Consider the following 112,185-nt stretch of genomic DNA (forward strand, 5'->3'; position numbering starts at 1 on the left):
TTCCCAGAGATGGTCCCGGAGCTTCAGCAGCGGGTGCAGCATGAACTTTTCCATCGCGGAACGGGCGAACCCTTGCCGGGGTTCTCCAGAGAGGAGTGCTCCGATCGCTAGCCTGGTGACTTTGGCCATCCGTAGCATCGACTACAGAGGGTTTATGGCCCCAACCACGGATTAACAAAGGAGGAGGAGGAGTGACTGAACTATGTTGCCTTCCACCACAGTGAAAAATGCTGTGGTGGATGTTTGTGTTAAATTCTATTGTGTACTAGACTAAGTGGCCCATATTCACACGGGAGGGCTGGTACCCCAACGCAATGTTCCACCTCTCCACCAATTCCAATATTGGTGGCCAGTGGGGGGTGGGGGCTTTCTGGAGCGCTGGTATGGGTGTTGTGGGCTGAAGGGACTAGTCTCCAGACGGCTAATATGGACACTGTGGGTCAAATGGATTCTTGGGGTGGCAGCTCAGTCCCTCAAGTCTGATGTGCTGGCAGCTCACTCACGGCTGGTGGGCTGGCAGTTGACTCACGGCTATTCCTTGAAATTCCATTTCAAGCAAGTTGCAAGGCCACTAAATTCAAATCCAGTTTCCTACCATTTCAAGCAGGGTGCAAGGCCACCAAAATTCAAGTGCAGTTTCTTACAACTCCAAGCAGGGTGCACGGCCACCAAATTCAAGGGTAGTTTCCTACCACTTCAAGCAGGATCCAAGTCCACCAAACTCAAGTGCAGTTTCATACCACTTCAAGCAGGGTGCAAGGCACCAAATTCAAGTGCAGTTTCATACCACTTTAAGCAGGGTGCAAGGCCACCAAATTCAAGTGCAGTTTCATACCACTTCAGGCAGGGTGAAACCACCATTAAGCCACACAAAACACCACACTCACAGTTCAGTAGACATTCAGTGTGTTCAGTTGATACACAGCTCAGACAGAGTCGTGACCTCTCCCTCCCCCATCATGCAGAGACGGAGCCACACCCCCACTTCCGCGTTTTATAATCCCTCCCCCCTCCCACCGGTAAAGGTGTGGCCTTCATGGTGTGATTGACTGGAGAGAGATTTTTAATATTTTTTAAACACTGATAACACTTTTATTTTTCATTGATGGGAAGAATCCTCTGCACCTGATGAGCAGAGAGCGACTGAGTCAGATGGCCAAAAATCACAGCCGTAAGTGGTAGCGTTTTATCTATAATCAATATACAGTGCAAACAGGAAGTTGTCAAGTTTAGACTTCCAACCATTTGCAGTGATTTTACTTTAACCCAACCCAACTCCCAACAACCATTTGCAGTGCTTTTACTTCAACCCAACCCAACCCCCACCAACCATATGCAGTGTTTTTACTTCAACCCAACCACCACCAACCATTTACATTGTTTTTACTTCAACTCAACCCCCACCAACCATTTGCAGTGCCTTTACTTCAACTCAACCCCCACCAACCATTTGCAGTGCCTTTACTTCAACCCAACCACCACTAACCATTTGCAGTGCTTTTTTTGCTTTTTTTTAAGTGTATCGCTGCTGGCAAATTCATTTCATTGCACCTTTGGGTGCATGTGACGAATAAAATTGACTGACTTTTTGGAGTGGATCTCCTCTATAACAGATCATTTAATTTAGAGGAATTCTATAGCAGAACTACATTTCCTTTAGATTTTACTCAATAGTATTCTCAGGATTAATAATACTGTTTTGGTTGCCAAATTCTGATCATAGAAATTGAACAAAACACAATGGCATAACAGTAGAGTTGTTGCCTCACAGCGCCAGAGACCCAGGTTCAATCCTGACCTCGGGAGTTCTCTGGGTGGAGGTTGCACGTTCTCCCTGTGACTGCCTGGGTTTGTTCTGTGTGCTCTGGTTTCTTCCCACATCCCAAAGAAGTGCAGGTTTACAGTTTACTTGGGCTTTGTAAATTGATCCTAGTGTGTAGGATAGAACTAGTATGGAGTGATCACTGCTTGATGTGGACGGTGGGCTGAAGGGCCTGATTCCACGCTGTATCTCTAAACTAAACTAAATTAAATTGAACTAAAGTAACGTAAACTAAACTTGTCAGGCTTTGTCTGGCCCCACCTCTTCCTCTCCCCCTACTTCTCCCCCTGTCGAAGAAGTCTGAAGAAGGATCCTGACTCTTTCTCTATGCCCACCTGAGATACCGCCTGAGCTGCTGAGTTCCTCCAACACTTTGTGTCTTTTGTTTTCTCCACAGAAACCTTGGGTACTGAGGGATTGTACATTAAATGTTCCATTTTTGACACCATTAATAGCAATAACTCAGGATTAAGTGTAACTACTTAATTTAACAAGATGTACCAATGAGATTCAAGAAGAATGGTGCAGGTGGACAGGAAAGTTGAGCAGCGAATAGAGAGATGATGTGTCCTCAAGTCTGGTCAAGGCGTAGGATTTTGTGAAGCTTTACAGCAAAAGACACGAATAAACTAGCAATAACTGAATGAAGGAGAAATGAATCTGAGACTGAAAGTATGAAGTTTAGTTTAGTCTCGAGATACGGCGCGGAAACAGGCCCTTCGGCACACCGAGTCCATGCCGACCAATGATCCCTACACACTAGCACTATCCTACACACCAGGGACAATTTACAATTTTTACCGAATCCAAATTAACCTACAATCCTGTATGTCTTTGGAGTGTGGAAGGCACCTGGAGAAAACCCACATGGTCACGGGGTAGGATGTGTTACAAACTCCGTATAGACAGCACCCGTAGTCAGGATCGAACGCGGGTCTGTGGCGCTGCAAGGCAACAACTCAACTGCTGCGCCATCGTGCCGCCCTAAGTAGATTGGAGGAGATTGGAAAAGAAAATAAACTTGCCTATAGTATATTTAAAACACAAAGGAACATCTTGCCCACTGAGAAATTGTCGGAATTATGCTTTATTGAGCATAAATCGCTTTTCCATCAAAATAGTCCCCCTGCAACACAATAGTTCACATGCTCAGTTCATAAACACTCCAGCATTGAGAACGGGTAATTACAGCCTGTGGGAGATATTTTTCTTTGAATTTTGTAATCTAGGTGTGGTAATTGAACATTCATTAATAACATATCTGAGAAAGTCCTGGGGGAATTAAGTTACTTCAGCAAAACAATCAGATGCTTTGCGTACACAGGTATTTCAAGGCTATTTTTGATTAGTCTGGCTTCTGTTTACAGTCAGGGACAGAAGCTAAATCTACGACCCCTATTTCTTCAAGATAAAGATGTTCAGCTTAGTTCAGAGATATACAGCATGGATATATGCAATTCAGCCCACCAAGTCCACATTGACCAACAATCACCCATTGACCCTAGTTCTATGTTATCCCACTTATGCATCCACTCTCTACACACTAGGATCGATTTACAGAGGGCCAATAAACCTGCAAACCTACACGTCCTTGGGATGTGGGAGGAAATGTGGGAGGTAAATTTCGAAGGAATCTGCTTTTAAAAAGACAAAGGATTCAAAAAGTCAGCGGGAAGAAGTCAGAGTTGCAGTTTCAGAGGGCAAATTGTCGAGGTGGGACATTAGAGTGAAGCAGGCATTCGATAGGCTTAGCTGGAGATAGTTTGGAGGCTGAGGCAAGAATACTACGCTTAAATCAGCTCTGTGTGTGTTGCGATAATTATCTTAATGTGAATTATTGTAGTGATGGCAGGTATGTTGTTGCAGTGTGTTTCTTGCAGGATGTGGGAAGCCAGGGGCACTGCTGGTACATCTGACCACTACACCTGTGGGAACTGTGTCCAGATGCAGCACCTCAAGGACCAAGTTAGGGAACTGGATAAGCAGCTGGATGACCTAGGCACCATCTGGGAAACAAAAGCTTCCTGGACAGGGCTTACAGTCACGTCGTCACTCCGAGAGTACAGGAGGTGCGAAGGTTAGAGACAGCAAGGAAGGGGATTAAACAAGTGCACGAGTCCTCAGTGGATGAACCTCTTGAGAACAGGTCCACCCTCTTGGGAGCTGTCGGGGCAGATGATACTTCCAGTCTAAGTCGCGGACAGGTCTGTGACTCGAATCCCGGAGGGGAGGCTCAACCGGAGAGACCGACGTCAGGCAGAGACATAGTGGTGGGTGACTCCATAGTCAGAGGTGCGAACTGGAGATTCTGCGGTAACAGGCGACACTCAAGGATGGTATGTCACCTCCCTGATGCCAGGCTCCAACACGTCTCAGTCTCAGACCAATTACAGGGCATCCTCAAGAGGGAAGGGGAACAGCGGGAAGTAGTTGTGCATGTAGGCACAAACGACAAAGGTCAGAAGAGGAAGGAGGTTCTGCAACGCGAGTATAGAGAATTAGGTAGGAGGGTGTAAAGCAGGACCTCTAGGGTAGTTATCTGTGGTTTGCTTCCAGTTCCTCATGCTAGTGAGGGGAGGAACAGAGGCATAGGGGAGCCAAATGTGTGGCTGAGGAGTTGGTGTAGGGGGCAGAGATTAAGTTTTCTCACCCATTGGGATCTCTCTGGGGCAGGGGTGATTTGAACAGAAGGGACTGGTTGCACCTTAACTGGAGGGGGACCAATATTCTGCAGGCAGGTTTGCTAGTGCTACATGGGTGGGTTTAAACTAAATAGTGTTGGGGTTGGAATCAACAATGTGGAAGCGTATGTGTGGAGTTAACGGGAAAGAGAGTACAGGAAATCTGAATCTGTGGAATTCTCTGCCTCAGAAGGCAGTTGAGGCCAATTCGCTGGATGCTTTCAAGAGAGAGTTAGAGCTCTTAAAGATAGTGGAGTCAAGGGATACGGTGAGAAGGCAGGAATGGGGTACTGAATGTAGATGATCAGCCATGATCACAGTGAATGGCGGTGCTGGCTCGAAGGGCCGAATGGCCTACTCCTGCACCTATTGTCAATTGTCTATTGAAAGGTCACGGAAGAATGCAGAAATAACAAGACTGAAAGTTTTAAAAGGGAGAAGAGAGTAACACGATGTTGTAGGCATTACGGAGATGTGGCTGCAAGGGTATCAGAGCTGGGAGCCGAATATTTAGGGTTATACGTCCTATATCGGAAAGACAGAAAGGTGGGCAGAGTTGGTGGGGTAGCTCTGTGGTTAGGAATGAAATTCAGTCCTTAACGAAGGGTGATATAGGATCAGAAGATGTAGAGTCATTGTGGATAGAGTTGATTATAAGGGTAAAGGATATTATAAGGGTTAATTATAAGGGTTAAAAAGACTCTAATGGACGTTATTTACAGGCCCTGTTTTTGTATACAAGACCTCTTGAAATAAATGCTAGCATTGAGTTTGCTTTCTTTAATCTCGATTCGACATGCAGATTAACTTTTTGGGAATCCTGCACCAGCACTCCCACGTTCCTTCGCATATCCGCTTTCTGGATTCTCTTCCCATTTAGAAAATAGTCTATGCCTTTATTCCTACTACTAAAATGCATGACTCCACATTTTGCTACACTATATTCCAACTGCCACATATCTGCGCACTCTCCCAACCTGTCCAAGTCCATCTGCAGAGTCCCTGCTTTCTATACACTACCTGCCCTTCCACCTATTTTCGTATCATCCGTAAATGTGGCCACAAACCCTGCAATCCCTCGTCCAAATCATTAATATACGAAGGGGTCAAAGGGAGAACATGCAGATCTCACAAAGACAGCACCCAAGGTCAGGATCAAACTTGGGTCCCTGGCGCTGTGAGGCAGCAGCTCTACCAGTTGCACCACTGTATTATCCAAGACAATTGTTTTGGTAAAACATTTTTCTAAAGTTAGGTAGAACTCTTGTAAACACACCATTTAGCAAAATTGCGTAACTCAACATGAATGAACATTAATCAAAAATTAGTGCTGAGCATAAATGGCTTTACATTGAAAAGAAAATCCTGAAGGCAATAAAGTTCAGTCAGTCATTGGTTCCTGTAAATTGGCCCCAACGAAAATCCTGAAGGATTTTCTCATACAACCAGCTGTCTCCTGGACTCTTGCCATGACAATGTCACCAAGCATTAACAATGATTTCACACACTGTGTGATTAAAAACTTGTTTTAAATGCTGACAAGCCAAAGCTCATGCTGTTCACTAAAGCTAAATCAAAGCCTTCGGACCTCCCTCCTATCACCACTTTGCAGGGCTCTGTGATTGAATCTGTGTCTCAATATAAATATCTGGGAATTATAATTGACGATTCTCTCTCTTTTAAACCTCATATCTAGCAACTTGTGAAAAAACTAAAGATAAAATTAGGTTTTTACTTTAGAAACAAATCTTGTTTTTCTTTTGAAGCCAAAAAAAGACTTGTTGCTGCAAAGTTTATGTCTGTGTTGGACTATGGTGATGTTTTATATATGAATGCATCTTCAAAATGCCTAGTCTTTGGACACGGTCTACCACGGAGCACTGAGATATGTTACTCATTTTAAAACCCTCACGCACCACTGCTCTTTGTATGCTCAAGTTGGATGGTTTGCCCTGTCCACCCGCAGACTCCATCATTGGCATATCCTTATTTATAAGACTATCCTCGGTGTTCTTCCTTCATACCTGCAAAAGTATGTAATTCGAAAAAGCACAGGAACTTATCAACTCCGCTCTGAGGACTTGTTCTTACTAACTGTACCTAAAGTCCGTACTGAACTGGGGAAAAGGGTATTTAGTTATGCTGCTCCCTTCGTATGGAACCAGCTGCAGAATGAACTGAAACTTAAGGAGCTGGTTTCTATAAACAGATTTAAATCCCTTCTTAATGATGTTGAAGCGGGCTCTTCTGTCTGTACATGCTTTGTTTGATGATGTTCTGACTATGACTCTATTTATATGTTCTCTGTTGTTTTTAAATTATTGTCTGTAACTGTGGAATTGTGTTGCTGCCTGTCTTGGCCAGGACTCTCTTGTAAAAGAGATTTTTAATCTCAATGAGACTTCTCCTGGTTAAATAAAGGTTAAATAAAAAATGTTTTAAAATAAAAACAGTGGCAAGACTGGTAGGGCCACTGCTTAAGTGCTGTGAGGGGCAGCTGCTCCACCAGCTGTGCCATAGTGCCGCCCATTATCTTTACAAACAGTAAGGGCAGCATAGTGGCGTAGCGTTAGAGGTGCTGCCTTACTGTGCCAGAGACCCAGGTTCATTCCTGACCTCAGGTGCTGCCTGTGTGTGAAGTTTATACGTTCTCCCTGTGACTTTGTGGGTTTCCTCCGGGTGCTCCAGTTTCCTCCCACATTCTGAAGACACGCAGGTTTGTAGGTTCAAGTTACATTTGTTGTCACAATTGGTACAGTGAGATTTAACTTACCATACAGCCATACAAATAAAAAAGAACACAATACACGATAGAATTTAGCATAAATATCCCCCCACAGCGGAATCAACGTTTCCCACTGTGAGGGAAGGCAATAAAGTTCAGTCAGTTCATTGGTTTCTGTAAATTGTCCCCAACGTGTAGGATAGAATTAGTGTTTGGGTGATTGTGATGGGTGGTCAGCGCAGACTTGGTGGGCCGAAGGGCCTGTATCCACACTGTAGTTTAGTGTAGTTTAGTTTAGTTTATTGTCACGTGTACTGATGTATAGTGAAAAGCTTTTGTCGCATGCTCACCAGTCAGCAGAAAGACAATACATGTTTACAATCGAGCCATCCACGGTGTGCAGATACATGATAAAGGGAGTAACATGAATAATGTTTAGTGCAAGACATAGTCCAATTAAAGATAGTCCAAGGTTCTCCAATGAGCGAGATAGTCGTTCAGGACTGCTCTCTGGTTGTTGGTAGGATGGTTCAGTTGCCTGATAATAGCTGGGGCTATCTCCAAACTAAACGAAAAAAGTGGACTCACCCACTATGCCAGATGAACAGAGTTCTAGTTCAGTTTAGTTTATTGTCAAGTGTACCGAGGTACAGTGAAAAGCTTTGCCTTGACAAGAGCTGTACCAGGGTACAGCACAAGAGCTTATCAGGATAGTCATGGAAAATGCTGTTGATATCTTGCGTTTATTTTGGCCTGAATCAGTCTTGAGGTGATAGGTGGTGGAGAGCAGGACATGCCCGGCATGTGTGGAGATCTCATCATCCATCATCAGGCTGCTGCCAGCAGTGGTGGGACGCCCCACGGGAACAGAGGATAGATTCACTAACGTTCGGAAGAATGGCAGGGGATCTAGTTGAAATTCTGACAACTCAGCAGACTGTATGTGGATCCAGTCTCCAGATAGTCAAGAGACATTATTCTCATATGTCCCAAGAAGGGACAATGAAATTCTAACTTGCAGGAGCACAACAGACATGGAAACATAGTTATATGTTTGATGGACAGGTAAACATTCTGTAAACATCATAAAAAGCAACAAAAATCGATGGGTGGATGGACAGATGGATGGAAAAACAAACAATAATAGTGCAAAGACTAAAACAACACCCCCAGGTCTATGTAGTTTAGAACTTATTTGGAGGTTGTAGTGTTTAATAGCCTGATGGTGTAGTAGATATTATTCTCTGTATTAAATGTATTTTATATAATCTGTATTTAAAAGTAGTTTGGTAATGTGGCCATTTTCAGGTTACAGGCCATTTGGTCACAGACCACATGCTTTTTCATGAGGACACATTCCTCAGCTCTTCTGTAACTCAAAGGGCTCAGCGTTTACGACTGACATCTGTTTATATTAGTCTTAGATAGCAAGGCGTCTCAGGATCTGTGAGCTACGTTTAATTATACTCATGTTGAGATAAGAGGAAAGACATATAAAATGGGTAGAAGTTCGTTAGGTGGGGGGTATGTGACCTTTGTATGTTGGATTTCTTTTGTTTATACAAACTGAGGGGACTAAGATGTTGGGAAAGAGATGGTGGTCTGGAAAGGTAACAATCCTTTGAATAATGTTGTCAATATGATGGCAAAGTCATAAAGGGGCCAAGAATGAAGCTGGAATGCCAACCCCTAGAGATAACGGGAAGGGGGGAGGGAGTGTAAACTGGCAAGGGACCATTATCATTTGTCACCTGGGACATTTTTATGACCCTTGCTATGCTGGCGAAATAGGAGATGTGAGTTTGCAAAGACAGAGTAAATTTCTATTTTAAAGTGTGTAACGTAAGATAAATTAGTTTAAATATGATTTATAAAGAAGATCATCTGGGATATATATATTGTCTTTTAATTAGGGAAATATATATGGTATTTTCATTTTACGTTAGATCTTTGTGTTTGGATCTGTAGTTTAAGAAGTTACATTATTTCCCAAGATGTATAGGTTTAATGGGAACAATGTCGTGTATATATAAATTGTGTGATCACTTTATCTTTTGTATTTTGAGAAGTGGGTTCTGGGAAGTGTCTAATTTTCGTGAATTTCACTTTGTTGGAATGAAATCTGAACAAAGGAGTTAAACGCACATGGCAAGGGAAGGGGCCACAAGGAGTCATGTGACACCTACATCAGTTGCAAATGTGGAAATGTGCTGGGAAGTGGGAGCAAGTGATTGGTTGGTAATAAGGGAATGTTAGCAAATGATTGGATATGGAAATGTAACAGGGGTGGGGCATGCTGATTTGAAAATGGTATAAAAAGCGATGATCCTTTGTCTTGGGGGAGAGCGCGGGATAGAGCTCCATGTGGTTTGATGATGTGGAGAACTCCAGCTTTTATTTGCAAATAAAGTTTGAACTTCTTGAAGAATTCTCCACGTGATCTGAATTAATTTGAGCATTGGAAACCACAACAATGGTTGTTGGAAAGAAGCTGCTCCTGAACCTGGATGTTAAATCAGCACCATCTATCAATCTTTATCCCCTGTACCCGACTCCCCAGCATCTACTCCACCACCTACCACGGCCCCTCCTTTCAACATCTCCACTGACCTCCTTACCCCTCCTCCACACTGCTTCCTCTCCCAGTTTGACCTGGTCACCCCTATTGAAATCTCCAAACTCATCAGCTCTTCCAAACCCACCACCTGCTCCCTCGACCCTCTCCCCACTCCCCTGTTGAAGTCCTGCCTCCCCGTACTCTGCCCCTACCTCACTAATCTCTTCAACTCCTCATTGTCCCAAGGAATTGTCCCCTCCGCTTTCAAAACTGCTGCCGTTACACCAATCCTAAAGAAACCTGGTCTTGATCCCTCCTCTCTCATTAACTACCGCCCAATCTCAAACCTCCCCTTCCTTTCAAAAACCCTGGAGCGTATCGTTGCGTCGCAACTTCATTCCCACCTCCTTGCGTATAACCTACTTGAACCCCTCCAATCTGGCTTTCGCCCCCTCCATAGCACAGAAACTGCTCTCCTCAAAGTCCTCAACGACCTCCTCACCTCTGCTGACACTGGTTCCCTCAACATCCTCATCCTCCTCGACCTGAGCGCAGCCTTCGATACAGTGAACCATAACATCCTGCTCACCAGACTCAAGGACCTCGGCATTGAAGGCTCTGCACTCAGCTGGCTCCGTTCCTACCTTTCCAACAGATCCCACTTCATCTCTCTCCACAACCACACCTCTGCTACAGCCGCAGTCACTCAAGGCGTTCCCCAAGGCTCCGTACTCGGCCCCCTCCTCTTCATCATCTACATCCTCCCCCTTGGTCAGATACTCCGCCACTTCAATCTGGACTTCCACTGTTACGCTGATGACACCCAGATTTACCTTGGCACCAAATCCCCCCACAACCCCCCCCTCTCCCATATCAACTCCTGTTTGTCAGCTATAAAAACCTGGATGCAACATAATTTCCTCAACTCAACAGCGATAAGACAGAATTCCTCCTCATAGGCTCCAAAGCCACACTCAGCAAAATCAATAACCCCACTCTCACCATCGACGGCACCACTGTCTCCCCATCTCCCCAGGCCCGCAACCTTGGCGTGATCTTTGATTCCACCCTCTCCCTTGAGCCTCACATCCGCCATGTCATTAAAACCTCCTTCTTTCATCTCCGCAACATCGCCAAACTCAGACCCTCTCTCACTCCGCCTGCTGCTGAAAGACTCATCCATGCCTTCATCTCCTCCCGACTGGACTATTGCAACTCACTTCTCCTTGGCATCAGCTCCACCTACATCAACCGACTCCAACTGGTCCAGAACGCAGCCGCCCGACTCATCACCCACACCAAATCCTGGCATCACATCACTCCAGTCCTCAAAAAACTTCACTGGCTTCCCATCTCCCACCGGATCACCTACAAAATCCTGGTCCTCACCTACAAAGCCCTCCACCATCTGGCCCCCACATATCTCATTGACCTCCTCTCCCCCTACCAACCCTCACGGTCCCTCAGATCCACATCAGCCGGTCTCCTCTCCATCCACAAGTCCAACCTCCGCAGTTTTGGGGACAGAGCCTTCTCCAGGGCAGCTCCCAGGCTCTGGAACTCCCTCCCCCAACTGATCCGCAATTCCGTGTCCCTCCCCATCTTCCAGTCCCGCCTCAAGACCCATCTCTTCACCTCTGCCTATCCTTAGCCCCACGTCCCCGTCCCTTTTCATCTGTGCATTAATTGCCTCATGCTGTGTTTTGTATTGAATTCTGTCTTTACTTTGTGTACTAGTCATGTCTCTACTATTTATTTCATTCCCCTTACATGTTTTTCCTATACATGCTCAATTTTTGTAAGGTGTCCTTGAGACTCTTGAAAGGCGCCCATAAATAAAATGTATTATTGTTATTATTACAGGTACCTTCTTCCCGATGGCAGGAGTGAAATGAGTGTGTGGCCAAGGTGGGTGGGTCTCCGATGATGCTGGCTGCCTTTTTGAGGCAGCAACTCCTGTAGATCCCTTCGATGGTGGAGAGGTCAGTACCTGTGATGGACCAGGCAGTGTTCACTGCTTTTTGCAATCTTCTTCATTCTGGGTGTTCAAGTTGTTGAACTGGGCCATGGTACAACCAGTCAATACTGTACACATGTAGAAGTTCAAGAAATTGTTCGTTGACATACCAAATCTCCTAAGTATCTTCAGGCTACTTCATCTGGATGGGAGTGGTTGGGAAAGGGATCACGATCTGGAACAACACATCACAGTGTCGGGAGTCAAGGTATGACATTCGGGGCAGAGATGAAGAGAGATTTCTTCACACAGTGTGTGGCAGAACTATGGTATTTGATGCCTCAGAGGACTGAGAGAGCTGGGCGCTATTCAAGATAGGGACAATTTCCAGAAACCAATTAACCCTGTACGTCTTTGGACTGTGGGAGGAAAACAGAGCACCTGGTCGCGGGGACAACGTACAACCTCCATACAGACATCACCCGTTGTCAGGATCGAATCATGGTCATTGCTCAAATCCATGCTGGTTCCCACGTTGTTCATTTTAAAATGTTCAGCCACTCTGTCGAGATTTGAAGGCTTTGACGTTTTACCACCCACTGAGAGATTCATTCACACTGCCTACCTCCGTTGATATTAAAAGGCTGTGGCACTTTTCCAACTACTGAAAGCGTTCTACACAAGTCATGAAAATTGCCTTTTTTAGTTTTCTGTTCTCATCTTTCATTCAACTTTGTCTTTTATCACAACGACTTAAACCTACATCTTTTGTGATCAATATTCTACAGATGCTCCCCCAACTCTATTTCAGCCACTGCTTCCAAAAACTACTGCCGTCGACATTCAGATAGGAGCACGGTGGGTTGGAGTTTCCACTTTAGATGCACTCATCCATCTGAGTGTGAATTGGGACCAGTCATAGAGTCATAGAGGGATACAATGTGGAAGCAGACCCTTCAGCATATCTTGCCCACACTGGACATGTCCCACCTGCCTGCGTTTGGCCAATATCCCTCCAAACCGGTTCTATCCATGTACCCGTCCAACTGTTTATTTAAAAATGGGATAGTCCCTGCCTCAACCACCTCCTATGGCAGCTTGTTCCATACACCCGCCACCCTTTGTGTGAAAAAGTTACCCCTCAGATTCCTATTCAATCTTTTCCCCTTGACCTTAAACCTATGTCCTCTGGTCGATTCATCTATGGGCAAGAGACTCTGTGCATCTACTCGATCTATTCTGCTCATGATTTTGTACACCTCTATAAGATCAGCGCTCATCTTCCTGCGCTCCAAGGAATAGAGTCCCAGCCTGTTCAACCTCTCCCTATAGCTCAGACCATCTAGCCCTGGCAAAAAAATTACACTCATACTGAAGATACCATAAATTAATGTTTCTCTTGATCTCATCTGCGTCTCACATTTTGATTGTAATCTGACCATAAAAAATGTAATCATGCTGCTTTTGAGAGGAAACTTTAATTAGAAGAAATTAATCAAAGTCTCTCCAAATCTTTAAGAGTGGTAACATGACTAATTTTCTGTGGGGCATAAAGAGCTGGAGTAATTCAGTGGGTCAGGCAGTGTTTCTTGAGGGCATGGATAGTTGACGTTTTGAGTTGGCATCCTTCTTCAGGCTGATTGTAATAATAGGGAGAAAGCTGGTAAAAGAGGTGGGGGCAGGGCAATGATTAATGATAATAAAGAGTAGGTAGCCAAAAATGCTGGAGGAAATCAGCGGGTGAGGTAAAAAGTGTTAAATAATAAATTTACCTGAAAAGTTGTGCTTATCACCAAAAAAATGACCAGTTTCATCACAATGTGATGGGTTTTATATGTGAGTTGGCCTCTGCAAAATTGCCCCTAGTGTGTAGGGAGTGGATCAGAAAGAGGGAAAGTGGTGATCGATCATCAGCGTAGACTCGATGGGCTGAATGGCATGTTTCTATGCTGTATCTCCCAACTAAATTAAACAATAATCATCCCACTGGATAGTGATAGTCATTTGTGACTACCACTGTGAGATAGTCATTTTAAATATTTATAATAAAATATTAGTATGTTTATAGATATAGATCTTTGTTTTTTTATTTATTTTTTATTTTTTTTATTTTATTTTTATTAGAAGTACCGTAAGTTACAATAATACACAACACATATGTCTTATACATTTTTTTGTACCGCTTCATTTTTTAAGCTTTAAGAAAAAGATAGAAGTAAAGAAAGTAAGGAAAGTGCGCGTCGTGAAGGTGCAAGAGAGTGTTGAGAAAAGAAAGCCCCTTAGAAAAGAAGTTAGAGAAGGAAGTAAAGAAAGAAAGAAAGTAGACCCTAGAAAAGAAGGAAAAAGAGAGGAGAAACAATCGCTCTATTATAACATTAAACTCCGCAGAAAGGGAACTCCCAACCAAGTCTGTTTTTGTTGTTGTTTTTGTTGCCAGATCCTGGTACCATTTATTTATTTATTTATTTATTAAATTACTATTGCACCTCTTGCTTGTAATAGTTCCAAAAACGTACACCACGTCTTTTGGAATTGGTCTGCTTTGCCTGCTAAGAGGAATCTCATCTCTTCCAGATGTAGTGTTTCAAACATATCTGATATCCACATTTTTATTGTTGGTGTGGGTGCATTTTTCAAGAATTTAAGTATAAGCTTTTTTCCCATTATTAGCCCATAATTGAGTAAATTCTTCTGAAACACGTTTAGTTCAGGGTTACCTTCCGATATTCCAAAAATAATCCATTCTGGTTTTGGTACCAGTTTTATTTTAATTAATTTTGTAAAGATGTCAAATATTTCATTCCAGAATTTTTGTATTTTTGTACAAAAAACGAAAGAATGCGCTATGGTAGCTTCTTGACACAGGCATTTATCACAGATGGGTGAGACATTAGGGAAGAATTTATTTATTTTAGTTTTTGAATAATATAGTCTATGTAATGTTTTGAATTGAATGAGAGTATGTCGTACGTTGATCGAACATTTATGCACCTGTAGTAAATGATTATCCCAGCTCTCTTTTGAAATTTTTATAGCTAATTCTTGTTCCCAGTCACTTCTAATTCCATCAGTTGTGCGTATTTCTATGTTTAAGATGATGTTATATAAGTACGATATTAAATTAGCTGATTCCGCCTTTGTCTTCATTGCTTCATCCAGTAAGTCACAATTCCTAATAGGCAGAATAAACGCTATAAAAATGATCTTTCTACCACAAATCCTATACCTATTTCAATCAATACCTATATATCTCCCAAAAAAGTTTTTCAAAAAATTGGATTCAGACATTACAAATTTTATATGGGATTATAAATCCCATAGAATACAAAGAGCACACCTTAATAAACGAAAAGAGTTGGGTGGTCTAGCGCTCCCCAACTTTATGTATTATAATTGGGCAGTAAATATTAAAAATATGAATCACCTGCTGGACAATTCTGCCCAGCAGGTGGACTGGATTGTAATGGAAAGAGAGGACTGCTCTCCGTGTAATATAGGAGCGACTCTCCTCTCACCAATACATCTGAGTAACAAAAATTATAATAAAATCCAATTATACATAGCACGATTAGAACATGGAAACAAATAAAACAGAACCTAAAATTAAGAAACCTATCTCTTTTAATACCAATAGTTAATAATCCATCGTTTAAACCATCAATTATAGACAAATCATTTATACAATGGGAAAGAATGGGAATCAAAATGCTCGGAGATCTGTATGAATTGGGAAAATTACTATCATTTCAACAGCTACAATTGAAATATAATTTGAAAAATAATCAATATTTTAAATATCTTCAAATTCGTGATTATCTGCATCTTTGTTTTTTGTATTGTTTATTGTTTAGTTTAGTTTATTGTCACGTGTACCGAGATACAGTGAAAAGCTTTTGTATTATAATCTGTTTATTAGTTCATTAGAAAAATACTTTAATAGAATTTAAAGTGACATTATGATTGAAGGAATATTTTATTTTTGGACACTGAAGAAAAATCTGGCGCCAGAGTCCTTTCCAATGGTTAGTTCTTCTCCCTGCCGGAACCACTGTGATTTATTGTATAACGTTGAGCTTTTCTGCACAACAAATATCTGATAGTTTCCAATTATAAGTCCATAGGTACAGAATTAGGCCTTTTGGCCCATCAAGTCTCCTCTGCCATTCAATCATGGCTGGTCTATCTTTCCCTCAACCCCATTCTCCTGCCTTCTCCCATAACCTCTGACACCCATACTAATCAAGAACCTGTCTATGTCTGCCTTAAAAATGTTCGTTGACTTGGCCTTCACAGCCGTCTATTGTAATGAATTCCACAGATTCACCACGCTCTGACAAAAGAAATTCCTCCTCATCTCCATTCTACTGGCCCGTCCCTTTATTCTGGGACTATGGCCACAGATACGATACGATACGTTACGATGGCACTTTATTGTCAGACCGAGGTGTGAAATTTGTTTTTGCATACAGCCATACAATAAAATAAAGAACACAACAGAGTCCAACATAAAATATCCCCACACAGCAGAATCAAAAAGTTTCCCACTGTGAGGGAAGGCACCAAAGTCAATCATCTTCCTCTGATGTTCCTGATGTTCACACGTGGACGGGGCCTCCGGAGCCCTCCGCAGTCGTCGCTATGGGTGGCCCGCCGCTCAGGCCCACTCGCCGGGATGTTGGAACTCCGACGTCGGGACTGGAGGACATCCTCGGCGGCTTTGACCTCCGAATTGGCCGCTTCCCACCGGAGTCCGCGGCTCCCGACGTCCCCAGGCCGTGCCGGGCGGAGATTCACTCTGGCGGCCCTAAGCAAAGGGCCCCAGGGACTCCGCGATGTCGGTCAGCGACGCCCGCGCTGGGAGCTCCGCGAACCACAGCTCCGTGATGTCGGTGCTGCAACGCTCCGGATTTTCATACGGCGATCCAGATAGGTATCACCCGCTCCGCAGTGAGTCCAGCGCCGCGCCGCTGCTGCCAAAGCTCTGGTCCGGTCCCCGGTATCCGGTGGGAAAGGCCGCTCCGATCCAGCTGGTAGGCCACGAGGAGAGGGGCGAGGATGCGACTCGGAGAAATAGTCGCATCCCTGCTAGGAAGCGACTGGGAAATGGTTCCCCCCCTTACCCTACCCCCCTCCACCACATAGAAAAACTAAAGAATCCCCAAAACAAACTATTTAGACAAACTAAAAAGATAGAGAAAAACGGAGAGGCTGCAGGCAGAGGCTGCTAGCAGTGCAGCGCCCCCTTCTGGACAGTGATCTTGGGCTCCAGATATCTCTGCAGTGTGCTCACATCAGCAGTAGGTGTCAGTGTTGTCCAACTCATCGCTGCTTTAACTCCTCCAGTTACTGTTCAACAGTGCATTCTCACTCCCTCCCCGTGTAAACTAGATTAGTTCTTTTTAAATTAAAAAACCCTGCCAATAGGTGCAGGAGTAGGCCATTCGGCCCTTCGAGCCAGCACCGCCATTCAATGTGATCTTGGCTTATCATCCCCAATCAGTACCCAGTTCCTGCCTTCTCCACGTATCCCCTGACTTCGCTATTTTTAAGATCCCTATCTAGCTCTCTCTTGAAAGCATCCAGAGAACCCGCCTCCACCGCCCTCTGAGGCAGAGAATCCCACACTCGCCACTGTGAGAAAAAGTGTTTCCTCGTCTCCGTTCTAAATGGCTTACTCCTTATTCTTAAACAGTGCCCCTGGTTCTGGACTCCCCCAACATCGGGAACATGTTTACTACCTCTAGCGTGTCCAAACCCTTAACAATCTTATATGTTTCAATGAGATTTCCTCTCATCGTTCTAAACACCAGAGTGTACGAGCCCAGCTGCTCCATTCTCTCAGCATATGAGAGTACCGCCATCCTGGGGATTAACCTTGTAAACGTACGCTGCACTACTTCAATAGCAAGAATGTCGTTCCTCAAATTAGGGGACCAAAACTGCACACAATACTCCAGGTGCGGTCTCACTAGCAGTAGCATGTAGCAGTAGCAAATGTAGTAGTCAAATTTTACCTAAGAGTCACGTGAGTGACTACGTGAAGAAGCCCCGCCAGTTCGCATGCGCGTCATTATCGTCACTCGCATGGCGAAGCACCGGTCTGGCAGGCACGTAAACGCCCCTGCCAGCGGTAAGTTTAAACTACAGGTAAGTTAATTTTTCTTACCTGTTTTTGATTCCATCCAGGAACCTCTTTTTACAGAGGATTCCTGTCGGCATTTGCGAAGGCCGACGAGGGAACCAGCTACGGGGAGACCCCGGTTGCGACCGTGGAAGCAGGTAGCTGGCGAATGTCGGGTTCACAATCCCAGTCACTGACAACACGGTCAGTGACTTCCAGACGCTGGGGATCCAGCAGCGATGCAGCGCCCAGTCCGCAGTGGTCCCCAGGATATGGGGTAAAAATACGACCAGAACGGTCAGCCCTAGTGCTGGGAGGGTTCCCCTCCGGTAATGTATACAGATGCTGGGATTCCCGGTGAGGAGAAATCCAGCTGTAATCGGGTGTCCAGACCGCAGTGGTCCCCAGGGTATATGGTAAAACCGACCAGAACGGTCAGCCCTAGTGCCAGGGGGGTTCCCCTCCGGTAATGTAGAAAATCTGGAGGTTGGCCAGGATGGAGCTCCTTATGGAGAGGATGCTCCATCTAGATACACTAGCAGCAGTTGTGGCAGCGCGGGCCTATGGCAGAGCCCTCGCCAGCAGCGCCTTGGACAGGGCTGCTTAATGTGCATGCCAAGTCTGTGGCAGTGCCGGGCCTATGGGAGAGCCCACGCCAGCAGTGCCTTGGACAGGGCTGCTTAATGTTGATGCCGTGTCTATGGCAGCGCTGGCTTATGGTAGAGCCCGCGCCAGCAGCGCCTTGGACAGGGCTGCTTAAGGTTGATGCCTAGTCTATGGCAGCGCCGGCCTATTGGAGAGCCGCGCCAGCAACGCCTTGGACAGGGCTGCTTCATGTTCATGCCTAGTCTATGGGAGAGCCGACCTATGGGAGAGCCTGCGCCAGCAGCACCTTGTAACAGGGCTGCTTAATGTCTCCCTCTTGGAGGAGGAGACCATGCCAGGTCAGTGTAAATCTGACGCCGAGTCTGAGGGTATAGCCGTGGAGCATACCTAAGGGATGAAGGGCACATGTCAGACGTACCATTCTTGGCAGCAAGGTTTGCCATCCCAACACAAGCAGTGAATACCGCTATCAGGGGGACATTGGAGCCAGCCGCCGAATCTTCTATTCAGGTAAGACCTATTCAACAGGCAATACCTGGAGGACGAAGCACAAGCTGCTGGACCAATGAAGGCCAACAACGAGCAAAGTTTCATCGTTTCGGCGACAACACACCCCACGTCTTCATCGGCAGTAAGCGGTTCACTGAATCTGGTGACAGCATGAAAGCTGGCCAGAGGTTCCACGCACTCTACCAGTTCTATTCTATAACTAAGGGACCACTTACAAGTTGGTAATATTTACACTTGGTTGTACAATACACAAATGATTAAAACATTATTATTTACTTAGAGGCATCTAACCATGAAATGGACAATACTAGCATTCCAAGCAGGTTGTGAATTTGCACCAGAATTGTGTTTTGAGGCAGGCTCAGTAATTTTGGCCAGGTTTGCCTTCGAGACAGGCTCGGAAATATGGGCAGAGTTGTCTTTCGAGGCAGACTCAGAATTGTGGCCAGAATTGTCTTTCGAGGCAGGCTCAGAATTATGGTCAGAGTTGTCTTTTAAGACAGGTCAGAATTATCAGATAGGCTCAGTATTATGGCCAGGAATGTCTTGCAAGATAGGCTCGGAAATCGGGCCAGAGTTGTCGTGCAGGCACAAAAATGATGGCAGGCGTGGCCAGTTCGTTATGAAAAATGGCTGATTAACAACTGGTTTCATAAGGTGTTCCCATTTACAGTAATCATCAGAGATATTTGGAGGAGGCAATTGCTATGATGATGCAATAATAACAGTATGATGTCTTGTCTGGATGATACTTTTAACGCTGTATTTTGCTAAAATCCACTGTTTCAGTCTCTATCCAGTTAAAATTAAGTTGTTACCAAATAGACTTGGTCATTGGGATTTACCTTTCGCTATTAATTGGCCTATGACTCCGCCCTGGGCAACAGATTGGAGTTATTAGAAACCTGTAACAGCCTTGTTGTTATATGCAGTTTTGAGTCCCGATTTGTCGGGAATAATAATACAACCTTATACAGTTATTCTAAACGTAAACTTTGCTGGTTCAGCCTGTGGCTCAGGAAATCAGCCTGTGCATGATAAAATCAATTTATGTTTGCAGATTCTGAATAGACTGCCCCTACGACTTGGGTTGTCACACCTATCCTTGTGTGTGTTCACTCCAGAGTGCTGGGATAGCACCAAAAAAGCAGTACATTTCTTTTTCAGGAGATGGGAAGCGTTTAGTTAATGCTCACGTTGCATTTAAAACGGTACAGATTACTGACATCTTGGAGTCCGTTTTAAATGGTGTTTTGACAATAACTGAGTTATAGGGCCATTAACTGTGCCAACGTGCCTTCCCATCATATTTGCTGCAGCAGACCCACTCTGTCGGTTTCACCCTGGATATCGAGTTTGTAAAGGATATCTTTAGCACAAGTTCTCCCAGGACAAGTACAATACAGTATGGGATATTGACATTGTGTTAACACTATTTCACCAGGGGACTCCAGCTACATCCTTAGCTTTGGCCGGATCTCATAAGGTAGTTATTCTCCTGGCGCTGGTTTAACGCAACAGGTTCAGTCGCTACATAATTGCGATGGGACAGGATGATTATATCTGTAAATAATATGCAATATTTTATGTTTATAATTACTTAAGCAGAGCAGAAGGGGTGTCAGGTCTCAAAATAGTTCAAGGCATACCCAGGGACTTTTGGTTATGTGAGGGCACACATATACAACAATACATCAAGGTCACCAAGAGCCATCAAGGCTATGAACTAGCAATGCTTGTTAGTTACAAAAAACTTTATAAGAACGTATCCCGTCAGACCATTTACAGGTGATAAAACGGGATTTGATTTATGCAGGAGTAGATACTGATTTCCAGATCTCACTCCACCAGGAGCTGATGCTACAACATCAGCAGCAAGGGTTATTTATGTTCCGCTGGACCACATCCTAAAGGCTGCAGCATGGTCAAACAAACAAATTTCCAAACATTTTATAATAACCAATTGCCAGACCAGGGGTATTTGTCAACTCTATTTTACGTTTTATTTATAGTTTCCACCCGGATGAGAGATGTTACTATTATTATTACTTCATTTAACAGCATCAGCATGTTTTAAATATATGTCATCACTGTATGCATTATGAATGTTTCCCTCATCTGTCAATGAAGCAGTTGTGGTTGTGTAGACTCGTTTCTCACGGCATGAAATCACAGAGCTTTGAAATCTTCACGTAGTCATTCACGTGACTCCGAAGTAAAATTGTAAGATTAAACGAGAACTTACCAGTTTGAAGTTTGATCTTTATTTTATGAGGAGTTACGTTGAGGGATTACGTGCCCTCCGCTCCCAACCCTCATAAAGGTAGTTCTAGTCTTCTCTAATCTTACTATGTCACTTCAATTACTGTTATCTGTGATTTCACACTGCTGCTTTGAAGATTGACGCGCATACGAACAGGCGGGGCTTCTTCACGTAATCCCTCAACGTAACTCCTCTTAAAATAAAGATCAAACTTCAAACTGGTAAGTTCTCGTTTAATCTTACTATTATGCACAATACAGTGGCACAGCTGGCAGAACTGCTGCCTCACAGCGTCTGAGACCTGGGTTCAATCCCGACCTTGGGTGCTGTCTGCGTGGAGATTCAACGTTCTCCTAGTGACCGTATGGGTTACCACTATGATTTAGTTTAGTTTAGTTTACTTTAGTTTAATATAGTAGTTTAGTTTAGTTTAGAGATACCGAATGGAAACAGGCCCTTTGGCCCATTGAGTCTGCACCTACCTGCCATCACCTATACACTAGTTCTATCCCACACACCACGAACAATTCACAGAAGCCAATTAACCTACAAGCCAATTAACTTTGGAATATGGGTGGAAACTGGAGCACCCAGAAAAAACCCACACCATCACAGGGAGAAGGTACAGACAGCACCCGAGGACAGGATCAGACCTGGGTCCCAGGCACGGTAATACAGTAGCTCTACCACTGCACCACTGTGCTCCCTGAATAAGAGAGAGCTAGATAGGGCTCTTAAAGATAGTGGAGTCAGGGGATATAGGGAGAAGGCACGAACGAGGTACTGATTGGGGATGATCAGCCATGATCACATTGAATGGCGGTGCTGGTTCGAAGGGCCAAATGGCCTTCTCCTGCACCTATTGTCTATAGTATAGTTCCATTCAACATACCAAAATTGTTGATAAATCATAATTTATTTGCCTTTCCATAAGACATATGTGAAAGACAATACAGTCTGAAGAAGGGTTTCAGCCCGAAACATTGACTATTTCCTTTGCTCCATAGATGCTGCCTCACCCACTGAGTTACTCCAGCATTTTTGTCCACCAATGAATAATGGATTCGCACTAGGCCTGAAAGGGTGGCACAGTGGCACAGCTTGTGGAGCTGCTACCTCACAGAGCCTGAGACCCGGGTTCGATCCTGACCATGGGTGCTGTGTCTGTGTGGAGTTTGCACGTTCTTCCTGTGACCACATGGGTTACTTCCCGGGTGCTCAGGTTTCCTCCCACATCCCAAGGTGTGCAGGTCAGGAACTAACCTGAGTCTCCGGCACTGCAAGGCAGCAACTCTACCGCTGTGTCACAGTGCTGTCCTCTGGGTGGATGAATCATGAGTGGTGATGGGTCAGTATACAGGAGAGAGGTAGAACACCAAACCGAAGCTGCAACAATTTCCACAATGTTCAATGCTTGGTCCATTGATTTGGTTTATATATGTTTAGGATCTGTATTGAAACTTAAGGGGTATGATAAAGATGATTGCAAATGATATAAAAGCTGGCTGCGAGGAGCAACGTATTTGACCTGGAGAATAGAGGTGGCTTGACCAGTTGGGCAGAATGCTATGAACGGCATTTACGTCAGAGAAGTGGGAAGTAAGGCAATAAACAGAAGAGAGAGATAGATTTAGCTCTAAGGGCTAAGGGAATCAAGGGATATGGGGAACAGGGATGATTTTGGATGATCAGCCATGATCATATTTGTAATTACCTGACTAGCACACAGGTAATGGTGTAAGCATCTTTAATAAACATTCCAGTGTCAGATCTGCAGTACATTGTACGTTTATCCTGCTGCATCTACTGAATATAATAAATGGGCAATAGGCGAGGTTATTACTACTAGGCATTCTGATTGGCTAACATGCAATAGCCAATCTACATATCTTCTCGTAGAAATGAAAAGCAACTACAGCACTTAAACAACATGCTGTGGGAATATAATGAGGTTAAACAAAATCGCCGTATATCCAGGGTGGCCTGCTAGCCCGCCCGACCCTCGTGCGGTAGGGAGCCGCATCATCCTCCTTTCCTTCCGAAAAGATGGGGACTGGGGTTGGTGATACCACTTGTCCTTGTACTAGTGGTTTAAGCGGCTTGCTTGTCTTGTCGTAAAGCTTTTTTGCGTGTCGCAAAATTGCACTCGCTTTTGTATCGCGGCGAGGGATCGGACGTGCTGCTGCAGCTGTTGCTGGGAGACGGGCAGTGCTGGACGCGTCTGGCGAGACATTAGCCGCTGGGTGGGGGAGCCGAGAACGCTGTCCCTTGAATTGTTCCGTAGGTTGAGTAGGTCCAGGTAGACCTCGGATTTTGCTAGGTGGGAGTGCTCCATGAGTTGTTTGGTGCTCCGAACGGCACGCTCGGCAAGTCCGTTGGACTGCGGGTATTCTGGGCTGCTGGTAACGTGTTGAAAGTTCCTTCGTTTGGCAAAGTTCTTAAATGCCTGACTGGTGAATTGCCTTTCATTGTCAGTTTGAAGATGGACAGGTGACCCATGCACAGACAGGTGGATTGATAGTTTCTGGATCACTGTCTCGGAGGTGATTGTTGGAAGCAGGTCAATTTCAAACCAGCTCGAGTAGAAGTCCACCAAAACAAGGTCGTTTTTCCCGTGCCATTCAAGGATGTCGGCAGCCAGTGAAGACCACGGAAGGGAGGGAGATGGCTGAGGCAGGATGGAGCTGCTTCTGCTGGTGTGGTGTCAGGCTGTTGCAGATAGCGCACGATTCGGTCTTTTCACGTATGAACCTTGTCATCCCGGGCCAGTAGAACAGGTTTTGGGCACGATTTAGAGTGGCCTCTGTGCTGGGGTGGCCTCTGTGGATATCGTCATAGTACTCACCCCGTAGAGTGGAAGGGATGACTGCCTTGTGGCCTTTGACGATTATCCCGTTCTGGAGCACTAGTTCGTCATGAACCAGGAAGTAGGGTCGTATTTCGAGCGGGGTGTTTGACTGTTTGTGGGGCCATCCGTCCCTTATGACGGTGGTTAGCAGTTGTGAAGTCTTGTCCGCAGCTGTGTGTTCAGCAAGCCGATGTAGACGATCAGTGGGTACGAACCAGACCTTCAGGACTGAGAATTGCCTTGTTCGATGGGGTGGCGTTCGCTGGTAGTGTGCGGGGCTCTGGAAAGCGTGTCTGCAATGTGCATGTCTTTACCTTTCTTGTATACGATACGGAAGTCAAAACGCTGTAGCTGCATCGTCATGCGTTGTAGACGAGCTGGGGCAGGGTGGATGGGCTTGTTTAGGATGGTGACTAGTGGCTGATGGTCAGTCTCGGCAGTGATAGTTTTGCCAAAAATGAAGTCCTTAAACTTTGAGCAGGCAACACTACGGCGAGCAGCTCCTTTTCAATTTGAGCATAGCATTGTTCAGTGTCTGTTAGGATTCGTGATGCATAGGAGACATGCATCACATTGCCGTCGGTGGTTGTCTGTCGGCACGCTGAGCCTAGCCCGTACTGGGATGCATCACAGGTGATGGTGATCGGCAGCTTGATGTTAAAATACGCCAGCGTCGGTGTGCTGGAGTTTGAACGTCTCGAACAGTCGCTGGTGTTGCGGGTACCAGGACAATGCTGTGTCCTTGTGAGTCAGTTGTCACAGGGGGGCAGAAAGATCGCTGAGGTTGGGAATAAATTTGCCCAAGTAGTTCACTATACCGAGGAATCATTGCAAATACAATACAATACAATACAATTCAATTTATTGTCATTTGGACCCCTTGAGGTCCAAACGAAATGTTCGTTTCTGCAGCCATACATTACAAAACAAAAAGACCCGAGACACAACACAGTTTACACAAACATCCATCACATCGTTGTGATGGAAGGCAAAAAAAAACTTATCTCTCCACTGCACTCTCCCCCCCCATGTCAGAGCAGAGTCAAAGTCAAAGCCCCCGGCTGGCGATGGCGATTGTCCCGCGGCCATTAAAGCCACGCCGGGTGATTGCAAGGTCGCTGCACCGGGTCTTGGTGTTAGAGCCCCCGGCGTGCGCTCGCAAAGTCCCGCGGCCATTCCAAGCCGCGCGGGGCGATGGTGTAGAGGCCCCGCTCAGGTAATCTTCAACCCCGCAACTCGGGCGGGAGAAGTCGCCGTTGCGGAAGCCCCGAAAAGCGGTCTCCCAGCAGGGACCCGCGGCTCCCGGTGCCGCCGTCCGCCAAACCCGCAGTTGCAGCCTCCGAAACTCCGGAGGTCGGGTGGCAGCAGCGCTCCACCACCGCTCCACCCGCTCCGGACTCGGCCAGCCCCGTGACGGTGAGTAGTCGGCAGCTCCGCAGCTGGAACCCCAGGTCGTTCCTGTTGGAGGCCGCTCCACGTTGCAGCCCCAACGATAAACGGAGACCCGACAAAGTAAAGGTCGGGTCTCCCGTGCAGGGGAAAGATTTTAAAGTTACCCCCTCCCCCCACCCCACCCCACCCCCCCACACACATACCCCAACAAAAAAAAATAACAAAAACTACATAAAAACGAGACAAAAAATAATAAACACAGACGGACTGCAGAGGCCGCTGCTGACGAGAGTCGCGCCGCCCACTGATGACATCGGGGGAATTGGCAGTTCGTTGATGGCTGCAGTCCTTAACAGATCGGGTTTTAACCCATTGCTAGTGAACACATGGCCGACGTAGGTGACTTCCGGAACCAGGAAACTGCACTTGAGTGGGTTGAGTTTGAGGTTAATGTCTCTTGGCATGGTTAGTATTTTCTTCAGGTTGGCATCATGCTCGGCCTAGATCATGGCAGTAGACTAGGATATCATCAACAATGATGGCACATGGAGGTGGAAGGAGAATGTGGCCGAGTTAAAGAGTCATTGAGTCATAACACATGGGACCAGGCCCTTCGACCCAAGTCATCCATGCCATCCCAAAGATGCCCCATCTAAGCCAGTCCTATTTGGTCGTGGAAAGAGACACAAAGTGCTGGAGTAACTTAGCTGGCAAGGCGCATCTCTGGAGAACATGGATAGAGACCCTTTATCAATCCGGACCCAAGATGTCACCCATCCTTTTTCCTCCATAGATGCTGCCTGAACCCGCTGAGTTATGGGGTTATGTGACGAAGGCAGGAGAATGGGTTGAGAGGGGAAAGATAGATCAGACATGATTGAATGGTGGAGTAGACTTGATGGGCCGAATGGCTTAATTCTGCTCCTAGAATTTATGAAGATACTAGAATAAGTGGGACCCGTCGGGTCCCAGCATCACACGGGAGGGCTGGTCACCAACGCAATATTCCACCTCTCCACCAATTCCAATATTGCTTGCCCGTGGGGGGGGGGGTCTGTTCCGCTAGTATGGGTGTGAGGGGCCGAAGGTACTGGTTTCCAGAGGGCTAGTAGAGACATTGTGGGCCGAATGGATTCTTGGGATGGCAGCCAACTGTTGCAAACGATTTTAAAAGCCAAGCCAAGGCAAACAATTTGGCTGCAGCCACCCGCCAACCAAATTTCATTTTGTGAACACAAGCTGTTTTAAAAAGGCGAGGCAAACAATTGGGTAGCAGCACCAGACAACCAAAATTCATTTGTGAACACAAACGTTTTTAAAAAGGCGAGGCAAACAATTGGGCAGCAGCCACCTGACAACCAAAATTCATTTGTGAAACACAAACGTTTAAAAAAAAAGGTGAGGCAAACAATTGGGCAGCAGCCACCTGACAACCAACATTCATTTTGGTGAACACAAATGTTTTTAAAAAGGCAAGGCAAACAATTGGGCAGCAGCCACCTGACAACCAGAATTCATTTTGTGAACACAAACGTTTTTAAAAAGGCGAGGCAAACAATTAGGCAGCCATTGACCTGACAACCAAAATTCATTTTGTGAACACAAACTTTTTTTTAAAAAGGCGAGGCAAACAATTGGGCAGCAGCCACATCGAGAGGACTCACCGTGGAGTAGACGTGCGTTCAGTGTTATTCACAGCTCAGAGAGCCGTGACCCTCTCGCTTCCTGGGACTGGCATAGACTGAGTGAGGCACGACACTTCCGGGTTTTATAGTCCCTCCCCCCTGCCGACGGCGGGTGCAGCAGAGAGAATGGGGAATTTTTGAAAAACATTAATATCTCTCTCTCTCATTTTTCATCGATGGGAAAAATCCTCTGGTCCCGGAAGGCGGAGGGGGGCTCTGAGCGAGGTGGCCAAAAATGACGGCTGTAGGTGACGGCGTTCTCTCAGAAATCACACCACAGTGGGCCAAAACCGGTCAAGATCAGACCTTTAGTAATATACTAGACTAAGTGGGACCCGTTGGGTCCCAGCATCACAAAGGAGGGCTGGTCATCCAACGCAATATTCCACCTCTCCACCAATTCTAATATTGGTGGCCAGTTGGGGGGGGGGGGGGGGCTTTCTGGAGCGCTAGTATGGGTGTTGTGGGCTGAAGGGACTGGTTTCCAGAGGGCTAGTATGCAAATTGTGCGCCAAATGGATTCTTGGGCTGGCGTCTCAGTCAATCAAGCCTGTTGTGCTGGCAACTCACTCACTCACGGCTGGTGGGCTGGTAGTTGACTCACGGCTAATCCTTGAAATTCTATTTCAAGCAGGGTATAAGGCCAACAAATTCAAGTGCAGTTTCTTACCACTTCTAGCAGGGTGCAAGGCCACCAAATTCAAGTGCAGTTTCATACCATTTGAAGTATGGTGCAAAGCTACTAAAGACAGCGAGTCGTGAACTCTCCCTCCTCCATCTTGCAGAGACTAAGCCACACCCACATTTCCGGGTTTATAACCCCTTCCCCCCCGCCCCACTGGAAAAGGTGTGGCTTTCATGGAGTGATTGACAGGAGAGAGATTCTCAACATTTTTAAAAAACTAATAACACTTTTATTTTTAAGTGATAGGAAGAATTCTCTGCATCTGCTCAGCGGAGGGGGACTAAGATGGCCAAAAATCCCAGCCGTAAGTGGTAGCGTTTTATCTAAAATCAATATACAGTGCAAACAGGAAGTAAGTGCATATACAGTAGTGCCTTATAACTTCAAGCCAAAGCACCCAAGCCACCATTTGCAGTAAGTAGTGAATTTCAACTTCATGCCACCATTTGCAGTAAGTGGTGCCTTTCAACTTCAAGCCAATGCACCCAAGCCACCATTTGCAGTAAGTAATGCCTTTTAACTTCAAGCCATTGCATCCAAGGCACCATTTGCAGTAAGTAGTGCCTTTCAACTTCAAGCCAAAGCAACCAAACCACCATTTGCAGTAATAGTGCCTTTCAACTTCAAGCCAATGCTCCCAAGCCACCATTTGCAGTAAGTAGTGCCTTTCAACTTCATGCCACCATTTGCAGTAAGTAGTGCACTTCAATTTCAAGACACACCCAAGCCAAGCCAACCGGGGGGGGGGGGGGGCTTTCTGGAGCGCTAGTATGAACCATTTTAGAACCAATAGACATTTTTTTTGCAAGCTTTAGAACCAATCGACATTTTTTGCAAGCTTTAGAACCAATAGCCTTTTTTTTGCAAGCTTTAGAAACAATAGTCATTTTTTTGCAAGCTTTAGAACCAATAGACATTTTTTGCAAGCTTTAGATCCAATAGACATTTTTTGCAAGCTTTAGAACCAATAGACATTTTTTGCAAGCATTTTAGAATCAATAGACATTTTTTGCAAGCTTTAGAACCAATAGAGACACCTTTTGCAAGCTTTAGAACCAATAGAGACACTTTTTGCAAGCTTTAGAACCAATAGACATTTTTTGCAAGCTTTAGAACCAATAAACATTTTTTTTGCAAGCTTTAGAACCAATAGAGACATTTTTTTTGCAAGCTTTAGAACCAACAGAGACACTTTTTGCAAGCTTTAGAACCAATAGAGACACTTTTTCCAAGCTTTAGAACGAATAGACATTTTTTGCAAGCTTTAGAACCAATAGACATTTTTTTGCAAGCTTTAGAACCAATAGACATTTTTTGCAAGCTTTAGAACCAATAGATATTTTTTTGCAAGCTTTAGAACCAATAGACATTTTTTTGAAAGCTTTAGAACCAATAGACATTTTTTTGCAAACTTTAGAACCAATAGACATATTCTGCAAGCGTTTTAGAACCACAAAGGGCACTTACATTTGAGTAGACATGTGTTCAGTGTTATTCACAGCTCAGAGAAACGTGACCCTCTGCCTTCCTCCATCTTGAAGAGACGGTGTGGCACACCACTTCCTGGTTTTATAGTCCCTCCCCCCTGCCGCCAGCGGGGGCAGCAGAGAGAATGGGGAATTTTGTAAAAACATTAATATCTTTGTCATTTTTAATCGATGGCAGAAATCCTCGGCACACATGCGGCGGAGGGGGGTTCTGAGCAAGGTGGCCAAAAATGACGGCCGTAGGTGGCGGCGTTCTCTCGGAAATAGCAGCAAAGTTGGCCACAACCGGTCAAGAACAGACTTTTGGTAATATAGATATAAGATGAGTTACTTCAGCACTTTGTGTCTATCTTCGGTATAAACCAGCATCTGCCATTCATTTCTACACCCTATTTGCTCATGTTTGGCCCAAAACCCTCTAAATTCATGTACCCGTCCAAGTGTCTTCTAAATGTGTTGGAAGGAACTATAGATGCAGGTTTAAACTGAAGATAGACACAAAAAGCTGGAGTAACTCAGTGGGGGCAGGCAGCATCTCTGGAGAGAAGGAATGGGTGACGTTTTGGGTTGAGATCCTTCTTCAAACTGGTTAGGGATAAGGGAAATGAGAGATATAGAGGGTGATGTGGAGAGATTAGTCTTCTAAATGCTGTTATACTTCCTGCCTCAAATGCCTCCTGAAGCAGCTCATTACATATACCCACCACCTTCTGAGTTGATACCTTTCAACTTCATGCCACCATTTGCAGTGTAGTGCCTTTCAATTTCAAGACACACCCAAGCCAAGCCAACCGGGGGGGGGGGGGGGCTTTCTGGAGCGCTAGTATGAACCATTTTAGAACCAATAGACATTTTTTTTGCAAGCTTTAGAACCAATAGAAATTTTTTGCTAGCTTTAAAACCAATAGTCATTTTTTTGCAAGCTTTAGAAACAATAGTCATTTTTTTGCAAGCTTTAGGACCAATTGACATTTTTTGCAATCTTTAGAACCAATAGGCATTTTTTGCAAGCTTTAGAACCAATAGACATTTTTGCAAGCATTTTAGAACCAATAGACATATGTTTTGCAAGCTTTAGAACCAATAGACATTTTTTTGCAAGCTTTAGAACCAATAGACATTTTTTTGCAAGCTTTAGAACCATTAGACATTTTTTTTGCAAGCTTCAGAACCAATAGACATTTTTTGAAAGTTTTAGAACCAATAGACATTCTTTTGCAAGCTTTAGAACCAATAGACATTTTTTTTGCAAGCTTTAGAACCAATAGACACTTTTTTTGCAAGCTTTAGAACCAATAGACACATTCTGCAAGCATTTTAGAACCACTAAGGGCACTTACTTTTGAGTAGACATGTGTTCAGTGTTATTCACAGCTCAGAGAAACGTGACCCTCTGCCTTCCTCCATCTTGAAGAGACTGTGTGGCACACCACTTCCTGGTTTTATAGTCCCTCCCCCCTGCCGCCAGCGGGGGCAGCAGAGAGAATGGGGAATTTAGTAAAATCATTAATATCTCTGTCATATTTCATCAACGGGAAAAATCCTCGGCACACGTGCGGCGGAGGGGGGGTTCTGAGCAAGGTGGCCAAAAATGACGGCCGTAGGTGGCGGCGTTCTCTCGGAAATCGCAGCACAGATGGCCAAAACCGGTCAAGAACAGACTTTTAGTAATATAGAAGATAGATATAAGATGAGTTACTTCAGCACTTTGTGTCTATCTTCAGTATAAACCAGCATCTGCCATTCATTTCTACACCCTATTTGCTCTTGTTTGGCCCAAAACCCTCTAAATTCATGTACCCGTCCAAGTGTCTTCTAAATGTGTTGGAAGGAACTATAGATGCAGGTTTAAACTGAAGATAGACACAAAAAGCTGAGTAACTCAGTGGGGCAGGCAGCATCTCTGGAGAGAAGGAATGGGTGACGTTTCGGGTCGAGATCCTTCTTCAAACTGGTTAGGGATAAGGGAAATGAGAGATATAGAGGGTGATGTGGAGAGATTAGTCTTCTAAATGCTGTTATACTTCCTGCCTCAACTGCCTCCTGAAGCAGTTCGTTACATATACCCACCACCTTCTGAGTTGATGGCATGTAATATAATTAAATATAAATAGTAAAGGCATGGGAGAATTATGCCTATCTAAGAGATCGATCTGAAAGGAATATGATATGAAGGCTTAAGATATGAATTATGTACCCGGCCAAAATGAAGATCACTTATAAGAATACGGAGCGTGTCTTCATCGACCCAGAAGAGGTGGATACATATGCAGAAGATCTCGTAAAGGAGTTCAAGCGATGAGTAAATTACACGGATGTCAAGAGACGGTCTGGCTATAAACTTTGGTTGAGAAGAAGCTGAGAAAATTTGACTTTTGAAGTAACTGATATTAAAATATCTTTGTTAAGATGGTGTAATTCATACATGTGGCAAAGTCTAGTCAGTTATCAGCTTTGGAATGCGTAACCAAGGTCGAATCTGTACTTCGATGAGGAAAAAAAAGGGAGTCTTGGAACATGTAACACCCTAATTAAAGGAATCGGAATTAACAATTTATTCATAAAAAGATTTGTTTGATCATAGACTTATATATAAAAATTTGTTTTTTTTTTGAATCACTTTTCACTTTTTGGGGGTTTTTTTTAAGGATATCTTTTAAAGGGTTGTGCCTAGATTACCAAGAAGAGATAAGTACACACTCCACACCTAGAAGATCAAGGTATTGTGTTGCGCCATATGACATAAATGTATTAAATTAATTTAAAATGCAAGACATTACACAAAATAAAATAGGTGGAATCATGTTTTGCAGCAGGAGCGTAAGGGGTATGAATAATCCAATCAAAAGATCTTGGCACAATTAAAATCATTAAATGCCAACATAATCTTCTTACAGGAACACACTTGAAATTACGTGCAGACAAGGCTGAGGGCTAATTGGATCGGTCAGACATATCATTCCTCATATAGTACTAAATCTAGAGGTACGGCAATTATAATTCGGAAAGGAATACCATTTAAACTAAAGAATAAAATAATAGACAAAGATGGGAGGTATGTCATAGTTACGGGAGAGATAAACTCGACCTCAGTTACCTTGGTAATATTTATGCGCCTAACTTTGATAATCCTCAATTCTTTAACAACATTTTGAATTTAATCTCAGACCTTAATTATCTAAATGTGATATTTGGAGGAGATTTCAATTGCGTTCTCGACAATTATTTGGATAAATCAACACAACAAAAAAGGCTAAACATTAAATCTATATCTAGTGAACTCTTAAAAACATACATAAAAAATATAAATATAACAGATGTATGGAGGATTGCAAACCCAGCTGGACGGGAATATTCCTTCTACTCAATGGTACACAAAACCTACTCACGAATTGATTATTTTTTAGTAGATGCGAAAATAATTCCATTTACATCAATCCAAAATACCATAGTAGTATCATTTCAGATCATGCGCCATTAACTTTCTTCTTAATAATAGAAAGAATGACCAATCAAAAATCGTTCTGGAGATTTAATCCCCAAATTGTAAACAACCCTCAAGGTTGTGCATATCTAAGATAACAGATGGAATTTTTTTTTTGAGACCAATGATACACCAGGTATATCACCCTCATTATTATGGGAAACGTTTAACGCATTTATCAGAGGGTCGATAATTTCATATCAAGCGTTTCAAAATAAAAAAATAAGATGGAACGATTGAATTTAGAAGAAAAAATTTGACAATTGTACTTAGACCCATCTATGGATAAACAAAATAAGATATTAATATTGAAATTTAAATTGAATAGAATCTTATCTGAAAGAATCATTAGACTATTCCAAATCACAAAACAGGAAAATTTTGAATTTGGCGACAAGCCGAATAAACTCCTGGCACGACAAATGAAAAAACGGGAAAAGGAACATACGATTCCAAAAATTAGGTCAGATAAAGGAGAATTGATAACACTACGCAAAGATATTACCAAAAGATTTGCTCAATTCTACCAAAATTTATATACATCAAAAACATCAACAGATAGTATTAAAATCACACATTTTTTGGAAAAGTACAATCTCCCAAAACTTAATGTGATGGAACAGGAAGAATTAGGAGCTCAAATTTCAATTAAGGAAATAGAAGACTCGATAAAGTCTTTGAAGAATGGTAAAACACCAGGACCGGATGGAATTAGCAATGAATTCTATAAAACATTTTATGAAATAATTTCTCCACGTCTACAGAAACTTTACACATATGCATTCATAGAACAGAAACTCCCAGAAACACTAGCGGAGTCGACTATAACACTAATACCTAAAAAGGATAAAGATCTAGAGGACCCCGGGTCATATAGAGCCATTGCATTATTAAATACAGATCAGAAAATATTAGCTAAAACTTCAGCAAGAAGTCTAAGTAAATATGTTAGTAAATTAATAAACCCGGATCCTTTGGTTCCTTTTCAGGATATAGAATAAATTGGAATAAAAGCAAAATAATGACGATAAAACCGCAAGACACAACACATCTTTTAAAATAACCTTTTAGAATTTATACAGAAAGATTTAAATATTTGGGTATTCAAATTACCAGAAAATATAAATCTCTATTTAACGTAATTTACCTGCCCTTACTTACTAAATTACAAACGTCGATCCAATTTTGGAAAACACTACCGGTGTCCTTAATAGGCAGAATAGAAACATAGACATAGAAACATAGAAAATAGGTGCAGGAGTAGGCCATCCGGCCCTTCGAGCCTGCACCGCCATTCAATATGATCATGGCTGATCATCCAACTCAGTATCCTGTACCTGCCTTCTCTCCATACCCCCTGATCCCTTTAGCCACAAGGGCCACATCTAACTCCCTCTTAAATATAGCCAATCAACTGGCCTCAACTACCTTCTGTGGCAAAGAATTCCAGAGATTCACCACTCTCTGTGTGAAAAATGTTTTTCTCATCTCAGTCCTAAAAGATTTCCCTCTTATCCTTAAACTGAGACCCCTTGTTCTGGACTTCCACAACATCGGGAACAATCTTCCTGCATCTAGCCTGTCCAACCCTTTAAGAATTTTGTAAGTTTCTATAAGATCCCCCCTCAATCTTCTAAATTCTAGCGAGTACAAGCCGAGTCGATCCAGTCTTTCTTCATATGAAAGTCCTGACATCCCAGGAATCAGTCTGGTGAACCTTCTCTGCACTCCCTCTACGGCAAGAATGTCTTTCCTCAGATTAGGAGACCAAAACTGTACGCAATACTCCAGGTGTGGTCTCACCAAGACCCTGTACAACTGCAGTAGAACCTCCCTGCTCCTATACTCAAATCCTTTTGCTATGAATGCTAACATACCTTTCGCTTTCTTCATTGCCTGCTGCACCTGCATGCCTAATTTCATGTACATCGAATTCTCCCAATTTTGTTAGTCCTTGCTGTCTCCTCCCTTCCTCAGTCCCCCTGCTGTCTCCTCCCATCCCCCAGCCTTCGGCCTCCTCCCCCTTTTTCATTTCTTGTCCCTGCCCCCCCCCCCCCCTCCCAACCCTGATCAGTCTGAAGAAGGGTTTCGGCCCGAAACGTTGCCTATTTCCTTCGCTCCATAGTTGCTGCTGCACCCGCTGAGTTTCTCCAGCATTTTGTGTACCTGCCTACTTTCAATGACTGGTGTACCATGACACCCAGGTCTCGTTGCATCTCCCCTTTTCCTAATCGGCCACCATTCAGATAATAGTCTACTTTCCTGTTTTTGCCACCAAAGCGGATAACCTCACATTTATCCACATTATACTGCATCTGCCATGCATTTGCCCACTCACCCAGCCTATCCAAGTCACCTTGCAGCCTCTTAGCATCCTCCCCACAGCTAACCTTGCCCCCCAGCTTCGTGTCATCCACAAACATGGAGATGTTTGCATTCAATTCCCTCGTCCAAATCATTAATATATATTGTAAATAGCTGGGGTCCCAGCACTGAGCCTTGCGATACCCCACTATTCACTGCCTGCCATTGTGAAAAGTACCCATTTACTCCTACTCTTTGCTTCCTGTCTGCCAGTCAGTTCTCTATCCACATCAATACTGAACCCCCAATACCGTGTGCTTTGGACTGGACCGTGCTCTGCACTGGACCACTTGGACAACAAAAACTCCCATGTCAGGCTGTTATTCATCGATTACAGCTCGGCATTCAACACAATCATCCCCTCCAAACTGGTTACCAAACTCGCAGAACTGGGTCTCTGCGCATCCCTCTGCAACTGGATCTTCGACTTCCTCATCCACAGACCACAGTCTGTTCGTATTGGTGGAAATGTGTCAGCCTCGATAACAATCAGCACGGGAGCACCTCAAGGCTGCGTGCTCAGCCCCCTGCTGTACTCACTCTATACCCATGACTGCGTAGCCAACCACAGTGTGAACTCCATCATCAAGTTCGCTGACGACACCACTGTTGTGGGGCGTATCACTGATGGGGATGAGTCAGAATATAGAAGGGAGATCGAGCAACTGTCCATATGGTGCCAGCGCAATAACCTGGCCCTCAACACCAGCAAAACCAAGGAACTGATTGTGGACTTTGGAAGGAGTGGGAGGGGGACCCACAGCCCCATTTATATCAATGGGCCGATGATTGAAAGGGTCAAGAACTTCAAATTCCTGGGCGTGCACATCTCTGAAGATCTTTCCTGGTCCGAGAACACTAACGCAATTATCAAAAAAACTCATCAGCGCCTCTACTTCCTGAGAAGATCACGGAGAGTCGGTTTGTCAAGGAAGACTCTCTCTAACTTCTACAGGTGCACAGTAGAGAGCATGCTGACCGGTAGCATCGTGGCTTGGTTCGGCAATTTGAGCGCCCTGGAGAGGAAAAGACTACAAAAAGTAGTAAAGACTGCCCAGTTCATCATCGGCTCTGACCTTCCTTCCATCGAGGGGATTTATCGCAGTCGCTGCCTCAAAAAGGCTGGCAGTATCATCAAAGACCCACACCATCCTGGCCACACACTCATCTCCCTGCTACCTTCAGGTAGAAGGTACAGGAGCCTGAAGACTGCAACAACCAGTTTCAGGAATAGCTACTTCCCCACAGCCATCAGGCTATTAAACCTGGCTCGGACAAAACTCTGATTATTAATAACCACTTTCTGCTATTTGCACTTTATCAGTTTATTTATTCATGTGTGTATATATTTATATCATGGTATATGGACACATTTATCTGTTTTGTAGTAAATGCCTACTATTTTCTGTGTGCTTAAGCAAAGCAAGAATTTTATTGTCCTATACAGGGACATATGACAATAAACTCACTTGAACTTGAACTTTAAGTTTGTATACTAATCTCTTATGTACACCTTGTCGAAAGCCTTCTGAAAGTCCAGATATAACACATCCACTGGTTCTCCCTTATCCACTCTACTAGTTACATCCTCAAAAAATTCTATAAGATTCGTCAGACATGATTTACATTTCATAAATCCATGCTGACTTTGTCCAATGATTTCACCACTTTCCAAATGTGCTGCTATCCAATCTTTAATAACTGACTCTAGCAGTTTCCCCACTACCGATGTTAGACTAACTGGTCTGTAATTCCCCATTTTTTCTCTCCCTCCCTTTTTAAAAAGTGGGGTTACATTTGCTACCCTCCAATCCTCAGGAACTACTCCAGAATCTAAAGAGTTTTGAGAAATTATCACTAATGCATCCACTATTTCTGGGGCTACCTTAAGTACTCTGGGATGGAGCCTATCTGGCCCTGGGGATTTATCAGCCTTTAATCCATTCAATTTACCTTACACCACTTCCCGGCTAACCTGGATTTCACTCAGTTCCTCCATCTCATTTGACCTCTGGTCCCCTGCTATTTCCGGAAGATTATTTATGTCTTCCCTAGTGAAGACAGAACCAAAGTAGTTATTCAATTGGTCTGCCATGTCCTTGTTCCCCATGATCAATTCACCTGTTTTTGACTGCAAGGGACCTACATAAATGCCATTAAAATGATTTTTCTTCCACAAATACTGTATTTATTCCAATCAATACCTACATATATACCTAAAAACTTTTTTTAAAAATTGACTCATACATCACAAATTTCTTATGGGATTATAAATCCCATAGAATTCAAAGAAGACATTTATGTAAACCTAAAGAATACGGTGGACTCACACTTCCCAATTTTATGTACTACCATTGGGCAGTGAACATTAAAAATATAATGTACACAAAATGCTGGAGAAACTCAGCGGGTGCAGCAGCATCTATGGAGCGAAGGAAATAGGCGATGTTTCGGGCCGAAACCCTTCTTCAGACTGATAGGGGGTGGGGGGGGGGGCAGAAGGAAGGAAAAAGGGAGGAGGGGGAGGAGCCCGAGGGCGGGGGGATGGGAGGAGACAGCTCGAGGGTTAAGGAAGGGGAGGAGACAGCAAGGGCTAGCAAAACTGGGAGAATTCAACGTTCATGCCATTGGGACACAAACAACCCAGGCGGAAGATGAGGTGCTGTTCCTCCAATTTCCGGTGTTGATCACTCTGGCAATGGAGGAGACCCAGGACAGAGAGGTCGGATTGAGAATGGGAGGGGGAGTTGAAGTGCTGAGCCACCGGGAGTTCAGGTAGGTTATTGCGGACTGAGTGGAGGTGTTTGGCGAAACGATCGCCCAACCTCCGCTTAGTCTCCCCGATGTAAATCAGCTGACATCTGGGAAATATTAAAAATATAATGTACTGGTTGGACAGTTCAACACAACAGGTAGAATGAACAATAATGGAGAAGGAGATTGCACTCCTTTTAACATAGGAGCGATCCTCTTCTCACAAATAAAACTAAAGAACACAATATATTAGAGAAACACGATGATTCACAGCACAATACGATTTGGGAGACAAATAAAATCCTCTCTTAAATTAAGAAATCTTTTGCTTCTCTCACCGATAGCTAACAACCCGGCGTTTAAGCCATCGACTATTGACAAAACGTTTACCCTCTGGGACGATTAGGAATTAAGACTTGGGAAGATTTGTATGAAGAGGGAAAATTTTTACCATTCCAAGACTTACAGCTTAAATACACTTTGGAAAATAACCAATATTTTAGATACTTACGAACCGAGATTATTTGAAAAAACACGCACAAGATTATCAGAATTTGAAGTTGGACCTTCTAGAGCAATGCATGAATAGACAGGTAGAATTGGATCATTTAACATCATATTTTTATAATACTATTTTAAATATAGATATATGTCGAAGGCATGAGAATAGAATGGGAACAAGAATTGGCTATAGAAATTCCCAAGGACAGATGGGAAGATTATGTCATATGTACACAAATGTTTGATTAACGTTAGACACATATTGATCCAATTTAAAATTGTACACAGACTATATTACTCAAAAACAAAACTAAATAAAATCTTTCCAAACGTCTCTCCCTTCTGTGATAAGTGCCTAACTAAAGAGGCAACAATAGCACACTCATTTGTTTCCTGTGCAAAACGTCAGAAATTCTGGAATCAAATTTTTGAAAGCTTTTCAAAAATATTTAAATTAAGACTGGACCCAAATGCAGAATTGATTATTTTCGGAGTAAGGGAAGCCTGTTCTGAACTAACTTTATTTCAAAGATGTTTCCTAAACTACGGTTTAATAACGGCAAAAACACATATACTTAATTCTGGAAAAACACTTCTATCCCAACATTTAAAATGTCGATCACAAATATGTCGGAAATATTACATCTCGAGGAAATGAGACTCGTTCTAGCAGGAAAACAAGAACAATTCTTAAGAAAATGGTCACCTTTTATTGATTTGTTACAAGTATAATATGGTGCAGCATAACCCTAGAAAATTATTGTTTTAGAACTAGGTGATGGGTGTGAATCGGTATGAATTAGGCACATTCCCTATCTTTTTTCTTTGGATTCTTTACATATTTCCTTTCCCTTCTTAAGGCCCTCTTCTCTTTGGGGCCTTGTTTTCTTTTCTTTTTTCTTTCCTTTTTTTTTCACATTCTCAAACACGCAGTCTACTTAAACATCATCATTCATTTAACGCCAACTACTGAGGACTACATTTCACAACTATCCTCATTCTTTTCCTCGTTCTCTTTTCTTTTTTTCTAATATAGGTAAAACGTTACAAAATTTTAAAAAATGAGAAGTTGTGCACGAAATGTATTATGTTGCAAATCATGATTAAAATGTATGTACAATGCTTCTAATTAAAAAAAACAAAAATACCCAAAAACCCCCCCAAAAAACGGTCTGTCCAACCAACATTCACACTTGTACAGGCCAAGGGCCGGGTGCTTTGTTTAGTCCTTGACATCTCAGAAAGCATGAACCAGGTAAGGTCCTTTATGCCAAAACTACTGAACAAAATACGTGGACAGGGTGACAACAGATAACTTGGGACAAAGGAACATTGCGCAATTATTTTGTCTTTGTAACAGTTCACTTTTATTTGTCATTTAGATTAGTTTAGTTTAGAGATACAGCGCTGAAGCAGGCCCTTTCCCCCAGCGAGCCCACGCCGACCAGCGATCCCCACACACTAACACTATCCTACACACACTAGGGACAATTTACATTTATACCAAGCCAATTAGCCAACAAACCTCTACATATTTGGAGTGTTGGAGTAAACCAGAGGCCCCGGGGAAAACACACGCAGGTCATGGGGAGAACGTGCAAACTCCGTACAGACAGCACCGGTGGTCAGGATTGAACCCGGGTTTCCGGCGCTGTAAAGCAGCAACTCTACCGCTGCGCCACCGTGCCGTCCTCAACAAGAGATGATAATATTTGTGTATAAACCGGACGTTCAAAACGCATTTGGCAAGTTCCCACACAAGAGACTAGTGTGCCAAATTAGAGCACATGGTATTGGGTAGAGTATTGACACGGATAGGGAACTGGCTGGCAGACAGGTTCTTGGGGCAAAGGGAGTCGAGGGATATGGGGAAAATGCTGGAATGGGGTACTGATTTTGGATGATCAGCCATGATCATATTGAATGGTGGTGCTGGCTTGAAGGGCCGAATGTCCTACTCCTGCACCTATTTTCTATGTTTCTATGACACACGGTCATCATTTGTTCAAATTTGTGCTAAATACTGAAAGGGATTTGGCTTTCTTGTTAAAGTGGTGACTGGTGATTGCCATTCACCCCCCCGGACACTCCTTCCCCCGGAAAAAATTGCACTGCTTCGACTGTATGTACGTGTATATATTTATTGCTCATATTCTATGTTCGCTCTTCTGGGGAGATGCTAACTGCATTTCGTTGTCTCTATACTGTACACTGCACAATGACAATAAAGTTTGAATCTGAATCTGAATCTGTTAAAATCAGGGACACTGACGTGAGTGGATGGAGTGAGTTTTTGGCCAGTGTATATCACGTAGTATAGTTTATTATTGTCACGCGTACCGGGCAACTGCGAAAAGCTTTTTGTTGCATGCTGTCCAGTTAGAGGAAAGCCTGTACATGATTACAATCAAGCCGTCCAATGTACAAATACAGGATAAAGGGAATGACATTCAGAGCATTATGTCCAGTAAAGCCGGATTAAAGTTAGTCTGAGGGCCTCCATTGAGGTAGATAGTAGGCCAGGACTGCTTTCCAATTGGTGATAGGATGTGTAGGAAAGAACTGCAGATGCTGGTTTAAATCGAAGGTAGACACAAATTGCTGGAGTAACTCAGCGGGACAGGCAGCATCTCTGGAGAAAAGGAATGGGTGATATGAAATCAGTTGCTAAAAGCATAATTAACTTAAAAAAATACTGCTCCCATTAGGAATACAGTAGATGAATATCTGCATAATTTTTACTGATGCACATTCCACACTACTATGAGTCTAGGCTTCAGAGTGTTCATATAAAATACACCTTGCATAACGTTAGTCAACAGTGGGTGAATAACCAATCATTTATTGTCCCACTCATAGTACTAGAGAGAATGACAAAGCAGCATGAGCAGTGTCAATTGTGCTATAATCGCTTATCTAAGCCCAAACTGAAAGAACCACAAAACTCTGCTACTTCTGTTTAAAAGTAGCTCACATGTGTCTTCTTCACAAACTTTCCAGACAACCGTGCAGAGCTAGCTGCAAGAGAAAGGCTGAACTAGCCATCACTCGTGACTTCGAGTAAGTAGAAGCTTCTTTCAGCTGCCTTTTACAATGGACACCCTGAATGAGTAGGCCAACTTGGCACTATTAAAATTCATGTCGCCTCATCTTTAATATCATAAGAGGCATCTACTTATAAAACCCCTGATTCTTATCAGCTACAAAAGCATGTTGTCTATAAACTCCAGGACACAATGCCCTTTTGATCTGAGTAGGGCAGATTTAGCTTTAGAATCTTTGTAAATAGCCTAGGCCTGTAGACAACCCCTAGGTAGAGCCTAAAACTCCCACCACTGGCTTTGTCATAAAAAAACACCAGATATATCTGTGCCTCTCGTGTATTGATATGGAAAGTATGCATCTTCAAGATCGATTGAGGACCTAAACCCTCTGAATCAGCTAAATTGCTGAAAGACAATTATCCATCTTAAACTGGTTAACCAAACACACGATCAGACTAGCCAAATCCTAACCTGATTTAGCCTGCTCCACTTTCCTTCAACCTTGAGAAAATATTAGAAATATACCTCTCTTGTTCTTAGGCAGACTACTCATCCTTTGTGAGATGTAACCATATAACATATAACCATTACAGCATGAAAACAGGCCTTCTCGGCCCTTCTAGACCGTGCCAAACACTTACTCTTACATAGTCCCATCTACCTGCACTCAGACCATAACCCTCCATTCCTTTCCCGTCCATATACCTATCCAATTTATTTTTAAATGATAAAATCGAACCTGCCTCCACCACTTCCCCTGGAAGCTCATTCCACACAGCTACTACTCTCTGAGTAAAGAAGTTCCCCCTCATGTTACCCCTAAACATTTGTCCCTTATTTCTCAAATCATGTCCTCTTGTTTGAATCTTCCCTACTCTCAATGGAAAAAGCTTATCCACGTTAACTCTGTCTATCCCTCTCATAATTTTAAAGACCTCTGTCGTCCCCCCTTAACCTTCGGCGCTCCAAAGATTAAAGACCTATCTTGTTCAACCTTTCTCTGTAACCTAGGTGCTGAAACCCAGGCAACATTCTAGTAAATCTCCTCTGTACTCTCTCTATTTTGTTGACATCTTTCCTATAATTTGGCGACCAAAATTGTACACCATATTCCAGAATTGGCCTCACCAATGCCTCGTATAATTTTAACATTACATCCCTACTTCTATACTCAATGTTCTGATTTATAAAGGCCAGCACACCAAAAGATTTCTTTACCACCCTATCTACATGAGATTCCACCTTCAGGGAACTATGCACAGTTATTCCTAGATGCCTCTGTTCAACTGCATTCCTCAATTCGCTACCATTTACCATGCACTTCCTATTTTGATTTGTCCTGCCAAGATGTAGCACCTTCAACATTAAACTCCATCTGCCATCTTTCAGCCCACTCTTCCAAATGGCCTAAATTTTACTTCGGAGTCACGTGAGTGACTACGTGAAGAACCCGCTTCCAACGCATGCGTGTCATATCGCTACACGCATTGCACGAGTCAACAGAAGGGTGGAGGACATCCCCCAGTAACGGGAGAAGGAAAAAAGGACCAGCAAAAGGCAGGTAAGGACTCTGCATTTTTATTCACAGAAAAATGGACAGAGTGAAAAGGAAGCGGTCTGCAAACAAGCTGCCCGAGAAACGCGTTGTAAATGTGGATGAACGGCAGAGACAGCAGCCGTCGGCTCTAGAGGCCTCGGTAGAGGAATCAGCTGTGCCAGAAATCATTCTGGCACCGACGAAACTTACTTCCCGGCCGGGAGGTAAAGTTCAAACAAAAACGCACCATCTAGCAGAGCCCGACTTGGAGCAGCAGCGGGCGACCAGCCCGTATCAATATCGGACCAGGGCTGAACGGGTGCGGCAAACGGAACAAACCCGCTATGAGTGGCTGCATACGGAGCAGCCAGGAGAAACAGCTGACCGGGAACAGACGTGGACCGACAGTCAGGACCGGTGTGGCCAGCGGCGGGACGAGGAAAGCCCGCAAACCAGCACCCGTGAGTACCGGGGACGGGAACAGCTGGGATACAGAGAAGAGCAGCACACTGCTGAAAGGCTGCAGGAATGGGAGCAGCCAAAAATAGCAAGTGCAGCTCTACAAAAAGACCGTCTAAAGGAGCTGCTGGAGGAGCTCCTTCACAGTGGCAGTCCCATGAATGTGGAGACTAGTCACAGTGGGCAGACAAGCCCCATATGGGTACCCCGTGAGGGACCCCCTGAAATCTCGACCTCTTCGGAGGAGAGTGGGCAGGACCCTGATGGGCCAGACCCTGATCACACAGCTTCCCATGATCCTGAATCTGCAGAAAAACATACACTGCTGGACATGGTGGCTGATTACTTCAAACCAAGTCAAACAGGGCAGACTTGGATTCCAGGATGGCAGCCAGTATTAATTACATGTCTGGCCATCAACTCCAACAACAAATATTCACAGAGACACTGGCCAGACATCTGCCACCTGGTAACTGTGATGCATTACAAATCCCCAGTGTCAACCAATGCATTTGGAAGCATATGGGGAGGGACATCAGGAACCATGATCTCAAAATCCAGAAAGCCTTAAAGGGGCTTACGGCAGGGATCACAGCTTACATCCGCACCCTGGACAAAACAGAGCAAACTAAAGGCCACCAAGACGAACTAGCCCTGTTCTGTAATGTACAATATGAGCTGAATAGCATGCGGAGGGCTGCTATTCAGCCAGCACTGGATCCTAAATATGCAACAATTTGCAAACAAAGAGCCGTTAAAACCCCAACCCTTTTGTTTGGGGGAAGCCAAGACACTGGGGCTCATCAAAACCAGCGCAAAGGCTTATTTTGGATCACGGTACCAGCCACATGGAAGACCGAAAAGTGTGGCTTATAACAGCGGCAGTGCCAGAACCCAATATAACCCGCAGCAGCCTTCTTTTAGTGTATGGCCAGGGACGGCCACCCTGGAAGATGCGGAAGCCTAAACCTCCAGTACAACCACGAACACGAATAAAATCAAAACCCCCTTTTTTTTCAAAAAACAAAGAAAATAATACAACCACCAGTAACCATGGAGGTAGGTGGGTGTGGTTCTTTTGTAAAAAAGGGACCCACGACGGTGGGAGGGAGGTTGCAATACTACAGTGACGAATGGTGTAAAATCACTACAGACTCGTATGTTCTAAGCAGTATTCAGGGTTATCGGATAGAATTTACTCATCCCAATAACCCCCCAGTACAACATACACCAGAAAGGCATTTCGTCCTTACAAAAACCGAACAATCTAAAGCCCACATGGAGCTATAACGATTGTATACAAAAGGTGTGATTGAGCATACTACTCATGAACAATTAAAATTTGTATCAAACATATTTATTAAAAATAAAAAAGATGGGGGTTGCAGGATTATCATTGACCTTTCAACCCTAAACACATTCGTTCAATATGTTCATTTTAAGATGGATACCTTTATCACTGCTAAAGAATTAGTATCAGCTGGTTTCTATAGGGCAAGCATTGACTTAAAAGATGCATACTATACAGTACCCATCAGAGGGGAACACAGACGGTAGTTAAGTGTAAATTGATACCAGAAACTAATATGGATTATCTAGGATTCACCATTAACACGGTCAATATGTTAGTAACTTTACCAATAAATAAAGCCGCAGCCTTACAGGAGGATTGCAGCGAGCTTCTTAACACCAACAGACCCTCCATTAGACGGGTGGGCCGGATAATTGGGAAGATTGTGGCTACATTCCCGGCCACACATTTTGGGCCATTACATTATCAAAATTTGCAAAGAGCAAAAATTAGAGCACTCAAATTTAACAAAGGTCATTTTGATAGACCTATGGAGCTGCCTACGGAAGCTATAATTGAACTACAGTGGTGGGAACATAGCATTAGGTATTGCTCCAACCTCATCATTATTGACAACTCGTCTATGGTATTACAAAATGGTGTATCCAAAGAAACATTTGGATATCGGCAACATATCTACCAGGTAAGCTAAATTCAGTGGCAGACACCAGGTCACGCAAATTTAATGAAAACACGGAATGGATGTTAAATAAAAATGTATTTGCTGAAATTACAGCAAAATATGGTAGACCAGATATTGATATTTTTGCGTCCAGGTTGAATCACCAATTACCAAGGTATGTGTCCTGGGAACCAGACCCTGGGGCAGAAGCTACAGATGCTTTCTCGCCGCATTGGGGGAAATGGCGTTTTTTATGCTTTTCCCCCATTCTGCCTCACAATCGGGTACAAAGGAAAATTCAACAATATTCGGCATCTGGGATTCTCATAGTACCTGATTGGCCTACTCAACCGTGGTATTCGGTCATACAGGGGATGGTGTTAGAACCATGTTCCATTATTGGACTTAGCCCGAATTTATTAATTCATCCAGTAACTGGGGGGGGGGGGGGGGGGGGCAGTCACCCATGCCATAAGACTATGGATTTGTTGATTTGTAGAGTCTGAAAGACCAACTACACGGCATGGGGCTGTCAGACAGGACGATGAATCTCATCACATCCGCACAAAGACTGTCAACACGGAAGCAGTACCTCGGACACATCAAGAAATACTGCTTTGACAACAACCTCGACCAAAGGGCCAAGAACATTCCGGCCGCATTGAAATTCTTAACAAACCTCCATTATGATAAACGATTGGGCTACAGTGCCATCAATAGTGCCAGAAGTGCACTCTCCAATTACCTATCACAAGGAACGGAGCGGCACACGGTGGGAACGCACCCCCTGGTAACAAAACTTATGAGGGGCATATTCAATGCAAATCCCCCTAAAACCAGGTACTCCAAAATCTGGGATGTGGGTGTCGTTTTAAACATGCTGAGGAGCTGGTCACCCATAAACAGCATTATCACTGCAGAAACTGACCACGAAGATGGTTATGCTCATGGCGTTAGTTACTGCACAACGAGTCCAGTCATTAAGCAAACTGAGCCTGGACTCCTTGATCATCTCACGAGAGAAACTGGTGTTTGTCATACATGAGTTAATAAAACAAACAGACCAGGTTCATCGGGTCAAGTGATTGAATTTATGGCATATCCATATGACGAACGTCTGTGTATAGCAAGACATATCCAATTATACATGGAATATACTAAGAGCATTCGAGGTCAGGAAATGGCTTTGTTAATTTCTTACAAGAAACCGCACAAAAGGGTCACGACCCAAACTATCTCAAGGTGGCTCAAATGTGTCCTAAAGATGGCAGGAATAGACACTAATGGTTTTAAATCTCATTCCACCAGGGTTGCAGCAACATCCGCAGCAAAAATTCTGAGGTACCTACGGACCAAATCCTCAGAATAGCAGGATGGTCATCCGAAAGGACTTTCCAAAGGTTTTATAATAAACCAGTTTTGGAGCCATCATCATTTTCGGAAAGCATTTTACGTTCAATATTATAATTTGCCCGAAGGGTTACAGGGCTATGATTTCAATTAATAAATGTATTTTCTCGTTATATCACACAAGTCTTTGTATACGTGTGTCTAAAATTGCTAATGATACTCTCTCCCAATACCCAAGGCAGTTGTGAAGCATGGACTCGTTCCACGGCATGAGGTCACAGAGCTTTGAAATCTTCACGTAGTCACTCACGTGACTCCGAAGTAAAATAGTAAGATTAAACGAGAACTTACCAGTTTGAAGTTTGATCTGTATTTTATGAGGAGGAACGTTGAGGGAATACGTGCCCTCCGCTCCCACCCTCCTATGATCATATCAAAACTGGTATCTCTTTGATAATCTTACTATGTTAGGTCATTATAGTTTCTGTGACCTCACACCGCTGCTTTGAAGAATGACACGCATGCGTTGGAAGCGGGTTCTTCACGTATTCCCTCAACGTTCCTCCTCATAAAATACAGATCAAACTTCAAACTGGTAAGTTCTCGTTTAATCTTACTATCTCTCTGTAGACTTTGAAAATGTACTTCATTATCCACAACACCACCTATCTTAGTATCATCTGCATACTTACTAATCCAATTTACCACACAATCATCCAGATCATTGATGTATATGACAAACAACAGTGGACCCAACACAGATCCCTGTGGCACCCCACTAGTCACCGGCCTCCAACCTGACAAACAGTTATCCACCATTATTCTCTGGCATCTCCGTTTTTGTTTCCACTTGGATAACCATGTCTCTGCTTCCACTTGGATAACCGTAGTTTCCTCTATTGACCATGAGGATGGAAATTTTGGCGCGGAAGAATAATCAACCAGAAAATGAACCTTATAATCGGTTATGATTTGAACACTGAAAAAATTCCAGAGGTTATCTGTCCCCACCTGTTTGTTTAACCCCGACTTAAATATCGACAGCAGATCTCATGTGACTAATGTAATAACATTCACATACTCAAACCACCTCCAGCTCAATGTTGCTTTGCTGTCCATGAGAAGACAGACGATGACTGAAGATGAGATCAATGCAATTTCTGAGAAAGCACTTGCTATAAAATCCACCAAGAAGATCCTTGGCCCCAGACAGAAGACTAACAGTCAGCTGATCCTAGACTTTGCTCTGTCCCTTTGCACATACATCATGACCTGCTGGGGACAGTACTTAGTATGAAAAAAGCACAGCAACCATGGTGAGCGCCCTGGCTTTGATAGAAGAGTAGGCCTGGTGCTCCAACCAGCCTCTGTGGAGTGGTATCCTCCTACTCTTGAGAAAATTTAGCATATATTGGATAGGCTTCAGGCCTGTACCATCCTAGCCGAATTGAGTTTAGACTGCGTATAACACAGAAGACCCTCTACTGACCTTGTACAAGGCGAATCCTTCCCTGAGAAGTCTCAAAACCTTCTGGGGTTAAAGCCTTTCGACTTAGATTTTGCCTCAAACTGATGGCATTAACCTACAACCTCCAGTGCCTGACTGAATCAGAACATACATCTCCTCTGTGTGCAGCCATGTTTTTTTTTTTTTTTTTTTTTTTTTTTTTTTTTTTTTTTATTAGAAGTACGGTAAATTACAATAACACACAACACATATATCTTAATACATTTTTTGTACCGCTTCATTTTTTTTTTTTTTAAAGCTTTAAGAAAAAGATAGAAGTAAGGAAAGTAAAGAAGGTGCGCAAGAGTTGTGAAGTGCAGAAGAGTGTTGGGAAAAGAAAGCCCCTTAGAAAAGAAGTTAGAGAAGGAAGTAAAGTAAGAAAGTAGACCCTAGAAAAGAAAGAAAAAGAAAGTAAGGACAATCGCTCTATTATAACATTAAACTCCGCAGAAAGACTACCAACCAAGTCTGTTTTTGTTGTTTTATCTCCCAATGCCAGGTCCTGATACCATTTATTTATTTATTTATTTATTTAAAATTACTATTGCACCTCATGCTTGTAATAGGTCCATAAACGTAGACCACGTCTTTTGGAATTGGTTTGCTTTATCTGCTAAGAGGAATCTCATCTCTTCCAGATGTAATGTTTCAAACATATTTGATATCCACATTTTTATTGTTGGTGTGGGCGCATTTTTCCAGAATTTAAGTATGAGCTTTTTTCCCATTATTAGCCCGTAATTGAGTAAATTCTTCTGATACACGTTTAATTCAGGGATATCTTCCGATATCCCAAAAATGATCCATTCTGGTTTTGGTACCAGTTTTATTTTAATTAATTTTGAAAAAATATCAAATATTCCATGCCAGAATTTTTGGATTTTTGTACAAAAAATAAAAGAATGCGCTATGGTAGCTTCTTGACACAGACATTTATCACAGATTGGTGAAACATTGGGAAAGATTTTATTTAATTTAGTTTTTGAATAGTATAGTCTATGTAATGTTTTGAATTGGATAAGCGTATGTCGTACATTGATCGAGCATTTATGCACCTGTAGTAAATGTTTATCCCAGCTCTCTTTTGAAATTTTTATAGCTAATTCTTGTTCCCAGTCTCTTCTAATTCCATCTGTTGTGGGTATTTCTATGTTTAAAATGATATTATATAAGTACGATATTAAGTTAGCTGATTCCGCCTTTGTCTTCATTGCTTCATCCAGTAAGTCGGAAGGCATATTATGATAGTCTTTTGTGTATTTTTTCAAATAATCACAAATTTGAAGATATTTAAAATATTGGTTATTTTTCAAATTATATTTCAGTTGTAGTTGTTGAAATGATAGTAATTTTCCCACTTCATACAGATCTTCGAGCGTTTTGATTCCCATTCTTTCCCAATGTATAAATGATTTGTCTATGATTGATGGTTTAAACGATGGGTTATTGGCTATTGGTATTGAGAGAGATAGGTTTCTTAATTTTAGATTCTGTTTTATTTGTTTCCATGTTCTAATTGTGCTATGTATAATTGGGTTTTTATTATAATTTTTATTATTCAGATTTATTGGTGAGAGGATAATCGCTCCTATATTACTCGGGGAGCAATCCCCTTTTTCCATTACAATCCAGTCCGCCTGCTGGGCAGAATTGTCCAGCAGGTGAATCATATTTTTAATATTTACTGCCCAATTATAATACATAAAGTTAGGGAGCGCTAGACCCCCCCACTCTTTTCGTTTATTAAGGTGTGTTCTTTGTATTCTATGGGGTTTATAATCCCATATGAAATTTGTAATGTCTGAGTCCAATTTTTTGAAAAACTTTTTTGGGAGATATATAGGTATTGATTGAAATAGGTATAGAATTTGTGGTAAGAAAATCATTTTTATAGCGTTTATTCTGCCTATTAAGGACATCGGAAGTGTTTTCCAGAATTTAATCAAATTATTTAATTTCTTAAGTAGGGGATTATAATTGGCTTTAAACATATCCTGGTAATTTCTAGTAATTTCAATTCCCAAATATTTGAATTTTTCTGTAGCTATTTTAAAGGGGAATTTCCTGAGATGTGTTGAGTCTTTTGGTTTTATCGACATAATTTCACTTTTGTTCCAATTTATTCTATATCCTGAAAAGGATCCAAAGTCCTCAATTAAATTTAATATATTCGGTATACTAATTTGTGGTTTTGTGATGTACAGTAGTACATCATCGGCATATAGGGATATTTTGTTATTTGAATATTTTGTATTATAACCGTAAATATCCAGGTGTGTTCTTATTTTTTCAGCAAGGGGTTCAATTACCAAAGCAAATAACAGCGGAGATAATGAACAACCTTGTCTATTGCCCCTTGATAGTTCAAATTTCGAGGATAATATATTATTAGTTAGTATTCTAGCCGTAGGTTTGTTATATAATAGTTTTATCCATGCAATGAAGTTCTCTCCCAATTGGAATTTTTGCAATACTTTAATCATATAATCCCATTCTACTTGATCAAACGCTTTTTCTGCATCCAGTGAGATGATAGCTAACTCTTGGTCGTGAGATTTATGTGAGTGCATTATGTTAAGCAAACGTCTCAAGTTATTGAATGAATGTCTCTTAGGTATAAATCCTGTTTGATCCTCATTTATTAATCTACTAACATACCTGCTTAGTCTACTGGCTAGTGTTTTCGCTATTATTTTTTGATCCGTATTTAACAAAGCAATAGCTCTATATGAACCTGGTTCTTCTATATTTTTATCTTTTTTAAGTATTAATATGATCGTTGATTCTGCTAGTGTTTCAGGTAAGCTTTGCTCCTCAAAAGCATATGTATACATTTTCTGTAATCGTGGAGTAACTATGTCATAAAAAGATTTATAAAATTCATTACTGAATCCATCTGGTCCTGGTGTTTTTCCATTCTTTAGTGTTTTTATTGTGTCTTCTATCTCCTTAGAAGTAATTTGTGCTCCCAGTTCCTCTTGTTCCCTCAGTTCTAATTGTGGTAGGTTACAGTTATCTAGAAATTCTGAAATTTTATTATTGTCTATTAACGTTTTAGATGTGTATAGATTCTGGTAAAATTGAGCAAATCTTTTATTGATATCCTTGGGTAATGTTAATAATTCCCCTCTATCTGATTTAATCTTTAATATTGCATTCTCTTTTTCCCGTTTTTTCAGTTGGCGTGCTAAAAGTTTGTGGGGTTTATCCCCGAATTCGAAGTGTTCTTGTTTTGTAATTTGAAATAATGTTATAACTTTCTCTGACAGTAATTTATTTAGCTTGAATTTCAATAATAGGATTTTATTATGTTTATCCATAGTTGGATCTTTAGCATTATCTGTATCTAATTGTTTTATTTGTTCTTCTAAATGTCTTTGTTCATTCTTATTCTTTTTATTTTGATAAGCTTGAAATGAAATAATGACTCCTCTAATAAATGCTTTGAAGGATTCCCATAATAGCGTGGGGGATATATCTGGTGTATCATTTATCTCAAAAAATAGGTCCATCTGTTTTTTTAGATATATACTCCCTTGTGGGTCTTTTAAAATTTGCGAGTTAAACCTCCAGAACGATTTATTCATAGACATTCCTTCTAGTTTTAAAACAAAAGTTAGCGGGGAGTGGTCTGAGATCGCATTAGTGTGGTATTTAGGGTTCATAGTGTGCGGAATTAATTTTGTATCCACAAGAAAATAGTCTATCCGTGAGTATGTTTTATGCACCGTTGAATAAAACGAATAATCCCTTCCCGTCGGGTTTGCAATCCTCCACACATCTACTATATTTGTGTTTTCCATATATGTATGTAAAAGTTCACTGGTTTTAGATTTCCTATTACCTTTTTGTTTTTGCATCGATTTATCTAGATAAGGGTCTAAAACACAGTTAAAGTCTCCTCCAATTATGACATTTTGATAAGTACATTCTGCAATTATATTCAGAATTTTATTAAAAAATTGAGGATTATCAAAATTGGGCGCATATATGTTTACCAACGTAATTGGCGTATTATTGATCTCTCCTGCTACTATAAGGTATCTCCCTTCCTTATCTGAAATAATATTCTTTGATTTAAATGGAATTCCTTTACGAATAATGATAGCGGTACCTCTAGATTTGGAAGTAAATGAAGAGTGAAATGTTTGGCCTATCCAGTTCGCCCTCAGTCTCGTCTGATCTTGATGTTTAAGATGCGTTTCCTGTAGAAACGAAATATCCGTGTTGTATGATTTCAACTGAGCTAGTATCTTGCCCCTTTTAATAGGTTCATTAATACCCCTTATATTCCAACTGCATAGTGTGATTCCTCCCATTTTCTTTTGATTGTCGTCATACATTTCTACCTATTTTGATGGCCTTATTTATTATGGTGCATTCATACCTCAGGACTCTGGTTATTTTGGGAGCATTTATAATATAGACTTCCTTGGTAGTTCCCCTCTGCGATTGTCCTTGAAAAGAAAACACATAGATGTGACATATTGTGATAATAAAAAAAAAAAGTATATCAAATAAATTTACGGTGTCTGAGTTTCGGACACCGTAGTGAGTGACCCACTCGTCTGTGGGGTACGACATCTATATCGCTTCCGGTGTAGATGTTAAAAAATTAGCCCCGCTGCCTTTATTACCCAAACCCTAGGGGGTCGGTACCGTTTCCAAATAAGTTCTATTTCACCCAGTTGCAGTATATATATATATATGTTTCATTCCAACTTATCAAATCTAATCATGTATTAAGTTACATATATTCCTCACTCTTTATCTCTTAACTATTTGTAAATGGTTTTAGTATTGTTAAAAGTGATTTGTTCGTTGAAAGGGTTAACCGAAGTCAGGCTCCTGGAACTGTGCCAGGTGCCCGAGTCTCCTCCCCTCCCCATTCGAGCTGCGGAACATATGTGATTACGGTTGTCTGCGTTATAAAGCAGGCAACACATTTTTATCAGTTTCAGTTGCTATTTCTATATTAGAATTTTTAGTTATTAATTATTAATTATTAATTTTTATCAGTTTCAGTTGCTATTTCTATATTAGTATTGTTAGTTATTAATTATTAATTCTCAATATTTTGTGAAACTGTATAAGCCATGTGATGTTTTTCGCTCTCAGCTCAGCAGATTCACTCCCATGTTATCAGTCTTTCCTCGTTTGAGCACAGAATGTCCTTGAGTTAGATTCCGCAATGTTCAAGGCGAGATAATAATGTCTAGACACGTCTCTTGGAAAATCTGTTGCGTGTAGTAATTTTTAAAGATTGGTGTTGTTCGCTTATTTCACTTTTCTTGTGATATTCTTGTTGGGGGGATAAGCAAATTAATTTGTTCATGACGTCTTGGTGATCAATCTTCAGTTGTTGCTGCCTTGGCCACGATTTCTTGAGCGTATTTAAGAGATTCCACCGAGTTAATAAATGTTTTTGAGATTCCCCTGAAAGTAATACGCATTCTGGCCGGATAATATACTCCACATCTGACACCCTTGACCTCGTAAAGAGCTTCTCTGGTCTGTGAGAACTTTCTTCTCTTCAGAACAATCTCGTGAGGGTAGTCCCGTAGGAGTTTAATAGAATCATTTCCGTACATCATGTTCTCTCCGTATTTGATCTTTTTCATCAGCGCTTCCATTGTTGGGATATCCCGAAGTTTGATTATGATCTGTCTTGGGTAGGCATGTTCTCCTTGAGATTTTGGTTTAACTCTGGGTAGTCGATGTGCTTCTTCAATTACAGGTGCCTCAGATAGATTGAGCACGTGTTTAATTAGGTTGGCAGTGTACTCACGAGCATTGTCCCCAGTGTACTCACGAGCATGTGTGCAGCCATGTTAGCAGCGCGTCAGTTTTTTCCAGCTTTTTTTTATTTTTTAGTATGTTTTAAAGTGTGTATTTTGTGTTTCTTCGTGTGTTTTGTGTGGGGGGTGGTGTGGGGGGGTAAGGGGGAAACCGCTTCGGTCGCCTCCTCCATGGAGAGGCGACTTTTTCCAGGTCGCCTCCCCCGTGGCCTAACATCAAGGATCGACGCGGCCTTTCCCGGAGACATGCCCGGGGCTTCAGCGGCGGGCGCAGCGTGGACTCTCGGCGTGAAGCGGGCGACCCTCGCTGCGGCTCGCTGGAGGGGAGCGCTCCGTTTCGCTGGCCGGGGGCAGCCGGCAGCCTGAAGTCGCAGCCTGAAGCCGCGGTCTGCAGAGTTCCAGCTGGTGCGGCGTCTACAGCCCGGGATCCCTCGTGGGGGATCCGGGGGAAGAAGAAGCCATCACTGCCGGCCCGCGGCCAACTTCTACCGCGGGTGCGGCATGGACTTACCATCACCCCTGGAGGGGAACTTCGACCGCCGGCCCTGCAGTCTACGGTGCTTCTGGCTGCGGCGGGGACTTTAAATCTCGACCGGTGGCCTGCGGCCTACAACAATCTAAAGCCGCGGTCTTCGGTGAGGAAGAGCCGATCCTGGACTGACTGGACTCTGGTCCTGTACACGGGGGGGAAATGGAGGAGGACTGGCCAAATTTTTGTGCCTTCCACCACAGTGATGAATGCTGTGGTGGATGTTTGTGTTACAGTTTTATTGTGTGTTCTTTATTATTGTACCGCTGCTGACAACCCAAATTTCCACCAACCCTGGTTGTGTGGCAATAAATTATATCTATCTATCTATCTATCTATCTATCTATCCTTATGCGACTAGAATTGAAGCGTAGCATCCGCTTCGTGTGGCAATACGAGTTCCCTGTCAACTCCTCACAGTCAGAGTCACCCTCAGAGTGGAAAATATCATAATGCCACCCTGAACCAGGAATTGCTGCCGCAGTCCTCTGCCTGGAACGAACTATCTCAGTCGCCAGAGGGCACAAAACATTCTCTTCACCAAGGTGAGCACGATGGCCCTGGGCCTAACAAAGGTCTCTGGCTAGGTCTGCATTGAGTAGGCCTGGTGTTCCAACCAGCTTCAGAGCAGCGATTCCAGCCGTTAGTTTATATATAGAGGTGATATGCCAAGATACTGGAGCCCTACCCACATAGGATCGTTTTACCACCCACGCAGCCGCCTAAAATTCTCCCTGCAAGTCTTAACCTTGCTAACATCTCTCCTCTCCGAAGAGATACATTGCGGGCTGCATGTTACTGGCCCTGCATAAACGAGCAAATTTTGGGGGAATTACCTCAGGCCTTATCGCATTTAGCGAAGGCAATTTAGCTCAGTTGGTGTAGTGTATTACATAGAAGTGCTAAAGCATCTTCTGCACTAATGAAAGCTGAACCCATCTACTGCCCTTGCAAAGGCCTAAATGACATCAGTTAATAGTCTTTGGATACGCTGAAATTTTAATTCTTCCATCCCCGAAGGGATGGCAAATGATGTGACAAGAGACAGAACTCCTTCATATGATTAAACTGCAACAGATCCCCCATAAGTTCAGGGGATTCAAATTCCTTGACGACATCCCCATAGTCGAAGTTACTTATGTAATAAACTCCAGTACTCCTCTCTACAGAGCGGGAGATAAAATAACACAACACTGAACCAGTTGTTGCTTCCCCTCTTCTGAGCTGGAGATATTGTAACGCAAACCTGAGCCAGGTATTGCTTCCCCTCTTCTGAGCGGGAGATACATAACAGAACCATGAGCCAGGTGTTGCTTCCACAGGCATCTGACTGGAGCATCCTGTAAGTGTCTCCTGAGCCAGGAGCACAATTCTATTATACACTCACTGGACAGATCGCGCCTGCTAATGAGTCCGGGTTTTCTCTCTTTTGGAGCCTCAACGGAGTCTAGAAGGGAGGAATATAACGCAGCCCTGAGCCAGGTGTTGCTTCCTTCAGTAATCTGACTGGCTCCCTTTTTCAGCCTCAACCAGTCGTCTGCTCCCTTGGAGCCCCAAAACTGCTCCCTCTCGGAGCCTCAATGGCGGTAGCCACCGGCTGTGCTATCAGCCTATTGAATCCCGCCTTGCTCCCTCTCGGAGCCTTAATGGCGATAGCTGCACCGGCTGAGCCGTCAGCATATTGAATGAGGCTGCCTACTCCTTTTTCAGAGCTTCCACGGCGGTTGGAGGGAGAGACAACGTGCCCTCCATTCCCAACCCTGAATTTCATAAAGATCATTCGGTAAGTCAAGCGTTATTAATCTTTCTATAGTTTAATTTGATGCAAGTGGTCTGTGGTTTCATACAGTTGCTTTGAAGATTGATGCACATGCGGGCTGGCGGGTTCTTCATGTAGTCTCTCACTCCAACTTCTAATAAAATAAAGATCAAACTTCAAAAGGTAAGTTCTCGTTTAATCTTTCTAGTTTAGTGTAGTGTAGTTTAGTTTATGTAGTGTAGTGTAGCCCAATTTAGTTTATGTAGTGTAGTGTAATGAAGTGTAATGTAGTGTAGTTTAGTTTAGAGATAGTGTGGAAACAGGCCCTTCGGCCCACCAAGTCCGCACCGACCAACGATCACCCGTACAGTAGTTCTATCCTACACACTGGGGACAATTTACAGAGACCAATTAACCTACAAACCGCACGACTTTGGAATACGGGAGGAAACCGGAGCACCCAGAGGAAACCGACGTGGACACAGGGAGGACATGCAAACTCCGTACAGACAGCACCCATTGTCAGAATCGAAGCCGTGCCCCAGGTGCTGTGAGGCAGCAACTGTACCGCTGCACCACTGTGCCACCCCTGAATCACTTTGTGCTGCCCAAAGATAATGGTACATCATCGAATGAGCTGCGAGAGGAAAGGGCCTGTCCCACCAGCATGCGATAGCATGCGTCTGGCGCAACCAAACGTGGTCGCTTGAGGCGTAAGGCCTCGCGGGGCTGGTCCCACTTCGATTGGCGGAGGCGTATGGAGTTGAGCGGGGCTGGTCCTGACATCGCGCGGATCTCCAAAAATCTTGCACTGTCCGAAAATCCTGCTCGCCAACGGCCTGTTGGCCCGCAGGCGCATTATGCGCGTACGCAGCGTCTCGACGGGCGTACGCAGCATCTTGACGTCGTATGTAGCGTCTTGACGCCGTACGCAGTGTCTTGACAGCGGACGCCTAACGCGTGGCGTTGCGCGATGACGTCATCGCCCGCTTGCCGTTGCGTGATGACGACACCGCCCGACGTCCAAATTCAGTCGGCCCGCCTCCTGCCCAGCTGATTGGTGAGCATGATGTCGGGACTAGCCCCGCACAACTCCATACGCCTCCGCGGTTCGAATTGGGACCGGCCCCGCGCGGCCGTACCCATCAATCGACCACGTTTGGTCGTGCTAGACGCATGCAATCACATGCTGGTGGGACGGGGCCTGAAGTGGTTGAGGCAGGGACCAAAATAACTCTGAAATGACAGGTACATAAGTAGGAAAGGTTAAGAGGAATATGGGTCAAATGCAGGTGAATGGGATTAGGGTAGATGGGCATCTTAGTTGCATCGGAAGAGTTGGGCTGAAGGGCCTGTTTACATGCTGTATGATTAAGACTCATAATCAAAAATATTTTTCTTCTTTCAGTTACTTATCCATTTTCTTTTTGAAACCTGTAATTGAATCCAGGGATCGCGGGTCGGTGCGGACTCGATGGGTCGAAGGGCCTATTTCCGCGCTGTATCTCTCAACTAAACAAAACTCAGATTACATTCCTCAGATTACCACTATGCCTTAGAGGATGGTACACTGACCTTGATGGGAGAAAAATCACAAATTAATCAGATCAAACCTCTTTCCTTATAGAAGAGTTTTGTTAGATTCATTCGAGGGATGAACTCGTACTCTCGCAGATCTGATAGCTTTAGGTTTGTTTGTGATGAGAGGGGATCTTGTAGAAACATAAAATTCTTAAAGGATTGGATGGGCAAGATGCAAGAAAATGTTCCTGATGTAGGGCGAGTCCAGAACCAGGGGGTCACAGTTTAAGAATAAGGGGTAGGTCATTTAGGACTGAGATGAGGAAAAACTTCTTCACCCAGAGAGTTGTGAATCTGTGGAGTTCTCTGCCACAGAAGGCAATGGAGGCCAATTCACTGGATGCATTCAAGAGAGTTATATTTAACTCTTAAAGCTAAAGGAATCAAGGGATATGGGGAGAAAGCAGGAGGGGGGTACTGATTTTTGATTATCAACTGTGATCATATTGAATGGTGGTGTTGCCTCAAAGGGCTGAATGGCTTACTCCTGCACCTATTTTTCTAAGTTTCTACAGTATATTTCTAGTCATGTTCAGATTTGCAGGATGGAATGTCTCAAACATGTCCAAACAAGCATCCCATCCCTTTTCTGTAACAGGTGCAACCAAAGATCTTATAGCAGAGCAAGATAGACCACTCCTCGAAAAACGCGTAGTATGACGTGTGTGATTGTCGACGCCATTTTTTGAGGCATTTTATTGGGCTTCCCCCACACTGTCATGGCGTTCTTATCTAAATCTTCATCTCACTGCTCTGCTATCAATTGTTCTAATCGTAAATCTAAACGATCCGACCTGTCATTCTTTAGGTTCCCCAATAAAAAAGAAAGGTGAGAAAATATTATTATTATTTTCAGTCGATATTCTGTCGTGAAAATGTTATTTTCTGTTCTCCCATCAACGGCCATTGGGAAACTAGGTTTGTCGGTACATTAGAAAGTTATTAGACATATTTTTAATAGATTTTTACTTACCATAATAATAAAGACAATTTTAACACTTCTGTACGTTTTTGGTTTTGTTCTTGTAAGGGATTGGTCTCCAAAATATGGCCCGCGGGACACATTAGGCCTAGTGACCAGGAGATTTTTCGAGCTCAGATTCAAGTCCGAGAACGCGGCGGCTGTTGCCCGTTATGTCCCTCGAATTGTCGAGACATCACAAGCAAAGATCACAAGCCCGCCGTGAAGAAGGGTGCAATCAAAGGTTATACAACTCTGCTCTATCATCTTTGGGTGCAATGGTGGGCCGGGGGGTTCGGCGGCGGCGGCGATCGCAATCAAAGATACGAGAGGAGCTCTGCTCTATAAGCTTTGGTCAGATTGGGACGGCTGCGCGTTATAATGTGCTATCGTTCCACTCCCTCTCCCCCTTCTCCCTGTCCCCCTTCTTCCTCTCCCCCTTCTCCCTCTCCCCCCTTTTCCCCTTCTCCCTCTCCTCCTTCTCCCTCTCCCCCATCTCCCTCTCCCCCCTTCTCCCTCTCTTCTCTCGATCTCTCTCTCCCCTCTCTTCTCTCGATCTCTCTCTCCCCTCTCTTCTCTCGATCTCTCTCTCCCTCTCTTCTCTCAATCTCTCTCTCTCTCCCTCTCTTCTCTCGATCTCCCTCCCTTCCCTATCTCCCTCACTTCCCTCTCTCCCTCCCTTACCTCTTCGTGAGAGTTGGCAGCTCTGCTATGCCTTGGGTCCAAAAGAGGATAGAAAGAAAATACTTAATGATCTTTGTAAGAATATTTTAATAAGCTCTTCTACATTTAAGGTAAATTGACATATTAGAGGCAAAAAGCATCTTCAATATACAGGTCTCTCCACACAACTGAAAACAATTGCATTTAAATGATATATCATCCATTGTTCAGGCATGTAGTTATGATCATCTTTTTTCTTATTAGTTAATCCTAAATGATATCTCCTGTAATTTCAGATGTCAACAGTGGGTCCAGAATACTCGTCGACAAGATCTCCTGCACCGAACTGCAGAGTATTTGTCAAATAACTGCCGTCTTATGTACATTGTGTGAAATTGTGATTTGTTAACTGCATAAAACTAATGCAAATGGTGATATATTTATTATTGTATCTACGTTGGACATTTTGCTCTTTGGTGTCAGAATGCGGGGTGGGAGATTGCAACCTTCACGTGGTCCGCCCTGTTTCAACAAATGCAATCAACCTGGTGTGCACAGTCAAATAAGATCAAATAGAACAAGTTGTCCTACAACTTTAGGCTGTGCACACCATACGCAAGAAGAAGAAGAAGAAGAAGAAGTGTCAGAACGCAGTCTGAAGAAGGCTTCCGACCTGCAACGTCACCTATTCCTTTTCTCCAGAGATGCTGCCTGGCCCACTGAGTTACTCCAGCATTTTGTGTCTATCTCTGTTTAGATTGGACTCGTGGGTGGAGATTGCGGCTGGTCTGGTGATCTAGAACGAGGGCCAAAGTCTCAGAATATGGGTCATGATATTTAGTAATGAGACAAGGAGCAGTTTCTTCACTCAAGGGCTGGGAATCTTGGAATTCTTGATCGTGTGAGATGGTGGAAGTCGAGTCCTTGAAAGGAGAGATATTTTTTTTCAAATACGAAAAGGATGAAGGATAATGGAGAGAATGTGGGAATAAGGTGTTGAGGTGCAGGATCAACAATTATCTTACTGATGGTGGTGTGAACTTAGATGGCTTATCCTTGCTTCTATTTCTTATAGAGATACAGCGCGGAAACAGGCCTTTTGGCCCACCGCGTCCGCTTTGACCAGCGATCCCCGCACACTAACACCATCCTACACACACTAGGGACAATTTACACTTATACCAAGCCTACAAACCTGTATGTCTTTGGAGTGTGGGAGGAAACCGAAGATCTTGGAGAACGCCCATTCAGTCACGGGGAGAATGTACGAACTCTGTACAGACACTGTAAGGCAGCAACTTTACCGCTGCACCACCATGCCGCCCTTAATCCACTAGGGAGCTAGGTTACAATAAACTTCCTACATATTCCAGGAATGCATCTCATAAAAATGGGAGAGGTTTAAATGCATTGTAAAATCTGCTCTCAGTTTCCTCGATCGGTATTGCTCTAATGGCCTCTTTGTTTCATTTTCTTTGATTTAAACCATCCATTGTTCTGCATTTAGATTTTATTTTTTCCCCTGTGGATCACAAGGCACTGTTTGTTTCAGGAGTGACTCCAATCTCCAGCGTAATTTGACAAGACAGCCAAGAGGGCAAACACAGGCAGTTCAGAGCTGCTGCCTGTATCGCATGAGAGAACAAGAATGAGACCAACTTGTTTTTTGCAGATCAACCCTTGACTGATGTTATCAATGCCGATGGTGACTCAAGGAGACTCAACCAGGTGGTGGTTTACAAAGGTCCATGCCCATTGTTCCTCATGGCATACCACCAGCCTCAACAGATCACCTAGTCATAGAGTCTCACAGCGTAGAAGCAGGCCCTTCAGCTCAACTTGCCCACGCTGGCCAACATGTCCCATCTACACTAGTCCCACATGCCTGCATTTGGCCCTTACCCCTCTAAACCTGTCCTAACCATCAAATAACCTAACAGAACTGTCATATGAGGAAAGATTGAAAAGACTAGGCTTGTATTCACTGGAGTTTAGAAGGATGAGGGGGTTTCTTATCATAGTGTTTACAGTGTACTATGTTTACAGATTCTGTTGTGCTGCTGAAACTAAGAATTTAATTGTTCTATCTGGGACAAGCTAGATGCAGGAAATTGTTCTACATGACAATAAAACACTCTTGTTAGATGCAAGGGGATCTTATAGAAACATAAATGAATAAAAGGACTGAACAAGCTAGATACAGGAAAAATGTTCCCAATGTTGGGCGAGTCCAGAACCAGGGGCCACAGTCTTAGAACACAGGGGAGGCCATTTAAGACTGAGGTGAAAAAAAACTTTTTCACTCAGAGAGTTGTGAATTTGTGGAATTCCCTGCCACAGAGGGCAGTGGAGGCCAAATCGCTGGCTGGATTTAAGAGAGAGTTAGATAGATCTCTAGGGGCTAGTGGAATCAAGGGATATGGGGAGAAGGCAGGCACGGGTTATCGATTGGGGCTGATCAGCCATGATCACAATGAATGGCGGTGTTGGCTCGAAGGGCCAAATGGCCTCCTCCTGCACCTATTTTCTATGTTTCTAGAACACTCATCCAGCAATCCTCGAGCCCACCAGCTCATCCCGTAGTCCGTTCATCAGCTTTTCCATAAGAACTTCCATCAGTTCTTCCAAAAGAATGACAATCAGCCAATCTCGATTACCCTCAGCCCATCAAGCAGCCCCTTAATTCACCCAGAAGTCTGAACTATTGAATGCTCACTGCATCTCTTTCCATGTCGGCAAGTTAATATCCAGCTGCATGAACCATGTGAAAAGGGAATAAATAGATGCATGTGGTGCTTTGATTTGTGCAGCACTATAGGCCTGGAGACCAAGAGGAGTTCACCATTGAACGGAGTTTGAACGGGGGGCTTGAGGCCCCCGACCGAGGAAGAACAAAAGGAAGGGACTTGAACTTTATTTCGCCTTCCATCACAGTGAGGAATGTGTAGGAGTCACTGTGGTGAATGTCCGTATTAAAATGTGTTTTTGAGTGCTGTTGCTTTTAATTGTATGACTGACCTGGCCAATGAAATTCCTCGTATGTTGCAAAACATACTTGGCAAATAAAATCTGATTATGATTCTGAAAAGCCTTTCCCATACTCTTTCCTCTCTTTGATCTTTTTGCAGTTGACTGCCTTTCTGTACTTGTTGCAAGAGATTGTCGCGGCATCCAGCATCCTCGGAGAATGTAGAATTAAAGGCAGAGGCAATGCCAGTTTTAAATATGGTTATTTGCCTCAAGATTGGATTATTGTATCTCCAGAACCTCCCCAGAAGCTCTGGGAGACACAAGGTTCAAGAGGGAACACAAAAAGCCTAATTAGGAAGAATATTAAGAGTAAGATTTTCAATTAAAATACTGTAATTGATGGAACCTTGCCTTTAAATTGGTTCTTGGATGAAACCCTGATGGTTCTCACATTGTCTCTTTAAATTTACTCTCCTTTTCACACTTGCATTAAAACACACAGCCACCGCCATTCACAGTGATACTGCCCGGCAGTCTCATAATTACAGTCAACACAGCCACCTTGACAGCCACACAAAATGATGTAAATAAAAATTGTTTTCCTTGTTTAAGAAGTTCAATTTAGAATTATTTGAAATTGTGGGGGTTGGTACAAAATACTGCTGACCCACAAATGTGTTGCTATGAGACATTCACATTTTAAAAATCCATGTCTCAAAAAAAGCAAGAAGGTGCCCATGTTATTTGACCAACTTATCAGATGAATTTAAATATGTAGGTATGTATGCATTAGTTTTGCTCTTAATTCCCTTTTCCAAATCATTAATATATATGGTAAACAGTTGCGGCCCCAACACCAAGCCTTGCGGAAAAAAAATCCAGAAGTTTAGTCAAACATGATTTCCCTTTCATAAATCCATGTTGACTTGGACTAATCCTTTTACTGCTATCCAAATGCCCCATTATTACATCTTTAATAATTGACTCCAGCATCTTTCACACCACCAAAGTCGGGCTAACTGGTCTGTAATTCCCCATTTTCCCTCACGCTCCTTTCTTGAAAAGTGGGATAGCATTAGCTATCCTCCAATCCACAGGAACTGATCGTAAATCTATTGATCGTTGGAAAATGATCATATGTATAAATATATATGTATGTTTATATATGCATGTATGTGTATATATGCATGTATATGTATATGTGTGTATATATGTATGTATATATATGTTTATATATGTGTGTATGTATGCATATAAATGTATCCACACGTATGTGTGCATTTGTATGTGTGCATATGTATGTGTATACGTGTGTATGTATGTATGTATATATATGTATGTGTGTATATATGCATGTGTATAAATATATATATGCATATATTTATTATTACTATATAATTATATATATAATTGCCTTTATGGTTTATGTATATCATCTTACAAGACAAATGAATTAATAGTGATTATTTAAATCAAAGTTGCTTCTGATCCATGAGAATAAACTTTATTATCTCTAACTTGCCTCTCACACACAGACACACATTCATATAAATATATAACATATATATACGTTAAATTTAATTTTGTGCAGTGTGTGTTAAAGCAATACAAGGGAAACTGCACAATACAATGCAAGGGAAACTACGCAAAGGAGGGGGCTGTTCCCGCTACAAGATACTCGAGGATCTTTGCTTTGGATCAAAGATTATAGAGGAGCTCTATAATCTTTGCTTTGGATTTCATCGGGTGGCATACGGGAAGTCGCGTGTCGCATTGAGACGTACTACACGTCAGTCCATTGGATTTCGGAGGAGTGGTCTATCTTGCTCCGCTATAGGATCTTTGGGTGCAACTGCATTCATTCGTCTTGGTTCATTTCAACAAGCGACGCTGAGCAGAGCAGAACATCAGTGGAGCGATGGTGCTGGGAAAACCCTTTAACTTAGTGTTCACCTGTCTTCTGTGTACCTACATTGAGAGCTGCTTTGGACTAAGCTTGGTGGATAATGGTTACAGAGACCTTGTGATTGCCATTAAACCAAGCATCAAACATAATGAAATGCTTCTTGAAAAAATCCAGGTGAGATCTGAAGTGAATTAATCAGGTTTGGGTTTAGGTTGTGGGTCGGCACGGTGGCGTGGTGATAGAATTGCTGCTTTAAAGCGCCAGAGACCCGGGTTCGATCCTCATGATGTGTGCTGTCTGTAAGGAGTTTGTACATTCTCCCCGCGACAGCGTATGTTTTCTCCAGGAGTTCCGGTATCCAAAGATGTACCGCTTTGTAGGAGAAATGGCTTCAGTAAAAATTGTAAAATTGTCCCTGGTGAGTAGGATAGTATTAGTGTAATGGTGGTCGTCGTGGACTCGACGGGCTGTTTAGGTTTATCATTGTGCAGTGATAAGCTTTGTTTTGCATGCCATCCAAACAGGTCAGATAATTTGATACATATGAAACTCAAATAGAATAGATAGAACAAAGAGGAAGATATGGAGTACAGAATATGGTTCTCAGCATTGTAGTGTATCAGTTCCATGGACAAAGTCTAATGTCTGCATTGAGCTAGAGGTGAGTCGGACTATATGAGTATTTGAGTGTAGGAGCAGGGAGGTTCTACTGCAGTTGTACAGGGTCTTGGTGAGACCACACCTGAAGTATTGCATACAGTTTTGGTCTCCTAATCAGAGGAAAGACATTCTTGCCAAAGAGGGAGTACAGAGAAGGTTCACCAGACTGATTCCTGGGATGTCAGGACTATCATATGAAGAAAGACTGGATAGACTCGGCTAGTACTCGCTAGAATTTAGAAGATTGAGGGGGGATCTTATAGAAATTTACAAAATTCTTAAGGGGTTGAACAGGCTAGATGCAGGAAGATTGTTCCCGATGTTGGGGAAGTCCAGAACAAGGGGCCACAGTTTAAGGATAAGGGGGAAATCTTTTAGGACCGAGATGAGAAAAACATTTTTCACACAGAGAGTGGTGAATCTCTGGAATTCTCTGCCACAGAAGGTAGTTGAGGCCAGTTCATTGGCTATATTTAAGAGGGAGTTAGATGTGGCCCTTGTGGCTAAAGGTATCAGGGGGTATGGAGAGAAGGCAGGTACAGGATACTGAGTTGGATGATCAGCCATGATCATATTGAATGGTGGTGCATGCTCGAAGGGCCGAATGGCCTACTCCTGCACGTATTTTCTATGTTTCTATGTTATAGAAGGATTGTTCAGAGGGGAAGAAGCTGTTTCTGAGTCTAATGTGCGTGCTTATAGAGTTGCTTATGAGATGTCGATGTACATCTTCATATCACATTGAACTAGTTAGAATTTATGTTTTGATGATAGGACAAAGAGTTAAAAGATTGTCCACGATTGCCTCTGTCAACACAATTATATAACATAATGTTTGCGAGGATTTACAAGGATCTGAGCTATAGGGAGAGGTGGGGCAGGCTGGAACACTATTCCTTGGAGCGCAGGGGGATGAGGGGTGATCTCATAGAAGTGTATAAAATCAAGAGAGGAATAAATCGGTTAAACGCCCAGAGTCTCTTGCCCAGAGTAGGGGAATCAAGAACCAGAGGACTGAACTTTCTGATGCCTTTCCCCACAGTGGAAATTTTTTATTCTGTTGTGGGGGGACGTTTGTGTTGAATTATACAATATGTTGTGTCATTTTTCTTAATTTTAATTTTTCTATGGATGTATGGAAGCTTAATTATTATTTTTATTTTTTTTTTCTATGTAAAGCACTTTGGTCTCAATGCGAGTTGATTTAAACGTGCTATATAAATAAAGTTTACTTACTTACTTACTTACTTACTTACTTACATAGGTTTAAGGTGAAGGGGAAAAGATTTAATAGGAATCTGAGGGGTGACTGTTTCACACATAGGGTGGTGGGTGTATGGAACGAGCTGCCAAAGGTTATGAAACAATTGAACAGGTACATGGATAGGAAGGTTTAGAGGGATATTGAATGGAGCGGCTAGGCTTGTATACTCTGGAATTTAGACAGTATGAGAGGGGGTCTTATTGAAACAATAAGATTACTAGACCAAGTGCAGACCCATTGGGTCTGTTCCCACAACGTGCGGCCGTGGGGGGGGGGGGGGGGGGGAGGCGGCATGCAGTCACACACTAACTACCCTCCCCCCCCGCACTCATGCTAATGGAGGGGAGGGGGGGAGAGAGAGAGAGGGAGGGGGAGGAGAGGGGGGGAGAGGAGAGAGGGGGGGAGAGGAGAGAGGGGGGGAGGGAGAGAGGGGGGAGGAGAGAGGGGGGGAGGAGAGAGGGGGGGAGAGGAGGGGGGGGGAGCAGAGAGGGGGTAGGGGTGTGTGGAGGGGGAGGGGGGTTTTAGGGAGGAACAGTGGGGGAGGGGATGGAGGGGGGAGGAGAGGGGGGGATTGGAGGAGAGGGGGGGTATTGGAGGAGAGGGGGAGGTTGGAGGAGATGAAGGGGGGAGAGGAGGGGGGAGGAGAGGGGGAGGGGAGAGGGGGAGCGGGGGGGACGAGGAGAGGGGGGGGAGAGGCGATGGGGGGGAGAGGAGGGGGGGAGAGGATGAGTGGGGGAGAGGAGAGGGGAGAGGAGAGGAGAGGAGAGGGGAGGGGCGGGGGGGGGAGAGGAGAGGGGGGGGAGAGGAGAGGGGGTGAGAGGAGGGGGAAGAGGAGAGGGAGAGAGGGGGGAGAGGAGAGGGAGAGGAGAGGGAGGGGGAGAGGAGAGGGGGGAAGAGGAGAGGGGGGAAAGGAGAGGGGGGAAGAGGAGAGGGGAAGAAGAGAGGGGGAAGAGGAGAGGGGGGGGAAGAGGAGAGGGGGGGAAGAGGAGAGGGGGGGGAAGTGGAGAGGGGGAGGAGGGCGGGGAAGAGGAGAGGGGGGGAGAGGAGGGGGGGAGGGGAGGGGGGGAGGAGAGGAGAGGGGGAGCGGTGAGGAGGAGAGGAAGAGGGGGGGGAGAGGAGACGGGGAGAGGAGAGGGGGAGAGGAGAGGGAGGGGGAGAGGAGAGGGAGGGGGAGAGGAGAGGGAGGAGAGGGGGAGTGGAGAGGAGATGGAGGGGGGGAGAGAGAGTGCCTTTTTACTTCAACCCAAACCCAAATAACCATTTGCAGGCAGTGCTTTTTTACCTCTAACCATATTTTCATTTTCAAACCAAATTAAGGGTACTCACAGCGCTGTAGACATTTGTCAGCGCCATTCAATGCTCTGATTGAGGCACACCACTTGCAGAGACTGATTGAGGCACACCACTTACAGAGACTGATTGAGGCACACCACTTGCAGAGACTGATTGAGGCACACCACTTCCTGGTTTTATAGTCCCTCCCCCTCCCTCCAGCGGGGGCAGCAGAGAGAATGGGGAATGTTGTAAAAACATTAATATCTCTGTCAATTTTCATCGACGGGAAAAATCCTCGGCACACATGTGGCGGAGGGGGGCTCTGAGCGAGGTGGCCAAAAATGACGGCCGTAGGTGGCGGCGTACTCTCGGAAACCGCAGCACAGAAAGCCAAAACCGGTCAAGAACAGAGTTTTAGTAATATAGATTAAGGGTTGGACATGAGAGAGGCAGGAAACATGTTCCCAATGTTGGGGGAGTCCAGAACCAGGGGCCACTGTTTAAGAATAAGGGATAAGCCATTTAGAACAGAGATGAGGAAAAACTTTTTCACACAGAGGGTTGTGAATATGTGGAATTCTCTGCCTCAGAGGGCAGTGGAGGCCAATTCTCTGCAGGCTTTCAAGAGAGTTAGATCGGGCTCTTGAAGATAGCGGAGTCAGGGGATATGGCTAGAAGGCAGGAAAGGGGTAATGATTGTGTATGATCAGCCATGATCATATAGAATGGCGGTGCTGCCTCGAAGGGCTGAATGGCTAACTCCTGCACGTATTGTCTATTGTTTATCAACTCAGACAGGTGGGACTAGTGTAGATGGTCGGTGTGGGCAAGTTGGACCGAAGCGTCTGTTTGCACGCTGTATGACTCTATGACTGAGACACAATGAGCCGTTGATTTTTAAACCTGTGCTCCTTTTAGACAATGATAACAGATGCCTCCCTCTACCTCCACCGAGCTACCAAAAACATGGTGTATTTTTCGGATGTAAAGATCCTGTTGCCTTCTACCTGGCCAGGAAACAGCTCGATTCTGAGACCAAAGACGCAATCCTACGAGAAGGTACAGAGGTTTTTGCACTATTTTGGTTTTTTAAAAACTATTTATTGCATTTTATTTTGTAAGAATTTCATTGTTCCGTTTCGGGACAAGTTGACAATAAATCACTCTTGACTGGTCTGTAAGATGGACTGTTTATTACCTGGGGCTTATTATTGATTGCCGATATGGATGTGCAGGATAAAACCCGCAGACTTGTGGATGAATGAGCAGAAAGCAGCAATGACGATAATATTAGAAACCAAAAACATGTTCATAAGTCATAGGAGCAGGATTAGGCCATTCGGCCCATCTAGTCTACTCCGCAATTCAATCATGGCTGATCTATTTTTCCTTCTCAACCCCATTCTCCTGCTTTCTCCCCATAACCCCTGACACCCGTACTGATCAAGAATCAATCAATCTCCGCTTTAAAAATAGCTAAAGCCTTGGCCACCGCAACTGTCCGTGGCAATGAATTCCACAGACTCCCCACCCATCCACTCAACCCAGGCCTTTCATTATTATTATTTAATTTACTGTAGATAAATATAAACTATTATAGTTAGTTTTTTCTTTATGTGTACATATGTGTGTGTGTGCATGTATGTGTGCGCGCGTGTGTGTGCGTGCATGTGCGCGTGTGTGCGTGCGTGAGTGTGTGTATGTGTGTGTATGTGTGCTTGTGTGCGTGTGTGCATGTGTGTATATACACAAGATTGAGCCTGGCAAACGAAAACCATTAGCAATGCGTCATAGAGATTTACAATCAGAAACAGGACCGTCAGCAAACATTATCCACATGAGATCTTCCAACAATCTGTAGTCGCAAAGGTCTACGAGACCTCCTGGTTGCAATGTTCGGACTTCCGGGTAGCCAAGCCAATTCAACTCCCCTTCCCATCCACATACCGGCCTTTCTCCATACCTGAGCTTTCTCATGGATTGTGCGCAGTGTCAATACTGTAGGGATTTTCATGTGTAATTGTCTTTCATAGGCCAGTGTAATCATTGCTGAAGAAAATCCTAAATATGGAGACACCCCTTACACTCTGCAGTATGGAGGATGTGGAGAGAAGGGCCAGTACATTCACTTCACTCCAAACTTCATTCTAAATGACAGCCTGCTTCCAATTTACGGGAAAAAAGGTAAGTCATTTTAAGAACAATGGCCGTGTATGTTTCTTTTGCATACGATGAAACAATTTGCCAAACAAGGATGCCAACAATTTGGGAGGACAATATAGGATGTAAGTAGCAGGGCCTTAGGCCGATTGGACCGATTTTTCCAAATTGGGCCCCGCGTCCAAGGGGGGCCCCGTGTTAATTTTCCGTATTTCATATGAAAATACAAATTCGCTATGTTAAATAAAGATTTTTAAAAAACATTTGCCATACGGATTATTTTACAAAACGAACATGGATAACAACCGCTGTGGATAACAAACGATGTGTTAACTACAAACGATGTGTTAACAGCCAGCAGTTAACAAGTAGTTATACAGTGGGTCATCAATGCATCGATCCACATTCCTCAGTAAATGCAATTGTGTTTTGATTCGCTGCCGCCGGAGCGGCAGAGATTCTGGTCTGGACGAGGGGTGGGGGGAAGAGAGGAGAAGAGAGGAGGAGTGGGGGCGGGGGCGAGAGAGAAGGTCAGATTTGCATGAAATTGGCAGCGTACCAGCCCACCCTTGGTCGGGGGGGGATAGAGTTAAAAGACCTGAAGCAGAAACGAAAGACAACTGGCTGGATAAGTGCGAGAGGGAGACAATCTGTGGATACACATATCTGGGGGTTATGTGAACTCGTTCGTTGCCGGTACAACAGCAGACCAGGTTGGAGGTTTGAGTCTGTGTTAACATTGGTGTCCGGGTTAATATCTGGGCCGGGGTACGGGTAGGATTTAACCCTGTGTTTGTGTGTCTGTCTGTGTCTGTGTGTGTCTGACTCTGTGTGTGTCTATCTGTCTGTCTGTCTGTCTGTCTGTCTGTCTGTCTGTCTGTCTGTCTGTCTGTCTGTCTGTCTCTGTCTGTCTGTCTGTGTATGTGTGTGTTTTGTCTGTGTTTCTGTGTCTCTGTGGCTGTGTGTGTATGTCTCTATCTGCATGTGTGTCTTGGTGTGTCTCTGCCTGTGTGTGTGTGTGTGGGGGGGGGGGGGACAGTGGAGAGACAGAGAGAGGGGGGTTTCTCAGTTTGCATACCACACGTTTTCAGTTAAGAGTTGGACACGATTACTGTCAATACGAGCAGCTCACGGAGCAGAGTCAGAACGAGGAAAACTGCTCGGCTCCCACACACACACTCGTGGAGTGAACTGTAGATATAAACATGGCTGGGGTAGAGGAGTGGGGGGGGGGAAGAGAGGGAGAGGGGGAGAGAGAGAGAGAGAGTGAGAATTGGAGAGAGGAAAGGGGGAGAGAGAGGGAGAGAGAGAGAGGGGGGGAGAGAGAGAGCGAGAGAGGAAATTGGAGAGAGAAGAGAGAGAGAGAGAGAGAGAGAGAGAGGAAGGGGCGAGTGGGAGAGGGAGAGAGAGGGGGAGAGATATAGAGAGGGGGGGAGAGATATAGAGAGGGGGGGAGAAAGAGGGAGAGAGAGAGAGAGAGAGAATTGGAGAGAGTTCTCCCTTCTGCCTCATCACCACTGTTGGCTGCCCTTTGTGAGGTGATTGGAGACTAAAACCAGTTACCCTTTAGATCTCCCTCTCATTACCTCTCACTATCTCCCTCCCCCTCCCTCTCCCTCCTTCTTTAAAGAGGGGGGAGGATGAGGGAAGGAAAGGGGGAGAGGGCGGAGGGGAGAGAGGAGTGTGCCTTGCTTGGTGGAGAAGAGGGATGTGGGAACGCTGTATGCAGGTGGTGACTCACTCTCACACTGGGATCCCCCCCCCCCTGTCATTGCGCTTCTTGTGTGGTGGAAGGGGGGGGGGGGAGATGTATTTTATTTCAACGTAGGAATTGGAAGATAGGGACAGAGATGCAACACAGAGATTTTGATAGGAAGGAAACGTTACAGCAGCTGAGTAAAAAATCGGTCAAATGGTAGGTTCAATGAAGATCGGGCGAGGGGGATTGGGGGTGGGGGAAAAGTATCTATAGCTTGGGACTTGTCTAAATGAGTACTGAGATGGATTATCGTTCCACACCAAATTTCTTAGACAATAATACCTTTTATGCAATTATCACAACAGTTTGTTAGATATGGATCAACGGACTCTGTATGGTACATGCTCATAAATTAGTAAAACAAATGTTCTTCTTAAAGTACTGTTGTTTCTGGGTGGGGTGACTGATAACAAATAACCTACATTCTATATTTTGTCATAATGTGGCTGAAACAATGGTATATTTTGTGATATTTATTGAGATAGAAAGATACAACTGAGTTTGGGCAAGATATTACCTTGCAACATTCTGTATGTCTGATAGATACTATTGTGAAATGGAACTCAGAAATTATGGGAGGATTACATAAAACTACAATTCAAAGGTAATGAATATACAGAGTATTCTTATTTCCATCATGAACATACAATAGTGATTTAGGACACCAGGCCCTACTACGGTAAACTCACGAGCTACTACAGTATGACTACGTGTTAAAAAGTATCACATTTGTACATCCTGAGTATATTTTACTCGTGGACATTTTTCAACATGTTGAAAAATCTTCACGAGTCACCACGTTTCCCGAGTACCTGCCGTTAGCGCTAAGAAATGGCATGTTGGCGTTTATAACAAGAGGAATCGAATATAGGAGCAAAGAGGTTTTTCAAAAGTGTCAGTAGAAACATAGAAAATAGGTGCAGGAGTAGGCCATTCGGCCCTTCGAACCTGCACCGCCGTTCATTATGACCATGGCTGATCATCCAACTCAGTATCCCGTACCTGCCTTCTCTCCATACCCCCTGATCCCTTTATCCACAATGGCCACATCTAAATATAGCCAATGAACTGGCCTCAACTGTGGCAGAGAGTTCCAGAGATTCACCACTCTCTGTGTGAAAGAAGTACTTCCTATTCTTTGATCCTCAGTTTCCAAAGCTACTCTACTTATTTCCCTTACCTCACATAATTCAATATCCTTCTCCTTGGTGAATGCCGAAGAAAAGAAATTGTTCAATATCTCCCCCATCTCTTTTTGCTCTGCAGATAGCTGTCCACTCTGACTTTCAAATGGACCAATTTTATTCCTTGTTATCCTTTTGCTATTAATATAGCTGTAGAAACCCTTTGGATTAACTTTCACCTTGCTTACCAAAGCAACCTCATATCTTCTTTTAGCTTTTTTAATTTATTTCTTAAGATTCTTTTTACATTCTTTATACTCCTCAAGCACCTCATTTACTCCATGCTGCCTATAATTATTGTAGATCACTTTTTCTGAACCAAGTGTCCAATTTCCCTTGAAAAGCATGGCTCTTTCCAATTATTACTCTTTCCTTTCAACCGAACAGGGACATAAAGATTCTGCACTCTTAAAATGTCACCTTTAAATGTCCTCCATTTCTCTTCTGCATCCTTCCCATAAAACAAAATGTCCCAATTCACTCCTTTTAAATCTTTTCGCATCTCCTCAAAGATAGCCTTTCTCCAATCAAAAATCTCAACCCTTGGTCCAGTTCTGACCTCTCCATAATTATATTGAAACTAATGGTATTGTGATCACTGGACCTGAAGTGCTCCCCAACACATACTTCCGCCACCTGACCTGTCTCATTTCCTAACAGGAGGTCCAGCACTGCCCCTTCTCCAGTAGGTACCTCTATGTATTGCTGCATAAAACTATCCTGCACACATTTTACAAACTCCAAACCATCCAGCCCTTTTACAGAATGTGTTTCCCAGTCTATGTGTGGGAAATTGAAATCTCCCACAATCACTACCTTGTGCTTACTACTAATATCTGCTATCTCCTTACATATTTGCTCTTCCAATTCTCACTCCCCTATAATACACCCCTATAAGTGTTGCTACACCTTTCCCATTTCTCCCAGAAGGAGGCGGGAATATACCCACCACCTTCTGAGTTCATGGGCATAAGTCGGGCACATGGAAATGGGCGCGGAATAGGACTGATGGCATTGCTCTGAAAGCCGGCATAAGCTCCGTGGATCAAATATTTTCTTTTGGGAGAAGTGGAAAATTTCATAGACACTCAGAAATGTGACTTTTGCCTGCAAGTGAGAGCATTACATTGAACAACTACATTTCTGTTTCCACAGGCCCATTATTTGTTCACGAATGGGCCCATCTCCGGTGGGGTGTATTTAATGAATACAATGAGGAGATGCCCTTTTCTATAGCTATCAATGGCCGCATTCAGACAACAAGGTGAGGCAATTGAAATCACATGATTTTGTTCTGTGAAGAAGACAGTTTGAGATTGCGAGACATGGCCACAACATCTGACCGTTGTCCATTGTGGTCTGCTTACTTTAGTTCAGTTTAGAGATACAGAACGGAAACAGGCCCTTCGGCTCACCGAGTCCGCTCCGCCCAACGAGCATCCTGTACACCAAAACTATCCTACACACACTAGGGGCAATTTACAATTTTACCAAGCCAATTAGCCTACAAATTTGTATGTCTTTGGAGTGAGGGAGGAAACCGGAGCTGCCGGAGAAAGCCGACGCGGGTCACGAGGAGAATGCACAAACTCCGTACAGACAGCACCCATAGTCAGGATCAAACTCGGGTCTCTGATGCTGCAAGGCAGCAACTCTACCGCTGCGCCACCATGCCGCCTTCAAGGTGAAAGGGGAAAAGTTTAAAGGGTTACCCGACAGGCCCACATGTCTTTGGAATGTGGGAGCAAACTGGAGCACGTGGAGAAAACCCACACGATCACAGGGAGAACATGCAAACTCCATTCAGACAGCATCTTTAGTCAGAATCAAACCTGTGTCTCTGCGGCGTGAGGCGCCACTGTGCCACCCTAATCTTACTGAATGATTATTTATAGAAATGCCACCCAATGTCAAATCTGTTTTATTTTTGTCATGTGGTCTGCAGGTGTACAAAGGAGATAACTGGAAGTATTAAGGACTGCAGTAGTGGGTCTTGTTCAAATTGTACAATCAATGATAGGACAAGATTGTACGATAAAGGTTGTAACTTTTATCCAGACAAGGTTCAGACTGGATCCTCTTCAATAATGTATAATCAAGGCTTGGAAAATGTAAGTGGTGTCACCAACTGTTCTTTTCCCACTGATGATTAATTGTGTTCCAGCATGTTCATAAGTTCATACGTTATAGGAGCAGAACTAGGCCATTCAGCCCATCAAGTGTAGTCCGCCATTCAATCACGACTGATCTATCTTTCCCACTCAACCCCATTCTCCTGCCTTCTCCCCATTAACCCTGACACCCGTACTCATCACAGTTATAGGAGCAGAATTAGGCCGTTCAGTCTACTCTGCCATTCAGTCATGGGTGGTCTATCTTTACCTCTCAACCCCATTCTCCTGCCTTCTCCCCATAACCTTTGACACCCTTTCTAATCAATCTCCGCCTTAAACATATTTGTTGACGGCCTCCACAGCCGTCTGTGGCAGTGAATTCCACAGATTTACCACCCTCTGTCTAATGAAAATACCTCCTCATCTCCTTTCTAAATGTATGCTCTTTTAATCTGTGGCTGTGGCCTCTGGTCCTAGACTCTCCCACTAGTGGAAACATTCTCTCCACATCTGGGTTTGATCCTGACTGCGGGTGCTGTCGGTACAGTATTTTTAGGTTCTCCCTGTGACCTGCGTGGGTTTTCCCCGGGAGCTCCGGTTTCCTCCCACACTCCACAGACATGCAGGTTTGAAGGTTAAATGGTTTTGGTAAATTTGTAAATTGTCCCTAGTGTAAAGGTAAGTGCCAGTGTATGGGGTGATGGCTGGTCGATGCGGACTATGCGGGGATCGGGATGGGGTGGGAGGGGGGGGGGGGGCGGGGGATGGAGGGGGGGGGGGGGGATGGAGGGGCTGTTTCTCTAAAGTCTAAAGCTAGAGTTCCCAACCTGGGGTACATTTACCCCAAGAGGTAGATTTGTTGATTCTGGATTTGTACGCATTTTTTCTCATTGACTGACTGTGTTTGGTTCTAAAATACGGGTATCTGTTCATCATCAGTTGTTCATAAATTAGTGAAATAACATTGTTATGTGCTATTAAAGTTGCCAGGGGAAACGGGACGAAAAAGGATGGAACCCCTGGTCTAAATATCATTTGTGACCATCTGGAAAATACCTCCTTTTTGCTAATCATCTGGTTAACTCATGGCTTTTTGCTTCAAACCTCCAGGTTGAATTCTGTAATGAAACCACTCACAATACTGTTGCGCACAACATGCAGAACCAAATGTGCGATTGCAGGAGCACGTGGGAAGTGATCAACAAGTCAGAGGACTTCAAGAATGCTAATTCAACCCACAACGGTTCTGTCCAACCAACATTCACACTTCTACAGGCCAAGGGCCGGGTGCTTTGTTTAGTCCTTGACATCTCAGGAAGCATGAACGAAGTAAGGTCCTTTATGATAAAACCACTGAATGTATAGAATTCGCTGCCACAGAAGGCAGTGGAGGCCAATTCATTGGAAGTTTTCAAGAGAGAGTTAGATTTAGTTCTTAGGGCTAAGGAAGTCATGGGATATGGGGAAAAAGCTGGAACGGGGTCCTGATTTTGGATGATCAGCCATGATCATATTGAATGGCGGTGCTGGCTTGAAGGGACGAATGTCCTACTCCTGCACCTATTTTCTATGTTTCTATGACACATGGTCATCATTTTGTTCAAATTTGTGCGAAATACTGAAAGGGATTTGGCTTTCTCGTTAAAGTCAGGGACACTGACTCCGGGATGGAGTGAGTTTTTGGCCAGTGTATATCACGTAGTATAGTCTATTATTGTCATGCGTGCTGAGCAACAGCGAAAACAATTTTTGTTGCGTGCTGTCCAGTTAGAGGAAAGCCTGTACATGATTACAATCAAGCCGTCCAATGTACAAATACAGGATAACGGGAATGACGTTCAGTGCATTATGTCCAGTAAAGTCGGATTAAAGCTAGTCTGAGGGTCTCCGTTGAGGTAGATGGTAGATCAGGACCGCTTTCCCATTGGTGATAGGATGTATGGGAAAGAACTGGAGATGCTGGTTTAAATCGAAGATAGACACTGAATGCTGGAGTAACTCAACGGGACAAGCAGCATCTCTGGAGAAAAGGAATGGGTGACGTTTGGGGGTCGAGACCCTTCTTCAGACTGATGTCAGGGGAGGGGGCAGGACAGAGATAGAATGTAGTTGGAGACAGTAAGACTGGTGGGAGAACTGGGAAGGGGGAGGGGATGGAGAAAGCAAGCAAGGGCTATCTGCAGTTGATAGGATGGTTCAGTTGCCTGATAACAGCTGGGAAGAAACTGTCTGTGAATCTAGAAATCTGACCGCTTTACCATTACACCATCCTGATACCTGAACAAAGATATTTCTTCCGTCCCTATCCATGTACCTATCCAGTGCATTAGATTCTGGAGTAGTTCCTGATGATTGGAGGGTAGCAAATGTAACCCCACTTTTTAAAAAGGAAGGGAGGGAGAAAACGGGGAATTACAGACCAGTTAGTCTAACATCGGTAGTGGGGAAACTGCTAGAATCAGTTACTAAAGATGGGATAGCAGCACATTTGGAAAGTGGTGAAATCATTGGACAAAGTCAGCATGGATTTACGAAAGGTAAATCATGTCTGATGAATCTTATAGAATTTTTTGAGGGTGTAACTAGTAGAGTGGATAATGGAGAACCAGTGGATGTGTTATATCTGGACTTTCAGAAGGCTTTCGACAAGGTCCCACATAAGAGATTAGTATACAAACTTAAAATACACGGTATTGAGGGTTCAGTATTGATGTGGATAAAGAACTGGCTGGCAGACATGAAGGAGTAAACGGGTCCTTTTCAGAATGGCAGGCAGTGACTAGTGGGGTACCGCAAGGCTCAGTGCTGGGACTCCAGCTATTTACAATATATATTAATAGAAACATAGAAAATAGGTGCAGGAGTAGGCCATTCGGCCCTTCGAGCCTGCACCGCCATTCAATATGATCATGGCTGATCATCCAACTCAGTATCCTGTACCTGCCTTCTCTCCATGCTCCCTGATCCCTTTAGCCACAAGGGCCACATCTAACTACCTCTTAAATATAGCCAATGAACTGGCCTCAAATACCTTCTGTGGCAGAGAGTTCCAGAGATTCGCCACTCTCTGTGTGAAAAATGTTTTTCTCATCTCGGTCCTAAAGGATTTCCCCTTTATCCTTAAACTGTAACCCCTTTTCCTGGACTTCCCCAACATTGGGAACAATCTCCCTATATCTAGCCTGTCCAACCCCTTAAGAATTTTGTAAGTTTCTATAAGATCCCCCCTCAATCTTCTAAATCTTCTAAATTCTAGTGTGTACAATCCGAGTCTATCCAGTCTTTCTTCATATGAAAGTCCTGACATCCCAGGAATCAGTCTGGTGAACCTCCTCTGTACTCCCTCTATGGCAAGAATGTCTTTCCTCAGATTTGGAGACCAAAACTGTACACAATACTCCAGGTCTGGTCTCACCAATACCCTGTACAACTGCAGTAGAACTTCCCTGCTCCTATACTCAAATCCTTTTGCTATGAATACTAACATTCCATTCGCTTTCTTCACTGCCTGCTGCACCTGCATGCCTACTTTCAATGACTGGTGTACCATGACACCCAGGTCTCGTTGCATCTCCCCTTTTTCTAATCGGCCACCATTTAGATAATAGTCTACTTTCCTGTTTTGCCACCAAAGTGGATAACCTCACATTTATCAACATTATACTGCATCTTTCATGCATTTGCCCACTCACCCAGCCTATCCAAGTCACCATGCAGCCTCGTAGCATCCTTCTCACAGCTAACACTGCCCCCCAGCTTCGTGTCATCCGCAAACTTGGAGATGTTGCATTCAATTCCCTCGTCCAAATCATTAATATATATTGTAAATAGCTGGGGTCCCAACACTGAGCCTACATCAGGTTGCTGTTCATTGATTTTAGCTTTGCCTTTAACACTGTCATCCCCGCCAGCTTGATCACCAAACTCAGCGGACTTGGCATCTCCACCTCCCTCTGCAACTGGACACTGGATTTCCTCACCAACAGACCACAGTCTGTCACGGTCAACAACCTCACCTGCTCCACTATAACACTGAACTGTGTGCTCAGCCCTCTCCTCTACTCCCTCTTCACCCACGACTGCATCCCTAAGTACAGATCCCACGCCATCATTAAGTTTGCTGACGACACCACGGTGGTAGGACTGATCAGTGACAATGATGAGTCAGCCTACAGGGAGGAGGTCCAGCACCTGACAACCTGGTGTGCCAACAATAACCTCGTCCTCAACTCCAAGAAGACGAAGGAAATTATTGTCGACTTCAGGAAGGTCAGAGGAGGCAGTCATACCCCTATCCATATAAACGGGACTGAGGTGGAGCGCGTCTCCAGCTACAAATTCCTCGGGGTACATATCTCGGAGGATTTGTCCTGGTCCCTCAACACCTCCAAGCTGATCAAAAAGGCACAGCAGCGCCTTTACTTCCTGGGGAGGCTCAAGAAAGCCCACCTGTCCCCCCAGATCCTGACCAACTTCTACCGCTGTACCATCGAGAGCATCCTGACCACCTGCTTCACGGTATGGTACAGCAGCTGCACTGTTGCGGACAGGAAGGCACTACAACGGGTGGTGAAAACCGCACAGCACATCATCGGTGCCCCGCTCCCTGCCATGGATGCCCTCCACCGAAAACGGTGTCTGAGACGGGCTGGGAAGATCATTAAAGACCTCTCCCACCCCAACCATGGACTGTTTGCCCTCCTCCCATCAGGGAGGCGGTACAGGAGCCTCAGGTCTCGTACCAGTAGGATGAGGAACAGCTTCTACAATTATACCATCACATTGCTGAACTCGGAGTCCCGCCGATAGATTTCTCCAGTCCCTCCGTCCCCATTGTTTAATTATTCTGTATTTTTGATTATTCTGTATCTTCTTTTTTTTTAATTTCTATTTGCACTACTACTACGGACTGACGCAAAACTGCATTTCGTTGTACCCATACTTAGTATTTGTGCAATGACATTAAAGTTGAATTGAATTGAATTGTCGAAAGCCTTCTGAAAGTCCAGATATAACACATCCACTGGTTCTCCCTTATCCACTCTACTAGTTACATCCTCGAAAAATTCATGCTGACTTTGTCCAATGATTTCACCACTTTACAAATGTGCTGCTATCCCATCTTTAATAACTGACTCTAGCAGTTTCCCCACTACCGATGTTAGACTAACTGGTCTGTAATTCCCCGTTTTCTCTCTCCCTCCCTTTTTAAAAAGTGGGGTTACATTAGCTACCCTCCAATCCTCAGGAACTACTCCAGAATCTAAAGAGATTTGAAAAATTATCACTAATGCATCCACTATTTCTGGGGCTACCTCCTTAAGTACTCTGAGATGAAGCCTATCCGGCCCTGGGGATTTATCGGCCTTTAATCCATTCAATTTACCTAACACCACTTCCCGGCTAACCTGGATTTCACTCAGTTCCTCCATCTCATTTGACCCGCGGTCCCCTGCTATTTCCGGCATATTCATTGTATCTTCCTTAGTGAAGATGGAACCAAAGTAGTTATTTAATTGGTCTGCCATGTCCTTGTTCCCCATGATCAATTCACCTGTTTCTGACTGCAAGGGACCTACATTTGTTTTAACTAATCTCTTTCTCTTCACATATTTGTAAAAACTTTTGCAGTCAGTTTTTATGTTCCCTGCCAGTTTTCTTTCATAATTTATTTTCCCTTTCCTAATTAAGCCCTTTGTCCTCCTCTGCTGGAATCTGAATTTCTCCCAGTCCTCTGGTAGGCTGCTTTTTCTGGCTAATTTGTACGCTTCATCTTTTGTTTTGATACTATCCCTGATTTCCCTTGTTATCCATGGATGCACTACCTTCCATGATTTATTCTTTTGCCAAACTGGGATGAACAATTGTTGTAGTTCATCCATGCAGTCTTTAAATGCCTTCCATTGCATATCCACCGTCAACCCGTTAAGAATCAATTGCCAGTCAATCTTGGCCAATTCACGTCTCATACCCTCAAAGTTACCTTTCTTTAAGTTCAGAACCCTTGTTTCTGAATTAATTATGTCACTCTCCATCCTAATGAAGAACTCAACCATATTATGGTCACTCTTGCCCAAGTGGCCGTGTACAATAAAACTGCTAACTAACCCTTCCAATACCCAATCTAGAATAGCCTGTTCTCTCGTTGGCTCCTCTACATGTTGGTTTAGAAAACTATCCCGCATACATTCCAAGAAATCCTCTTCCTCAGCACCCCTGCCAATTTGATTCACCCAATCTATATGTAGATTGAAGTCACCCATTATAACTGTTTTACCTTTGTTGCACGCATTTCTAATTTCCTGTTTGATGCCATCCCCAACTCCACTACTACTGTTAGGTGGCCTGTACACAACACCCACCAGCGTTTTCTGCCCCTTAGTGTTTCGCAGCTCTACCCATATCGATTTCACATCATCCAAGCTAATGTCCTTCCTTTCCATTGCGTTAATCTCCTCTCTAACCAGCAACGCTACCCCACCTCCTTTTCCTTTCTGTCTATCCCTCCTGAATATTGAATATCTCTGGATGTTCATCTCCCAGCCTTGGTCACCCTGGAGCCATGTCTCCGTGATCCCAACTATATCATAGTCATTAATAGCTATCTGCACATTCATCTCATCCACCTCATTACGAATGCTCCTTGCATTGAGACACAAAGCCTTCAGGCTTATTTTTACAACGCTCTTACCCCTTATACAATTATGTTGAAAAGTTGCCCTTTTTGATTTTTGCCCTGGATTTGTCTGCCTGCCACTTTTACTTTTCACCTTGCTACCTATTGCTTCTACCCTCATTTTATACCCCTCTGTCTCTACGCTCACACATTTAAGAACCCCACCACCTCTTAATCTCTGTTTATTATTTTTTTCTTCTTTCCCCCCCTACATGTTGGGTCAGATTGCTTCCCTTCTCTGCCTCCTGCCTCACCCACTGTTTACTAGCTTTCTCTATTTGAGTCCCTCCCCTCAACTGTTCTAGTTTAAAGTCTCCGCAGTAGCCTTTGCAAATCTCCCCACCAGCATATTGATCCCCCTCTGGTTCAAGTGCAACCCGTCCTTTTTGTACAGGTCACACAGGTACAGGTAATGATTTGGACGAGGGAATTGAATGCAACATCTCCAAATTTGTGGATGACACGAAGCTGGGGGGCAGTGTTAGCTGTGAGGAGGGCGCTAGGTGGGTGAATGGGCAAATGCATTGCAGATGCAGTATAATGTGGATAATTGGGAGGTTATCCACTTTGGTGGCAAAAACAGGAAAGTAGACTATTATCTGAATGGCGGCCGATTAGGAAAGGGGGAGATGCAACGAGACCTGGGTGTCATGGTACACCAGTCATTGAAGGTGGGCAAGCAGGTGCAGCAGGCAGTGAAGAAAGCAAATGGTATGTTTGCATTCATAGCAAAAGGATTTGAGTATAGGAGCAGGGAGGTTCTACTGCAGTTGTACAGGGTCTTGGTGAGACCACACCTGGAGTATTGCGTACAGTTTTGGTCTCTTAATCTGAGGAAAGACATTCTTGCCATAGAGGGAGTACAGAGAAGGTTCACCAGACTGATTCCTGGGATGTCAGGACTTTCATATGAAGAAAGACTGGATAGACTCGGCTTGTACTCACTAGAATTTAGACGATTGAGGGGGGATCTTATAGAAACTTACAAAATTCTTAAGGGGTTGGACAGGCTAGATGCAGGAAGATTGTTCCCGATGTTAGGGAAGTCCAGAACAAGGGGTCACAGTTTAAGAATAAGGGGGAAATCTTTTAGGACCGAGATGAGAAAAACATTTTTCACACAGAGAGTGGTGAATCTCTGGAATTCTCTGCCACAGAAGGTAGTTGAGGTCAGTTCATTGGCTATATTTAAGAGGGAGTTAGATGTGGCCGTTGTGGCTAAAGGTATCAGGGGGTATGGAGAGAAGGCAGGTACAGGATACTGAGTTGGATGATCAGCCATGATCATATTGAATGGCGGTGCAGGCTCGAAGGGCCGAGTGGCCTACTCCTGCACCTATTTTCTTATGTTTCTTTGTTAAATGTTGTTATAGTACCTGCCTCAAATACTGCTTCTGGCAGTTTGTTCCATACACTCAGCACCCTCTGAGTGAAAACATTTCCCCTCGATTTCATATTTAATCTTGCTCCCCTCACCTTATATTTACGTTCCCTTGCGAAACGTCATCTACTATCTATTCCCCTCATGATTTTATATATCTCTATCAGATAACCCTTCAGCCTCCTGCGCGCCAAGGAATGTTCTTCGAACTTAATCTGTACGTGACTACAGTGCAGGAAGAAGCAACAAAGTGACATGTCAGAGTGTGTGTGGGGTTGATTGAGAGTAGTTCAGGCTGAACCATGTACTGCCGATGTCTGATGGCATTTGGTCCATGCCTGATGCTGGGAAAATTACAGATGGGTTATGTAACTGTCACCACAAGAGCTGGCTATAATTTCCTTCATGCCAGCACTTGTGGTGACAGCTCTTAGTCACCATGGCTGGCCCCCAGACAAAAATCAATCATGCCACTCGACAACAAAGGGACTATTTGATCTGATCTCTGAGTAATCATGCCCTGTGTGAAATCAACAGTCTTTCCAAATGGAAGAAGGTGACCCAATTATCTGAAGAAGGGTCTCGACCAGAAACGTCACCCACTCCTCTCCAGAGATGCTGCCTGTCCTGCTGAGTTACTCCAGCATTTTGTGTCTATCTTTGGTTTAAACCAACCTCTGCAGTTCCATCCTACACACACCATCATGGACAGAGTCCTCTTCGCCATTAAAAGCATCTGCATGAGATGGTTCCTCTTCATAATGCCACCATCGGGCAGGTGATACAGACACCTGAGGTCTCACAAAATCTCGCACTATCGGGAATGCTGCAGTCCTACAACTACACAGGAATGTTTATAAGAATGGTTCCAGGAATGAGTGAGTTAGCATATGATGAACGTTTGACAACACTGTGCCTCTACTCGCTGGAGTTTAGAAGGTTGAGGGGGGACCTCATTGAAACTCACAGAATGATGAAAGGTATTAATAGAGTGGATGTGAAAAGGATGTTTCAACTGGTCGGAGAGTCTAGGACCAGAGGTCAAAGCCTCAGTATTAAAATGAGCTCTTTTAGAAAGGAGGTGAGGAGGAACTTCTTGAGATAGAGGATAGTTCATCTGTGGAACTTATTGCCACAGAGGGCTGTGGAGCCCGTCAGTGGATATTTTTAAGGCAGCGATAGACAAATTTGTGATTAGAACCGGAGTCAAGGGTTATGGGGAGAAGGCAGGAAAATGGGATTAGGAGGCAGAGATCAGCCATGATTGAATGATGGAGTGGACTCGATGGGCCGAATGGCCCAATTCTACTCCTATAACTAGTGAACTTGTGCACTATCGGGTTCTTAAATGAATCAAGGGCGACACGCTGGTGCAGCGGTGGAGTACTGCCTCTGACTATGGGTGCTGCCTGTACGGAGTTTGTACGTTCTCACCTGTGACCTGCTTGGGTTTTATCCGAGATCTTTGGTTTCCATCCACACTCCAAAGATGTACAGGTTTGTAGGTTTATTGGCTTGGTATAAATGTGAAATTGTCCATAGTGTGTGTAGGGTAGTGTTAATGTGCGGAGATCACTGGTCGAAGGGCTGAAAGGTCTGTTTCACGAAACTACACTAAAATTAAACCTAGTCCTACCTCAACTACGACACACTGTGGTCCACCTCTTGCACTACCATGGCCTTGTCTTTTTTCTAACAGCGTTTCGTATTTATTTGCTGTCATTTTCTTTTCAGTCTTGTGGAATTTTTGCATAATATATCTATAGTTTATATGTGATTGATGTTTTTGTGTGTTTATCTGTGTCTATGTGTTTGTGATGCTGCCTCAATGTAGCTGTAGCTCACCATACACGTGCATGTGACAACAGACTCAATTTAATTTGACATTCTGACTCCAACAGAATGATTGCAATTTCATGGTTTAGATCTAAAAACTTGAAAAACCATGAAAGTATGAAGAAAGGTCCTGACCCGAAACACCAACAAGCCTTTTCATCCAGAGATGCTGCCTGACCCGTTGAGTTGGGTTTAGTTTAGTTTAGAGATAAAGTGCGGAAACAGGCCTTTCGGCCCACTGAGTCCGCACCGACCGGCAATCCCCACACATTAACACTACCCTACACACACGAGGGCCAATTTTACATTTACACCATGCCAATTAACCTACAAACCTGGATGTCTTTGGAGTGTGGGATGAAACCAGAGATCCCGGAGAAACCCCACACTGGTCACAGGGAGAATATACAAACTCCATAGAGACAGGATCAAACCCGCGTCTCTGGCGATGTAAGGCAGCAACTCTGCCGCTACGCTACCATGCTGTAATTTACTCCAGTTAGTCCAGCACTCTGTGCCTCTCTTTGGTATAGGAACATTTCTCACATAGGAACAGTTCCTTGTTCCCATGTGAAGATTCAAGTGTGTCCAGCATTGTTTTTCATCTATTAAACAGGGCTGTGTTTAACTTTGCTAATTTCTTCTCGTTATGAAACAGGAGAATCGCATTAACAGGGTTCGACAAGCAGCCGAGATATTCTTGCTGCAGGTTGTTGAGCCAGGATCACTAGTTGGAATTGTCACTTTTAATTCCGATGCCAAGATTAAAACACAGTTGAAGACTGTTGATAATGACAATGTGAGGAAGGACCTTGTAAAACTACTACCAACATCTGCCAGTGGAGGAACAAACATCTGCAGTGGGGTTCGGGATGGTTTTAAGGTAAGGCTGTAAAGATTCCAGTTATGAGTGGGTTAGCATATAATGAGCGTTTGACAGCACTGGGCCTGTACTCGCTGAAGTTTAGAAGGTTGGGGGGGGACCTCATTGAAACTTACAGAATAATGAATGGCATAGATAGACACCATTATGCCTTTCATTATTCTGTGGAACTCATTGCCGCAGAGGGCAGTGAAGGCCAAGTCAGTGGATATTTTTAAGGCAGAGATAGACAAATTCTTGATTAGATCGGGTATCAATGGTTATGGGGAGAAGGCAGGAAAATGGGATTCAGAGGCAGAGATCAGCCATGATTGAATGGCTGAGTGGACTCAATGGGCCAAATTGTCTAATTCTACTCTGTAGCTTGTGAACTTGTAAAGTTTGGGGAAGTTTTCAACAACACAGAACGTTTAGATATTACATTTTGCTCTCCTTATTGATAACCGACTGCATTGCAGGTACTTTGCGGTGATGACGGCGCTACTAATGGCGATGAAATTATTTTGCTCACGGATGGAGAGGACGAAGAAATTAGCAGTTGCTTCAAAGAGGTGGAAGAGAATGGAACCAAAATCCACACCATCGCACTGGGACCAAAGGCAGACAAAAATCTGGAGGAGCTCTCAAGAAGGACAGGTAACCAGCAATAAATAGCCACACTGTTGGTATCTGGGAGCTCAGCAAATGAAGGGTGGAGAGGAGCAGAGGTGATTTGCAAAGATGTTTGTCCATGATGGAGCTCTTCAGTATCTGAGGAGAGAATAGATGTTGTCCTGTGAATGATGGAGGCTTCAGAGGTTACCTTATAGAGGTGTACGTAATTGGGAGGGACAGAACTAGGAAACCTCTCCCCTCTCTCCCCTTTGCAGAGATGTCGATAACCAGAGGGTGTAGATCCAAGGATAAGGGGTAAAAAGTTTGGAGGAGATCGGAAGAATCATTTTTTTCAGCCAGAGGATGGCTGGAATTTGGAATTTACTGCCTGAGTGTTTAGTTTAATTTAGTTTAGAGATACAGCACGGAAACAGGCCCTTCGGCCCATCAAGTTCGCACCGGCCTGCAATCCCTGCACATTAACACTATGCCATGCACTCTAAGGACAATTTTTGCATTTACACCAAGCCTATTAACCTACAAACTTTGGAGTGTGGGAGGAAACCGAAGATCTCGGAGACAACCCACGTGGGTCACTGGCAGAACTTACAAACTCCGTACAGGCAGCACCCATAGTCAGGATTGCACCTGGGCCTCTGGCGCTGTAAGCTCATAGATCTGCCACTGAGTCACCGTGCTGCCCCTGGATGGTGGAGGCAAAGATTCTGCCAATGTTCAAAAAATATCCAGATGATCACTTGAATGACCAGGTATAGAAGGATACAGTCCACATGCTGACAAAGGGAATGAGTGTAGTTTGGTATTTGATGTTTGCTATGCACAGAATGAGACAAAGATCCGCTTTCTGTGTTCTATGGCTCTTTCTTTCAAGTTTTTTAAATTAATTGCCCTGGGTTTTAATTGAAATTTCTGATAGATTAATGTTTTGCTCATTTTTGAGCCGAGCATCAACAGTAAGTTGGCAGCCGGTGAATCAGAGATGTTTGGACATGGGGACTGGGCGATGTATAGTCTGTCCTGACATTCAATATGATCATGGCAGAGTTGCCCCATGCTCAACTCCTCTTCCCGTGGCCCTCAAGTGCCTCATCTTTCAAGGATTTGTCAACTTACTCGTTAAATACCTCCAATGATCTAGCTTCCACATCTTTTCAAGTGGAGATTTCTTAAGATTCACCACTTTCTGTGAGATGAGGTGCCCATGTAAATCATTTTTAAGTGTATATCCCCAATCCCGTTACTTTGTTCTCTTGATCAAGATTCTCCACCTAGTGGCAACTTCTTGGCCTCTAGCAGTTGTTCTCCCTCAAGATCTTCCATGTTTCAATAAGATCATTCCTCAGTCTTTGAAATTCCAAAGATAATAGATCTATTTTATTTTGCTGATTGTGATGGGAAAAACCTCTCACCCCTTTGAATTAACGTTGTGAATCTTTCAGACTGCCCCCAATCCGGCATACCCATTATTAACAAGGACCAAAACTGTGCACAGATGTGGGCTCAGCAGCAGACGGTACAAACTCTAACAACACTTTCCTACTTCAAAACCCCAACCCTTAGGCAATAAAGTCCAATGTGCCAATTTTACTTCGGAGTCACGTGAGTGACTACGTGAAGACCCCGTCCAGCACGCATGCGCGACATAGCGTCTCACGCAGTGCACAGCAACGGACGGGAGTACGAGCTCTCCCGCAACAATTTGAAAACAGACCTTCAGGGAAGCAAATCTTACTCTGAGGACATGATGTTTTCGAAACCCTGTTCTGTTTTATTTTTAAATAGGAATGGAACAGGGAAAACACCAAGGAAGGTCGTTCCCGTCGGGCTGCTATGGACCAGGAGGGTTCCAGCAGTGGGGGGCGACCGGCGGCACCTGGACCGCACAACGCTGCGGTCCACAGTCACCGACAGCATTCCGAGCCGAGCCCAGCGCTGCTAGCATAGCTCAAAAGGGAACGTTGGCGACCAACCGCAGCGGGCTGGATGAAAGGCACAACGGAAGTCGGACCGGCCGGTTCACTCAGAAGAGCCCGGCATGGTAGACTCCCGCCCGAGAGTGGCTAAAGGTGACCGTTTCAAGCCTTATGGAAAGGCCCATGGAGCAAAAGCTCCAGCGAGACTTGCTCAAGGAGATGGGGCAAGCTCGCCAAGGGAGCACAAACACTCCTTCTCCAGTGCACTAACAGCACTGGCCATCGCATCTCCCTCAACAGAGGGGAGCATTGGCGACCAGGACTGGGCTGGTCAAGAAGAGAGGTCACTGGATGAAGAAAATCGGGAGTATGCTTGAGGTAGAGGACCAGGAAGAGCTGCTGGGTGTGGTGAGCCGCTACGTGGCAACACCGCGAGCGGGACGGCCGTTACAGCCTAAATTGGCGGCCAGTTTACTACCTGTCCTTTAAACCTCTCCAAGACAGGTAGTCATTGAGGTGTTGGACTTTATCACTCCTCCCCAAAATTGCATTTGCTCAATGTGCCTGCCATTACTGGGGGTACATTGAGCAGGGTATTTAAACCCAAAAACTTAAAATTGCAAAAAAATGTTGATACCCCTGATGTCGGCTATCATTTCACATGCTCATTCCATGGACAGGGTTGACATGCCAAAACACCCTGGCTCTACTGTGCAACACAGTATGTGATTGGCAACCTCCAGAAGGAGGTCATAAGACCTGCCCTCAACCTCAAAAATTCGCAGGACTGTGTAGAACGCCGGCCTCAGAACCACAGATCCTGCTATTTGGCAAAGAATTACCAAATCAAGCCTAAAATCTGGACGAAGAATCCAAGGCATTTGGCCTCATGAGGGCAGGACCTGGAATGAGCAAACCATGCAAAACCCAGACGGCAGTACCTCTACGCATCCACCAGTAGGCGTCCACTTCATGGTACTGGTGAAAGCTCGGGGCCCGCATGCCATCCCCGCAAGTCTTTCGGGACAGGGCCCAGGGCGAGCCCCATGAAAAATGTGCCACCCCCCAACAACACCACCCCGACAGACAAGAAACCAGAAACCGAAGAAATGAACACACCACCAAACAACTGTGGAGGTAGGTGGGTATGGTTCCTAACATCACATAAAAGGTGAGGGGATTGTGTTAACAGGGGGGGAAACTACACCTATTTTTGGAAGCATGAAGAACTATCACACTTAGTAGTTATATACCAAAAAGTATTCAAGGATAAAAATTGAATTTAAGAAAAATTTGCCACCAGTTTAGCATGCACCCGAAAGGGGTTTTACCCTCTCACTGAAAAGAAAACAGGAGGGACAAACTGAACTGGAGAAGTTACATACAAAGGGGTCATAAAGAAGTCTAAATATGAACCTTTGGAATTCATATTAAATTTACTAAAACCAAAAATGGACTTAACCACATTGAATACTTTCGTCAGGTATACACACTTTAATGGAAAACATTTGTAACTGCCAAACAATGGATTTCCTAAGGATACTTTATGGCATTGACTTAAAAGATGCATACTATTCAGTACCCATTCATAAAGATCATCAGAGATAGCTAAAAATTTACCTGGATGGGGTAACTATGGCATTACAAATTATTGACTAATGATCTAATATGAGCCAAAACTGTTTTCCAAGATATTTAAACCAGCCCTGACACTATTAACAAAACATATTGTCATGGCATATCTCGATGATATTTAACACTAGACAAAACCATGGAATTAGCTAATTCAGCAGCATTAGCCATTAAAAACTTATTTAGCCTTGGGCTTTGTCACATATCCAGATAAATCTATGTTGACACCATCCACAATTATTGACTATCTGGTATTCAATTAACTCAGTCCACATGTCTACAACGTTGCCAAAAGGAAAGTCAGCAGAATTGGCACAAACCTGTAACAAATTAATGGTTAACAATCAACCAACCATTCGACAAAGTGGCAAGGGTAATTGGGAAATTAGTAGCAGCATTACCAGATACTTAACTTGGACCTTTGCATTAGAGCAAAGGTGCTAGCGTTTTAAACAACATACAGGTCATTTTGACTGAACCATGAAATTGCCTATTTTCAGACCTATAATGATGGAAAGAGAACATTTGGCATAGTTCCAGTCCCATCATTTATCAATAATCCATATCCAGAACAGGTGGTAGATGGACTAATCTAGAGTCATCACTACTGCAGACACTGGACATAAAAACTAGTTGGAAATGTTGGGTGCGTTCTATGGGTTAAAAGCATATTGTTCAAAAGTGCACCATTTTGCATGTTCGTTTACAATTTGACAATATCACAGTGATGGCCTATACTAACCACATGGGCGGGATAAAATCGATATCATGTGACAATTTGATCAACACAAACTGGTAATGGTGTGTCGACAAACATACTTGGCTATCAGCAACTTACCTACCAGGTAAGCTAAATACTGTGACAGACATGTTAAACCCCAAAGTATTTGCTGAAATTACAAAGCAATATGGAACACCAGATATCGATTTCTTTGCATTCCGACTGAATCACCACGTACCGATGTATGTCGCTTGGGAACCAGACCTTGAGGCAGCGGCGATGGATACATTCTCGCTGAACTGGGGGGAACTAATCTCTATGTTACCCCCCCCCCCCCTTTCTACCTCATCAGTCAGGTACTACGCAAAATACAGATGAACTTTGCTTCGGACTTTTAGGTAGCACCCGACTGGCCTACACAGCCATGGTTCCCAGTGATCCTTGACAGGGTCATTGAAACCCCTGACCATTCACAGTGGACCAGATCTACTGATCCACCCTGTATCAGGCGAAAGTCACCCATGCCATGACAGAATAAGCCTACTGGGTTGCAGATTCCAAAAAGGCCTTTTGATGGACCTGGGATTGTCAAATAGGACCATAGATACGATGACAGCATCTCACCGACTTCCACCAAGAAACAATATCTCTCCAGTATAAGAAAATGGGAAACATACTGCTCGATAACAGAGACAACCTACTAATCAACCACTATATCTATGTACCAGAGTTCCTGGCCAGCCTTCACCACGATGAAGGTCTGAACTATAGCACTATCAAATGTGCTGGAAGTGCACTGTCAGCCTATCTAAGACAGGCACCAAGGGAAACAGGCCATAGGGTAACACCCCAAGAAAAAGACGTACCTTGCACACCATCAGCTTCTGCCCCTACGGGTCTCGTCCACTGGTGGCCAAATTAATGAGAGGTACCTTCTATTCAAAACCCCCTAGACCTAGATATACCAAGATCTGGGATGTCAGCGTTGTCCTGACATACCTAAGGGATGGCCACCAGCCAGATCCCTTACTCTGAAAACAACTACCCTGTATACGGCCATGCTGATGGCTTAGTCTCAGCATAAGGGACCAGTCCTTTTACCTACTCAGACTGGACAATAGGGTCATAACATCAGACCAAATAACATTCACCATTCAGGAGCTGGTAAAACTGTGTAGACCAGGAACTTTCAGGACTCATTATGGAATTCCAGGCATACCCACCTGACCACTGTTATGTGTCATGACTCACCTTCTACAATATATCAACACAACCTAAAATTCCCGAGGGAGACAAAAAGCAATAGGTCAGCCACAAAAAAGCCACTGGGTCAGGCTACCGAGTCAAACCATCTCTAGATGGCTCAAACAGGTATTGGGAGCTGCTGGAGTGGTAACCGATATTTACACATCTCACTCCACCAGAGCAGCATCCATGTCGGCGGCTAACAGTATGGATGTGCCATTGGACCTACCCTGGTAACAGTGGGGTGGTCCATGGAAAGAACTTTTCAAACATTCTACAACAAGCCATTATAAAACCGGTTTCACTTGCAGAGAGAATTTAGATGCTGCAAAAAAAAAAAAAATACAATTTAAGCCCGGGGGAGCATTAATTTCTTTGTTATTATTTTCAAATAATACCATTGTTGTTTTACAAACAGATTCATGTTTGATTAAGATAACATACTTCCTCCCTTGGATGACCGGCAGCGAGTGAAGTATGGACTGTTACACGGTTTGAAATCACAGAGCTTTAAAATCTTCTCGTAGTCACTCACGTGACTCCGAAGTAAAATAGTAAGATTAAACGAGAACTTACCAGTTTGAAGTTTGATCTGTATTTTATGAGGAGTTACGATGAGGGATTACGTGCCCTCCGCTCCCACCCTCAATTACAGAGATCATCTGGTATCTTAGTTCTCCTTATCTTTACTATGTTTATTTCAAGTATTGTGTTGTCTGTGATTCCACACCGCTGCTTTGAAGTATGTCGCGCATGCATGCTGGACGGGTTCTTCACGTAATCCCTCATCGTAACTCCTCATAAAATACAGATCAAACTTCAAACTGGTAAGTTCTCGTTTAATCTTACTATTTTACTTCGGAGTCACGTGAGTGACTACGAGAAGATTTTAAAACTCTGTTTGAATGGAAAAATAAGACTAATACAAGGAGATGTGTTCGGAAGAGCGATGTATATGATTTTAAATTCATCTATTTGAGGTTCGGGAGCAGGGTCAGGTTCTATGTGTTGTACCTTCTGATCGGTTATAGACCACCTTAGAAACAATATGCAAGATGTTAATATGATAAGAGGGGGTCAGGGAATAACATTTTGTAGTTGGAATGTCAAGGGAATTAATGAACCAATTAAGAGAGGTAAAGTTTTGGCACATCTAAATTTAATCAAAACAGATATAATATTTCTACAAGAAACACACCTTAAAAAGGAATCTCAACATAGACTTAAAGCTAAGTGGATCGCTGAGTCATATCATTCCTCCTTTTCCCATAAGTCCAGAGGAGTTGCAATACTAATTCGTAAAGGAATACCTTTTAAGAACTCTTCAACAATAGTGGATATTGATGGTAGATATATTATATTAGTTGGAGAGTTAAATGGAGAAAAAGTGATTCTTCTTAATGTTTATGGGCCTAATTTTGATAACCCCAAGTTTTTTAATAAAACATTTAATAAAATTCCTGAATTTACACAATATAAATTAATAATTGGAGGAGACTTCAATTGTACATTAGATCCATACTTAGATAGATCATCAAGGCAAAAAAAAGTAAAATCTCAATCAAGTGTATTTCTAAATTCATTTATTAATACCACTAATATTAAGGATGTCTGGAGAATAGAAAACCCAACTGGACGGGAATATTCATTTTACTCACCAGTACACAAAACATACTCAAGAATAGATTATTTTTTAGTTGACTCTACGTTTATCCCATTTATTTATAATTCAAAATACCATAACATTATAATCTCAGATCACGCACCTGTAACATTCATGATTAAATTAAATGGAATGTCCGAGAAACAAGCATATTGGAGATTTAACCCACAAATTTTGAACGAAAGATCATGCCAGGAATATATTATTAAACAGATTCAAATATTTTTTGAGGTAAATGACAACCCTGACACACCTACTTCTCTTATGTGGGAAACGTTTAAAGCGTATGTTCGAGGTACATTAATTTCTGCTCAAGCATTTTATAATAAAGAGAACAGGATTAAGCAACAAACATTGGAAATTGAAATCAAGCAACTAGATATAGAAAATGCGAGAATGCCATCTACTTTAAAACATAATAAAATTGCTGTATTGAAATATAAATTAAATAAAATGTATTCAGAACAAGTAATAAAACTTTATCAAAAAACCAAACAACTACATTTTGAATTTGGAGACAAACCACAAAAATTATTAGCACGTCAGTTACGAAAAATGGAAGGGGAAAAAACAATTCATAAAATTAGAACAGAGACAGGAGAATTATTAAAAATGCCCAAGGACATAAATGATAGATTTCTCCAATACTATCATAACCTTTATTCAACTAAAACTGTAGCACAATCAGAAGGAATAGCAGATTTTTTAATAAAATGTAATTTAAAAGGTTTAGATTCAAACGATAGAGAATTATTAGAAAGGGAGATTACGATAAAGGATATTGAGGAGTCTATTGGCTCTTTAAAAAATGGTAAAGCAGTAGGACCAGATGGTTTAGGTTCCGAATTTTATAAAAAATTTTATGATTTGCTTAGCCCACGTTTACAAAGACTGTATGAGTATATATATACTCAACAGAAACTTCCAGACACTTTAAATGAATCAATAATAACACTTATTCCTAAAGCTGATAAAGATCTGGAAGACCCGGGATCATACAGAGCAATTGCACTTTTAAATACAGATCAGAAAATTTTAACTAAAATACTAGCGCATAGATTAAGTACAGTGATGAATAAATTAATACACCCTGACCAAACAGGCTTTATTCAGAAACGGTACTCATATTATAATCTAAGAAGATTATTTAATATTATATATTCCAAGAGAATTATTAATGAAGATCTAGCAATAATTTCACTTGACGCTGAAAAAGCATTTGATCAGGTCGAATGGCCTTATTTATTTTCGGTGATGGAAAATATGCAGCTAGGGGAGAAATTCTGTACATGGATAAAACTGTTATATACAAATCCCACGGCTAGAATATTTACAAACCAAAGGTTGTCACCTAAATTTAGCCTATCTAGAGGTTGTAGACAAGGATGCCCATTATCTCCATTATTATTTGCGCTTGCTATTGAGCCACTGGCAGAAAGAGTTAGGGGGCATCCGGAAATACATGGGTATAACACAAAGGACACAGTGAATAAAATTTCTCTATACGCAGATGATGTATTAATTTACATTACAAAACCAGAAATTAGTATTCCAAACTTATTAAAGCTAATAACCCAATTTGGTTCACTTTCAGGATACAGAATAAATTGGAATAAAAGTGAAATTATGCCAATAAGGGAACATAACAAACAGACAATACAACAATTTCCATTTAAAATAGTAAATGAAAAATTTAAATATCTAGGTATTTATGTAACTAAGATATATACATCATTATTTAAAGCAAATTTCCCCCCATTACTGAACAAACTACATAAGAATATTCAATACTGGAAAACACTTCCTATCTCAATGGTAGGCAAAATCAATGTCATAAAAATGATTTTTTTACCGCAAATATTATATCTTTTTCAGACAATTCCGATATATCTGGCAAAAAACTTTTTTTAAAAATTGGACTCTATTGTTAATGATTTTATCTGGGATTATAAGAATCATAGGATAAACAAAAGACACTTGAGTAAATCAAAAATAAATGGAGGCTTGGTTTTACCCAATTTTTTGTTTTATTTCTGGGCAGTTAACATTAAAAATATGAATTTCTGGTTGGAAGAAATAGATCATCAACCAGACTGGTTAAAAATGGAAAAGGAAGATTGTTTACCTTTTGATATCGGTTCGATATTATTTGCTACGTCTAAATTAAACAAAAAAATTTATAGGGAAAACCCTATAATATTTAGTGCTATACGAATTTGGAAACAATTAAAAAAGACATTAAAATTAGATAATTTATCACTTTTTCTTCCAATTGTGAATAATCCTTTGTTTAAGCCTTCATGGTTGGACGGGGGTTTTACACAATGGAAGAATTATGGAATTAAAAATATGGGACAACTTTACAAGGAAGGCACTTTTCTGACATTTCAGGAATTGCAACAGACTTATGGACTTCGAGGAAATGATTATTTCAGATATCTTCAACTTAGAGATTATGTAAAATCGAACTCCCAAAATTTTCGAATTAGAAATTCAGAAATTCTTGATGAATGTTGGAACAAACATCCTAATACAGAAAAATTAATATCTTATATATATAATATCTTATTAGACAGTGACATTCCTTCGACGGACTTACACAGACAAACATGGGAAAAAGAATTAAATCAAGTAATAACGAAAGATACTTGGGAAGAAAGTTTGCAACACATACATCAGTGTTCACTAAACGCCAGACATTCTCTAATACAATTTAAAGTAATACATAGGTTACATTATTCAAAAACAAAACTACATAAAATTTTTCAACATATCTCACCTATATGTGATAAATGTCAACATTTAGAAGCTACATTATCTCATATGTTTGCAAACTGTATAAAAATTAAAAAATTCTGGGTAAACATTTTTAGTATAATATCTAAAGTAACCAGCACACAATTGGACCCAGATCCAAAATTAATAATACTCGGAATATTAGAATTAAATCAAACACTTAGAACAACACAAAGAAACTTTATTGATTATAGTTTAATAACAGGAAAAAAATTAATTCTAAAATTTTGGAAAGGCCCTACGGCCCCCACAATCAAAATGTGGATTATAGAAATGACGGAGACCTTAAACGTGGAAAGAATCAGATTTTCCCTGTTGGACAAACAGGAATTATTCGTTGGAACATGGTCTCCTTTTATTGATTACTTAAAGGGTCAGAATGGTTCAGCACAGGAACCTGACTAGCACGCGGGCTAAAGAATGGATGAAATACTATACTCTGAAATGTACGAATATATCTCGAATGAAGTCTTTTTTATTTTAATACATTTTTCCATTCTTCTTTAACTATCTTTTTCCTTTTTTTTTTTTTTTTTTTTTTCCTTCTTTCTTTTCTTTCTTTACTTCATCTATCTCTTTAGTTCTATCTAGTTTAAAAAAAAAAAAAGGCAAAAAGTATTGGAGACAATGTAATAATAATTGACAATATTATCAATTTTAAAATGTAAGACTAATGATGTAATTAGGTTATGTACCTATCTCCAATAAAAAATATTTTCAAAAAAAAAAAAAAGTTCTCATTTAATCTTACTACAGGTGCACAACCTTTTATCCGAAAGCCTTGGGACCAGACACTTTTCGTAATTCGTAATTTTTCGGCTTTAGGAATGGAAGATTTTTAGCGTAGATTTTAACGGCTTGCTCAGTGGTAGAGTGCTCGGCTCATATCCGCAAGGTCGCGAGTTTGCGCCTCGATCCCGGCAGTTACTCGATCACGAGTTTGAGTCTTCAATGTAGTTTTTTTCTTGCAGAATAGGAGAGAATAGGGAGGGTTAGGCTGGGATCATTCTCTGCGAGATTATCTTAGTGCGGGAGACAAGTGTAGGAGAGGTGTACTGACTGTGTGGGCAGAACTTTGGAAGTGATTGCCCACCATTCTCAAAAGCCGCTGTGTCTCCCTGTCCCTCCAACTCCAGAGGAATCCGCTCCCCGATGGGCCGCTACGGCGACAAATGGCAGTTCGCCCACAGTTCGAGCTGCGCCACCCCAAGAACAAGACGTACCTTGCACACCATCAGCTTCTGCCCCTACGGGGAGCGTGTTCCTCTGGAGTTGGAGCGGGGCTGGGCTGGAGTTGCTGATCTGGGATCTCCGTGCTTGCAGTGGGCCTGGGGGTCGGTGTCCCGATGAGGGGGCGCAGCTCGGGCTGTGGGCGAACTGCCACTTGTCGCCGTAGCGGCCCATCGGGGAGCGGCTTCTGGTGGTCCTGACGTCTCCGGCCAGTTTGCAGTTTTCCTCTGGAGTTGGAACGGGGCTGGGCTGCTGCTGGCTGTGGGTCTCTGGGATCTCATGCTTACTGTGGGCCTGGGGGTCGGTGTCCGGTTGGTCCTGACGTCTCCGGCACTGACCTGCTGGCATCGCCGACGTGAAGACAGTGCAAAGCCCCCGCGCCGGTGCAATGGGCGGAGAGCTGGAGAGGGGAGGGAAGGGGTCACACACATGGCCGGGAAGCAGAGGGGTGTAGGTGGGGTGAAACTGAAGGGAGCGACAATCTGTTGCTGCCTGCCCGCTGAGTTAAAAAGTTCCCACGCAAGACTCACGATACACTGGGGATTTAGTTCCCCTTTCTTCGTGGACCGACCGGAGGTTCCGCTGTCACCTCTGCGGGCCGCCCTCGGTGAACGTCTTCAAGACCTTTCTTCAAGGACCGAAAAAATGTCCGCTATTCGGAGCTTTTCGTTATTTGGAATTTCGGATAAAAGGTTGTGCACCTGTATTAGCTTTGCAACTACTTGTTGCACCTCCCTGCTAAATATTTGTGATTCATACACCAAAACATCTCATTCCATTCTCATGAACCAAGTACAGACGTACTTGGTTCATCTACAATCTTTCTCCAGGTCTTTTCCCAAGTTATTTCCCACTTAATCAACCCATTTATATTCTGTTGCGGACTCCAAATATCCTCTCTGCCACACGCCCCCTCCCATTAGCACATCATTGCCTGACGTAGACTTTAACAGCCTGTCCCACTAGGTGATTTTTTAGGCGACTGCCGGCGACTGTCACAGTCGTAGCAGGTCGCCGAAAAACCGGCAACAGGACTAAATACACTCTGCTCCCTCCGCCAAGTCTTTCACCTGCATCAACAATTATTGAGGGCCACTAAACAATCTTTGGGGGCTCCCTGGTCACGTCTATCCATCCAGCCAGAAAATGACCCATTTCTTCCAAATCTCTGTCTTTGTTGTGATTACCAATACCTAAAGCAAACTTACCACAAAAGTCTTGCTTTACCCACAGCAATTGAGCAGTATTATCGCCACCGGTGTTGCAACCAAGTTCAATCCATTTAGTAGTTTTATTTTGAATTTTTCAAAGGGCGGATCTCACTTTACAGGAATTTGTAAGGCCTAATTTTTTTTATTCAGTTCTGAATGGACATTGACCATGGATAATGGATAATATGTGAGTTAAGGATTATTTTATGTTTCATTTAATAGGTGGTCTACAGCTCGCAGTCACTGATAAAGTAGACGAAAACGGACTCAATGATGCTTTCACTGGATTAGTATCAGAAGATGGTGACCTTAGCCAACAGGCAATCCAGGTTTGATAGCGTTAGAGAATTATTTTGCATTTATTCTCACTCTACAAAGTGTTTTACAATACAATATCAGTCTGTTTCCTTGATTCACAGCTTGAAAGTTTAGGAAGGAGTATTGATAAAGGTGGTTGGTTTAGTGATATCGTTTCTATTGATAAAACCATTGGAAACAACACATATTTTGTGGTCACTTGGGAGGATAGTAAACCGGGTGTGATCCTCCATTCCCCCAGAGGGAAGATCTACACTCAGAGGCACTTTCAATCCGAGGACGCAACACACACAGCACGACTCCAAATTCCAGGCACTGCAGAGGTACGTTCGAAAGCACCTGAAACATTATTTTGAATGTCTCTCCACAGATAAGTTCAGAAGTGATGATATTAATAATAATAATAACTTTATTTATAGAGCACTTTAAAACAACCGCAGTTGCAACAAAGTGCTGTACATGACTGATCATGGACAAGAAATTATTACATAAACAATAAAAAAAAAACCTTAAACGAAGGACTAAAAACAATAAAAATTAAAAAACATTAAAAGCACTAAAAACAGGAGCAAAGTCTCAAGCAGTGTCGAAAGCCAAGGAATAAAAATGTGTTTTAACACTGGTTTTGAAGATGGACAGTGAGGGGGCCTGTCTGATGTGCAACGGCAAGGTGTTCCAAAGTGCCGGAGCAGCAACAGTGATGTGAGCAGAATTAGGCCATTCAGCCCACTCCGCCATTCAATCATGGCTGATCAATCTCTCCCTCCTAACCACCTTCTCCTGCCTTCTCCCCATAACCCCTGACACCCGTACTAATCAAGAATCTATCTATCTCTGCCTTAAAAATATCCATTGACTTGGCCTCCACAGCCTTCTGTGGCAATGAATTCCACAGATTCACCACCCTATGACTAAAGAAATTCCTCCTTTTCTCTTTCCTAAAGGAACGTCCTTTAATTCTGAGGCCATGACCATTGGTCCTAGACTCTCCCACTAGTGGAAACATCCTCTCCACATCCACTCTATCCAGGCCTTGATGGAGCTGACTCCTTTTTCTGGTAGTTTGTATTTTATTTTCTATTAACTTTACAATCAATTACTCGTTATTCACACCCATTCCCGTTAGGCTGCATTGACCATGTACTGTCTATTTAATGCTATTCATCCTCAAATTCAGGGACAGTTTCTTCATAGCTATTATCAGGCAACTGTACCATCCTACCACAACCAGAGAACAGTCCTGAGCTGCTATCTACCTCATTGGTGACCCTTGCACTATCTTTACTTTTGATCAGACTTTGCTGGCTTCATCTTGCACTAAAGGTTATTCACGTTATTCCCTTTATCATGTATCTGTACACTGTGGACAGCTCGATTGTAAACATGTATTGTCTTTCTGCTGACAGGTTAGCATGTGACAAAAGCTTTCCACTGTACTTCGATACATGTGACAATAAATTAAAATCAACTCAACCTCCTGTGACAGGTCCCAACTTTATATGTGCTGCCGATTATTGACCTATTCAGTAATTGGGATGAGGTAAATGATTGGGCATTTTGGTTGGCATGGACAAGTTGGGCCGAATGACCTGTTTCCATGCTAAACTATTCTATGTCTATGACTTTATGTATCAGATGCATTGGAATTCCTTCATCTTTAAGTTATCCCTATGTCAATTTGAACCTTTAATACCATTCCTTCTTCACCACTGGCATCAAGATCTTGGAATTTTCAACATAACTGGGTCGAGGGAGCTTAACAACACTGTGTTAGTTCAAAGAAAAGGCTCACCACCATTTTCTCAAGAGTCCCTTGCACCTAGATAGTAATTAATCCCATTGTTAAGCTTTACTGATTTTAAATATCATCTAGATATCACAGGAACTTGTCTAGGAAGGAACTGCAGGTGTTGGTCTACACCAAAGATAGATGACACAAAATGCTGGAGTAACTCAGCAGGACAGGCAGCATCTCTGGAGAAAAGGAATGGGTGATGTTTTCGGTTGAGACCCTTCTTCAGACTGAGCTTCAGGGGAAAGGGAGAATAGAGATATAGATATAAAGATATGCAAAAGAGAGATATGAAATGGTACAAAACTATGCAAAAGAACAAATCGAAGCTACAGAAGGCTATGGAGGACATCAATTGATATTTTTAAGGCAGAGAAAGTTAGATTTTTGATTAGTGCAGGTTATGGGGGAGAAGGCAGGAGAATGGGGTCAAGAGGGAAAGATAGATCAGCCATGATTGAATGGCGGAGTAGCTGAATGACCTAATTCTGCCTCTTATGAACCCAGCAACGATGATGAAGGAAATGTGGAGACCACAATGGTCCAATGTTGGCTGTGGGGAAGGTGATAACGCAGAACTTGTCTGTTTTGATATCATTGTCCTTGGATTAACCCTGACCATTTATCTCCCAGGTAGGGAACTGGGTTTACAACATCACAAACTCTGGAAAGACGCAGAAGGTTACGATGACCGTGACATCTCGAGCAGTGGATGAGAATGTTGCCCCCGTTACCGTTAACCCCAGGGTCAGCTGGGAGGATCCCAAAAGCCCGATGGTTAATTACGTGGAAGTCTCTCAGGGGTTTTTACCAGTCTTAAATGCGAAGGTGATAATCATTGTTGAACTTCCCAGTGGTGTCACAGATGAACACAAACTTTTCGATAATGGCGTAGGTAGGTTACATGAAAATGTCTGAGAAATAAAATTGGAGTTTGCGTGAATTGTTAACAGTGCCGTGACTGTAAGGTGAACATTTGGGAGTGATCCATTGACAAAGAGTGGACTGGTCATAAGTTCTTGGAACAGAATTAGGCCATTTGGCCCATCAAGTCTACTCCACCATTCAATCTTGGCTGATCTATCTTTCCCTCTCATTGTGTGGGTAAAGGACCTTTTCTATTGGGTTCCAGCCATGAGAAATATTTATCCCTGATGTAATCCAAGCCAGAAGTTCAAGGTGAGGCGGGGAAGGCTTAACAGGAACCTGATGGGTAACTTTTTTCACACAAAGGGTGGTGGGTATATGGAACGACCTGCCGGTGGAGGAAGTTGAGGCAGGTATTATTGCAACATTTAAGAAACATTTAGGCAGGTAGGAGTATTTTCTATTTGCTAATTTCATCGTTTGTGTTCCTTCGTTATCACCTCGGCCCCAGCCATCAATGGACCATTGTGGGCTCCACCTGCCCAGCGTCATTGATGCGGACTCTGCTTTGTTCTGTAGCTTCCCATACTTCTAGTTTCCCTCTCCCTGACTCGTTCTGTTGAATGGTCTCACCTATTCCTTGTCTCCAGAGATGCTGCCTGACCCCGCTGAGTTACATTTTGTGTCTATATTCGGGGTAAACCAGCATCTGCAGTTCCTTCTTATACATGTTTGCCTTTACTTGCTTTCAGGGGCTGATACTCGCAGGAATGATGGGGTTTACTCCAGGTATTTCCTGAACATTACTGGACGTGGAAGGTACAGCTTCAAGGTGCGTGTTGAGGGAATTGAAGGGCCCTCAAACCTGACTAGCAAGAGAGTGGGGGACGCCATTTACATACGGGGACTCACCATTGATGGTAATAAATATTTGGCAATGCAAACGAAGACAATGAAATATATCTTTGCAGTGGTTTGTGATGTCGTTTAGTTTAGAGATACAGCACGGAAACATGGCCTTCGGCCCACCGAATCCGTGCCGACAAGCGATCCCCACATACCAACGTTAGTATTACACACACTAGGGACAATTTAACCATTATGCCAAGCCAATTAACCTATAAACCTGCACGTCTTTGGAATGTGGGCAGAAACTGATGGTCCTGGCACAAACCCAAGCAAGTCGTGGGAGAACATACAAACTCCATACAGACAGCACCCTTAGTCAGGTTTGAACCCGGTTCTCTGGCGCCCTATGGCAGCAACTCTACCCCTATGCCACCATGCCATGCTAGCCATTCTGAGCCATTGAACAGCAAGTTTGTTTTGGATCAAACTTACAGGGCAACATGTTAGCGCAGCAGTAGAGTTACCGCCTTACAGCGCCACAGACCCAGGTTCGATCCTGACTACAGGTGCTGTCTGTATGGAGTTTGTTCATTCTCCTTGTGACCTAAATAAATACATAGATACATAGACAATATGTGCAGTAGGCCATTCGGCCCTTCTAGCCATTCAATGTGATCATGGCTGTTCATCCACTATCAGTACTCCGTTTCTGACCTACCCATATCCCTTGTTTCCGCTAGCCCTAAGAGCTCTATATAACTCTGTTTTGAATGCATCTAGTGAATCGGCCTCCACTGCCTCCTGAGCCAGGAAATTGCACAAATTCACCACTCTGGGTGAAAATGTTTTTCCTCATCTCAGTTCTAAATGGCCCAACACTTATTCTTTAACTGTGGCTCCTGGTTCTGGACTCCCCCAACATCAGGAACATGTTTCCTGCATCTAGCGTGTGGAGTCCCTTAATAATTGTATATGTCTCTATACGATCCCTTCTCATCCTTCTAGATTCCAGTGAATACAAGCCCAGTCGCCCCATTCTTTCATCATATGACAGTCCCGCCATCCCGGGAACTAACCTCGCTGGGTTCCCTCAAAAGCAAGAATGTCCTTCCTCAAATTAGGTGGATTTTCTCCGAGATCTTCGGTTTCCTCCCACACTCCAAAGATGTACAGGTTTTATAGGTTAATTGGCTTGGTATAAATGTAAAATTGTCCCTCGTGTGTGTAGGATAGTGTTAATGTGCGGGGGAACCAAATTTCGTTAGAACCTCAAGAGGTTCAAATGATAACAAATAAATTGTATTGTATTGTATTGCTAGTCGGTGCAGACGTGGTGGGATGGGGATGGGAAAGGGAGTTGAATTGGTTGACAACCGGGAGGTTCCCGTAGGCCTCAGCGGCTGAACATTGCAACCAGGAGATGTCGTAAACCTTATTGTAAGATCTCACGTGGACAATGTTTGCTGACGCTCCTGTTTCTGATTGTACATCTTTATGACTCATTGCTGATGCATTTTCCTTTGCCAGGGACTGATACTAAAAACAGGGATGTACTGAGTGGACCACTCATTTATTTCTTGGCTTATGAAACACCGCCAGAGACCTGGATTCGATCCTGATTACGGGTGCTTGTCTGTATGGAGTTTGCACGTTCTCCCCGTGACCTGTGTGGCTTTTCTCAGAGGTACATTGATGGCCTCCACAGCCTTCTGTTGCAATGAATTCCACAGATTCACCATCATCTGACTAAAGAAATTCCTCCTTGTCTCCTTCCTTAAGGAACATCCTTTCATTCTGAGGCATTGACCTCTGGTCCGGGACTCTCTCCCTAGTGGAAACATCCTCTCTACATCCACTCTATCCAAGTCTTTCACTATTTAGTAAGTTTCAATGAGGTTCCCCCCCCCCCTCATCCTTCTAAACTCCAAGAATCTACTCACCGATTCCTGCGCTCCCCAGAGTTCAGTTTAGTTTATTGTCAACTGTACCGAGGTAGAGTGAAAAGCTTTTGTTGCGTGCTAACCAGTCAGCGGAAATACAATACATGATTACAATCGAGCCATTCACAGTGTATAGATACATGGTAAAGGAAATAACATGAGTAACATTGAGTGCAAGAAGAAGAATGTTTGGCTTCCCACACTCCCTTTAAATTTGCTGAAACTTTGTCCCCCATGTGCTCTAAAACTTACCAGGTTCAGTTTTAGTTTTAGGTTTTAGTTTTAGATATACAGCTGGGAAACTTCAGCCCATCGAGTCCACACCTACCATCAATCACCCGTACACACTAGTTCTACGTATTCCTACTTTCTCGTCCTCTCCCTGCACACAAGGGTTAATTTTACAGAGGCCAATTAACCTACAAACCCACACGTCTTTGGAAACTGGAGCACATGGGAGAAATCCACTTGGTCACTGGGAGAACGTGCAAACTCTACACAGACAGCACCCGAGGTCAGGATCAAATCCGGGTCTCTGGTGCTGTGAGGCAGCAGCTCTACCAACTGGAAACTGTGATTTTCTCATGTGAAACATCTAATGGGAAATGTGTAAGTCGAAGCATTAATAGAAATTTATCTGGTGATTCCGGATGAAAGGATGGCAGATTAATTTTCTTGAAAAATAGGTGAGTTTTCATGATGATTGGAGTATTGTGTGCAGGTCTGGTCACCACATTACAGGATGATCAATGTACCAAAAGCCTTATTTACCACCTGATTCACATTTCACTCCAGCATCAGGGAACAGTGATATTGTGCTAATGACTCTGGCTGATGGTCAGGATGTGCTGCTAGCTCTTTTGAGTGGCTTCAATATTTCTCATGCTTACTTCCAGCATCGCGACAAAGGGAATCAGGGTGAAAATGTCAGAATAGATCCATTGTGCCTGCTGTTCCCCAACAGGAGGCACTCAGGATCTGAGTGGAAGTATTCTTGTTCCTGACTACTTTCCATATTCGTGTTCAGTGCTGGTTTGGTCAATGGATTCTGGATACTGGAGATAAATGTCTTTCCTTCCACACAGGTGTTGTTCATCCGAATCCGCCAAGACCCACCGTCAGTGAAGAAAATCTCGTGGCACAGATCGGAAACTTCAGCAGGGTCAAATCTGGAGGAGCGATTTCAAATCCCGTGGACATTCCCGTTGTCAACTTCCCGCCGAGTAAAATCACGGACCTTGAAGCAAGAGTACTTGAAGATAGGATTGAGCTGGAATGGACCGCACCAGGAGCAGATCTGGATCAAGGAACAGGTAAATGCTCCCATATTTATATGGGGCTTACAGAGAAAAAAAAATTCCAGCAATGAAGTGATCAAATAGCTGGGGAAGATAGATACAAAATGCTGCAGTAACTCAGTGGGTCAGGCAGCATCTCTGGAGAGGGGGCACCTCATTGAAACTTACTGAATAATGTAAGGTCTGGATAAAGTGGATGTGGAGAGGATGTTTCCACCAGTGGGAGAGTCCAGGACCAGAGGCCAAGCCTCAGATTAAAAGGACATAGTCATGAGGGAGATGAGGAGGAATTTCTTTAGGGTGGTGAATCTGTGGAACTCATTGCCATAGAAGGCCGTGGAGGCCATCAATGGATATTTTTCAGGCAGAGGTAGATAGATTCATGATTAGTATGGGTGTCAGTGGTTATGGGGAGAAGGCAGGAGAATGGGTTGAGAGGGAAAGATAGAGCAGTCATGATTGGATGGCAGAGTAGATTTGATGGGCTAAATGGCCTAATTCTGCTCCTATCACTTATGAACTTATGAACTTGAAGGAATAGGTGACGTTACGAGTCGAGAACCTTCTTTAGATCTTGACCCGAAACATCACCGATTCCTTTTCTCCTGAGATGCTGTCCCGCTGAGTTACTCCAGCATTTGTGTCTACCTTCGGTGTAAACCGGTTCCTTCCTACACAAATGGTCAAGGAATTCTGCTGACCAGTTGAGGTGTGACACAATGGAAGTAAATTGACCAGGAAGAAGGAACATGTAACTACGAAGGCAAGGAAAGCCTGGTGTTTTGGAGAATTTACTTGTCGAATCACACAACATGGAACCAGACTCTTCGACCCATGAGTCCATGCCTCTGGAACGTCGGAGGATGAGGGGAGACTTGATAGAAGTACATAAAATTATGAGAGGCATAGATAGATAAGGTAGACTTCTGGAACCTTTTTATCCCTGTGTGAAAGTGTGCTACACCAGAGGGCATAGCTATAAGGTAAGAGCGGTAAAGTTTAATGGAGATGTGCGGGGCAAGTTTTTTTTACACAGAGAATGGTGCGGGCCTGGAATTCACTTCCAAGGGTGATACAGGCAGATACAGTGGCATTTAAGAGACTTTTAGATAGGCATATGGAAGTACAGGAATATGGACCATGTACAGGCAGATGAGATCAGTTCAGATAGGCATCTACTGTAGACAGGCCTATACGTTTTACATATGCTAGATAATGTCACACAGAATAATTTAAGATTTCACAGTGATCATTGTTGATAGTCAGACTACATCACCATAGTTCAGATTATTCAGAAATGTATCTTTCTATGTCCTGTTCCCAAAACAAGTTGTGATGCAGCCCAACAGTATTCCCGGGATGGCGGGACTGTCATATGTTGATAGAATGGAGCGGCTGGGCTTGTACACTCTGGAATTTAGAAGGATGAGAGGCAATCTTATTGAAAGATATAAGATTATTAAGGGATTGGACACGCTAGAGGCAGGAAACGTGTTCCTGATGTTGGGGGAGTCCAGAACCAGGGGCCACAGTTTAAGAATAAGGGGTAGGCCATTTAGAACGGAGATGAGGAAAATCTTTTTCACCCAGAGAGTGGTGAATCTGTGGAATTCTCTACCTTAGAAGACAGTGGAGGCCAATTCTCTAGATGCTTTCACGAGAGAGTTAGATAGAGCTCTTAAAGATAGTGGAGTCAGGGGATATGGGGAGAAAGCAGGAAGTGGGTACCGAATGTGGCTGACCAGCCATGATCACAGTGAATGACGGTGTTGGCTCGAAGGGCCGAATGGTCTACTCCTGCACCTATTGTCTATTGTATGCTTTCTACCGATCCAAGATACTCCTATTTGCCTGTGTTTAGCCCATATCCCTCTAAACCTTTCCTATCCATGCACCTGTCCCAAGTGTCTTTTCAATGCTGTTGTCGTATCTGACACAACTAGGTCCTCTGGCAGCTCCTTCCATATACCCACCACCCCTGAGTAAAAATTGGTGCCCCTTAAGTTTCTATTAAATCGTTCCCCTCCCACCTTCACTGATGTCCTCTGTTTTTTGATTCCCATACTCTGGGTAAAAGATTCTGTACATTGACCCTGTCTATTCCCCTCATGATTTTATACACCCCTGTAGAACCACCCCTCAGCCTCCTTTGCTCCTAGGCTGCACAACCTCTCACTACAGCTCAGGCCCTCGAATACTGGCAGCATTCCCATAAATCTGCTCATTACTCTTTTCAGCATTTTTGTTCAAACACCACAATCAATTTCCATGTCTAAAGGTTGATACCCTACATTGGGCACAATACTGAAGGTAGATACAAAGTGCTGGAGTAAAGGGGCTATCCCACTGTACAAGCTAATTCAAGAGCTCCCCGAGTTAAAAAAAAAATCAAACTCGTGGTAAGCACGTAGAATGTACGTATCGGGTACGTCGGAGCTTGGGACATCTCTTAGTGGCTCATAACGCTAACGGCAGGTACTCGGGAAATGCGGTAAGCTCGTGAAGACTCGTGAAGATTTTTCAACATGTTGAAAAATGTCCACGAGAGCCCTGAGTACCTAAGAGCAGCTATTACCATAATTCTCCGAGTTCGAATCAGGAGAAACTCGGGAGAACTCTTAAATTAGCTCGTATAGTGGGACAGCCCCATAACAGGCATCATCTCTGGAGAACATGGATAAGTGACGTTTTGGGTCGGGACCCTTCTTCAGACTGATTGAAGGTGAAGGTGGTGGGGGGGTGGAGAAAGAAAGTTGGAAGGGAGGAGAGGCAGGACAGAGCATGGCTGTTAATCACGGAAGAGGAGCAATGAGAGAGGGTCTCGCAGAATTCCCTTTGAAGGGAGGAGAACTTCAAAGTGGGCAGACCACAAAGAGATTTCACAGTGGGGCTGTCAAAATGTAAAATGTTTTGAAGAACATCCCCGCCTCCTGAGTTATTCCAGCATTTTGTGTCTTTCTTTAGTAAACCAACATCTGCAGTTCCTCGTTATTACTGTCCTGAAGATGATGTCTCAACTAGTAATTTGCTATAAATTAGCAAAAGGTTCATTTTAGGCTTTACAGATACAGCGTGGAGAGAGACCATTTGGCCCACCGAGTCCGCACCGACCTTATGCTCGCATTATCTAACATTAGGGACAATTTACAATCTTTTCCAAAGCCAATTAACCTAAAACATGTACATCTTTGGAGTGTTGGGGTAAACCAGAGCACCTGGAGAAAACCCACAAGGTCACAGGGAAAACGTACAAACTCCATACTGACAGCACCAGTAGTCAGGATTGAACCTGGGTCCCTGGTACTGTAAGGCAGCAACTCTACCGCTGCGCCATGTGAAACCCAATCTGTTCTCTTTTTCTTGTACCTTTAATCATCAAAATATTTTTTCCAGCAATATGTCAATGCATTCATTTGTTTCTTATCTTTATCAGCATCCTACTATGAGATGAGAATGAGCAACAAATTACTGCTGCCACATAGTTTCTCCGGAGCTGAACAAGTTAACTTGACGGAGTTGAATCCACAGCCATTTGGCTCCAAGGAAATGTTTATAATTGTCCCTGAAAGTACCAAACTGGAGAAAAGAACGACCCTCTACTTTGCCATCCTTGCTTATGATGAAAAGAATCAGCCTTCCAAGATGTCCAATGTTGCCATGATTACTTCCGTTGAGCCTCTGCCTATCATAGACAATCACAGACCAAGAACTATTTTGATCACAGTAATAGTGTTGCCTCTCGTTTGCTTGGTTGTAGGATTACTGATCTTTTGGTACAAACTAAAAGGGAAACAAGAAGATGAGGAGAGGTTGCAATAGACAGCAAGAAGATAAACACAGAATGGGTCAATGGGTCAGACAGCATCTCTGGGGAGAAGGAATAGGTGACGTTGAGGGTCGAGACCCTTCTCCAGATGAGAATCAGGGGGAATCACCTAATTCTTTTCTCCAGTGATGCTGTCTGACCCGCTGAGTTACTTGGCTTTTTGTATCTATCTTCGGTTTAAACAAACATCTGCAGTACCTTCCTACACATTTTGTATACAGAGAAAGCAAGTAATTATGTTATTAATCCAAGCATTTACTTTGTTCTGATTTATTATGGGCGTGGGTGGTGGTGAAAATCAAAGGAATTAACTCGAGTTTTTCTGAGGCTCTTTATGTTCCTTTCCCCAACAACTGGGAGAAATCCCTGGGAAATTCAGCCCTTATCCTCTTAGGATTGGCGTGAATATCAACAAAACCTTTTCACTGTACCTCGGTTCATGTGACTATAAACTAAACTCAAACTCAAAATTAAACTCAAGATCGCGTGGTTTTGACTATTGAAACCACTGTGATAAACTTGGAACAATCCTAATGCTTAAACATTATATCTCTCCAATCTGTCTAGATTTGTTGCTTTTGAAGAATGTTGTGCGTTTATTTTTAACTGACATGGAATCCGTATAATTGAATGATTTTGATGTAGCCCTGCACCAATTAAAAAAAAATCCTAAATGGCTGTTTTGTTTTATTCACTTTCTGTAAAAAACGAGAGCACTTAAAACCAAGTTATTTTATTAGTTGGTTGGGGGTGCTGCAAGTTGGCTGCCCTGCCAGCAGCGTGTTCGTTATTTCGCCTTTTTTTTGGTGTGTCTAAATGTTAGTTTTCCCCGTTTGATTGTAACCTTGTCGTGGTCGGGGAGCTTGTGTGTCTCAGTGACCCCTGGAGCTATGCCAGCGGGAGATTCGTCTCCTGTTAGGGTCTCCCATGCTGGACAGGTCGAGTGGTAGAGGCGAGACAAAGAGCGATCCACTGGGCCTCCAGGTTGGGGGTTGAGCACAGGGCTAACAACCCTGTCTTGTACAACAAATATGTTACGGAAACAGCAACTGAAGGAATCAACACTACTGAGCATGCTGGACTTCCAGGGCTATTGACAGATGCTAGGATGCATGTCAATGGTAAAAACCGAAAGGCCAACAAGAGAGCATGGACACCATCATCATGAGAAGGCGCTGGAACTGGATTGGCCATATACTGAGAATAGAGCCAGACAGCATCCCAACAATAGCCCTGCGCTGGATACCCGAAGGGAAAAGGAAAAGAGGGAGACCCAAAACCACCTGGCGTCGAACTGTAGAGGAGGAAATGAAAACAATGGACCTGACCCGGGGTAGTGTCCAGAAGCTAGCCCAGAACAGACAGGAGTGGAGGACCGTCGTTGCTGCCCTACATGCCAGGAGGAATAATAGGCAGTAAGTAAGTAGTCAGAGAGGAGGAGCCATCTTGGGGAACGGCTGCTAACCAGCAGCCGTCCGTTTAATTCACTTTTTTTTTAATAGTTCTAGTGAGTCCTGTGTTTTGTTTGTGGGAGAAATAGACTTTTTAATGTGGTGGGGAGGGGGTAACTATATTTCTAGGTCCCTACCAGGTCGGTGAGGCAGCTTTTTCTCCGGGCTGCCCCGTCGACCCGTCCTCGTGGCCTACCAGCAGGCGTGGAGCGCCGTGTCCTGGTGGGGACCGCCCAGTACCTCGGCTTCGGTGGCAGCACAGCGCTGGAGCGCTATCGCGGAGCGGGCGATGCCTTGCCTGGGTCGCCGCGCTGGATCGACGCGCTGGAGCTCCGGTGAGCTGTGACCGCCGGGTTCAACACCTCCGGGCTGCGGGTCTGCGGAGCGGAGCGGGCGGCGCCGACTTCAACATCGGGAGCCTGGGAGCTCCAAACCGGCGCGGCCTTGTCGGCTTCGGAAGCCGCGGTCTCCGGTAAGGAAGCGACCGTTCCAGGTGGCCAGCCGCTGAGAGGACTCTCCCGACGCCGGGGCTACAGCAACCGGCGAGAACGGCCAGGAACATCGGGCCTCCGTAGAGGCAATAGCGGAGGCCTCAATAGGCCTGACTTTGGGAGAACTGGGGATGGGGACTGGACATTGTGTCTTCCCCCACAGTGGTAACCATTGTGGGGGGATGATTTTTGTGTGTAAGTGATTATTTTAGTTTGTGTCCAAGATGGCTGTCGGAAGGGAGAGTGTACGCTGGCGCGGTTTAGCTGCCGCTGCTCTCTCCTCACATTGTGTTTTTGATGGGGGTTTTTTTGGTTTTTTGTCTTTGGATTGAATTCTGTCTTTAATTTGTGTATTGGTGATGTCTTTATTATTTATTTTACTCCGATTATATGTTTTTTACTCTTGTTAAATTCTGTAAGGTGTCCTTGAGACTTTTGAAAGGCGCACATAAATAAAATGTATTATTATTATTCAGTAAGTAAGTAAATGTTAGTTTAGCTTTCTCTTGGTGTGTCTTGTGTGGTGGGTGGTTGGGGGGGAAAGGGGGAAACGGCTCCTCGACAGAGAGGCAACTTTTTCCATGTCGCCTCCCTTGCGGCCTAACAGCTTGGATTGGAACGACCTTTCCCGGAGTCAGGCCCGGAGCTTCAGCAGC

General features: G+C 43.5%; 1 protein-coding gene across 1 annotated transcript; it reads left to right on the forward strand.

Moving 5' to 3' along the window:
• The first annotated feature begins 64,459 nt into the window (after positions 1-64,459).
• Positions 64,460-109,726, forward strand: LOC116977399 (calcium-activated chloride channel regulator 1-like). The gene is made up of 14 exons (XM_033027828.1): positions 64,460-64,653; positions 68,597-68,737; positions 69,712-69,862; positions 73,937-74,045; positions 74,727-74,892; positions 76,006-76,224; positions 85,447-85,671; positions 86,130-86,307; positions 98,920-99,026; positions 99,117-99,338; positions 101,441-101,702; positions 102,427-102,594; positions 105,549-105,776; positions 109,195-109,726. Exons 1-14 carry the CDS (start codon positions 64,492-64,494, stop codon positions 109,578-109,580), a joined length of 2,724 nt encoding a protein of 907 aa, XP_032883719.1. The 5' UTR covers positions 64,460-64,491; the 3' UTR covers positions 109,581-109,726.
• The last annotated feature ends 2,459 nt before the right edge of the window (positions 109,727-112,185 follow it).

This window comes from Amblyraja radiata, chromosome 10, assembly GCF_010909765.2.
Source record: "Amblyraja radiata isolate CabotCenter1 chromosome 10, sAmbRad1.1.pri, whole genome shotgun sequence".
Classification (NCBI taxonomy): domain Eukaryota; kingdom Metazoa; phylum Chordata; class Chondrichthyes; order Rajiformes; family Rajidae; genus Amblyraja; species Amblyraja radiata.

Excerpts from the sequence above, each read along its gene's own strand:
- LOC116977399 (XM_033027828.1), top strand. The coding sequence starts at position 64,492 with ATGGTGCTGGGAAAACCCTTTAACTTAGTGTTCACCTGTCTTCTGTGT. Across the intron at positions 74,893-76,005 it reads ATAATCAAGGCTTGGAAAAT|GTTGAATTCTGTAATGAAAC; the intron begins GTAAGTGGTGTC and ends TCAAACCTCCAG. Across the intron at positions 99,027-99,116 it reads TTAGCCAACAGGCAATCCAG|CTTGAAAGTTTAGGAAGGAG; the intron begins GTTTGATAGCGT and ends CTTGATTCACAG.